Source organism: Bos grunniens, chromosome 15 (assembly GCF_055505025.1).
Source record: "Bos grunniens cultivar Pamir isolate PY7600 chromosome 15, Bosgru_T2T1.0, whole genome shotgun sequence".
In the NCBI taxonomy this organism is placed as follows: domain Eukaryota; kingdom Metazoa; phylum Chordata; class Mammalia; order Artiodactyla; family Bovidae; genus Bos; species Bos grunniens.
In genome coordinates, this window is record NC_141179.1 from 32,929,102 (window position 1) to 33,067,185 (window position 138,084).

Consider the following 138,084-nt stretch of genomic DNA (forward strand, 5'->3'; position numbering starts at 1 on the left):
CAGAGAGATGGCACGACAGACATGATATTTAAAGGAGTCACTTCAACTACTGTGTGGTAAATAGATTGGAGTAGGAAGGTGAAATGAAGTGTTAGTTGCTCAGTCGTGTCCAACCTTTGCGACTCTATGGACTTTAGTTAGCCAGGCTCCTCTGTCCATGGGATTCACAGGCAAGCATACTGGAGTGGATAGCCATTCCCTTTTGCAGGGGTTCTTCCCAACCCAGAGATTGAAGGGGGGAGTATAAAGATAAAAATAGGGTGGTTAGGTGTCTATTGCAAAACTCCAGGCAGCATAGCTTGTTAGCAGTTGCTGTTTTGTTTAGTCGCTAAATTGTGTCTGACTTTCGACCCTACAGACTGTAGCCCACCAAGGTCCTTCTGGGCTTGGAATTTCTCAAGAATACTGGAGTGGGTTACCATTTCCTTTTCCAGGGGATCTTCCTGATCCAGGGATTGAACCCACGTCTCCCATATTGGCAGGTGGGTTCTATATCACTGGGCCACCAGGAACGCCCTTGTTAACAGTGGAGCTAAGCAACTGCCAGATTCTGTACATATTTTAAAGGTGGAGCCAAGGGACTTTGACTCGGGGGTATGTAAGAGAAAAGGGAGTTAAACATGGTGGCGTTGCCATTGATTAAATCAAGGAGGACATGAAAAGAAAGACTTTGAGGAAGGTCAGAATCAAGTTTATTTTTAGAAGTGTTAAGTTGGATATTCTTATCGGACCAGAAGTGATGATGTTAAGGAAGCAATTGGGTATGTGAGTCAGGAATTCAAGGTGAGAGGTCTGAGCTTTGGGGATAAATTAGGGAGCCATCATGTAGAGATGGTACTTCAAACTCTAGGGTAAGGTGAGATCTCTGGGGAAGGCTTTAGATAAAGAGGTGAGGTTAGAGTGCTGGGCATCTTCAACATTTAGATGCTGGAGGATGAGGAGGAACCAACATAGCAGCTGATAGAGGCGTAGTCAGAGAGTTAGGAGGTTCAAGAAACTGGCTTCTCAGACCCTGGAATAGGAAATAGCAGCCCACTCCAGTATGCTTGCCTGGAAAATCCCGTGGATGGGGGAACCTGGTGGGCTATACCCTGTGGGGTCACTCAGATATGACTGAGGTACTGAGCACAGCACAGCACAGCATCTCAGAGAACAATGAAGAGGGGTTTAAGTTGGAGGGCAGAATCATCTCTTGGACAGACAGAAAAAAACTTTTGTGCGTACAACATAGCCACACACATGGAGTACAAAGCTGCCAAGTGTGGTAGGCAGAGTTCTCAGGTAGGTCCCAGGATTTCCTATGCCCCTCATGTGTGCACCCTGCATCAGTGCCAGAACATGGACTAGGACAGATTTTTACTCCAGTGACTAGATGATTCTGAGTGGCACAGTGGATGGTCTGACCTCATCACACTGGCCCTTTAAAAGCAAAGAGTTTTCTCCAGCTGGTTGTAGAAAAGGAAGTCAGACAGACAGACTCCAGCTGCTCTGGAAGGGTGCATGCATTACGTTCTGAATCGCTTATGAGGGCAGATAACAAGAAGCTGTCCGGGAGAGCAGTCCTTGGCTGACAGGTAACAGGAAAAGCAGCACCTCCATCCAGTGGCTCAAGGACATGGATTCTTCCAACAACCAGTGGTCTTGGAAGAAGACCCACAAGAGAACAGCAACCCAGGCGGTACCTCAATTTCAGCCCACTGAGACCCTGTGCAAAGAAATGAAGCCACGCTCTGCCCAGACTTCTGATGTGTAGAAACTTTGGAATGATATATTTGTGTTGTAAGATGTCACTTTTATAGTAATTTTTAATGCTGTAATAGAAAAGTAATATCCCATTGCAAGACTGAGGATTGAAAAGCTGTGATAAAAAGAGAGAACAAAGTAGGGGGGAAGGAGGAAGAAAGGAGGTGAGAGGAGGGAGGAGGGGGGGAGGGAGAGCGAGAGAAGAGAGAGGCGATAAAGAAATGCGCCCACATGAATAGTTTCAGGGAACTATTAATCATAAAGGAAATAACTCCTCTTTGCAGAGAAAGAAATTTAAAAAGAGAAACAATGATTTATTGCTAAATCCATGAGGGTTTCAGAGTAAATACTTGGCTAGTCCTGAAATCAAACTCCTCTGGCAGCTAGCTCATTTGGGGACTTGTACTTTCCTCTGTTCAGTATGTGATTCAGGGTTTTCTTTCTTCTTTTTGTTATTTTCTTATATTTATTTATTTATTTGGTTGTGGTGGTGGTGCTCAGTCATGTCCAACTGTTTGTGACTCCATGGACTGTAGCCCTCCAGGCTCCTCTGTCCATGGGATTTCCCAGGCAAGAATACTGGAGTCGGTTGCCATTTCCTACTTCAGGGGCTCTTCCTGACCAAGGGATTGAACCCACATTTCTTGTGTTTCCTGCTTGGCAGGCGAATTCTTTACCACTGAGCCACCCGAGAAGTTGGGTCTTAACTGTGGCACGTGAGATCTTTAGTAGTGGCATGCGAACTCTTGCTGTGGCATGTGGGACCTAGTTCCCTGACCAGGGATCAAACTCAGGTCCTCTGCATTGGGAGCATGGCAACTTAGCCACTGAACCACCAGGGAAGTCCCTGATTTAGGGCTTTCTCTCCAGAAGTCACAGGGGTCACAATTCCCACTTTTGCTCTCATCTTCGATTGTCTCCACAAATTTTTCTTTTTTCCAATATAGTCGACTTTGTGGTATGTTATTGACTTGGAGATCCAGCAGTCAGATCCCAAAGGGGAGAGTCTGCAGTCCATGCCACAGATTCCCTTTTTATGTGTTTAGAGCAAGTTTAGAGCAAGTCAAGGAGGTCACAGGAGCCCAAAGACCAGAGGTTGGGTTATGGCTGTATCTGTCTAGCTATGTGACCATAAAATGATGTTGATCTTGGAACCTCACCTGCAATTTGGGGAAAATTTCCAATTCTGACTTTTTTCTAATGCAGGGAGTGGTGACAATAAAGCAAGGAAAGTGAAATGTCACATAAAGTGTTATTACTATTTCAGCTTTGAGTATGTGCTCAGTAGCTCATGGTTTATTTTAATCCCAAAGGTTCTGCATTAAAGTCTGTTAGCACCCTAGTCACATAGGACCTACCCTGAAACATCACAATGTTAGGATATTTCTCCAAGTAATTAGAGGCATAGAGAGTTGGGGAATGAGATTGGTTGCCACTAGATAATATTATCATAAGGTAAAATTCCACTGCAATGAATATTATTACAGCATTATGTTTCAGTGCTATCTTGAAATGAGTGCTTTCTCTAATTATCTAAGACAAAAAAAAAAAAAGCCTGAATAAGATAGTGAAGGGCCTTCTTTTATAGTGAAAGAATTTTTATTGTGATTTATCTGCAGGAGACGGAGAAAACTGGAATTGAGCTGTTTGTTCCTCTTTTGTCCTGCTTGAGTCAACATTAACCTTCAGAGTTTCTTTTCCCTCTTCCAATATTACAAGGGCTAAAACAATCCTTCATTTAACTTCCAAACCACCACCCAAATCGAGTGGTCGCGAGGAGGAAAGTAGAAGTGGAGAGAGTCAAAACACTTTCCTCTTAGGGAAGAGAAAGCACTTCTTTTAACCTTTCAACTTACTGAGGAGAGACTGGACATGCTATTTTATCTCCAGCTTCTGCAGATGGGAAAAGTAGCAACATATCCCAACAAAACCCCATCCTCTCTTCACAGAACAAAGACATAAAAGACAACCTCATAGCATTTTTTATAGGAAGACGATACTTTTGGAACACAGCACTGCTTGAAGTGTTGATAAAAGTATTTCATTTTCCAGGCAAAACAAGAGAAAAGATAAGGAAAGAATTTGATCTCTTCAGACTGTGTTTAGGGTCACGTTCATTCCTGGAACAGATATTAATTGAACACTTACACCACCAGGGCTACATTAGCACATAGGACAGGAAAAGCCTCTGCTAAGGTGGGGTGTGTGCTTGCACAGAGGGACAGGATGGAGGAACTGGCAGATAGACCGTATGTCAGGGGGTGGTAAGTGCTGCAAAAAAGCTGGGAGTGGATAGGGATGTGGAGGCGACAGCTGGAGGGGCAGTTGCTATTTACAAAGGGTGGCCAGTGAAGGGGGTGCTGATAAGGTGACACTTGAGCTGAGAACTGAAGAGAGTGTGGAGGAAGCAAGTCATGGAGCAATGTGAGGGGAAACCATCCCCAAGTGGGGACCAGCAGATGCAAGGGCCCTGAGCTGTGAGCAAGTTCAGCCTTCATTCATGCCTTCATTTATTCATTCATACAGTCTCTCGTTCATTCATTTTTTTTTCTCTTACAAGTAATAACTCAATGCCAGTTACGTTTTTCTAGGGAGCATCTTTTGGTGAAACTCGTACTATGTTTTGGTTAAGAAATGTATGTTTGTTGACCAGCAAATATATAATTTGGCATAGGAGGAAAGTTATTAGTTAGGCAATGTTCTCACCCTTAAAATGAATACAACCCAATCTAAGAGATAGACATACACAGATAAAGGTAGCACCACAGGAGCTTCAGGGGATTGGAGAATAGCTGGGTCTTGGGGAGAGAGATCTTAGTCCAGCCTTTTTTAAAGGAAAAAAAATTTTTTATTGATTTATACTGCTTTATAATGTTGTGTTAGTTTCTGCTGTACAACAACATGAATCAGTTCTCAGTTCAGTTCAGTTGCTCACTTGTATCTTACTCTTTGCGACCCCATGAACCACAGCATGCCAGGCCTCCCTGTCCATCACCAACTCCCAGAGTCCACCCAAACCCATGTCCATTGACTTGGTGATGCCATCCAACCATCTCATCACCTGTCGTCCCCTTCTCCTCTGACCCTCAACCTTTCCCAGCATCAGGGTCTTTTCAAATGAGTCAGCTCTTTGCATCAGGTGGCCAAAGTATTGGAGTTTCAGCTTCAGCATCAGTCCTTCCAATGAACACCCAGGACTGATCTCCTTTAGGATGGACTGGTTGGATCTCCTTGCAGTCCAAGGGACTCTCAAGATTCTTCTACAACACCACAGTTCAAAAGCATCAATTCTTTGGCACTCAGCTTTCTTCACAGTCCAACTCTCACATCCACACATGACCACTGGAAAAACCACAGCCTTGACTAGATGGACTTTTGTTGGCAAAGTAATGTCTTTGCTTTTTAATATGCTGTCTAGGTTGGTCATAACTTTCCTTCAAAAGAGTAAGCGTCTTTTAATTTCATGGCTGCAGTCACCATCTGCAGTGATTTTGGAACCCCAAAAAATAAAGTCAGCCACTGTTTCCACTGTTTCCCCATCTATTTGCCATGAAGTGATGGGACCGGATGCCATGATCTTCGTTTTCTGAATGTTGAGGTTTAAGCCAACTTTTTCACTCTGCTCTTTCACTTTCATCAAGAGGCTCTTTAGTTCCTCTTCACTTTCTGCCATAAGGGTGGTGTCATCTGCATATCTGGGGTTATTGATATTCCTCCCGGCAATGTTGATTCCAGCTTGTGCTTCTTCCAGCCCAGCATTTCTCATGATGTACTCTGCATATAAGTTAAATAAGCAGGGTGACAATATACAGCCTTGACGAACTCCTTTTCCTATTTGGAACCAGTGTGTTGTTCCAGTGTTCTAACTGTTGCTTCCTGACCTGCATACAGGTTTCTCAAGAGGCAGGTCTGGTATTCCCATCTCTTTCAGAATTTTCCACAGTTTATTGTGAAACCACCCTTATGGCAGAAAGTGAAGAGGAACTTAAAAAGCCTCTTGATGAAAATGAAAAAGGAGAGTGAAAAAGTTGGCTTAAAACTCAACATTCAGAAAACGAAGATCATGGCATCTGGTCCCATCACTTCATGGGAAATAGATGGGGAAACAGTGGAAACGGTGTCAGACTTTATTTTGGGGGGCTCCAAAATCACTGCAGATGGTGACTGCAGCCATGAAATTAAAAGACGCTTACTCCTTGGAAGGAAAGTTATGACCAACCTAGATAGCATATAGAAAAGCAGAGACATTACTTTGCCAACAAAGGTCTGTCTAGTCAAGGCAATGGTTTTTCCAGTGGTCATGTATGGATGTGAGAGTTGGACTGTGAAGAAAGCTGAGTGCCAAAGAATGGATGCTTTTAAACTGTGGTGTTGTAGAAGAATCTTGAGAGTCCCTTGGACTGCAAGGAGATCCAACCAGTCCATCCTAAAGGAGATCAGCCCTGGGTGTTCATTGGAAGGACTGATGCTGAAGCTGAAACTCCAATACTTTGGCCACCTCATGAGAAGAGTTGACTCATTGGAAAAGACTGTGATGCTGGGAGGGATTGGGGGCAGGAGGCGAAGGGGACGACAGAGGATGAGATGGCTGGTGGCATCACTTACTCGGTGGAGATGAGTTTGAGTGAACTCCGGGAGTTGGTGATGGACAGGGAGGCCTGGCGTGCTGCAGTTCATGGGGTCGCAAAGAGTCGGACACGACTGAGCGACTGAGCTGAACATTCCACTGTGTGTGTGTGTGTATGTGTAAATAGACACACACACACCATATCTTCATATATTCCCAGCATCTTCTTTTACCATTCATCTGTCAATGGGCATTTAGGTTGCTTTCATATCTTGGCTGTTGTAGATAGTGCTGCAATGAATATTGAGAGTCTTTGTCTTTTTGAATTATGGTTTTATCAGAGTATATCCCCAGTAGTGGGATTGCTGGGTCATAGTGTAGCCTTTCTAAACATCTACCCCTGAGTAGCTAGCTTTCTTTTTTGAGCCTTAGGGCCTGGGGCAAATGATATCTATTGTGTAGAACTCTTGTGAGGAGTAAATGAGATGATCTATAAAATAAAGAGCAATTAGTAGACATTGAATTAATGTAACTTCTCTTCAGTCTCTCCAAAAATAACAGTATGGCTGACTAGTTGAATATGTACTATGAATAGCAGGTCTTCATAATCCTAATACTTGGCTATATTGTGGGTACAGATTATGGGCCGATCTCACATACAAAATGAAGGTTTTCTTGAAGATAAACAACCTTGTGTTAATGGCCATTGTTTCTACTGGGCCCAGCCCAGCATCAAGCACAAAGTGGGGGATTCAGTAAATGTTTACTGAGCAAGTGGAATTAATAAGTGCTCAGAATAGGAGTGGTCAGGACCATATCTGCCATGGATAATTACACAGAAGTACAGAAAGGTTAAGTTAATCATTCTTGATTTATAGCAGTGGTCAGAGTCAGGTTTTCTACAGGGTCTGTATAGGGCCTGGACCATTAAAAAATTATTTAAAATTCTTCTGAACATGGTATACTTCAGAGGCCAGACTATACTGGGAATCAAACAGGGCCTTTATACACATTTTTTTTTAAAATAATGTGTTTAATTAGGAAATAATTCTTATTTAAAAAACTTTTTATTTTGTATTGGGGTATAGCTAATTAATAATGTTGTGATAGTTTCAGGTGAACAGTGAAGCGACTCAGCCATACATGTATCCATCTCCCCCAAACTCCCCTCCCATCCAGGCTGCCACATAACATTGACCAGAGTTCCCTGTGCCATACAGCAGGTCCTTGTTGATTATCTATTTTAAATAAAGCAGTGTGTACATGTCCATCCCAAACTCCCTAACTATACCTTCCCCTCATACTTCTCCCCTGGCAACCATAAGTTTGTTCTCTAAGTCTGTGAGTCTCTCTGTTTTGTAAGTTCATTTGTATCATTTCTTTTTAAATTCCACATATAAAGGATGTCATGAGATATTTCTTCTTCTCTGTCTGACTTACTTCTGTCAGTATGGCAATCTCTAGGTCTATTCTGTTGCTGCAAATGGCATTATTTCATTCTTTTTAATGGCTGAGTAATATTCCATTATAGATATGTACCACATCTTCTTTATCCATTCCTCTGTTGATGGACATTTAGGTTGTTTCCATGTCTTGGCTATTGTAAACAGTGCTGCAGTGAACCTTGAGGTGCATGTATCCTTTTGGATCATAGATAAATCCTTGTTTCTTATTGGCAATGGACACATAACTCAATCCCATAGATGATGCAGGACCATACTGTTCACAAGTTTCTACTTCTCTTAAGCGGACTTAGTTTCATTTTCTCTTCCTACTCTTGCTCACTCTCATGTAGAGACATCAAGCAGCTTTGAATACTACCTGGCACATGGTAGAGACTCAGGAAATATTTGTTAATGAATAAATGAGTGATGAATGAACTCTTTTACTTACAACCACTCCCTGAGATGCTGATCTTTACTTTCATCTAGATGCCAAGACTCTCCACCTTCACATTCGCCATTTTACCACATCCAGGTCTTCGTTCCTGCATCTCCCATTAACATTTAATGTCTTAATTCCTTGACCTGCGGTGGTATCCACCACGGCTGAGTACACCCTGATTCCACTCCTCAGTGGCACAGCATCATACGAGAGGGCCTCAAAATGCTGATGACATAGACTGGCACACATCCAGGCCATCTGAATTCAGTGAGTCCTTGCTGGTGACCTTGTCACTTATAGCTTGTGTTTTTCTTGTCATTATTGTTCCGCAGATTTTCAGAGCTTCCACACGTCCTCCAAGCCACGTGATCTTTGTTGTTTCGTTGCTCAGTTGTGTCTGACTCTTTTGTGACCTCATGGACTGTAGCCCAACAGGTTCCTCTGTCCATGGTATTTTCCAGGCAAGAATCCTGGAGTGGGTTGCCATTTCCTTCTCCAGGGGATCTTTCCCACCCAGGGATCAAACCCATGTCTCATGCATTGCAGGCAGATTCTCTACCACTGCACCACTGGGGAAGCCCTGTCTGTGTGATCTTATCATTGAGGTAATTGGACTTCTCATTTGACACCTCAGGGCTCTCAGAACCAAGTTCTTCTCCAGATCTGGAAACAACACAGTGTCTCCTCTGACACATTCTAGAGATCAAAACCATTACAGGCCAGCCTCGATTCCAGGGAAGGGGGCATAGACTCCACCTCTTGTTGAGAGGCACCTGAAGAAATTTGCTTGAATTTTTAATTTATGACACCTAGCCATGTTAAAATTCAGAATTTCTTTTATGAAATCCCTGGAGGCTAACTTCAGTCCAGATACCGTCTGCTTAGCCTTGCTGGTCTCATACCAGCATTGACACAATAAAAGGACCACACTCTGCTCTGTGGGCATTTGACATAAGTTTTTTTTTTTTTCCTATAAATTCTTTAACAATTATTTATAGACTTTTTAAAGAGTAATTTCAGGATCACAGCAAAATGAAGAGGAAAATTACAAAGATTTCCCATACATTTCCTGCCCCACATATGCATAGCCTCCCAACCAGAGCAGTGCATTTGTTACACTTGATGAACCTACATTGATGCATTGCTGTCATCCGAAGTCCATAGTTTTTACTAGGGCTCACACTTGGTGCTGTACCGTCTATGTGTTTGGACAAGTGTACAGTGACGTGTATCGTCCCTGATAGCGTCACTCAGAGGAGTTCATTGCCTTGAGGCTCCCCTATTCTTCCACTCTTTGTATGGCACACGAGAAGATGCACCATCGAGCTCCCTCTTTAAGGGAAGGACTCACTGCCCCATTATGCGGAATACGGAGAGCCGCTTTCAGCTGTCAGCATCTTCTGGGCCTGCCTCAGTTATAGTGTGACCTCCCCTGAGATCATACCTTCCCTGGGACAGTCCTCATCTAAAGACTGAGCGACCCAGGGCTATAAGAGCCCCAGTACATCAATTCTTTCTAACTGATGCCAGAGCACTCTGACTAGCAACACTCACTCCTGAGTGCTCCTCTGGGTGGAAGGAGGTCTGCATTCCAGATTTACCTTGCCCTCTGAAAAATATGGCTGCTTCTTTCCTTTCACAGGTGTGGATCCCTGATAAACATCTTTCAAACCAAACAATCTCAGCATCTGCTTTCAGAGCACCTGGCCTGGGATATACTTCTGTAACTGTAAAACTATACATATGTATACATGCATTGCACGTGTGTGTGTGTGTGTGTGTGTGTATAATATGTGGTGGTTTAGTCATTCAGTCATGTCCGACTCTTTGCAACCCCATGGACTGTAGCCCACCAGGCTTCCCTGTCCGTGGAATTTTCCAGGCAAGAATACTGGAGTGGGTGGCCATTTCTTCCTCCAGAGGATCTTTCTGACCCAGGGATCAAACCCATGTCTCCTACATTGCAGGCAGATTCTTTACTGCTGAGCCATCAGAGATTTCCTTTATATATAATACACATACACACATATATACCTTCACACCCAATCTGGTGGCAGAAGAGATGCCTGTGTTCCTGACACTGGTTGTGTCTGTCTGTCCATAGCTCATTTCTTCCTGGTCTGTAGATCAAGGCATCATACCTTGTGTGGGAGAGTGAAGAAGAGTTCCTTCTCTTCCTTGCATATGTTTGCAGTGAGGATTATGACCCCTAACACGCTGTCTTCTCCCTCTTTCCTTGACCATAGGACTGGGCATGGAAATTAGATCGGCCCCATCAGAGTTTCAATGGCATTTGACTGGAGCTGAGGAGAAATGCTCTCTTTTCTGGTGGAAAAGTGGGAAACATAAATGCCAAGAGCAGCCCAGGGATGAGCCTAGCCATCTTCCCATGAGTGCTTGTCTTCATGGGAGACAGTAAGGAATACACATGCAGTGCACCCAAGATGAGACAGTGGTCCTGGACACATCAGCTCCCTGGGTACAGGGTATCCTTTTATACTTTTCCTCTTGCTAATCATGAGAGCCAGTCTGTTTCTGTTTTGGCCCAAGTTAGTTGATGGAGATATACTGTCATTTGCAGCCAAGAATCCTGATGAATAGACTCCAGTTTTGCTCTCTGCTGCTGCTGCTAAGTCGCTTCAGTCGTGTCCGACCCTGTGCGACCCCATAGGTGGCAGCCCACCAGGCTCCGCCGTCCCTGGGATTCTCCAGGCAAGAACACTGAAGTCGGTTGCCATTGCCTTCTCTGAGTTTTGCTCTCTATTCCCTGTTTTTGGGTCCCTGGCACGCCCTTCCTCCTTTATTATCCCGTCTCAGTGTCTTTATTCTGTCCCTCTCGACTGGCTGCTTTTCTGCGGCACAGTACAAACAGATCTCACTAATGGCAGAGAGAAGACTGTGCCTGCAGTCCTCATGAAAGCTACATTTCAACTTTCAATTTTTGCTGCATAGCTAAATTTCCCCTAATGCTGGGCCATATGCACCCTCACTTGGTTCTCTTAATTAACCTCCCGCAATCTGTCTTCTGTCCTCACCTCTCTACTAAAATAGCAATTCTGAAACCAGTTATCTAGTAATGGCCCAAACAAAACAACCTTTCTCCAGTTTCGTTATCTTGGATCTATTTCTGGCACATGACACTGTTAATCATTGACAACCCCCTCTGCCCTCTGGCGAGACGTGGTCTTGAACTTCCCTTCTCGGAGGCCCTGCATTCCTCTGGCATTCCTTGAGGAGCAAGGTTCTGGTGGAGTCATGAGCCAGAAGATTCACAGCATAAGAGAGGAGGAGGCTGGTTCTTCAGAGAATGCAGAAGGAGACTGCATCTTCAGAGTCTGCAGGAGCAGCTATCAAGATGATTTGGAGAGCAATGGGTGGAATTTGAGGAAAACTGGGTGGGTGAATTTTTCTTGAATGCATGTGTGCTAAGTCACTTCAGTCATGTCTGACTCTTTGTGACCCTATGGACTGTAGCCTGCTGGGCTCCTCTGTCCATGGGGATTCTCCAGGCAAGAATGTTGGAGTGGGTTGCCATGCCCTACTCTGGGGGATCTTCCTGATCCAGGGATCAAACCCATGTCTCTTGTGGCTCCTGCATTGCTGGTGGATTCTTTATCATTGAGCCACTGGTGAAGCCCCAACTTTTTCTTAGGAAGAACCAAAACCATTAGCTGAAAGTGTAAAAGACAATGTGGAAATGCCAGTATTAAAGAAAGGGGATATATGTTAGAAATACTGCAAAGAAAAAATTAACACATTCAAAAGAAATGAATCCTCTCATTATAAACCAGCAGCAGCAGCCAGGTAAGAGGGCTAGCTTGGATTCAGCACAATTTCACAGCTTGTGCCAAAAGTCCAAGGGGTAGGGGATACCAGTTAAGTAGCTATTGTAAGGTTAGAGGCATCAGGGAAACGCTGACCAGAGTTCACACCGGGTAAAGGTGAGGCCAGAAGAGGCTCTAGACCTACAGATGTTGGCAAATATTAGATTAGCAAGGTTGAGAGAATAGGAAACATGATGACAAATGGGTGAAGCAGAGCTCTTAAGAGTCAAAAAGCGCCAGCTGAGGGGATGACCTACAGTGAGGTCAACCTCTGCATTAGGGGTTTTCAAAATTTGTGCATCAGAATCACCTGGAGGGCTTGTTAAAGCACAGGTTGCTATCCCTGCCCCCGTAAAGACTCTAAATCAATAGGTCTAGGCTGGACCTGAGACTTGTATTTTTTTTTTTTTAAATTATTTTGGGCTGTGCTGTCTTCATTGCTGTGCCGGCTTTCCTCTAGTTGCAGGCAGAGGCTACTGTTTGTTGCAGGGCGTGGGACTCTTACTGTGGGGGCTTCTCTTGCTGTGGACCACGCAGGCTCAGCAGTTGTGGCTTTGGGGCTTAACTGCTCTGCGGCATGCTGGATCCTCCCGGATCAAGGTTCCAACCAGAATCTTCTTCATCGGCAGGCAGATTCTTTACCACTGAGCCAACAGGGATGCCTGAAATTTATCTTGCTAACAAGTTTCAGGTGATGTTGATGCTAGTGGTCCAAGAACCAAGCTTTGAGAGCCACTGCTTTTTTTGGGGGGGGGTGGTGAGAAACAGAAAGGAGGTAAAAGTCATTGACATTGAGAAGGTCAGGATCATGAGAGGCTTAGGTCATCAGTCATCAATAAAAGCACAGTGTGCTCATGGAGTCTTGGGTGAACATGTGCTCTAGGTTAACGGTTAGAAGGGTACATTGAGGAGTGAGGGAAGAGAGTTGCAAAGGAGAAGGGCTCTTTGGGTGACGGCTGCAGGACAACACCCTGCAAGGTAGGTTGAAAGCAAATGTTACTGTCTCTGAGTTGGGGTCAGGGTAGAGAAAACAGCTTTGGGAAACAGGGTTGAGGGCTATTTACAATGAAAGGAAAGCCACATTTCCATTTGACAGTGAGATGGAAAGGGTCTGCACTTTCCATCACTGGGGCAAGGATCTGCAGCCATGAAGAAATTTGCTCTTTAAGCGGGATTCCACAGGATGCCAAAGAAGAGACTGGTTGAAAAGATGGTATGGACTATGTGCGTGGATAAAAAGTGATTGAGCTGTAAGGTGGGGGTGACTGAAAGGGAAAGCAGGAGAAGGAAGCAAGGTGGGTGGGCTCTGTGCTTAGACTAGCATCAGGGAGAAGGGAGCTAAACTTAGATTGAGTTTGGGGCTAGGGAAAGATTTGGGACTTGTGTTCATGACTAAGGGAAGGAGAGGGCAGACTAGATAGTCTGCCTCCACTTTGGGAATTCAAAGCACCTCTCTCCTGTGTTATGTGAATATCTGTTTATGTCTGTCTTTGCCTTGATTTCTTAGCTTCTGATGACAATAATGTTATTGGGCAGAAGGCAGGCAGAAGGTATCATGAGTGGAGATAGGAGGCCATGCTGGGGCTATGCCTATATGGATTTTTTTTTTTTTTCTTTTTTTTCTTTTCATTTTACTTCTTTTTTTTTTTTTTTTTGTTTTTAATAAAAAAAAATCACATGCTCCCCATCCTGAACCCTCCTCCCTCCCAACCTCCCCATACCATCCCCCTGGGCCTTCCCAGCGCACCAGCCCCAAGCATCCAGCATCGTGCACTGAACCTGGACTGGCTTCTCGTTTCATACATGACATTTCACATGTTTCAATGACATTCTCCCAAATCTTCCCACCCTCTCCCACAGAGTCCATAAGACTGTTCTATACATCAGTGTCTCTTTTGCTGTCTCATACACAGGGTTATCGTTACCATCTTTCTAAATTCCATATACATGCGTTAGTATACTGTATTTATGTTTTTCCTTCTGGCTTACTTCACTCTGTATAATAGTCTCCAGTTTCATCCACCTCATTAGAACTGATTCAAATGTATTCTTTTTAATGGCTGAGTAATACTCCATTGTGTATATGTACCACAGCTTTCTTATCCATTCATCTGCTGATGGACATCTAGGTTGCTTCCATGTCCTGGCTATTATAAACAGTGCTGCGATGAACATTGGGGTACACGTGTCTCTTTCCCTTCTGGTTTCCTCAGTGTGTATGCCCAGCAGTGGGATTGCTGGATCATAAGGCAGTTCTATTTCCAGTTTTTTAAGGAATCTCCACACTGTTCTCCATAGTGGCTGTACTAATTTGCATTCCCACCAACAGTGTAAGAGGGTTCCCTTTTCTCCACACCCTCTCCAGCATTTATTATTTGTAGACTTTTGGATCGCAGCCATTCTGACTGGTGTGAAATGGTACCTCATAGTGGTTTTGATTTGCATTTCTCTGATAAAGAGTGATGTTGAACATCTTTTCAAGTGTTTGTTAGCCATCTGTATGTCTTCTTTGGAGAAATGTCTATTTAGATCTTTGGCCCATTTTTTGATTGGGTCATTTATTTTTCTGGAGTTGAGCTGTAGGAGTTGCTTGTATATTTTTGAGATTAGTTGTTTGTCGGTTGCTTCATTTGCTATTATTTTCTCCCATTCTGAAGGCTGTCTTTTCACCTTGCTAATAGTTTCCTTTGATGTGCAGAAGCTTTTAAGTTTAATTAGGTCCCATTTGTTTATTTTTGCTTTTATTTCCAATATTCTGGGAGGTGGGTCATAGAGGATCCTGCTGTGATGTATGTCAGAGAGTGTTTTGCCTATGTTCTCCTCTAGGAGTTTTATAGTTTCTGGTCTTATGTTGAGATCTTTAATCCATTTTGAGTTTATTTTTGTATATGGTGTTAGAAAGTGTTCTAGTTTCATTCTTTTACAAGTGGTTGACCAGATTTCCCAGCACCACTTGTTAAAGAGATTGTCTTTAATCCACTGTATATTCTTGCCTCCTTTGTCAAAGATAAGGTGTCCATATGTGCGTGGATTTATCTCTGGGCTTTCTATTTTGTTCCATTGATCTATATTTCTGTCTTTGTGCCAGTACCATACTGTCTTGATAACTGTGGCTTTGTAGTAGAGCCTGAAGTCAGGTAGGTTGATTCCTCCAGTTCCATTTTTCTTTCTCAAGATCGCTTTGGCTATTCGAGGTTTTTTGTATTTCCATACAAATTGTGAAATTATTTGTTCTAGCTCTGTGAAGAATACTGTTGGTAGCCCAACGAAGAGAATAAAATACTTAGGAATATATCTACCTAAAGAAACTAAAGACCTATATATAGAAAACTATAAAACACTGGTGAAAGAAATCAAAGAGGACACTAATAGATGGAGAAATATACCATGTTCATGGATTGGAAGAATCAATATAGTGAAAATGAGTATACTACCCAAAGCAATTTATAGATTCAATGCAATCCCTATCAAGCTACCAACAGTATTCTTCACGGATTTTTTTAACCCTAAGATCTTTGTAGTATAGTGAGCACAAGTAAATTTTGGTTGAAATAAATTGCCCATATAATTGATCCCCTTTACTGTCATCAGTGGTGCACTGTATGGCTTGTGTCTGACTGTGTATGGCATTGAATTAAGAGTTATAATACGAGGGTGCTAGACTAACAAAGCTGGTGGAGGTGATGGAATCCTAGTTGAGCTGTTTCAAATCCTGAAAGATGATGCTGTGAAAGTGCTGCACTCAATTTGCCAGCAAATTTGGAAAACTCAGCAGTGGCCACAGGACTGGAAAAGGTCAGTTTTCATTCCAATCCCAAAGAAAGGCAATGCCAAAGAATGCTCAAACTACCGCACAATTGCACTCATCTCACACGCTAGTAAAGTAATGCTTAAAATTCTCCAAGCCAGGCTTCAGCAATACGTGAACCATGAACTTCCAGATGTTCAAGCTGGTTTTAGAAAAGGCAGAGGAACCAGAAACCAAATTGCCAACATCCACTGGATCATGGAAAAAGCAAGAGAGTTCCAGAAAAACATCTATTTCTGCTTTATTGACTATGCCAAAGCCTTTGACTGTGTGGATCACAAGAAACTGTGGAAAATTCTGAAAGAGATGGGAATACCAGACCACCTGACCTGCCTCTTGAGAAATTTGTATGCAGGTCAGGAAGCAACAGTTAGAACTGGACATGGACCAACAGACTGGTTCAAAATAGGAAAAGGAGTACGTCAAGGCTGTATATTGTCACCCTGTTTATTTAACTTATATGCAGAGGACATGATGAGAAACGCTGGACTGGAAGAAGCACAAGCGGGAATCAACATTGGCGGGAGAAATATCAATAACCTCAGATATGCAGATGACACCACTCTTATGGCAGAAAGTGAAGAGGAACTCAAAAGCCCCCTGATGAAAGTGAAAGTGGAGAGTGAAAAAGTTGGCTTAAAACTCAACATTCAGAAAACGAAGATCATGGCATCTGGTCATGGCATCATGGCATCACTTCATGGCAAATAGGTGGGGAAACAGTGGAAACAGTGTCAGACTTTTTTTTTTGGAGCTCCAAAATCACTGCAGATGGTGACTGCAGCCATGAAATTAAAAGATGCTTACTCCTTGGAAGAAAAGTTTTGACCAACCTAGATAGCATATTGAAAAGCAGAGATATTACTTTGCCAACAAAGGTCCGTCTAGTCAAGGCAATGGTTTTTCCAGTGGTCATGTATGGATGTGAGAGTTGGACTGTGAAGAAAGCTGAGTGCCAAAGAATTGATGCTTTTGAACTGTGGTGTTGGAGAAGACTCTTGAGAGTCCCTTGAACTGCAAGGAGATCCAACCAGTCCATTCTGAAGGAGATCAGCCCTGGGATTTCTTTGGAAGGAATGATGCTAAAGCTGAAACTCCAGTACTTTGGCCACCTCATGCGAAGAGCTGAGTCATTGGAAAAGACTCTGATGCTGGGACGGATTGGGGGCTGGAGGAGAAGGGGACGACAGAGGATGAGATGGCTGGATGGCATCACTGACTCGATGGATGTGATTTTGAGTGAACTCCAGGAGTTGGTGTTGGATGGGGAGGCCTGGCGTGCTGCGATTCATGCGGTGGCAAAGAGTCGGACACGACTGAGCGACTGAACTGAACTGAGACTCATTTTAGAAGTAATGGAACAAACAAACATTTTAAAGTAAACACAGCGTTGGCCACTCTGCTAGCTTCAGAAGTAAGTCTGAGCTAAGGATCAAGTTTCTTGTTCTCACTATTCAGTGACTTTTGTAGCCTTTGGTTCTGTGGTTTTGAAGACCCTTGCTGTTAGCAACAGTATCGTATAGTGAAAAAAAAAGTTGCTTCAAAATTAGATATGTTGTGAACCTAGTCCTCACTCAGCCACTTTAACATTGGAGAAGTTTACCCAACCCATCTGGTCCTCAGGGTATTCATCTTTATGTGGAAAAAAAAAAAAAAAAAAAAACTGATGACATAGTACTGTTGCAAAGATGAAATGAACAACACATGTATATTTCTTAAGCACTTTCCGGGCCATACTAAGTGCTTAGCAATATCAGTTTTTTTTTCCTTTCCTTCCCTAGTACCCTCTTTTACCATTCTGTACATTTTCATTTTCAGGGGTCAGAGAAGTATTTCACTGTGGGAGTGCAGTCTGTAGAGGAGCAAAAGACCTCTTAAAGTGCCCGCCTCACAACATACAACTTCTTACTGCTGTGGGAGTAATTTCCTTGGCAGGAAGGTTTCCTCAACATGATTAGCGCCTTGTTCATGTGGTACGTGCTTATAAAGCAAGGCTTGGATGTTCTAGAAAGGGAAAGCGTCTCAGTGAAAATAAAAAGAGGGGGGCCTTACATTTCCCTGCACACACTCGAGAGTATGAAATTAAGAGGAAAAGGCTCTTGCCAAGTCTGCTTCTTGCTTGGACACTTGTTCTGAACCTGAAGGTTCTTGGCAGCTCATACAGCGTGCACCTCCCTTCATCTGCCCCTGGACTGGACATACATAGGAAATTTATACTTTATTTTCCCAATGCTTCATCTTGGCTCACTTCCCTGATGATGGTGTCAATTAGTTTAAAAAAAAAAAAACAAGCAACATGGAAAACCTATATTTCCGATGTTCCCCACGTAATGGTGAGAGCAAGCTGGCAATAACTTTCTCTGACACTGTGATTATTTTGAAACTTGGTTTCAAAACAGTTTGAAGAAAACCCTGTTTATAACAGAACTCTGTGTGTACTTTGAGTCTTCCAGAAAAACCTGCAGAAAACTCACCAAAGTGAACTGAGGGGGATGTGGAGGGATACTGCCACGAGTTCTATGTATTTCTGTCCTACTTTGAGACTTGGGGGTAGGGTAGGGAGAATTCTTTTGGTCGAGTTGAAACTCGGGTGTACTAAGGTTCTTGCACTATGAGTTGCCTTTATAAAATTTAGACTCCAGAAAAATCTACATACTTCTGTTGAAAGTAAAATAAAAATGGAGAGAGCTGATATCATCGTTGACTTAATACAGTACTAGTGCTGTCAGTGTAGTGGGGCCTGTCTTATTTTGTTTCTGTCCTAGAACGTTCCTCCTCAGATTCCTTGAGTTAGATGCTACAAGTCAGGAAAACATACAGTGCGAGCACGAGAGAGGTACCTTGATGCTTTTTGTTTTTACAGCAGTGTAAGTGTGGCTGTGTTTTCCAAAGGATATGACCCCAATTCAGGGGGATTATTTTCTTTATGTTTAAAGAGAAGATGAGGGTTGTTAGCGGAGGTGGAGAAGCACAAATCTGAAAAAAAGTGGGCTTTGCTGCTTGAGGGACACTTTGTGCCCACCATGGAAATCCTCCCTTTATCGAAGTGTTGTTCTTGCACCTTGACCTTTCAGTTTTGCTCCCTGGTTAGCTTGTGGCCCCTGCACACGCTGGTCCCCACAGATGGAGATGAAGCTGATATTTGCATGATGAGTCAGTCTGGTCTCTTTTCTGCAAGCTCTGTTCCCAGACCAGGTGGGTTTCCTTCAGGTCCAGCCATGCAGAAGCACCAGAGCATCTCTCTTTTCACTCTGAGGTCTTAGGGAAGCCTACAGCCAGGCAGGTCATCCTAGATGTTCTGGATTGGTCCTGTCGAGAAGGCAGTGGTCTAGCAGGCTGGTGGTCTGCCATTGTCCTCCTGTTCATCACTTCGTGTAGAGCAGCAAATTCTCCTTCCTCAATTACTCTTTCAAAGGGGCGGGGGAGGAAGGAGTGGGCCATGAATATTTAATCAGGGAAAAGTAGGTGCACATTATTTGGATAAACTACTTAATAGAGGTGCTAGCCCCTCCTCAGATGGGGATAGATGCCGCATAGCCAGCCCAGTGCGCTTTCATCTTTAATCATCTCTTCTCCGTTCCCTTGGAGGGGGGAATCTAGGAAGGTTCCTGTCTCTCCATCAAACCGCATCTCTAATTTAAACGGCTGTTAATAAGGGTTAAATCTGCAGGCTGAGCTGGCCCTTCACTTGTTACTTGCAAAGGGGGAGAAATCAATGGAGCAGGAAGCCAGAGGGGCGTCCATTTTGAGAAGCCGTGATGAATTACGTTTCCTTAGGAGAGCTGGCAGCCTCCAGCTCTGTCCCCCCTGCCTCCCTTTCACGTAACCAAGCCCTCTGCGACACATCAAATTTAATGAGACTGCACAGACCTCAAATAAGGAAGGGGAGCGCTGCTGCTGGGGCACTTTATTAAGGAGGATCAGAGAAAACTCGCTGGCTGTTAAAAGGAGCCCTTAAAGGCAAAGGATCTTTTGCAGGGAATGGGAGGAGGTCCCTAATTTCAGTGTTTCACGTCCTCTCTGAAGCACTTGAGTGACCTAATTCAGCATCAGCTTTTGGGGTCTCCACATTGGCAAACAGGTCCTCAAACCTCAGGACCATTGAAGACCCAGAGGACTGTGGTAGGTAATTAGGGACCTTTTGATTTTAAGCACCAACCTCCACCCCCCACCCACCCCCAGCCCCGGCACCACCACCCCACAGTCCCACAGGCCATTAGAAGGAAATGGAGAGAGAGGTTGTATAACTGTCTTCCCTGTGATGAATCATTGTCGTAATCGTTATTTTCCAAATCAATAATTGAATTGCTTATTTAGCCAAGAGGACAGCACTTACACACACGATGGACAAGGCATTTTGAAATCTGGAAAAGCCGCTGTATATTGGCTCTAGGTTTAAGAGACAAGGCATTATCCTGGGCATCAGGAGACTTATTCAAGTATCAGCTCTGTTGCTAATTTGTAAAGCTTCTATAATAAAATATTGTAACTTAGATTTCAATTTACTTCTGTATAAAATGAGAGGGTGTCATCTACAATTCCCCACTAGACGTGGAGCTCTGTGTCAGTCTTAGAAAACAGAACAGACGATGGTGCTAACCCAGGAACACCTGTGTGAGCTAGACACAGCTCCAGGGAACAGCTCCATCACGTTTCTTTGAGTCCTTTCTGAACTCTTTCCCAAACAACACTTCTGGCATGCAGAGCTCCAGATATTGCATTTCAGAGTCTCTAGTTCCTCCCCCCCCATCTCTACTGACAAGAAGGTTTTTCTTATGCCCTAAGAAAAATAATAATAAAATGATAGCTGACATGTACAACATGATGATAACACCCGGGCACTGGGTTGAGTGGTTTATGGGCATTCTATCAAGAGGCATGGTAGATATGAACTCAAACTGGAACCACCCTTCCTGGCTTCAAGTTACCACAAGTTACAACTTCCTAGCCATGTGACCTTGGGCAAGTTACATCATAAACGATGTTTATTGACGTCTGGCATATCGTAGGTACTGTAGCAGTGCTCATGTCATGATCTCATTTAAACCTTGAAATATTCCTGTGAGGTTGGTAGGATTATCCCTATTTTACAGATAGGAACCTGTAACTCCACAAATTACGAGATCACCTAGTTGGCAAGAGACCGTGATGGGAATCATCGTGATTTCCTAACCAGGGTTCTCATACTCCAGTTTTGGTCTTTTAAAAGGTCTCCTTGGTGATTCATTGGAAGTAAAAGTGACCAGCATGGCTGGAGGAGGGATTTTAAAGGTCTCCGCCACATCTGTGTCTCAATGCCTGTTGATTCCTCTCTGCTCAGCCTTTGATATCATTTTTGGTAGGTTTGCATCACAGCTCCTATTTTGGCTTCTTTTCTGATTTATGTGGCCATCTTATCAAGGTCATTGCATCTTTCCCTTGAGATTCCATTTTGAGACCTACTTATGGTGTCTTCCTCTTTGCCATTGATCAGGTGAGCAGGCCAGCAATAGGGATGGGGGCCAGGTCCAAAGCACCTAACTGGGATTGAATGGAGACCAACACATTAGGAAGGTCCAGATCACTTTGCATCCCAAATGTCAGTTTTCTGGAGCACAGAGTTCAGAATAAATAGCAGTTGCAAGGAAGGATGGTAGAGATTCCATGTGAATATGGAAAAAAAAAAACCCCAGAGTTTGGAGAGGTGAGGCCAGAGAATGACACAGTATAGTGTGACCGCGACCTTATTAGAAGAATGCTCTGGAGGACAGTGAATCTATAGTCACCTCTTTGAGGGAAATATTTTATTTTCTTCCCTGTTGTAAACCTATATGAGTTGTTCAAACTAAAGAGTCTAGAATGTATGCCAAGGTGATGAAATGACATGCTCTCTGGCTCCATGCTTTAGCTCATGGTCTGATTTCATCTCTGGGTAGACAGAGAGAGACAACTTATGCATATAATTTGTAATTTATTTAAATCATGCTTTCATTGTGTCCTGTGTTTTTTTTTTTTTTTATGGGGGTGCATCCTACTTATCCTATCCTGAGCATAGGCTCAGGCCACTGTCTTAGTCTTGAAGCCTCCTGTGTGTTAGGACCACCTCATCTTCTGGTGTCTTCTGGTTCTTGTTCCAGTAAAGGGCACTATTGGTATTGACTATCTCTTAGAAGAATCTTGGAATAACTGAGTTTCCCCCAGAGATGCCTTTCCTCTTTCCTCTGCCCTTTTTGTTTCTCAGCATCCAACTCTGGCATTTGGTAGACTCTGACAATAGGTTGCACTGGAGATATTCAGCTGGTGATAAATTCTACATCTAGGGGTGAAACCAAATTAATTATTATCTATGGGTTGAAGCCAGTACCTTCACCTTTTCTAGAGAACTAGGTGTGGGGCTACCTTTGAGCCTGAGTTGGAAATGGAGCCAAGGGGGAATCTGAGATGTAATTCGGGAATACACTAATGATTTCCAATAAACTGGTAAAATATAAAGACGACAATTTCACAATCTCCACTCAATTCTGAAGCTCTGGACATTGGCTAGACCCTGTGTTTTCTTTGGTCATATTATTCTTTTTTAAATTGTAGTATAATCGATTTATAATGTTGTGTTAGCTAAAGGTATACAGCAAAGTGATTTAGTTATACATACACATATATTCATTCTTTTTCAGATTCTTTACCTATATAGGTTATCACAGAATATTGAGTAGAGTTCCCTGTGCTGTACAGTAAGTCCTTGTCAGTTATCTATTTTTTATATAGTAGTGTATATATATGTTAATCCCAGGCTCTTAATTTACTCCTTCCCCCATTTTTCCCCTTTGGTAATCATAAGTTTGTTTTAGAAATCTGTGAGTCTGTTTTTGTTTAGTAAATAAATTTATTTGCATCATTTAAAAAATTAGATTCCACATATGAGTGATTTCATATGATATTTGTCTTTTTCTGTCTGACTTCACTTAGTATGATAATCTCCAAGTCCATCCATGTGGCTACAAATTGCATGATTTCATTATTTTTTATTGCTGAATAATATTCCATTGTATATATGTACCACATCTTCTTTATCCATCCTTCTGTCGATGGGGATTTAGGTTTCTTCCATGTCTTGCCTATTGTAAACAGTGCTGCAATGAATCTTGGGGAGCATGTATTTTCAAATTATAATTTTCTCTGGATCTATGCCCAGGAGTGGGATTGCTGGATCAAATGGTAGTTCTATTCTTAGTTTTTTAAGGAGACTCCATACTATTCTCCATAGTGGTTGTACCAATTTACATTCCCACCAACAGTAAAGGAGGGCTCCCTTTTCTCCACACCCTCTCCAGCACTTATTGTTTGTAGACTTTTTGATGATGACCATTCTGACCCATGTGAGGTGATACCTCACTGTAGTTCTGATGTGCATTTCCCTGATAATTAGTGATGTTGAGCATCTTTCCACATGATTTTTGGCCATCTATATGTCTTCTTTGGAGAAATGTCTATTTAGATTTTCTTCCCACTTTTTGGATTGGATTTTATTTATTTGTTTGACATAGAGCTGCATGAGCTCTTTGTATATTTTGGAGATCAATCCATCGTCAGTTGCTTTGTTTGCAAATATTTTTTCCCATTCTGTGGGTTGTCTTGTTTTGCTTGTGATTTCCTTTGCTGTGTAAAAGCTTTTAAGTTTAAGTATCTTTGATTTTATTTTCATTACTCTAGGAGGTGGATTAGATCTTACATGCTTATGCTATGCTTACAACAGATCTTACTGCAATTTATGTCAGAATGTTCTGCCTATGTTTTCCCCTAAGTTTTATAGTGTCTGGCTTTACGTTTAGGTCTTTGATCCACTTTGAGTTTATTTTTGTGTATAGTGTTAGCAAGTGTTCTAATTTCATTTATTTACATGTAGCTTCCAGTTTTCCCAGCACCACTTATTGAAGCGATTGTCTTTTCTCCATTATGTATTCTTGCTTTCTTTGTCCTAGGTTAATGGACCACAGGTGTATGAGTCTATTTCTGAGCTTTCTATCCTGTTGCTGCTGCTGTGGCTAAGTCACTTCAGTTGTGTCCGACTCTGTGCAACCCCATAGACGGCAGGCCACCAGGCTCCCCTGTCCCTAGGATTCTCCAGGCAGGAACACTGGAGTGGGTTGCCATTTCCTTCTTCAATGCATGAAAGTGAGAAGTGAAAGTGAAGTCACTCAGTCGTGTCTGACTCTTAGCGACCCCATGGACTGCAGCCCACCAGGCTCCTCTATCCATGGGATTCTCCAGGCAAGAGTACTGGAGTGGGGTGCCATTGCCTTCTCCTGTACATCCATCTATATTTCTGTTTTTGCACCAGAACCATACTCTTTTGATTACTGTAGCTTTGTAGTAACTTAGTTTGAGGTCAGGGAGCCTGATACTTCCAGCTTTGTTTTTTTTCCTCAGAATTTCTTTGGCTATTCAAGGTTTTGTCTTTCCATAAAAATTAAAAACTTTTTTTTTTCTCTAGTTCTGTGAAAAATATCCTTGGTAATTTGATAGGGATTGCACTGAATGTGCAGATTGCCTTTGGTAGTCATTTTGACACTTGATTCTTCTCATCTAAGAACATGGTATATCTTTTCATCTGTTTGCGTCATCTTCGATTTCTTTCATCAGCGTGTTGTAGTTTTCAGGGTACAGATCTTTTCCTCCTTAAGCAGATTGATTCCTAGGTATTTTATTCTTTTTGATGTGATGGTAAATGGGATTGTTTCCTTAATTTCTCTTTCTTATTTTGTTGTTAGTGTATAGGAATGCAAGAAATTTCTGTGTGTTAATTTTGTATCTTGCAAATTTACCAAATTCATTGATGAGATCTAGTAGGTTTCTGGTAGCATCCTGTAAGACTTTCTATGTATTATATCATGTCATCTGCAAACAGTGACGGTTTTATTTCTTTTCCAATTTGGACTCCTTTGACCTCTTTTACTTCTCTGATTGCTATAGATAGGACTTCCAAAACTATGTTGAATAAAAGTGGTGAGAGTAGGCATTCTTGTTTTGTTGCTGATCTTGGAACACTTTCAGTTTTTCACCATTGAGAATGATGTTAGCTGTGGATTTGTCATATACAGCCTTTATTATGTTAAGTTCCCTCTATGCTGACTTCTGGAGAGCTTTTCTTTTAAATCATAAATGGGCATTGAATTTTGTCAAAATCTTTTCTTCATCTATTTATCATATGGTTTTTATTCTTCAGTTTGTTAATGTGGTGTGTCACACTGATTGATTTGCAGATATTGAAGTATCCCTGCGATAAATCCCACTTGATCATGGTGTATGAACCTTTTAATGTGTTGTTGGGTTGGTTTGCTAGTATTTTTGTTGAGTATTTTTGCATCTATGTTCATCAGTGATACTGACGTGTAATTTTCTTTTTTAGTCATTTTGTTCTAATCAATGAAGGGAGGGATGGGAAGGGAGAGGAACTTCAAGCATATGAAGGTCCTCAATGCCAAGGGCCTTCATTGGCATTAAGGTAGACTTAATGAATTCTGATTTTCCAGGCATAAAGTGAAAATGAAGTCGCTCAGTCGTGTCCGACTCTTTGCGACCCCATGGACTGTAGCCTACCAGGCTCCTCTGTCCATGGGATTTTCCAGGCAATAGTACTGGAGTGGATTGCCATTTCCTTCTCCAGGGGATCTTCCCGACCCAGGGATCAAACCCAGGTCTCCTGCATTGTAGACAGACACTTTACCACCTGAGCCACCAGGGAACCTTCTAGGCCTAAGTAGCTATCTAATCAGGAACTGGTGTGCTGGGCCCTGGACCAAAGTAAACACCCAGAATTTGCTTGGCTTGATGACTCCTGCAGATATAATAAACCCATTCAGGTACTTCTTTCTCACATAGACTTGAGGTTCATACTTCGAGCCATGAGAAAGGCAGTGTTTTTAGCTGACAGAGGATATTAATGCCTGCTTTTATAGTTCATAGCCATTAGTTTGGAATCCTCAGTTATAGAGCTGAGACCTAAGATGTGAGACACCACAAAGTTTACTGTCAGCTTCTTGTAGAATGACTACCACTCTGTTAAAGTCTGGGAGTGGTTTGTGGGGATCTAAAGCAATCAGTTTGGAAGGAACCATAGTACAATCTGCCTTGGTTGTCTCTTGGTCTTTGGTTTACATTTTTTCCTCTTTGGAAATAGACACTCACAGCTCTTAATCTGGCATCCACCATGTGAAGAGATGATGATACATGCCCTGTGGTGGATGGAAGGGTAAGGAAGGGAATGTTTTACATCTCACAAGATGGTTGAAGTTACAGGTGAACAACTATAGCCATTACATAAGTGGGCCTCACTTTCCACATCTATGGGATTATTTGGAGATTAAATAAGATAATGTGTACAAATTCCTCAGTGTGTGGCATGATGCATTGTGTGTGCTCAGTTTCTCAGTGGTGCCCAACTCTTCTCAGCCTTATGGATGATGTATAGAAATTTCTTGGGCTTCCCTGGTGGCTCAGCAGTAAAGAATCTGCTTGCAATGCACAAGATGTGAGTTCGATCTCTGGGTCAGGAAGATCCCCTAGAGAAGGAAATGGCAACCCATGCCAGTATTCTTTGCTGAGAAATCCTATGGAAAGAGGAGCCTGATGGGCTATAGTCCATAGGGTCTTAGAGTCAGACATGACTTAGCAACTAAACAATAAGCACGGTAATAATCACTATTGATAGTATGCATAAAGTACGAAATGTAACATGCTCATTGCAGAGAAACTATCGGAGGCCTTCTTGCTCAATAAACATGGAGATCGAGAAAGATTAACTTGTGGTTTAAGAGTAAACTCCACTTTATAAGGACAAAACCAAAATAGGCAAACCAAAAAAACCCAAAGCATAATTGGACAGATTCTATGATTTCACAACAGGCTAGTTTTGGGAAAAATACCTAGATATGTAAAATGCCATTTGCTGGTTCACTTACAGTAATTGATTTGCTGTCTTCATTGAGATATACACTCTATGTGTGAACAACTAGGGTGTGTGTGTGAGTCTTCACTGAGACTGTGCCCTTTGGCAAGTCCACTGGACTTCTTAGGAGAAAGAAACCCAGGCTGGTTAGAGTGGAGGCAAAGCTATGACAAGCATCTACACTTTAAAAATTAACACCAGTCCTAGCTGGCAGTAAACGAAGGGACTTGGCCACAGTAGACACTGGCCAAGAAAAGGTCTCCAGAAGGGCATTAATTAGGGCACAAGGGGACAACTCGACAATAAGCCCATTTTGCTACTCAAGGGGCAACACTTGAAGACTGTGCTCCATGCCAGAGCCTGAGACAAGCCTGGAGACAAGGACCAGATTGTAGCTTTCTGAGGCTACTTCAACAAATATAGCAAAAAGGAGTTGGGGCGTGGTAGGGAAAGAGAATTCTGTCCCCTGGGCAGAGTGGCTAAGCCATGCCCTGTGCCACCTCCCCGAATACCCCCATCCACACTGGAAATGCTCCTAAGTGACATGTCCCTGGGGCACAGTTTTCAAGGGTTCCTCCATTGCTTTCTCTCCCCCTCCCCAAACAGCTAAAGAAAGAAAAGATGATGGAAGAGAGGGAAGAAGGCAGGATCTCTTCCCAGGAAGGAAGGCATTGGTGTAATTGACAAAGCTTTAGTCAGAGAAGGGCGAGTTGAGGGTTAAATATGTAAGAAAAAAAGAATGCAAAACATCAAGACTCAATAGTGCCAAGAGGTTAGGTCTATTGAAAAGCCAAGGACATTTGGCTGAGAGTGTGGTGAGGGAAGTGGTATTAAATTCAGGCATTTCAACTCTGTGACTTTGGGCAGACTTCAAAACGAAGGGGCTTACATCCTAGCTGTGGTGGCAGAGAGCGGTGTTGTGTGTCTGACAGTCCCCAGGGTCTGCCCTGCCTCCCCGTCCCCGCAAGGGCAATAAAGGAATGTAGGTGGAATCCGTTGGGGCTAAGGGTGGACCAGGGATAAGAAAATTCCTAGCCCTAGTGTTGAGTGGGCCGGTGCCCAAGGGCTCAGGAAGACAAAGGGTTTGCAAGGTGGGAAGGATATTAACCACAGAGCTTCTGGGTTCCATACCTGACTCCCAGATTGCAAGACGAGGTATTGTTTTCCCTTAGGTTTTCAGCTCCTTTCTTACTTTATCCATTTCCTTCTTTTAAGTGACTGTGTGCACTGTTTCTCTGCTCAGTGGGGAAGAGAGGTGGGGGCAGGAGGGGGGGGTGAGAGGAGAGAGGATCAAGGAAGGCGGAAGGAACAGCTCAACAGCCGACCTTCTTCAGCTGCATGAAAATCATTCCAGATTTGAAAAGGGCTTTGGTGAGATTTACTGTTGGGGTGCCTGTGACTCTGCCAAACAAGTTCTTTTGTCTCCATTTTCCCTCATTCCTGGCTCTCCCACTCTCCCTGAGCCCTGCCACTTTTGAAGAGTTAAATTGGAGGGAAAACATAGTTGGATGGTGTTTCATGGAGGGGCAGAGAGCAGGCTGCCTGGTGTTATATAACCTGGCTGAATGAAGGCTGTGCCCAGAGACAGAAGCCAGTGCTCAAGAAAGAAAGAAAGAGAGGAGAGTATGAAGATGCAGGAAAGAAGGAAAGAGAAGAGAGGGAGGAAGGAGGGAAAGGACAGAGAGAAAGAAATGGTAAAGATCCATAGCTTGAGATCCCAAGAGGCTGAGTTAATGAGGGAAAGGATAGAAGGAACTAATATAATATAAATGCATGTTTCAAAATTTCTCACCACTGTCTGTTAGAATTATGGAGCTCTGAAAAAAACAGCCTCACATAGACATGAACTTAAGCTTCAAAAACAGGCAGGTTGGAAACTTATATAGCCTTTAAAGCAAATTTCAGCAACAACAAGAAACCCTGTTGTTTATGCAGTGAGATTCCCCTGGGTGTGCGAGCTTCCCCTGGGTGTGCAACCGGAAGTCAAGAGTTGAAATGCGTTTTCAGGAAGAATAGCCTGGAAAGCAAAGGCTGTTGTGATTTAAATGAAAATGGAATACGACGTGAACTACTGTTTGCACCAGGATTTCTAATTGGGTTATTATCTTGAACCCAACTCAGTCTACCTCATAAAAGCTTGAAACACAACTCCCAGACTGCTTTCTGGAGGAAAAGTCCCTCGAACTCTTTCTTCTCCTACAGGATCTTGAACGTCAAATGTAGTACAGAGCTGATCAGTGTTAGGAAACTAAAGTGTGTTTTGCGTCTGCACACATGGAACTTCGGAGGCATTATACCCCTAGGAAGTTTCCTCCACACACTCAGGTCCCCATGAGTGTAGACACATGCATGTAGACACCGCACAAGCACACATGAGCACGTGGGATGAACTGTCTGGAACCACCGTGCCACCCCCCATACCCTCGCCAGGGAAGATGCTTTTACAGTATCTCCAATTTTTCTGCATGTCAGCATGCCTAAAATGTAGATGAGACACAGAAATAAAGGAAAGGAATTACCTGGCAGTCTGGTGGTTAGGACTCCACGCCTTCTCTGCCAATGGTGTGAGTTCAATCATTGGTCTGGGAACTAAGATTCCATACGCCCTGTGCTATGGCCAAGATAAATAAAATAAAAAATAAATGAAGGAAAAATCTGCCACTTCCTGAGCAATCATCTACTATAGTGAGTCACTAGGCAGTGCTCACCTTTTCTATGTAGCATTGCGATTCATGGCATTTAATGGCTGCTCTTTTAGAATCGTGTTGTAACAAATTGCACATCTGAAGCAATCTCTTCTGGTAAACCGCCTTAGAGAGAGGCCATTTTTCTCTGCAAAGCCAGCTGTGAGTTGCTGGAAGGCACACAGCTGCAGACAGCTGGACAGCTGGACAGTGAGCGATCCCGGAGAAGTGAACTCTGGCTCACAGGCCTGAGGCCGCAGGAGGGAAGGCTAGTTGGGAGAGGGCGTCCACTTCTGCAGTGGCTTGTCCTGGGCCTCTGCTGCCTTCGTCCTTTACCTGAGGGAACCGGACTCCTCAGTAGAACTTAAAGAACCAAATTACCTGGGTATTTTATTCTCCTAAGACCACCTCACCCTTGGATTCCTTCTAACTTGCAACTTTTCTCTCTGAAGACCTAAAAGACGCCTTTTGTGGGCTCCAGCAGAAATGGGGCAAAACCCCTGAAACCAAAGAATGTTCTAAAAGAATGGCAGGGGGGTCCAAGAAGCACTCACCCCTTAGCCAGCAAGATATTTGCCCCCAGGCACAAGCAGAGAATCTACTCTTGTTTCTCTCCATTCAGTTTTTCTAGAGAAAAAAAGAGTGGCTTGGGCTCTGGGAACACTGCCCAGCGATTTGACTTCATTGGCGTTTCCTCATCAATACGAAAACTAATTTGGCTACAGAAAGCTAATAACCCTTCCCAGCATGAACTGTCCCCAGGCTGGGCTTTTGAACTTCGTCACTGAAACATATTAGGTAATGGAAAAAGCTTTTAAAAATATATTCTGAGCAAGAAGGATAAAGAGGTCACTAAAGGACCAAAGGAGCAGTTTCCCCTTGTCCATGTGACCTGGCCTGAGCCTCGGGTCTGTGTGCCCACCCTTGCCACATACAAAGTGCTCAAAAAAGCCAAAGAGACTGCTACTCTCGTGGTTCAAAGCTAGCAATGCTGGAGGAGCAGTATCATATAAAGCCAGGGTGATGGGAGAATCTCAGGCTACAGACAGGAAGTGTGTCTAGGGGCTGGGGGCCAAGGAGATGAGCAGTGGATCAGGAAGGAGGCTCTGAGGTGAGTCAAAAGTAAAAAGGTTCAGGGTACAAGGTGAGACCCTGAAAAGCGTAAGAGAGAATGTTCTTATTAGGGGTTGGGCATATGGAAGTGTTAGGGAGCCATGGACTGAAACGACCCACCTTGGCCAGGCAGGATAATGACTGCTTGCGTGAGTTATCTCACAACAGGAGGTCCTGATAAGGAACACAGAACTGACAAGCTGCCAGCAGTTAGAAGCACGTGGGAGGGGCCAAAAGGAGGAGAGAAACACCAGCCCATAATATGTCCTGCCAACCTCCCAGAAACCCTCACGCTGGAAATCATCTTGGCTGAGAGATGCAGGGACCACCAGGAATTGGACCAAATACGGACACAAGCAAGATGACTGGCCAGAGACAACCCAGAAAGCTAACCACATTACCATAAAACCCAAGACTTCTGCCATGCGAGCCACGTGGCAGAACAGTTCTCCTGAGTTCCCTCCCTCTGCTGCTGTCTGCCTGGGCACCCCTTCTCATAAGTCTTTTGCTTTGTCAGCCTGTGTGTCTCCTCAGACAATTCATTTCCGAGTGTTAGACAAGAGCCCACTCTCAGGTCCTGGAACAGAAATGTGTCAGGTCAGGCCTAATTTTTTATCTTCTACACCAAGGAAATGGTCTACTGCTCTGGAATTGGGGAATACTAATGCTTTACATTAGTTCCTAGTTTACAAAATCTCATAGCCCAAATCCTCTCTTTGGTATCTTCAACACCCCAATGAGGTAAGCAGAACAGGGAATCTTGTTCCCATTTAATTGATTTTGGAACTCTGACTAAAGGAGAAGAGATTTGTCCACTGTTATTAATAGCAGAGACAGACCTAGAACTCAGGGCTGGTGACACCCAGTTCAATGCTCTGTCTCCTGTATCATTTGACTCAGTAACATTGTTGAGAAAGAACTGAAACTCTACAGCAAGGACTGGGAATGGGCAGCTTCTGGAATGTCAGTTCTAGGCCTGGGTAAATTTTCTAGCAGTGCTTCATTGACTGGGATCAGTTCAGTTCAGTTGCTCAGTCATGTCCAATGCTTTGAGACCCCATGGACTGCAGCACGTCAGGCTTCCCTGTCCATCACCAACTCCTGGAGCTAACTTAAACTCAATGTCCATAGAGTCGGTGATGCCATCCAATGATCTCATCCTGTCGTTTCCTTCTCCTCCTGCCTTCAATCTTTCCCAGCATCAGGATCTTTTCTGATGAGTCAGTTCTTTGCATCAGGTGGCCAAAGTTGGAGTTTCAGCTTCAGCATCAGTCCTTCCAATGAACACTCAGGACTGATCTCCTTTAGGATGGACTGGTTGGATCTCCTTGCAGTCCAAGGGACTCTCAAGAGTCTTCTCCAACACCACAGTTCAAAAGCATCAATTCTTTGGCGCTCAGCTTTCTTTATAGTCCAACTCTCACATCCATACATGACCACTGGGATCATTCCCGGTGTTTTCTGCCCCTTGGTGTTTTCTTCAAACTGCAACATCCCCAGAAATGATTTATTTGGTCCAGTCTGGTCCTATGATCATCCTTGAGCTCAGAAGATGTTCTATGATGGGCACACACAAAAAAGTGTTTCTCCCAAGGAGAAGTCCTCTGCTTTGTCTGAGAAGTCCACGCTCCTGTCCAAGGGCTGGTGGAAAGTGCCAGTGAGACCACGTGTGTGAAAATTCTTTTGAAAGTATGAAGCACTGTACATATTCATTCATTTGTTAAATGAAAAAAAAAAATATTAAGTGCCTGTGCTCTGCTAGGTCCCATGTTAGGTGCTGGGGATACAAAGGTGAACAGAATAGAGCTGAATAGAAAAAGCGTGATGGAAATAAGTGCTGTGTTGCCTGGTTATTTTGTCGCACACCACACAAAACCCTGGATGCAGATTGTCCTTTTAGTCAACACACCCCAAGGAGGCAGTTATTCTTAATCCAATTTATAGATGAGGCAGGAGGCTAAGTAACCTGCCCAAGTAAGCCTGGATTTGAAGCCTTTCTTTCTTTTTCTTGCCTCTTTCTTCCTTCCTTCCTCCTTTCCTTCTTCCCTCCCTCTATCCCTCCCTCTTCCTTCTTCCCTCCCTCCCTTTAAAAAGAATGGAGTCCTAACCACTGAACCACCAGAGAAGCCTCAAAGCCTGGAATCTTAAGACTAGCACTCTTGCCTTGTGAGATGAATTGATGTACAATAGGGTTAGAGATGCAGGCTAGGGTGAAAGGCCATGATGAGGAAGCCAGAAGAAGCTCCTTAGAGAAGAGAGATGTGAAGATGGATGAGGAACTTATCAGGAGGCAGAGAGATGGTAGGGGGTCTCTCTCGGCCGAGGGGAGAGCACATAAAATGGCATGAAGGAGAACCAAGGAGAAGCCACAGGCGATGAGGAGCTGCTTCCTCTCCCTCTTCATCTTCTTGGTTTATTTTTATGGTTTAATATCAAGGCATAGAAAACTCTGAACGTCAGTGTTTGTCTTTCCATTGAGTAATAATTGCATCCAAAGGAAAACCATTCTGGGTGGTAAGGAGGGTCATTATTTATTTATTTAAGATGTAGGCAAACCCCTAATCAAAACATCTACCATCATGGAAGCTGGCATTTTTCCCCAATGTGCTTTATGAAAACTTTTGCCTAAGGCTTTCAAATTTAGTTTGCTAGTTAAAGGAGTACAGTTTGGCAATTGCTGAGGCTTTGTGTGCGTCTGTTTTGTGTTTAAGTGGAACCTCATGGCAGATTTGGAAAATCAGGTCACAAAGGCAGCTGGAGAGCCACCTCCCTTTGGAAATACATGACAGGATTCCATCCTTATGTGTTACCATCTTCAATAAAGTGTTACTATATTCACCATCATTGAGGTCATAATCATCAGCTCTGGGTTCTGTGGACTGTTTTGTCATTGCGGGAGCATGGGTTATTCCCTTTCTGGGAAAACTGTTTGGAATGTGTATTGATGTGGTCAAACAGAAACAGGTAAATATATATCCAAAATGCATAAAAGAATTCAGGAAACTCTGAAATTAACTTGGAAGATCAAACATTTATAGGAGTTTAATTTGCAAGAGGCATTGGATGAGAATGTGGGAAGTGGTGCTGAAGAGGGCAACAGCTAAGAGGACTAGCATATTTGCATTATTTCTATCCTCACCTGAACTTCCACTGTTAATTTTTTGAAACTTACCTTTTACCTCCTCACCATTCAAATCTGTCATCTTGAGGAGAAATGATACATACACCAAAACTGCCTTGTGCCTCAGAAAGTCCTGGTAATGGGCTCATGGTTTGCCACTTTTGTTTTGGGTGATAAGATTTATACTCATCCTTTTCAGGCTCTGGAAACCAAACCTCAGAAAGCTGGTGATGTGGACAGAATCCCTGAAAAAAATTAACAGAAAAGCATGAAACTATTGTTCAGGTCTTAGAACTTTCCATCCAGTGACTTTTTTTTTAAATTGGAATAGAATTGCTTTATAGTGTCACTAGTTTCTGCTGTACAATGAAGTGAATCAGCTATATGTATACATATATCTCCTTCCTCTTGGGTCTCCCTCCCATCCCACCCCCACTGCACCCCTCTAGGTCATCACAGAGCACCAAGCTGAGCTCCCTGTGCTATACCGCAGGGTCCCACGTGTGTGGGATCTAGAAAAATATTAATAGTACAGATGAACCTACATCCAGTGTTTTTTTAATAAGATCTCACCACCAGTCTGTACCCTACTTACACTTCTTAGGAGAACCTCTTTGTGGAATCTAGGATTTCAGTACAAATATGATCAGCAGAATAGGTCCATTTGCAGAACCTGTTTATAAAATGAGAATCTCCCTCTCTGGAGACCAAGAAGGAAAATTATCTTTTGGATATAATTTAACAGAAGGCTTCCCTATCCTGAAGCAGGAACACATCTAAAATATTCTTGATCAAGATCTATGATCCTGAGATTGCATTGAGTAGGATTTCTTGTCTCCACACTGAGAAAAGAAACAGAAGAGCATCTTACACAGCCTTTCTTACTATCTTTATTTACCCAGGCAAAGCATTGACCTTCGACTGCTCCATTTCTTTCTATTGCCGCCACTGGTTGCCAGTTCTTAATGTTGTTGCGTAAATGAGTCTAATTAGGAACATAAGCCTCAGACGGAGAATATCACTGAGCCACTCTCCATGAGCACTAAAGGAAATAGAAATAAAATGCAGAGCAGTATTGCAGAATTTTTTTCTCCTATCTCCTCCTCTATCTCTCTGTCCTCACTTCTTCCAATGATTGTGTTGACTCAATATTCCTAACCAGCATCTTTCCTGTTGGATTTTTCATCTCCATTCCTCCTCCTTTTATAGTCTTCTCCTTTGCCTTCCACATAATGTGAAGCAGATATCTTCCCAATGTTACTTCTGCTTTCTGTAGTAAATCATTTCCAGAGGCAAACTCTTCTCTTTTGTTCTGCAGGACTTTCCCCTCCCCTCAGGTCTCATGTAGATCTACCCATTTATTCATCCATCCATCTTAAGTAACAGTTTATCAAGAGCAGATCTATTCAGACCAAGGGTTAGCCAACACAGAGGGAACATGCTTTACACTTTGTACACACCTCCTTCACTCTTGAAGCCAGAGAATGGAAGGTGTGTTCAGTTTTCAGCAGAATGCACATACTAGACTCTCCATAAGTGTAAGATGTGTGTGTATGTGCATGTGTGTGTATGTGCACTCAGTCATGTCCAACACTCTGCAACCCCATGGACTGCAACCCCAACTGCAACTGTCAGGCTCCTCTGTCCATGGAATTTTCCAGGCAGAATACTGAAGTGGGTTGCCATTTCCAGGGGATCTTCCTGACCCGGGGATGGAACCTGTGTCTCCTGCACTGGCAAGTGGATTCTTTGCCACTGCTGTGGGCACATACAATTGATACACTGCTTTTTCTGGAGGCATATCTAGTTGAGGGGCTTCCCTTGTAGCTCAGTTGGTAAAGAATCTGCCTACAATGCGGGAAACCCAGGTTCAATTCCCAGGTTGGGAAGATCCCCTAGAGAAGGAAATGGCAACCCACTCCAGTATTCTTACCTGGAGAATCCCATGGACAGAGGAGCCTGGCAGGTTATAGTCCATGGGGTTGTGAGAGTCGGACACGATTTAGTGACTAAACCACCACCATCTAGTTGAAAGCGATTTGAAAAAACAGTTAGTCCCTGTCTCTCTAGGAGATTGAACCAATTTGAAATCATGTATAATAAGCAATTAGATAATAAAAGAGGTAAAAGCCTAAGAGGCTATGCACACTTAGGGAAGGTTTGCATTGATCCAAAAAAAAGAAAAAAATTAAAATGCCTATTGAAGAATTAAGCTGGATTTTGAAAGATGGCTAATATTGGATAATTAAAGAATATTAAGGACAGTAATATGGAGAATCTGCTATTTTCTAGACCACATCTTACGTGATGTATGTATACACGTATATTAATTCATATGGAAATCTATGATGTACTATTAACATGTTCATTTTGTGGATGAGTACACTGAAGAACAAAGAGTTTAAATAACATGGCTAGGAATTGTCAGAATCAGAATTTGAACCCAGACAGACTGGCTGTAGTGCTCTTAACCACTGTGCCCTAGAACTCCTGATGGTAAACAAGACAGGTAGAATAGGACAGGCTAGATGGAAGAGTCCTGGCAAAGAAGCAATTAAGGCTGAGTAAAGGACGGGAGGTTAGCATTCTTTATTTCACCAAATAAGTGAATCATTTCATAAAAATCTCTCTGCCATTTACCCAGTTTTGAAAACAAGTATTTGATAATCCTCACACATTCAGCCCCAGGAAGCCACAACAATGAGTTAATTTTTTTCCTTGGGCTGAGTTTTATTTTTTTCCCTGGTAAAAATAATATTTAATGCAGAGCTCAGACCATTTGATTTATGGCCTGTTTGAAAATCCTTTTCATCACTGTATATTTTACCAGTAAATATTTAATCCTTGGCACCACATGCCACCCTGTTTATTAACTTTAGAGTTCATATTTTATAGTAAACTAAATTCTAAAATATCCTATGAAGAGAAAGATAGTTCATCCACATAGTCCACTGAGAATTACGCCCATTGTGCCAAAAGGGTCCCCAGTAATATCACTTGATCACCGTTTTAATGATTGGAAACCTTGATCACTATGAAAACAAAATTTTCTTTAGTGACAATATATCTATATTACCTTACACTTGCTCTGGAATCCCAAGTTTTCATCCCAAACAATTGTTTTATGCCCTGAAACATGACCAGAATAAATGGCCTGGTTGGAGGCTTCAGGCCTTTGCTTGGGTGGCCCCAACTGTCTAACAATTCTGTTTTTCTGTCTTTGAGGCTTTGGTTTCAAAACTTAAAACCACTAGACTCAGAAAAGATAAATCTTTCTCAGTTTGCTTCAGAAAATCTAAACCCAATAAAATCTACGTCGGTGGCTTTCGGAGAGAGTTACTTATCTGTCTGTCAGGAATGGCCTGTTGGGTTCCCCCTGTTTTCCTCCTGGACAGTTGGAGTTCTGCTCTACAGCATGCTTCTAAACCATCTCTTTGAATTCCCTCTCCTCTTTGCCTCACCACAAACCCTCTATTGTAAAACATTCTATACTTTCCTGTATTCTGTTTGCATCCTTCACTTAGGAGGAACTGCCTTTTCTTCTACCCCCACCCCCTCGCAGTTGAAATCATAAATGAATCATAAAAATTCAAAGTTTCACAAAATGACTATGAATAAAAACTCAAAGTTTAATATATAGAGAGGTTGCTGATCTTTCATGAAGACTCGTCTGATTTTAAACGTTAAATGCACAATTCTTTATACATATCTTAATTTTCAATATACCATCATCTCTTTTTTGTATGATTTCAATTCTTCTTATTTCCTTATAATTAGTACAAACCTGAAGTTGTCCCACTTTTTGAAGAGAGGAATATTTCCAGGAAATTGTTGGGAGAAATATCAAAGCTATAAAGACACCCCAATCCTAATAAATTATAAAAATAACCATTCATGAACTGGTTTGAGTGTTGTTTGTTCATTTAGTAAACATTTGATAAAAAAGGATTTGCCAAGAATGTTATATGTTGTGTGTCTGGTAATGCATATGATAGCATGTTATAAAGCTTAAAGAATTTTATAGAGTATCAATATTATTGTGTATAGTAAGCACTTTTTTCTTTTCTTTCTTTTCCTTTTTTTTGCTGCACTAGGTCATCATGGCAAGTGGGCTCACACTGAAGTGTGTGAGCTTCTTTGTTATGGAGCATGGGCTCTAGAGAATGAGCTCAGTAGGGGGCATGTGGGATCTTAGTTCCCTGACCAGGGATGGAAACCATGTCCCCTGCATTGGAAGGTAGATTCTCAATCACTGGACCACCAAGTTAGTCCCAGTAAGAGCTCTTTTAAAATATCTTTATTAATTGACTTATTGGGTTAATGAACATTCTTCACTTCCTATATAAGACATTCTGAATGATGTTCATAGCACAGTGAGTACTTACAACTAGTAGTCTACTTCCTAGTAAGACTATACAGTTCTGTTCAGAAAAATTATGTTTTCGCTAAGAGTCAGGTCAGTTGAATTTATTCTCAAACCTGCTTATTCCATTTGTACTTGAAGTTTTAATTATAAAATTTAAATTGATATACAAAGCAATGGATTATACTTTGTAAAGCTTCCCAGGTGGTGCTAGTGGTAAAGAACCTGCCTGCTAAAGCTGGAGACTTGAGAAATGCAGGTTTGATCCCTGGGTTGGGAAGATCCCCTGGAGGAGGACATGGCAACCCATTCCAGTATTCTTGTTTGGGAAATCCCATGGACAGAGGAGCCTGGCAGGCTACAGTCCATGGGGTCATACAGAGTCAGAATGACTGAGCAACTTAGCACATAGAACAACATGCCTGTAAAAAGGAATTTTTGGGGGCTCCAGAATCACTGCAGATGGTGATTGCAGCCATGAAATTAAAAGACACTTACTCCTTGGAAGGAAAGGTATGACCAACCTAGACAGCATATTAAAAAGCAGAGGCATTCCTTTGTCAACTAAGTTCCATCTAGTCAAGGCTATGGTTTTTCCAGTGGTCATGTATGGATGTGAGAGTTGGACTATAAAGAAAGCTGAGCGCCAAAGAATTGATGCTTTTGAACTGTGGTGTTGGAGAAGACTCTTGAGAGTCCCTTGGACTGCAAGGAGATCCAACCAGTCCATCCTAAAGGAGATCAGTCCTGGGTGTTCATTGGTAGGACTGATGTTGAAGCTGAAACTCCAATACTTTGGCCACCTGATGCGAAGAACTGACTCATTTGAAAAGACCCTGATGCTGGGAAAGATTAAGGGCAGGAGGAGATGGGGAGGACAGAGGATGAGATGGTTGGATGGCATCACCAACTCAATGGACATGGGTTTGGGTGGACTCCAGGAGTTGATGATGGACAGGGAGGCCTGGCATGCTGCGGTTCATGGGGTCACAAAGAGTCGGACATGACTGAGCGACTGAACTGAACTGATATGAAAGCAGAATTAAAATATTTTCAAAAGATTAAATAAAGACACATTGCTTCCAAAGATTACTATTGATTAGGTGTGGGTGAGACAACCATGAGAATTCTGATTTTAAAATCTAAAATTCTACATTTAGCTTTCTTTACCCACAACTTTGAGGTTCCCTGGTGGTTCAGATAGTAAAGAATCCGTCTGCAATGCAGGAGACCTGCTTTCAATCCCTGGGTTGGGAAGATCCCCTGGAGGAGGTCACAGCAACCCACTCCAGTATTCTTGCCTGGAGAATCCTCATGGACAGAGGAGCCTGGTGGGCTATAGTCCATGGGGTCGCAAAGAGTCGGACACAACTGAGTGACTAAGCAACACAGCACATACAACTTTAAGTTCTGGTTTCACTTTAAAGAAATAAAAACTGGAGATTGTAGGTAATGCTTTACAAGTATATTGGTTTTTCAACCAGCAACAGCAGATTACACATCCTTTACAAGTTCACATGGAACATTCACTGAGATAAACTATATCCTGAGCCATAAAACACACTTTAACACATTAAAAAGAATAGAAATCATACAATGCCTGCTGTCAGACCACAATGGAATTAAACTGAGAACAGAACGATAACTGGAAAATCCCCAAATATGTGAAGATTAAACAACATATATCTAAGTAGAATGTGGGTCAAAGAGGAAATCTCAAGAGAAATTTTAAAATATTTTTAATTAAATGAAAATAAAAATAAAAATGTGTTTTGATAAGATTCAGTGGCAGCAGTATTTGGAGGGAAATTTATAGCATTCTAATATATGAATGCTGCTGCTGCTGCTGCTAAGTCACTTCAGTCGTGTCCAACTCTGTGCGACCCCATAGATGGCAGCCCACCAGGCTTCCCCATCCCTGGGATTCTCAAGGCAAGAACACTGGAGTGAGTTGCCATTTCCTTCTCCAATGCATAAGAGTGAAAAGTGAAAGTGAAGTCGCTCAGTCATGTCCGACTCTCAGTGACCCCACAGACTGTAGCCCACCAGGCTCCTCCATCCATGGGATTTTCCAGGCAAGAGTACTGGAGTGGGGTGCCATTGCCTTCTCCGAATTGCTGCTCTAATTATTACTATTTCCTTTTCCTTGCTTTGAAGAGCCTATGATATTAAATGAGAAATAAAGAAATACTATGAACAACACTATGCTCACTAATTTGCTAACTTAAATAAAATGAACCAATTTCTTGAAAAAATTTTCCAGAACTCATATTAGAAGAAACAGACAATCTGGATAGGCTTATATCAAAGACATTAAATTCACGATTAATAACTTTCCGAAACAGAAAACCCAGGCCCTGATGAGTTCATTGGTGAATTCTGCCAAACATTTAAAGAACAATTGATACAATAACTCTACATCCTCTTTCAGAGGATCAAGATAGAATGTTTCCTAACTCAGACTTATTCTATGAGGCCAGCATTACCTTAGTACCAAAACCAAAGACATCACAAGAAAACAGAAAACTATAGGCTAATATCTCTCATAAACATAGATGCAAATCAACAAAACTTGAGCAAATCAAATGTAATGATGTGTTGGGTTGGCCAATAAGTTTTTTCAGGTTTTTCCATAAGATGTTACAGAAAAAACCCAAACAAACTTTTTAGCCAACTCAACATTAAAAGATTTGTGCTTAGTTGCTCAGCTGTGTCTGACTCTCTGCGACCCTTTGGACTGTTAATCTGCGAGGCTCCTCTGTCCATGGAATTTCCCAGGCAAAACTACTGGAGTGGGTTGCCACTTCCTCCTCTAGGGGATCTTCCCAACCCAGGAATGGAATCTGCGTTTCCTGTGTTTCTTGCATTGCTAGGCAGATTCTTGAGCCACTGGGGAAGCCCTGAAAGGTTTATATATCTTGAATGAGTGGAATTTATCCCAGGTATGGACTGGTTCAACATTTGAAATCAGTTACTTGCCAAGCTGTCGGTTTTTCTCAACTTGATCTATAGATCCCATGCAATCCCGATTAAAATTCCAGTAAGTTCCTGCGGATATCAACAGTGTACACATGGAAAGAAACAAACCCAGAGTGGCCCACACAATCCTGAAGGGCATTCACATGGAAAAAACATCTAGACACAGACCTTACACCCTTTGCAAAAATTAAGTCAAAATGGATCACAGAACTAAAAATAAGTTGAAAACTATAAAACTCATAGAAGATAGCATAGGTGAAAACCTACTTGACCTTGAGAATGGCAGTGCCTTTTTAATTTTTATTTTATGAATTTATTTATTGACTGCGGCATAGGGCATTTGAGGTGTGGGATCTCAGTTCCTGGTCTAGGAACTGTCCCTCTCCCCGCCACCCCATAGTGGAAGCGTGGAGTCTTAACCACTGGACCACCAGGAAAGCCCCTGGCAATGACTTTTTAGATACAACACTAAAGGCACAATCCATGAAAGAGATCATTGATAAGCTGGGCTTTACTAAAATTAAAAATGTCTGCTCTGCAAAGGACAATGTCAAGAGAATGAGAAGACAAACCACAGACTGAAAGTAAATTTTTTCAAAAGACATATCTGATAAAGGCCTATTATCCAAAATATATAAAAATTCAAGAAAGGAAAAAAACCTGATTAAAAACTGTACCAAAGACATTACTAGACACTTCACCAAAGTAGATATATGGATGGCAAATAATTATATAAAAAGATGTTCCATATCATATATCATCAGTTCAGTTCAGTTGCTCAGTTGTGTCCGACTCTTTGAGACCCCATGAACCGCAGCACACCTGGCCTTCTTGTCCATCACCAACTCCCAGAGTATACCCAAACCCATGTCCATCGAGTCAGTGATGCCATCCAACCATCTCATCCTCTGTCATCCCATTCTCCTGAAGGACTGAACAAAAAAGATCTTCACGACCCAGATAATCACGATGGTGTGCTCACTGACCTAGAGCCAGACATCCTGGAATGTGAAGTCAAGTGGGCCTTAGGAAGCATCACTACGAACAAAGCTAGTGGAGGTGATGGAATTCCAGTTGAGCTATTTCAAATCCTGAAAGATGATGCTGTGAAAGTGCTGCACTCAATATGCCAGCAAATTAGGAAAACTCAGCAGTGGCCACAGGACTGGAAAAGGTCAGTTTTCATTCCAATCCCAAAGAAAGGCGATGCCAAAGAATGCTCAAACTACCGCACAATTGCACTCATCTCACACGCTAGTAAAGTAATGCTCAAAATTCTCCCAGCCAGGCTTCAGCAATACGTGAACTGTGAATTTCCAGATGTTCAAACTGGTTTTAGAAAAGACAGAGGAACCAGAGATCAAATTGCCAACATCCGCTGGATCATATATCATCAGGGAAGTGCAAATTAAAGTAATAACGATAAACCATTAGATACCTATTAGAGTGGCCAAAATTCAGAACAGCGACAACACTACAGGCTAATGAAAATGTGGAGCAAAAGGAACTTAAACATTGCTGGTGGGAATACAAAATGGTACAGCAGTTTGCTTGTTTGTTTTTTCATAAAACTAAATATATTCTTATGATACAATCTAATAACTGAGCCCCTTGGTATTTACCCAAAGGATTGAAAACATATGTCCACATAAATAGCTACACATTGATATTTATTGCAACTTCATTTGTAATCCCAAAAACTTGGAAGTAACTAAGATGTCCTTCAGTAGGTGAGTAGATAAATAAACACCGTTTTCTCCTACAATGGAATATTGTTCATCACTAAAAAGAAATGAGTTCCCAAGCCACAAAAACCTAACAGCATATTACAGTGTGAAAGAAGCCAGTTGAAAAGGTTAGATATTGTATGATTCCAACTATTGCATAAATAATACACTTTAAAAGTTAAGACTTTTATTTTTTAAGAGCAGTTTACAGTTCACAGCAAAACTGGGGGGAATGTTCTCACTCCTTACACACATAGTGCATTATTTATGCAGTAAAACCTAGGCAGAACATTGATCAGCAGATCTGTATTCAAAGAAAAAGTTGTGCCTCTGTAAGACTGGTGAGTAAGTTTACATTTCTCATTACTTTTAGTTAGCATTAATCTTTATGGTACTTTTTGATAAGTCCCTATCTATAAATCCTCAATTTGAATGAATTTTCTTTTATAAAAAATATTTATTGATTTTGCTAAGTCAGGTCCTTGTTGATTTTGTTGCCTGCTAACTTAGTTGCCTCATAGCATGTGGAATCTTAGTTCTCTGCCCAGTGATGGAACCCATGTTCCCTACATCGGAAGGCAGATTCTTAACCACTGGACCACCAGGGAAGTCCCTTGAATAAATTTTCTGATTGCCAATGAAACTATGGGTTTCTACTAGACAGTGTTTCTGTCTAGCAGATAGTTTGATAGTTAGCTATCAGTGTTGGACAGAGCTTGGTCCTAATAAGGCTAACCCTGTGTGATACATTCTGACCAATGACTCCTTGTGCTTAGCCACTCAGTTGTGTCAGACTCTTTGTGACCCCACAGACTGCAGTTCGCCAGGCTCCTCTGTCCATGGGATTCTCCAGGCAAGAATACTGGAGTGAATAGCCATTTCCTTTCCCGGGGATCTTCCTGACCCAGGGATCGAACCCAGTTCTCCTGCATCACAGGAGGATTCTTTACCATCTGAGACAGTAGGGAAGCCCTGTCAATGACTCCTAAGGTATGGGAATATCTGGACACTGGAGAGAGCACCAAACAGTAACTTAAGATCTAAGAACAAACACAAGAAGTCTGTCTCTCTGGTGAAAGAGCCTCCTTATGTTTTGGCATGGTATGACTCCTTAGATCTGGACTAAATCAAAACTAATGGGAAATTTGGCAGACCAGTGGCACTGTAGCCTGCGAGCCCAGATGTCACACCAAATCAGGTGAGGTGTTGACCTAGGATGAATGATGGTTCTGGAAGTGGAGGGAAAATATGAATCATAGGTGAAGAAAGAAAACCAAAAGGTCATATCCAGGGAAGTGGAGCCAAATGCTGGGTCTAAGGGCTAAAGGATGTTGTAAATGGAAAAATGAGTCAAAGACATAAAACTTGCGTGACTGGAAGCTGGATGAAAAGTTTTATGTAAAAATTAGTCATAGCCAAGGCTGGGATCAATGAAGGTGTTTGAAAGACCTGATTTCCCCACCCCCTTTCCTCCTGGTCAATTTTTATCTAAGAACCAAGTACACTGGAAAGAGGCTAGGGAAGGTTAAAACATAATCCTTTACTATTATATTTATATAAAATACATTAATATACATAAACAATTTATTCCATTTTGTTGGAGATGTAAATCTGAATGGATTTTTCTATAACTGGTCTCTGTATAAGGTTGTTCAGTCATTAAGTCATGTCCAACTTTTTGGGACCTCATGAACTGCAGCATGCCAGGCTTCCCTGTCTTTCATTGTGTCCCTGAGTTTGCTCAAATGCATGCCTATTGAGTCAGTGATGCCATTCCACCATCTCATCCTCTCTCCTCTACTTCTCCTGCCCCCAGTCTTTCCCAGCATCAGGATCTTTTCCAATGAGTCAGCTCTTCACATCAGGTGGCCCAAGTATTATTGGTGTAAAGTTGAATTTTCTTTTCATCCTAGATAGTGACCGACTAAATATTATCTTGGCCTTTCTCTAGCCTCTTCTGCTTTTGGATATATACATGGTTTGATATCTGTTGCTGAGATGCAGTACTTTCATCTTAAAACTTCCATCTCATAGTCTATCCAGAGTGGTCTTTTCTCTTCCACCTAGTGCTGGGACTTCACTGTCTTGGAGGAAGGTTGAGGGTGAGGGTTGTATGCCCTGGCTCTCAGGTAGCTCTACCTTTTTCTTACTCCTGGCAATGGTTTCTCAGGTGTCGGCATAGGAGAAAGAGAAAAAGAAGATAACTTTGTTCTTTGACTGGGCAGTGTTGCAGTCCTGCCCTTGGGTGATCCTGATTCCTATTCTAGCTCCTTGTCTGGGAACTCTAAGTACATGGATGGTTGCTTTCACAGGCCTTACTGATGAAGAACTCCTCCCTAAGCAGCTTCCCTAGTCATTGGTGATGTCTTGTAGGACTTGGCTGTATCTTCCTGCTGACTCCCAGGAGGTAGTCCCATGCTTCACTTCCCTGCTGTTCTGCAGTCATCAACCTGCTGTGTCAGTTGTAGGGAGATTGTAGCACTTAATCTCTCCAGCTCACTGTGGCCCTCAGACATGTGGGATTATTGTTTGAATCTCTTCAAAACTGACAACAAAGGATGTCACTTCTGTCCCCATTCACTGCTAGTCTCCTGCCTTGTCATCTCTCCAGAGTTCTTGTTTCCACTACATCCAGGAGGCCAACCCACATCTTCTGGTGAGGCAGATGTCCAGAAATGGAATTATTAAATACTTGTCATCGTTTACTGACACCTTCAAACTTTGCAAAGTGGTTCTTTCCTGGCTATGGGGAAAAATTCCTCTAAGATGAGGCAGGGAATAGCTCCTCTTCAAAAGCCTTGCAATGACCCTGAACAACTTCTTTCATCAAGTTCTCTCCTCTTATTGATGGGGCTTAACAGGGGCACTAATCTCTGGCAGGGCCTCTGAATCATGGTAGCAATGAGTCTGAATTACCTTTTCCCCCTTTTTTAGCCATTGCTTAACCATTGGTGATGTAGAGTACTTTTGTGGTTCCAGATAATCTAGATAACTTTGACCTGAGAATAGACAAGTATAAACTGCTGAGTACAGGCTAACTCATTACACATTTCTTTGAACTCAATTTAGTGTAATATTACAGCTTTTCTACTGCATACAAGTGCTGCAGGATGACAAAAGGTCATTATTCCAAGCTTCAAGGTGCTCTAGGCAGGTAGAAATAAGTTTTATAAATATGTAATTTATTGTGGACTGTAGCCCACCAGGGTTCTCTGTCCACGGAATTCTCTAGGCAACAATACTGATGTGGGTAGCCATTCCCTTCTCCAGGGGAATCTTCCAAACCTAGGGAGTCTCTCACATTGCAGGCAGATTCTTACCATCTGAGCCACTAGGGAAGCTCAGTTTGTTATTTTTGGAAAAGTCATTAGATAGGTAGTCAGAAAATTTCTTTTTGGAAGGCCTTGCCACAAATGTTGAGTCTGTACAACTTTTAGCAAGTTGCGTCAGCTCTCTCTGTCTCAACTTTCTTGTCTCTAAAACTAAGATACTGGGCAAGTTGATCTCCAAGGGCTCAGTTCTGATTTTCCTTAACAATATGAATCATAGATATCTGTTTCTTCCTGTTCATGTCCTGTGGCATTAAGGATACCCTCCCTAGTTACTTTCTGCTTTAAATATTTTACCCTTTTCTTGAAAGATATGTAACTCCCCAAAGTTTAAGAATTACTGCAGTGAACATTCTCCCTGATCAGTGAAAGGAAATGATGTCCTGAAGATGTATGAATAGTGCTGGATCTAGACAACCAAGGAGAATTTAAATCTTAACAATACAGGTTTTCCAACCCATGAATATGATATACATCTCCATTTATTTAGATCTTTGATTTCTTTCACAATATTTTTCAATTTTCAGTATTCAGAGTTAGCACATATTTTTAGAAACACTTATACCCAATATTTGGCTTCCTAGGTGATGCTAGTGGTAAAGAACCTACCTGCCAAAGCAGGAAACTTAAGAGATGCAGGTTCAATCCCTGGGTTGGGAAGATAGGAAGATGCCCTGGAGAAGGAAATGGCAACCCACTCCAGTATTCTTGCCTAGAGAATCCCATGGACAGAGGAGCCTGGAGGGCTACAGTCCATGGGGTTTCAAAGAGTCAGATATGACTGAAGTGACCTAGCACGCAGACATCCACACCCAGTGTTACATGGTGTTTGTTTTTTTGGTGATTTTGTAAATGGTATTTGGAAAATATTCAATTTCCAATTATCTGTTAATAGTATGTAGGCATAAAAATGTTTTTTTTATATTAACCTGAAACCTTCCTAAACTCACATATTGATTCTAGTAGCTTTTTAAAAAATACATCATCTGTGAATAGAAATAGTTCTTTCCAATATTTTACAACTTTTATTTATTTTTCTCATCTATTGACTGGCTAAGACCTTCGGTATGATGTTGAATACGAGTAGTGAGAGAAGACATCCTTCAGTTCTGTTCAGTCGCTCAGTCGTGTCTGACTCTCTGCGACCCCATGAATCACAGCACGCCAGGCCTCCCTGTCCATCACCAATTCCCGGAAAGTCTGACACTGTTTCCACTGTTTCCCCATCTATTTCCCATGAAGTGATGGGACCGGATGCCATGATCTTTGTTTTCTGAACGTTGAGCTTTAAGCCAACTTTTTCACTCTCCACTTTCACCTTCATCAACAGGCTTTTTAGTTCCTCTTTACTTTCTGCCATAAGGGTGGTGTCATCTGCATATCTGAGGTTATTGATATTTCTCCCGGCAATCTTGATTCCAGCTTGTGTTTCTTCCAGTCCAGCGTTTCTCATGATGTACTCTGCATATAAGTTAAATAAGCAGGATGACAATATACAGCCTTGACGTACTCCTTTTCCTATTTGGAACCAGTCTGTTGTTCCATGTCCAGTTCTAACTGTTGCTTCCTGACCTGCATACAGATTTCTCAAGAGACAGGTCAGGTGGTCTGGTATTCCCATCTCTTTCAGAATTTTCCACAGTTTATTGTGATCTACACAGTGATCCACAAAGGCTTTGGCATAGTCAATAAAGCAGAAATAGATGTTTTTCTGGAACTCTCTTGCTTTTTTGATGATACAGTGGATGTTACCTTGTCCCAAAATGTAGGAAGAAAGCATTCAGCCTAATACCTTTAAAGTTTTGTATATAAATTCTTGAGAATTTGTATTATGAAAGAATGTTGCATTTTGTTAACTGCCTTTTGTACACATGTTGAGGTCATCATATTTTTTCCATTTTAGTCTGTTATAGTGAATTACACTGACTTATATTTGACTATTGAGCCAGCTTGGGATTTCTAAGATAAACCTCTCTTGATCATGATGTATTATCCTTTTTACATATTGTTATATTTGATTTATTCACATTTTTAAAGAATTTTTGCAACTTGTTCATGGGATCAGTTGTACTATAGTAATCTTGTAATGTTTTTGTTTTGAAACAAGCGTAATGCTGTCTTCATGCAATGAGTTGGAGAGTATTTCAATTGCTTCTATTTTTTGGGAGAACTTGAGTAGAGTTTATGTTATTTCCTTTTTATTAAAGTTTATATATAAGTAATAATACCATTTAAGAATGTTAAAAATGTAGACTTCATTACTTTTTCATGCTTTATTGCCTTAGTTCTAATATTTCAGAAATATATCAAATACTTGTGTAGTTTCTTTATTCTTCTTTTAATGAGTGCCTCTAGTATTTCACCATTAAGTATATTGAAATTTGATATTAGCTTGATATGTTTATTGTGTTAATGAATTTAGTCTTACCTTGCAAAGGTTTGTTTCTATCATAGATTTAGAAGTTTATCAAATTAGTTTTCAACATTTATATCTAACAGCTTTATTGAAATGCAATTCATATACCATACTATTTACTATTTAAAGTGTAGAATTCAATGGTTTTCAGTATACTCACAGAGTTCTGAAACCATTGCCAGAATCTAATTTTAAAGTTTTTTATCATTCCAAAAAGAAACTCCATGCTCATTAGTGGTCACTCCACATCTCCATCTCCCATATCCTCTGACAATAATTAATCAACTTTCTGTCTTTATAGATTTGCCTATTCTGGGAATTTAATATAAATGGACTCACATAATATACATTTTTTGTGTGTCTGGCTTGTTTCACTTGGCATGATGTTTTTAAGGTTCATTCATGTTGCAACATATTACAGTATTTCACTTCCTTTTGTTCTCAAATGATATTTCATTGTATAGATATACTACAGTTTGTTTATTCATTTATCAGCTAATGCATGTTTGGGTTATTTCTACTTTTGTGTATGCTGTTTTGATATGCATGTATACACATACATTTTTCTTTCTCTTGAGTATATACCTAGGAGTTGAAGTAGTACTAGGTCATATGGTAACTGTATGTTTAATATCTTTGGAGATTTCTAGACCAAAGCATCCTTCCTGTTTAAAATTCTGACCAGCAATGGATGAGAGCTTCAATCTAATTCACACTCTTGTCTGTCTTTCTGATTTAGCCATCATGTGGATATCCAGTGGTAGTCCCTTATCAAATATCTGATTTGCAAATATTTTCCCCCATTCTGTGGGTTTGTCTTTTCACTCTTTTGATGATTTCATTTGCAGCACAAAGGTTTCTTAAAGATACCTATCAAGTCCAATTTATCTAATTTTTTCTTTTGTTTTTTTTTCTTTTTTGTTTTTGGTGTTGTATCTGAAAAATCATTGCCTAACCAAAAATCAGATTGATTATATTCTTTGCAGCCAAAGATGGAGAAGTTCTATACAGTCAGCAAAAATAAGACCGGGAAATGACTGTGGCTCAGATCATGAACTCCTTATTGGCAAATTCAGACTTAAATTGAAGAAAGTGGGGAAAACCACTAGACCATTCAGGTATGACCTAAATCAAATCCCTTATGATTATACAGTGGCAGTAGGAAATAGATTTAAGGGACTAGATCTGATAGAGTGCCTGATGAACTATGGATGGAGGTGTGTGACATTGTACAGGAGACAGGAATCAAGACCATCCCCAAGAAAAAGAAATGCAAAGAAGCAAAATGGCTGTCTGAGGAGGCCTTACAAATAGCTGTGAAAAGAAGGGAAGCGAAAAGCAAAGGAGAAAAGGAAAGATATAAGCATCTGAATGCAGAGTTCCAAAGAATAGCAAGGAGAGACAAGAAAGCCTTCCTCAGCGATCAGTGCAAAGAAATAGAGGAAAACAACAGAATGGGAAAGACTAGAGATCTCTTCAAGGAAATTAGAGATACCAAGGGAACATTTCATGCAAAGATGGGCTCGATAAAGGACAGAAATGGTATGGACCTAACAGAAGCAGAAGATATTAAGAGGTGGCAAGAATACACAGAAGAACTGTACAAAAAAGATCTTCATGACCCAGATAATCACGACGGTGTGATCACTGACCTAGAGCCAGACATCCTGGAATGTGAAGTCAAGTGGGCCTTAGGAAGCATCACTACGAACAAAGCTAGTGGAGGTGATGGAATTCCAGTTGAGCTATTTCAAATCCTAAAAGATGATGCTGTGAAAGTGCTGCATTCAATATGCCAGCAAATTTGGAAAACTCAGCAGTGGCCACAGGACTGGAAAAGGTCAGTTTTCATTCCAATCCCAAAGAAAGGCAATGCCAAAGAATGCTCAAACTACCGCACAATTGCACTCATCTCACACGCTAGTAAAGTAATGCTCAAAATTCTCCCAGCCAGGCTTCAGCAGTACGTGAAATGTGAACTTCCAGATGTTCAAGCTGGTTTTAGAAAAGGCAGAGGAACTAGAGATCAAATTACCAACATCCTCTGGATCATTGAAAAAGCAAGAGAGTTCCAGAAAAACATCTATTTCCATTTTATTGACTATGCCAAAACCTTTGACTGTGTGGATCACAATAAACTGTGGAAAATTCTGAAAGAGGTGGGAGTACCAGGCCACCTGACCTGCCTCTTGGGAAACCTATATGCAGGCAGGAAGCAACAGTTAGAACTGGACACGGAACAGCAGACTAGTTCCAAATAGGAAAAGGAGTATGTCAAGGCTGTATATTTTTACCCTGCTTATTTAACTTACATGCAGAGTACATCATGAGAAATGGTGGGCTGAAGGAAGCACAAGCTAGAATCAAGATTGCCAGGAGAAATATCAATAACCTCAGATATGTAGATGACACCACCCTTATGGCAGAAAGTGAAGAACAACTAAAGAGCCTCTTGATAAAAGTAAAAGAGGAGAGTGAAAAAGTTGGCTTAAAGCTCAACATTCAGAAAACGAAGATCATGGCATCTGGTCCCATTACTTCATGGCAAATAGATGGGGAAACAGTGGAAACAGTGTCAGACTTTATTTTTTGGAGCTCCAAAATCACTGCAGATGGTGATTGCTGCCATGAAATTAAAAGACGCTTACTCCTTGGATGGAAAGTTATGACCAACCTAGATAGCATATTCAAAAGCAGAGACATTACTTTGCCAACAAAGGTCCATCTAGTCAAGGCTATGGTTTTTCCTGTGGTCATGTATGGATGTGAGAGTTGGACTATAAAGAAAGCTGAGCGCCAAAGAATTGATGCTTTGAACTGTGGTGTTAGAGAAGACTCTTGAGAGTCCCATGGACAGCAAGGAGATCCAACCAGTCCATCCTAAAGGAGATGAGTCCTGGGTGTCCATTGGAAGGACTGATGCTGAAGCTGAAACTCCAATACTTTGGCCACCTCATGCGAAGAGCTGACTCATTGGAAAAGACCCTGATTCTGGGAAAGATTGAGGGCAGGAGGAGAAGGGGACGACAGAGGATGAGATGGTTGGATGGCATCACCAACTCGATGCACATGGGTTTGGGTAGACTCCAGGAGTTGATGATGGACAGGGAGCCCTGGTGTGCTGCAGTTCATGGGGTTGCAAAGAGTCAGACATGACTGAGCAACTGAACTGAAGTGAACTGAACCAAAGGTCATGAAAATTTTCTCCCTTTTATAAAAAGTTTTATAGTTTCAGTTCTAACATTCTTGTCTATAATCTATTTTGAGTTAATTTCTTACATAGTGTAAGGAAGAGGTCCAATTTTATTCTCTTAAATGTAGATATTAATTTTTTCCAGTACCATTTGTTGAAAAGACCATTCTTTCTCCATTTAAATCTTGGCATCCTTGTCTAAAATCAATTGGCCTTAACTTCAAGGGTATACTTCCAGCCTAATTCTATTCCATTGGTTTATATATTTTTATTCCAGTAGCACACTATTTTGATTACTGTAGCTTTGTAGTATACTTTGGAATCAAGAAATGCTGTTGTTCAGTTGCTCAGTTGTGTCCAGCTCTTTGAAACCCCTAGACCGAAGCATGCCAGGCTTCCCTGTCTTTCACCATCTCCTGAAGTTTGCTGAAACTCATGTTCATTGAGTTGGTGATGCCATCCAACCATCTTGTCCTCTGTCGTCCCCTTCTCCTCCTGCCTTCAATCTTTCCCAGCATCGGGGTCTTTTCCAATGAGTCAGCTCTTTGCATCAGGTGACTAAAGTATTGGAGCTTCACATCAGTTCTCCCAATGAATATTCAGGGTTGATTTCCTTTAGGATTGACTGGTTTGATCTCCTTGCTGTCCAAGGGACTCTCAAAAGTCTTCTTCAGCATCACAGTTCAGTTGTGATGCTGGCATCAATTCTTTGGCCCTCAGCCTCTTTAATTGTCCAGCTCTCACATCCATACATGACTACTGGAAAAACCATAGCTTTGACTATACATACCTTTGTAGGCAAAGTAATATATCTGCATTTTAATACACTGTCTAATTTTGTCATTGCTTTTCTTCCAAGGAGCACACACCTTTTAATTTCATGGCTCTAGTCACCATCCAAAGTGATTTTGGAGCCCAAGAAAATAAAGTCTGTCACTGCTTTCATTGTTTCCCCATATATTTGCATTGAAGTGATGGGACCAGAAGCCATGATCTGTTTTTTGAATATTGAGGTTTAAGCTTTCTCACTCTCCTCTTTCACCTTCATCAAGAGGCTCTTTAGTTCCTCTTTGCTTTCTGCCATAAGGGTGGTGTCATCTGCATATCTGAGGTTATTGATATTTCTCCCGGCAATCTTGATTCCAGCTTGTGATTCATCCAGCGTGGCATTTCACATGTGTAGTCTTTACATAAGTTAAATAAGCAGGGTGACAATATACAGCCTTGACATATTTCTTTCCCAATTGTTCCCAACTCCTTTCCCAGTCCATTGTTCCATGTCTGGTTCTAACTGTTGCTTCTTGACTGCATACAGATTTCACAGGAGACAGGTAAGGTGGTAGTCCCATCTCTCAGAATTTTTCAGTTTGTTGTGATCCACACAGTCAAAGGCTTTAGTGTAGTCAATGAAGCCGAAATAGATGTTTTTCTGGAATTCTCTAGATTTTTCTATGATCCAGTGCTGGCAATTTGGTCTCTGATTCCTGTGCCTTTTCTAAATCCAGCTTGAATGTCTGGAAGTTTTTGGTTCACATACTGTTGAAGCCTAGCTTGAAGGATTTTGAGCATTACTTTGCTATCATGTGAAATGAGTACAATTGTACAGTAGTTTCAACATTCTTTGGCATTGCCTTTCTTTGGGATGGGATTGAAAACTGACCTTTTCCTGTCCTGTGACCACTGCTCAGTTTTTCAAATTTGCTGGTATATTGCATGCAGCACTTTAACAGTATCATCTTTTAGGATTTGAAATAACTCAGCTGGAATTCCATCACCTCCACTAGCTTTGTTAGTAGTGATGCTTCCTAAGGCCCATTTGACTTCACACTAGAAGATGTCTGGCTCTAGGTGAGTGATCATACCATTGTGGTTATCTGGATCATTAAGATCCTTTTCTGTATAGTTCTGTGTATTCTTGCCACCACTTCATAACATCTTCTGCTTCTGTTAGGTCCATATGCTTTCTGTCCTTTATCTTTGCATGAAATGTTCCCTTGGTATCTCTAATTTTCTTAAAGAGATCTCTAGTGTTTCCCATTCTATTGTTTTCCTCTTTGCATTTCTTTGCATTGTTCACTCAAAAAGGCTTTCTCATCTTTCCTCACTAATCTCCGGAACTCTGTGTTCAGATGGGTATATCTTTCCTTTTCCTCTTTGCCTTTCTCTTCTCTTCTTTTCTCAGCTATTTGTAAGGCCTCTTCATACAACCATTTTGCCTCTTTGCTTTTCTTTTTCTTGGGGATGGTTTTGATCACTACCTCCTGTACAAAGTTATGAACCTCCCTCCTTAGTTCTTCAGGCACTCTGTATCAGATCTAATCGCCTGAATCTATTTGTCACTTTCACTATATAAAAGTAAGGGATTTGATTTAGGTCATACCTAAATGGTGTAATGGAATCAAGAAATATAGGTCCGTCAATGTTCTTTTCTCAAGATTGTTTTTGTCTGTTCTTGATCTTCAAAAATTATTGATGTAATAATTTATATAGTGACTGTTCTGATAATCATCATTATTGATCATCATTTTTGAAACCATAAAGGAAAAAATAAGGATATTTGACCAAAAAACTCTATATGTGACCAAGTATTGTAAATCAGTCTGAAAGGCAAACAAAGTATAAAAATATTTGCAAATTATGTGAAAGCCAACGCATCAATATGCTTTATAAAGCATTGCAGTAAGTTAACTAGTAAAGTTAATGTAGTAAGGAACAAGATAAACATTCACATTTAGAAATGGCACAGGAAGTGAACAGATAATTTATGAGAGAAATTCCAATGGCTACTTGCTCATTGGAATAAGCAATTAGATAAGCTAATTGCTTATCTCAGCTTATTGCTTAGATAAAAAGTTCAAGTTCATAATAATGAAAGAAATTGGTATTAAAACAACAAAATATTTCTTTTTCTCACTTTCCTAATAAGTGCATATATTTTTCAGTGACAATAATCAGTGCTGGTAAAGATTATTTAAACAGAAACTCAGGTCTTATTTCTGGCAAGTGAAACTGAAGCCACCTCACTGGAGGGTGATTTGGCAGTGCTTGTTGAGAGTCATATATGCTCACATTCCTTGATCAAGTAATCTCATTTCAAGATTTGCTTATTGAACAAAAAAATCAGAGAATTTTGCAGAGATTTATATACAAACACACAACAGTGTTAGTGTTTGTAGGGAAAAACTGTGAAATACAGTGGTTGACTAAAGGTGAATAATTAAATAATTGTGGTTTAGTTATATAAGTAGATACCATAGAGACATTAAAAATAAATAATTCAAAGTAAAGTCATGAGACAAATGCTCCTGACAATAAATTTTTTAGGAGCATTTTGTCTCATCTGTAGTATTTGGTGGTACACAACTATAAATGCTTTCATTTTCCTCCATTTATTATTAAAAATGGACAGAACTACTAGGAGAAATCAGCAAGTCTATAATTAGAAAGATTTTAACTCTTCATTTTCAGTCATTAAACAATTAGAAAACATGCTCACTTATCTGAAGGGTACCATTGAGCACAGGGTCCTTTAGATTTAGATGAAAATACATTTTCTCAATTGAGAGGGAGAAAAATGAAAATTCTAATCAAGTTTAGAAGAAAGATGTGCATTTCTGAGAGTAGTCAGAGACTCAAAAGCTTTCCTAACACTTCGGAGGGCAGGTTTTGTGTTACAGTTGCGGTACCTGAGAATCGTTATCAGTGACACCCATGGTGGCAAGACTTCTTCCCGGCCAGGATCTCTGGTTATGAGGAACCATGGTTAGCTACAGTGTCCTGCTTCATGGGTAGGCAAACTCAAATAGCTGTCTTCCCTGAATGATGGTCCATCTCTTAATCCTAGGAAAATATTAAATGAAGAAATATTTAAGAGACTAAAAACCATAATATTAATAATTTTGTAATAATAAAGGACCTGCATACATAATATATTTCATATACTTTAAATGTTTTATAGAACATATCTCTTAGATTCATTGCATTATAACTTCAATTTGAATAATATGATTGAGTAATTAATTTAGACTTGCAGGTTTGAGTTGAAATGTTATACAAAGTATTAGACTATATAGGAAGATTTTAGGGTCACCATATTTTTAAATTATAAGAATTATTCAATATACATAAGAATTATTTAGTACTCATAAAGGTTCTGTTTGTGGAGTCACAGAACTGAATATTAGAAAGGAATCAGAATATATTACATCTACAAGTTTAGCTTAACATACTTAAAGTGCTTAATTAACTATAGTCATGAGTGGGAGCAAACATTATTTATAGATCCTTAAAAATTATTGTTAAACTTATCAGACATATAAATGACTATAAGATTTGTAATTTGCACTTAATGGGGTGTTTGAATTTATAAGTTAAGTAAATTGAATATCAGTCAAACCTTTTAAACCAAAAATAATCTTTTCTATGGGCAGAAGCTCCCTCAAGAGCATTAAAACCCTTCATGTGAAAATGTTCAAACTTCTCTTTTTTGCCTCTTCACAATGTCTTGGGCAGATACTGCTCCTATTCATTTTCAGTTACTAGCAAGTGCAGTCCCATCCAGGGAATTTAATTTGTTTTAAAATTTCAATTTAATTTCCAATTTAATGCTCATCTCCAATCTTCCTTCACCCCAGCAATTGCAAAGCTTTCGCCCAAAGCACTGTTTTTTTCCTTCCTGCTCCATGCATGCCATTTGGAGCTTCTTCCTGCTCCGGCCTGGTGGGAGAACTAGGTCTTCTATCTCAAAGGAAAGGATAAGAAAATGCCACACACTCCCCATGAAGCTTGTGAATCATATTTCTAGTCAATTCTTTGACTCCTAACCCAAATCCTTCTTTCTGTTAGTAATCTTTTTATGCACCCACCAGTCTATACAGCATGTTTTTGTGTGTATGTGTGCCTGTTACATGATTGGGGCAGAGAACTGTGAGGAGGTACCTCACTCCTAACAATTTCAACTTTTATTTGGGGGTGGGGGTAGGGGATGGGTGGGAACTTGAGGTACTTGATTGGCCTTTGTCCTCAGCATAAGTTTCCAGCTTCCAATTACAGGGTAATAGGAAGAAAAGAGAATCGGAGTAATGGTTAACTATCTCTGAAGGGTGGGATCATTGATCTTGTTTATCTTTATGTTAAGAAAAAGTTTTAAATGGCATCCAAAAAGAGAATGAAACTTGAGCTCTTTTTGTAATAGTTATAGAAATTGTACACATATTGGGTAAAGTATGAAAGCATTTTTAACTTGAAGAGGAAGAACTGTGTTTTGTATACTTTGAAGTTAAGAGATGTCTTCTCTTGAGTATCTTCTCAAGAGACTCTTGTGATTTGGGTCTTTGCACTCAGTATTCAAACATTTCCAAGTGTCTAGAGTGTCTTTCAGGCATCTGAGGTGATTACCTTGAGAAGGAACCTGTGAGGGGAAACTTCTAATGGGAGACAACGAAGCAAAGTAATGACTTCCTGAATGAAGGGCTAGCAGGTTGGAGGCAAAGGCTGACATGTCCTTGAAAGGAGCAGAAAGCCAGCTTCTCCAGGATTCTCTTCTTCAGCCAAAGGGTGTGGGGGAATCAAATACATGGGCTGAGAAACTTGAAAGCAGGAGAGGATGGGATGAGGACACTTAGAACACCTAGTATTACCCCACAAATTACTCATCTCCTGTGGATGGTCTCTATGACGCAAGCGTTACTTCCTGTCTTGTTTTTTAAGCGCCTGGTGATCCACAATGAGGGTTGTTGGAGGAAAGACACAGCAGACTGGCTGATGTCAGAGGGATGAAAGAGGATGACATGTCAGCAACACAAACATTAGTTTCTGTGTCTGACTGGCTCTGAGTGTGAAAATGTCAGAACTGGGCTCTGCCCCGAGATGCTGAGGAGGTGTGATGTTAGTGCCGATGACACAGACGAAGTCAGCAAGCAGCTTTGGCAGCAGACTCTCCAATGCAGCTCCAGCCTTCTTCTGGGGTCTGGTGATGGCTTGAGTAGCTGTTACAGAGACGTCTGAACGAAATTTCATCCCTAATCTTGTGGTTTCCAGTTGCAGATCCAACTGTTCAAGGAGCTGGTGTGAGCTGATTCCTGAACTGAGAATTTGTCCAATGATTTGAGGGAGTGTTGGGTTGTGGTGGGGCAAGTACTCAGTTCTGAATTAGAATTGTCTGGTTACTTTACCATCTTCTTCTTCACACTATGAACTTCTTGAGGCAAAAATAACATTCATTATCTTCATATCACCTGGCACAAAATAAGTGATCAGTGACAGTTTAAAAAAAAAAAACAACGAATAACCTTCCTAAGAGGTGACAATGCTTGAAATGTTGGCTTTCAGCTTTGTTCTAGGCAGCATCTGTGACATCTCTATTTTTCCTTTCTTCTTTGAACATCTCTTGGGGACATCATTTGGTATTATCAAAATTTCAGGGCAAATGTGATATATTTGGGGTCTTCCATGTTAGTCACTTACCAGAGTCAGAAAATTGGCTCTTTCTAAGAACATGAGCTTTCCCCATAGCTCAGTTGGCAAAGAATCCACCTGCAATGCAGGAGACTCCCAGTTCGATTCCTGGGTCGGGAAGATTCACTGGAGAAGGCATAGGCTAACCACTCCAGTATTGTTAGGCTTCCCTTGTGGTTCAGCTGGTAAAGAATCTGCCTGCAATGTGGGAGACCTGGGTTTGCTCTCTGAGTTGGGAAGATCTTCTGGAGAAGGGAAAGGCTTCCCACTCTAATATTCTGGCCTGGAGAATTCCATGGACTGTATAGTCCAGGGGTCACAAAGAGTTGGACACGACTGAGCGACTTTCACTTCAAGAATAAGTGTTAGTCTGTTTTTTATTTCGCACTGACAGTGTAAGGGGTGGGCCAGTTCATCAGCTTTAAACTAACAATAGGCCAGGCAGTCCAACTTGTCAACATTAATGTGTATTCAGAAGTCACATTCAGAAAATTTTTCATTGGGGGAATTTGAAAACTGACTTCTTTCAGCCAAGAAACTATTCATTGGTATTGGAGAGAATGGAAATGAAACTAATGCCACTGGGCTGGTGTTACTTTGCATACCTCTGCTCCATTCTCAAGAGTTGGAAGCTAACACTTCCCAAAGAACTAAAAAAACCTTTTTTTTGTGGGAGGACAACATCAGTAATTGCTGACTAGGAGAAACTCTTGTCTTCTCCCTCTTCGAGTGACTAACTTTGGAAATAGATGTATTTCCTCCTTAATAATCTCAAATGATTTGGTCACCATTTTTTAAATTTAATTTTTATTTTATGTTAGAGTATAGTTGATTTCAATGTGTATTAGTTTCAGGTGTGCAGCAAAATATATACATCCATCCATTTCTTTCAGATTCTTTTCCCATTTAAGATATTACAGAATATTGAGTACAGTTCTCTGTGCTATACAGTAGGTCTTTGTTGATTATTTAATATATAGTAGTGTGTATATGCTAATCTCAAACACCTAATTTATCCCTGCCCCCAATTGTCCCCATTTGGTAACCATAAGTTTGTTTCCAGAGTCTGTGAGTCTATTTACATTTTGTAGATAAGTTCATTTGCAACATATTTTTAGATTCTACATGTAAATGATATCATATGACATCTTTGATATCGTGTGAAATGTCTTTCTCAGTCTGACTTACACTTTTAGTATGATAATCTGTAGGTCTACCCATGTTGCTATAAATGAGTTGCTTCTTTTTTATGGCTGAGTAATATTCCATTGTATATACGTACCACATCTTTTTTATCCATTCCTCCATCGATGGACATTTAGGATGCTTCCCTGTCTTGACTACTGTAGATAGTGCTGCAATAAATATTGGGGTGCATGTATCTTTTGAATTGTGGTTTTCTCTGGATACATGCCCAGGAGTGGGCATATGCTGGATCATATATGTCACCATCAGTAGTATTATGTTATGGTTTCTCAGGAACGCCAAGGACTAGCACTCATAGGTAGAGTTGTCAGCAACTTCATAATGCCTTTGGTCTTGAAGTGAGTCTTCAGCCTTGGACAGACAAAGCTGATGAACTGTGCCAAGGAATTGCTCCTTTAACTGTATGCTGGTTACAAAGTGAGACTGGGAAGAGATGATGATTCAGGAGAAGTGGTGTTGCAAGTCCAAGAGTGGATGAAATTCTGGAAGCCAAGGCTTCAAGGAAAAAAAAAACTGGGGGAGAAATCCTTCTCATCCCAGGGTTCCACTGACCCTAGCCCCTGGAATGTTGCTTCCTCCCTGCGGGTTACAGAGAGATTCTCTCTCCCAAACTCTGGCCTGAGATGGAAACCTTTCCCTCACATTCCACTCAGTCCCATTTTTTCACGCTATGAAAACTGTTTAATCCTCTCCTACACAGCACTCTTTGCTGCCTTGCCTTTATCTGCCATGGTAACGTGTCAAGATAAATCTTAACACAGTTTCTTTTCTTTTTTGTGTGTGATTTTATATCCTTGACATTAGGGTGAAGATATTTTTCTTTTAAACAACTCCTGGCAATTCTCTGCCCTTTTGTTCTGCTTGGATCTGAGCACCCTGTCATTTCTTTGCGGTCCTCGGTTTTATTTTTGCTCTGGCAGCCCTGGAAATCATGGCGTGTCACTCAGTCATGTCAGCTATGAAACTCTCATGAGCCACTTTATCCTTCTTCCACAAACTGCAGAAGAAACTCGAATTCCTCTGATGTTGCTGCATTTGGGCAGATCTTTGCAGCAGTGGAGGTTACTGAATGGATTCCAGTGATGTTCCCTCTCCATGTTTTCACCAACAAGGCTTTTCTTGCATTTTACTTCACCTGGACAGTCTCTTGGCTTTGTGCATCCCAGTTTAACATTCCTCAGTAACTGCTCAATTGTTTCTAAAGCAACAGCCAGCTCAGCCCTCCTCAGTAGACCTTTTGGGTTCAGCATCCTGGGCTCCTTGATTCCCCTTGACCTGGCTCTTCTTCCTTCCCGTGAGCCCATAGCATGGAGCCCTGGAGCAGTTGAAGGAGTATTATTATTATTATTATTATAGAAGGAGAAGACCTTTCATGCTCAGTAGTAAACATGTGACTTTGGGCAAGTTATAGCACTTCCCTTGGCCTTTGTTTTTTCCTTCTAAACACGTGACCTAGATCAGATTATCTTTAAGGTGACTTCCCTGCTGGGGAGACATGTTGTGAAATGTTGGGGTCTCTCGAAAACCATAGATACACTGCTCAGTGGGAAGTTAGTTGAATCAGTTGGCAGTAGTCCATGATGATAACAATTACAATTACCTCAATTTCTGATCCAGTGGGTTAACGATTTTCTACAACACTCTGCTTAATACCACCTTAAGATACACTGAGTGATTTAACCAGTTTTGTTTACTACCATCTCCAACCAGTTCATATTGTTTGGCCCATCCCTGACTAATGAAAAAAAGCTTCATTTAAAAAATAAAATAAGCCATCATTCATTTACCTATTCCCTAGTTTGTTCACCAAAGGACCATGCTAGACACTTTGCATAGCCTCAAAGAATGTATACTCAAGCTAACTTAATTTCATTGGTTAAACTCTGTCTAGAAACAGGGTTTAAAAAAAAAAATAACAGTTCTTGTGTTATTTTAAGAAGCAGAAATTTTGAAACTCCTGAAAGATTAATTCAACTTGGAATGATTCTGTCAGGCTGGCCCTGGTTTCCCTTGAAATTCTGTGCATGCTCACTCACTAAGTCGTGTCCAACTCTTTGCAACCCCGTGGACTATAGCCTACCACACTCCATGGAATTTTCCAGGCAAGAATACTGGTGTGGGTTGCCATGCCCTCCTTCAGGGGATCTTCCTGACCCAGGGATCAAACTCAAGTCTCTTGAGTTTCCTGCATTGGCGGGTGGGTTCTTTACCACCGCACCACCTGGGAAGCTCCCCCTTGTAATTTGGTGACGTGAAAGCTGCTCAGTCACATCTGCCTCTTTGCGACCCAATGGACTATAATCCATGGAATTCTCCAGGCCAGAATACTGGAGAGGGTAGCCTATCCCTTCTCTAGAGGATCTTTCCAACCCAGGAATCGAACCGAGGTCTCCTGCATTGCAGGCAGATTCTTTACCAACTGAGCTATAAGGGAACCCCTTGTAATTGGTGTGATCCAATTCATTGGGATCGGAGAAGGCAATGGCACCCCACTCCAGTACTCTTGCCTGGAAAATCCCATGGACGGAGGAGCCTGGTAGGCTGCAGTCCATGGGGTCGCTAAGAGTCGGACACGACTGGGCGACTTCACTTTCACTTTTCTCTTTCCTGCATTGGAGAAGGAAATGGTAACCCACTCCAGTGTTCTTGCCTGGAGATACCCAGGGACAGGAAGCCTGGTGGGCTGCCGTCTATGGGGTCGCACAGAGTCAGACACGACTGAAGCGACTTAGCAGCAGCAGCAGCAGCAGCAGCAGCAGTTCATTGGGATCAATATTAGGGGTTTGCTGGGAGACAGTGGCTTCACTAACATCTCAATATGCTTTGAGAATGTTACTTTTTATTACTGATATGATGAGTTGGCTATGAATAGATTTGTAATTCTGACACTAAGGAATAGAAAATATTTACATTTCAGGTAGATTTTTCTTAGCCCTCTTCATAGACAGAAAGGGGAATTCAATAGGAAATACATGTGAAAATGTGTATTGATGATAAAGTATCATCATTATTACCATCTAAGTTGCCAAAATTTGGTTAATGGGGGGGTAAATGTGTCAGATATGCCTGAAGAGTGTTAGATAATCAATTATACAACTGTTGGGACTGCCCCATGCATGCATCTCCTGATTCAAAAAGATCGCCTTCTCCCCTTGCATAAAGGAGAACTACTTAGTGTGGTGACTTATATTGTAGAATTTGAGATCCAATGTGATTTTTATGGGTCAAGAGCACATTTTCAGGGGATGTAACTTTGACTTTGAAGGAAATGATCCAAACGAGAGAGAAATGAAATAAGATAGTCAGAAAGACATCAGGTGAAAATACTCCTTGCCTAAGTAGAGAGTAAGAAAATAACCATAATTATCATCTACTTGCAAAAATAAAGCAAGGTTAAACCCCCACATGTGTCTCTTTCCACCACCACCTCCTCCTCTCCTGTGCGTATCTTGCCATAATCCCAGGCTAGGATTTCTCCACTCCAGCTGCACACCGATAGCTAATTTTGTTGACTTCCACTTCTGAGTCTGCATCTCCATCTTTCCTCAATAGCTGGAATGTTCTCCTTGTTTCTAGTCGTGTCTCCACAATGCACCCTTTCCTACAAAACTTCTGCAGGATACCCCTCCAAACCATTGCTTTCTTTGGACTTTGAAGCATCCTTCACATATCCTTGGCTCCTCTTGCCCCTAGACTTTAAGTTCTTAGAGAGAATCATCACATTTCTTTGTCTTTCCTTACCACACTTAGTGCTGCCTGTTGAGTCCTTTGAGCAGTTAGTGGGCAATGTTTTGGACAGAGAAACAATCTTTGAGTAGAGCAGTTAAGTGTCAGCAAGATACAATCCCAGGCTATGTAATGCCTTGCAATGCCTGCCTGTCGAAAGGAAAAGACATTTTGGGGTGACATCTGATCCCCTCATCCCCTAAAAAACACAAAGGAGTCTAAACGTCAGCCAGGTTTTATGTTACTGACAGGCAAGCTTTCTACTTCAGTGATTTCAGAAATCGTGTGGATTGTTCTTTGTCTCAGAAAGAATTCATTTTCAAAATGCTGATGGCCTTAGCTCTGGCTGGTGGCCAGCTTCAGGAAGTGTGGTTCACAAGTCATCAAGGACTGTGCATACTCCACATTCCTTGGGTAATGCAATTCTGGACCCAAATCGATTCCAGAAGTCTGATCTTCCAAAAGGGGCCAAGGCTCTGAGCTTGGTGAACAGTCTCCCTCCAGGAGCCCCCATGCCCACCACCCCAATCAGGCTGGAGGGGTTAAATCAGCCAATCAAGGGGCTAAGCGAGCAGTTTGGTGAGACCAAAGTTGCAGGGATCTGAACAAGCTGATGAGCTTGGCAGCTCGTGTTTGAAGAATTTGTTTCATGTTTTGGATAAAGTCTGGGAATTTATCCTTCAAAATTCCTCAGATTTAGTAGCATGTCAATGCACTGTGTTAATGCAAGGAGTTTTTCTTTTTCTTTTCTTCTTCTTCTTCTTCTTTTTTCTTTTTAAGGTTAAAAGCCGCCTTCCTTTTTAAGTATGAGTAATCCATCCAAATCCTGCCTAAGGGAACAAAAGGGGTGCCGGTAATTTTCTCTTTCACAAAATGCAGAGACTTCCTCTCTGTCTTCTCCAAGTACTATTCTATGAACTGAAGGGAAATTACACTTCTCAGCATTGAAAAAGAGATTATGCAAAATGAGAAGGTAAAGCCAATCACCATAATACAAATACCAGCTTAATTCTTGCATCGAGGAGAGCCTGTGCCTTTTCTTTCCAGATGTGGGTGTACATAGACGTCTACCTTTTTTTTTTTTGAAGTTGTATTATCTGGTTATTTTTTAGAGCTCACACTAAATAGAAACCTCAGTAGGACACCATGAGGTCCAGCTCTGTACTTGAGATCTTAGAAAACTCTCTTCCTTCTCTTAAATAGGGAGCATCTCTCCTGAATCTCCTCACTGGGGACATCAAAACTCAAAGGTTTCTATTTTAGGTAGAAATTAACCAAACAGAAAATGATGAGAGACAGAGGCTGAGCAGACCATGCCAAAGAAAAGAATTTGTTGGCCAAAAAATTTGTTCGTTTTGCTACGGAAAAACTTGAATGACTTTTTGGCCAACCCAATAATAGTTGGATAACATTGGATTTGGAGAATGATAAGCAGCTCAAAATGATTCGATATCTAATGGTTACCACTCACAAAATACTATGTGCCAAGCACTGGGCAAAGGGCATTGTGTATATTATCTCCTTTTAGCTTACAGACTCTGTGAAGATAGTTATCTCTGGTTATAAATATGGACACTGAAATTGAGAGTGGATAAATCATTTGCTCAAAGCCCAGACATTTAGTGAGGGATAGACATGGCATTCAAGCCCAGGTATATCTTGTTTCAACACTACAGGGGGTGAGGATTCTACCTGTGGAGTTCTGCAGAAGTCAGATGCCAGACAAAGGAATGTGGAATTTATCCTGTAGGCAGTATGTGATGGGAAGAGAATAAAGTTATTTGGGAGGAAAGATTACTTTGTTGGCCATGTGTAGGAGAAATTGAAGGGCAGTGAGGTGAGTTCATATTTTAATTTAGTACTCACATCATTCTGCTTTATATTAAAGTCAGCCGTTTTTGCAATTACTTTCTTGATGGATAGGGGCTATGTTTAATTCTTTATCCCTCTCAGAGCATATGGTAGTGAATGAATGAATAAATGAATGCAGTTAAAGTTTCTGTATATGGCAAGGAGACCAAATGAAGTCACCTACTCCATTTGCTAATCCCTAAAATGTCAATATAAGTGAACAATTGGCATTAACTTTGGGAAGACATGAAGTATGAATATGCAGCTAATAATAGGAGAAAGATCCCTAACATGAAAAAAATGCTCAGTCTTTAGGAGACTCAGATTTGAACACCAGCTCTACCATTTATGTTATGTGTGCTTAGGCAAATTTCTCCACCTTTCTGAGCTAGAGTTTTCTCATCTCTATAATGAGAGTAATCTTTGAAGAAAACACCAGTGATTCAGACAAAGCATAACAAGAAATTCTGGATACTAGTCATGTTTGATTTATTGATCTAGACAATGGTTATATGAGTGTGTTCATTATTTATATATCCTGGAAACCATTGTTAGACATATGATTTGTAAATATTTTCTTCTTATTTATGATTTGTTTTTTCATACTCTTAAGAGGTCTTCCAAAGAGCAAATATTTTAAATTTTGATGAAGTCCAATTTATTGACTTCTTTTATGGGTCATGGTTTTGGTATTATGTCTAAGAAGTCTTTGCCTAATCCTTCATCATAAAGATTTTCTTCAGTGTTTCTCTCTAAAAGTGTTATAGTTTTAGGTGTTGCACGTAGATAAATGATCCATTTTGAGTAATTTCTGCATAAGGTGTGAATGTTTTGTTTTGCCTATGAATGTTTAACTATTCCAACATTTACTGAAAATGTATCCTTCCTTTATTGAAATGCTTTTGCATTTTGTTAAAAACTAGTTGGCCATGTAAGTGTGGGTCTAATTTGGATTCTTTACTTTGCTCCATTAATCTATGTGACTATCCCTTTGCCAATACCACACTGTTTTGATTATTTTATCTACATATTAAGTCAAAATCAGGTCATGTTATTCCTCTGTATTCACTCTTAAATATTGCTTTTGTTGTTGTAGTTTGTTTGCTGTTGCTGTCACTTGAGTTGTATCTGACTCTGTGCGACCCCAGAGACAGCAGCCCACCAGGCTCCCCTGTCCCTGGGATTCTCCAGGCAAGAACACTGGAGTGGGTTGCCATGTCCTTCTCCAATGCATGAAAGTGAAAAGTGAAAGGGAAGTCACTCAGTCGTGTCTGACTCTTAGTGACCCCATGGACTACAGCCCACCAGGCTCCTCCGTCCATGAGATTTTCCAGGCTATCTTTTATATAAATTTTAGCATCAGCTTATTTATATCTTCTGGATCTTTGATAGAAATTGTGTTAAGTCCATAGATAAATTTAGGGAAAATTGATACGTTTATTATGTTGAGTCTTCTCATCGCTGAATATAGTGAAACTTTTCATTTATTTAAATATTTATTGACTTCTTTCATTTAGCATTTTCTAGGTTTTAACTTAGAGATTCTACATATGTTTTACTAGATTTATAACTTCATATTTCATCTGGTGGTGACTGTAATTGTTTGATATTTTAAATTTTATTTTCCAATTTTTCATTGCCAAGATAGGATTCTTTACCAGCTGAGCCACTTCCATTAACATGGAAGCCCATGTTAATATCTAAATATGTTGAATTTGTGTGTTGACCTTGGCCCTGTGACTTTATGAAACTCTTTAGTTCTGTGAGTTGGTTTTTTTTGGTTTTTTTGGTAGATTATTGGAGTTTTCTATGTAGGAAATCATGTCATCTGAAAATAGAAAAAAATATTATTTCTTCCTTCCTTTCATTTCCTTTTCCTGCTTGACTGTACTGGCTAAAACTTTTAGTACTATGTTAAATAGAAGTGATGAGAACAGACTTTATAGTTGATCATAATTGGTGAAAGCATTCTCTCACCATTAAGTATGATATTAATTTCAGGTTAACATCAAGTCTTTATCAGATTGAGAAAGTTCTATTCTATTCCTACTTTTGTGAGAGTTTTTATAATGAATGTTATTAAAATTTCTCAAATGCTTTTTTCTGAATCAACTGATACAATCATATTATTTTTCTCCTTTATAGAGTATTAAATGCTGGATTATACTGGCTGATTATTCAATACTAAATCGATCTTGGATTTCTGGGCTATACCCCTCTTGGTCATCGTGTGAAAGTCACAAAGTTGTTTCCAGCTCTTTGTGACCCCATGGACTGTAGTCCATGGAATTCTCCATGCCAGAATACTGGAGTGGGTAGCCTTTCCATTCTCCAAGGAATCTTCCCAACCCAGGGATTAAACCCAGGTCTCCCACATTGCAGGTAGATTCTTTTTTTCTTTTTGGCCTTTAACTTTTAAAAATTAATTAATTTTTTAATTGAAGGATAACTGCTTTATAGAATTTTGTTGTTTTCTGTCAAACCTCAACATGAATCAGCCATAGGTATACATATATCCCCTCCATTTTGAACCTCCCTCCCATCTCTCTCCCCATCCCACCCCTCTAGGTTGATATAGAGCCCCTGTTTGAGTTTCCTGAGCCATACAGCAAATTCCCGTTGGCTTATCTATTTTACGTATGGTGATGTAAGTTTCCATGTTACTCTTTCCATCCATCTCACCCTCTCCTCCCCTCTCCCCATGTCCATAAGTCTATTCTCTATGTCTGTTTCTCCATTGCTGCCCTGTAAGTATATTCTTCAGTATCATTTTTCTAGATTCTATATATACACGTTAGAATACGATATTTACCTTTCTCTTTCTGACTCACTTCACTCTGTATAACAGGTTCTAGGTTCATCCACCTCATCAGAACTGACTCAAATGCATTTCTTGTTATGCTCGATTACACAGTATCCCACTGTATATGTACCACAGCTTCTTTATCCATTCATCTGTTGATGGACATCTAGGTTGCTTCCATGTTCTAGCTATTGTAAATAGTGCTGCAATGAACAATGGGATACATGTGTCTTTTCCAATTTTGGTTTGCTCAGGGTATATGCCTAGGAGTGGGATTGCTGGGTCATATGGTGGTTTTATTCCTAGATTTTAAGGAATCTCCATACTGTCTTCCATAGTGGCTGTATCAGTTTACATTCCCACCAACAGTGCAAGAGTGTTCTCTTTTCTCCACAACATCTCCAGCATTTATTGTTTGTAGACTTTTTGATGATAGCCTTTCTGACCGGTGTGAGGTGATATCTCGTTGTAGTTTTGATTTGCATTTCTCTAATAATGAGCAATGTTGAGCATCTTTTCATGTGTTTGTTATCCATCTATATGTCTTCTTTGGAGAAATGTCTGTTTAGGTCTTTTTCCCACTTTGGGGTTGGGTTGTTTGTTTTTCTGGCATTTAGTTGTATGAGCTGCTTGTATATTTTGGAAATTAATCCTTTGTCAGTTGTTTTATTTGCTAGTATTTTCTCCCATTCTGAGGGTTGTCTTTTCACCTTGCTTATAGTTTCCTTTGCTGTGCAAAAGCTTTTAAGTTTAATCAGGTCCCACTTGTTTACTTTTGTTTTTATTTCCATTACTCTAGGAGGTGAGTCATAGAGGATCTTGCTTTGATTTATCTCATTGAGTGTTCTGCTATGTTTTCCTCTAAGAGTTTTATAGTTTCTGGTCTTATATTTATGTCTCTAATCCATTTTGAGTTTATCTTTGTGTATGGTGTTAGAAAGTGTGCTAATTTCATTCTTTTACATGTAGCTGTCCACTCTTCCCAGCACCATTTATTAAAGAGGCTGTCTTTGCCCCATTGTGTATTCTTGCCTCCTTTGTCAAAAATAAGGTACCCATTGGTGCATGGGTTTATTTCTGGGCTTTCTATCTTGTTCCATTGGTCTATATTTCTGTTTTTGTGCCAGTACCATACTGTCTTGATGACTGTAGCTTTGTGGTGTAATCTGAAGTCAGGATGGTTGATTCCTCCAGCTTCATTCTTCTTTCTCAAGACTGATTTGGCTATTTGAGGTCTTTTGTGTTTCCATATGAATTGTGAAATTTTTTGCTCTAGTTCTGTGAAAAATGCTATTGGAAATTTGATAGGGATCACATTGAATCTGTAGATTGAATTTGGTAATATAGTCATTTTCACAATGTTGATTCTTCCTACCCAGGAACATGGAGTATCTCTCCATCTGTTTATGCCATCTTTGATATCTTTTATTAGTGTTTTATAATTTTCTGTGTACAGTTTGTCTCCTTAGGTAAGTTTATTCCTAGATAATTAATTCTTTTTGTTGCAGAGGTGAATAGGATTGATTCCTTAATTTCTCTTTCTGATTTTTCATTGTTAGTATATATAAATGCAAGGGATTTCTGTGTATTGATTTTGTATCCTGCAACTTTGCTAAATTCACTGATTAGCTCTAGCAATTTTTGATACTATCTTTAGGGTTTTCTATGTACAGTATCATGTCATCTGCAAACAGTGAGAACTTTACTTCTTCTTTTCTGATCTGGATTCCTTTTATTTCTTTTTCTTCTCTGATTGCTGTAGCTAGGACTTCCAGAACTATGTTGAATAATAGTGGTGAAAGTGGACACCCTTGTCTTGTTCCTGATCTTAGGGGAAATGTTTTCAGTTTTTCACCATTGACAATGATGTTTGCTGTAGGCTTATCATATAATGCCTTTACTATGTTGAAGTAAGTTCCTTTTATACACTTTTTTTTTGAAGAGTTTTAATCATAAATGGGTACTGATTTTTGTGAAAGGCTTTTTCTGTATCTATTGAGATTATCATATGGTTTTTATCTTTCAGTTTGTTAATATGGTGTATCACATTGATTGATTTGCATATATTGAAGAATCCTTGCATTCCTGGAAAAAACCCAACTTGATCATGGTGTATGAGGTTTTTGATGTGTTGCTGAACTCTGTTTGCTAAAATGTGTTGAGGATTTTTGCATGTATGTTCATTAGTGATATTGGCCTGTAGTTTTGTTTTTTTGTGTTGTCTTTGTCTGGTTTTGGTATCAGGGTGATGGCGGCCTTGTAGAATGAGTTTGGAAGTGTTCCTTCCTCTGCAATTTTTTGAAAGGGTTTTAGAAGGATAGGGATTATCTCTTCTCTAAATGCTTGATAGAATTCTCCTGTGAAGCCATCTGGTTCTGGGCTTTTGTTTTTTGGGAGATTTTTGATCGCAGCTTCAATTTTAGTGCCTGTAATTAGGTTGTTCATAATTTCTATTTCTTCCTGGTTCAGTCTTGGAAGATTGAACTTTTCTAAGAATCTGTCCATTTCTTCCAGGTTATCCATTTTATTGCCATGTAGTTGTTCATAAGTCTCTTATAATCCTTTGTATTTCTGCATTGTCTGTTGTAACTTCTCCTTTTTCATTTTTAATTTTGTTGATTTGATTCTTCTCTCTCTTTTTCTTGATGAGTCTGGTCAAAGGTTTGTCAATTTTGTTTATCTTCTCAAAGAAACAGCTTTTAGTTTTATTAATCTTCACTATTGTTTTTCATTTCTTTTTCATTTATTTCTGCTCAGATCTTTATGATTTCTTTCCTTCTACTAATTTTGGGGTTTTTCTGTTCTTCTTTTTCCAGTTGTTTTAGGTGTAAAGTTAGGTTGTCTATTCAATGTTTTTCTTGTTTCTTGAGGTAGGATTGTATATTTACCAGTTAAGAACAAAATTAACTAAAGTACAAATTGGAAAACAAAACTAAAGCGAGGTACCAAGGGGGGAATAAAGCAATGAAAACAAAATTAACAAATATGTTGAGAGGAGAGAAAAGACAGACAGACTAGATATGCAAAGTTAAATAAAGGTAGATGAAGATTTATATACATTAAAGATTAACTACAAGGGGAAAAGAAGAGTAGGGGAGGCAGACAAAGGAATAAATGTAGAAAATATATAATACGTTTAAAAAAATTAAAAATTAAAATTATAAAAAAAAGTGAAAAAATGGAAGAAGAAAGAAAAGGGGTGGGGGGAGGGGGAGGAAAACTGCAGAACTGCAAAAGCCCAATGTAGAGGCAGCGGTTTATAACAACAATAAAAAGTGTGATTGAATATGCTGCTAAGTCACTTCAATCGTGTCCGACTCTGTGCAACCCCAGAGACGGCAGCCCACCAGGCTCCCCGGTCCCTGGGATTCTCCAGGCAAGAACACTGGAGTGGGTTGCCATTTCCTTCTCCAATGCAGGAAAGTGAAAAGTGAAAAAAGTCGCTCAGCCGTGTCCGACTCTTAGCGACCCCATGGACCGCAGCCCATCAGGCTCCTCCGTCCATGGGATTTTTCCAGGCAAGAGTACTGGAGTGGGGTGCCATTGCCTTCTCCAGTGATTGAATATACACATATACATATACATCCATAAGCAAAATCAAAACAGTCCAACAAAAATAAAGTACAATGGATTGACCCAGTGAACAAAGGAAACCCAAAATTATATCTACTAGAACAAAACTAACTAAAGCACAAAATGGAAAACAAAACGAAAGCAAGGTGCCAATTGGGGAATAAAGCAATGAAAACTAACATATTTTGAGAGGAAAGGAAAGAAAGAATAGATATGAAAAGTTAAATAGAGGTAGATAAAGAAGATTTATATACATTAAAGATTATCTGCAAGGGGAAAAGAACAGTAGGAAAAGCAAACAAAGGAATAAAATAAAAAATAATAATAGGTTTAAAAAATTAAAATTGAAAAAAGAGAAAAGTAAAAAAAGGGGGAGGGGAACTCCACAGAATTGCAAAAGCCCAACGTAGAGGCAGAGGTTTATAACAACAATAAAAAATGTGACTGAGGAAAAAAAAAAAGCTCAAAAGCTTAATTAGATTTCATAGTGCTAACAAAAATGACAACTACAACCGGGGTAGGGGCGGGGGGAGGAAAAAAAAGAAAAAAGTCCAAAAGAATCTACAGAACAAGTCAAAACATAAGAATAATAACTGTTTTTCTTGAGTCACTGCTGTCAGAGTCTTTCCCTCGCTTGGAGTCACAGTCCACCTCACCTCCCTAGGATGCCCTCTAACGCTGTGCTGATCTCTGGACCTGCTATGGGGGAAGCTCAGATTCTAATCTGGTCCTACTCCTGTGTGTTCTTATCTCCAATGTCCACAGCTATCAAAGCTAGTGCATTTTCTTTTGTGGGAGCTCTCAATGACCTTTTATATATTGCACAGACACAGAGTCTGCCTAGTTGATTGTGTGGATTTAATCTGTAGTTTGTACAGCTGGTGGGAAGGTTTTGGGTCTTCTTCCTTAGCCACACTGCCCCTGGGTTTCAATTGTGGTTTTATTTCTACCTCTGCATGTGGGTCGTCCACTGGGGTTTGCTCCTGAGGCTGCCCTGGAGGACTTGGGTTTGCCCCTGTGCGGGCCAGGGGTGGAGGTGGTGCAGCTGCTTGGGTTGCAGGGGTTCTGGCAGCACCAGGTACTCAGGGGAAGTGGCGGTTAGGGCAGCAGGAAATATAGTGCTCTAGAAGGGTATGCCAACCAGTATTGGCCAATATGCTCCAGTATGCTTGCCTGGAAAACACCCTCCCTGACAGAGAAACCTGGCAGGCCACAGTCTATAGGGTCGCAAAGAGTCAGACACTGCTACACTACTGAGAGTCAGTTCCTAGGCAGGTTGATAAGAAGTCTGGGGTCCTCGAGGAGAGAGGGCTCTGGGGCTCTCGAAGAGGAGATTGGGGTCTGGAATTCTCGAGGAGGAAACGACAAACTTTTTTTTTTCTCTACATTCCTTAGTCTTAGTCACATAAAACATTTTTTCTTTAAGCCTGGAACTGATGATTATACAACAAACAACTCAGTTTAAACTCTGCACTAGGGATTATATAACAACAATGTATCCTACTTGAGGACAGTTTCTCCTTGCTAAGAACCTTCTGGCTAATCCTGTTATCTTAAAATGTAAATTATGGGAGTGGGTTTAGTAAGATCTTTACAATCTTGACACGTTCTTTTGATTTATTATAATAACGAATTTAAAAAGTACATAACTCCTTGCTAAAGATTAGCAGGGGGGCACTCTCCATCCCCCTTCTGATGTCTATGTCATAAGCTTTCTCTGTCGCTTTTTTACTTTAATAAAACTCTGCTACACAAAAGCTCTTGAGAGATCAAGCCTGGTCCCTGGTCCAGAGTTAAATCTTCTTTGGAGATCACGAACCCAACACCATTCACCATAAGCTATCACCTTGGGGGCTTGTCTGGGATCTTCAGGACGAGGTAAGAACACTCAGAGCTCTAGCCTCTCTGCTTTCTCAGTATGCATGTTTTCTACTTTACTTTACTAACTCTACGGTGTGCTTGTGTGTGACTCTATGCACATAGATGCAAGACTTTTTGCCTGTGGCAGCTCTGCCCCAGTGAGAGTTGAATGTGAAGGTGGTGCAGCTGCTTGGCTTGCAGGGACCCTGGCAGCACCAAGTGTGCAGGGACACGGACTGCCTCCGCCACAGGAGTTATGGCCCTGTAAGAGTCTTTTCTCCAGCCTGTTGTAGCTGGCAATCAGAAGACCTCTTTGACCAGTCTTTCTCCATAGCTCTGCCCATTCAGGCACTTAAAAGCCTCCCTTGCCTGGGGTCCTTCTCTGTTGTTCCACGTGTCAGGCACATAGAGGGGCCCCCCTGGCTGGGGTCCTACTCTGTAGTTTGGCATATCAGTCACTTAAAGGAGCACCCTGGGTGGGGTCCTGCTCTGTAGTTCAGTGTATCAGGTGTTTGATGGGCCAGCCTCTCTATTGTTCAGCTGCCGATGCTGGTGTGTGGGGAGGAAGAGGCTATGGTGATGGCTCCATCCCTTAAGTGTGACTCAGCAGTATCACCTTGCTTCCAGGGCTGCCCAGCTTTCCTCCACAGGCATTTCCCTCCACAGTCTCCTTCCTCACCTCCTCTCCATCTGTCTCTCCACAGTCAACAGCAGCCCTTGCCCTGGGATTGCTCCACAATCCCTAAACTCCAGCTCCCAGCCACTGCGCCTTCCAGGGGACCTGTATCCATGTCCGGGGTATGTGTGGCTGCAGCAAGGACTGTCTGATTCTCATTCCATCTAGGCTGCCACAGCTCAGCTGATTCACTCTCAGCCTTAAATGTTTTTCTTCTGACTCAGACAATTGCCCCTAATGTGGGGATCGGACCCCTGCTTCAGTTCCTCCACCTGCCGAGGGCAGGTCTAGTCCTACTAACACCCTTATTTTCCCCCCTAGTTCATCCTACCGAGTTTTGTGTGGTTCTATATATTCTTTGGCCTTCCCTGGTGGCTCAGACGGTAAAGTGTCTGCCTACAATGTGGGAGACCTGGGTTCAATCCCTGAGTCGGGAAGATCCCCTGGAGAAGGAAATGGCAGCCCACTCCAGTATTCTTGCCTGGAAAATTCCATAGATGGAGGAGCTTGGTTGGCTACTGTCCATGGGGTCGCAAAGAATTGGACACGACTGAGTGATTTCACTGTCACTATCACTATATATTCTGTTCCTCTGGTCAGTTACACCTGTCCCCTCTCAGCTGGTGTTCTGCATGCACTTCTGTGTCTGAAGGTGTATTCCTGACGTATCCGTGGAGAGAGATATACTCCATGTCCACCTACTCCTCTGCCATCTTGCTCTCCCTGCAGGTAGATTCTTTACCAGCTGAGCCACAAGGGAAGCCCCATAGTATAGTACTATACTATATTATTATTATATGTTTCTGGATTTGCAAATATTTTGATGAGGATTTTTTGCATCTTTGTTTAGAGGGATATTATCTGTAATTTTCCTTTTTATAAATTATGAATTCAATTTCTTTAATGTTATAGGACTGTACAGGTTGTCTATTTTGTTTTAGGTGAGTTTGGTGTAGTGTATGATTTTTGAGGTATCAGATAAGTTTATCTAAACTGTCAAATTTATGTGTGTGGACATATTTTAATATTCTATTAACCTTTCAATGTCTGTGAGAACTACAGTGATAGTCCCTCTTTTATTCCAAATATTGGTAATGTATGTTTTTTGTCAGGTTTACGGTTTAACTAATTTTTTAAAAAAGAGTTCAATTTTGGATTTGATTGATTTTTCTCTATTGTTTTAAATTTTATTGATTTCTTTATTATCCCCTCCGTTCTTTTGCTTTGGCTTTTTTTTTTTTTTTTTTACTTTTTTGAGGTGGATTTTCAGAATATTATTTGATACCTTTTTATTTTGCAGTGTAATCCTTTGGTGCTATACATTTTCATTAAGGAGTGGTTTAGCTGCTTCCCATGTATTTTAATATGTCATATTTTCATTTAAATTCAGTTCAATATATTTTAAAATTTGTTTTGAGATTTCCTGTTTGAGCCTTGATTTATTTAGAAATAATTTAATTTAATTTCCAAGTGTTTGGACTTTTCTATTATATTTCTTGCATTGATTTCTGGTTTGATTCTATGACAGTAATATAGTTTGCATTATTTCAGTTCTTTAAAATTTATTAATGTTCATTTTATGACTCAGGGTATGATGGATCAGACATTAAAGAGTCTGCCTGCAGTGCAGGAGACCTGGGTTCAATTCCTGGGTTGGGAAGATCCCCTGGAGAAGGAAATGGCAACCCACTCCAGTATTCTTGCCTGGAGGATTCCATGAATGGAGGAGCCTGGCAAGCTACAGTCTATGGGGTGGCAAAGAGTCAGATGTGACAGAAAATTTTACTTCTCTTCAAGTACATGATCTATGGTAATAACTATAGGCCAATATCACTGATGAACATAGATGCAAAAATCCTCAACAAAATTCTAGCAGACAGAATCCAATAACATATTAAAAAGATCATATATCACAACCAAGTGGGCTTTATCCCAGGGATGCAAGGATTCTTCAATATTCATAAATCAATCAATGTGATACACCACATTAACAAATTGAAAGATAAAAACCATATGATTATCTCAATAGATGCAGAGGAAGCCTTTGACAAAATTCACCATCCATTTATGATAAAAAAAAAAAAAAAGAAAAAACAAAACCCTCCAGAAAGCAGGCATAGAAGGAATATACCTCAACATAATAAAAGCCATATATGATAAACCCACAGCAAGCGTTATCCTTAATGGTGAAAAATTGAAAGCATTTCCCCTAAAGTCAGGAACAAGACAAGAGTGCCCACTCTCACCACTATTATTCAACATAGTTTTGGAAGTTTTAGACACAGCAATCAGAGAAGAAAAAGAAAGAAAAGGAATCCAGATTGGAAAAGAAGAAGTAAAACTCTCACTGTTTGCAGATGACATGATCCTCTACATAGAAAACCCTAGAAACCACCAGAAAATTACTAAAGCTAATCAATAAATATAGTAAAGTTGAATGATATAAAATTAACACACATAAATCCCTTGCATTCCTATACACTAACAATGAGAAAACAGAAAGAGAAATTAAGGAAAGAATTCCATTCACCATTGCAACGAAAAGAATAAAATACTTAGGAATATATCTACCTAAAGAAACAAAAGACCTATATATATAAAACTATAAAACACTGATGAAAGAAATCAAAGATGACATGAATAGATGGAGAAATAGACCATGTTCATGGATCGGAAGAGTCAATATAGTGAAAATGAGTATACTACCCAAAGTGAAGTCGCTCAGTCGCGTCCAACTCTTTGTGATCCCATGGACTGTAGCCTATCAGGCTCCTCCGTCCATGGGATTTTCCAGGCAAGAGTGCTGGAGTGGATTGCCATTTCCTTCTCCAGCAATCTATAGATTTAATGCAATCCCTATCAAGCTGCCAATGGTATTTTTCAGAGGACTAGAACAAATAATTTCACAATTTGTATGGAAATACAAAAAAACCTCGAATAGCCAAAGCAATCTTGAGAAAGAAGAATGGAACTGAAGGAATCAACCTGTCTGACTTCAGACTATACTACAAAGCTACTGTCATCAAGACAGTATGGTACTGGCATAAAGACAGAAATATAGATCAATGGAACAAAATAGAAAACCCAGAGATAAATCCACACACCTATGGACACCTTATCTTTGACAAAGGAGGCAAGAATATACAATGGAGAAAAGACAATCTCTTTAACAAGTAGTGCTGGCCAACTGGTCAACCACTTGTAAAAGAATGAAACTAACACTTCCTAACACCATACACAAAAACATTGGCAAAACACTCTCTGACATAAATCACAGCAGGATCCTCTATGACCCACCTTCCAGAGTAATGGAAATAAAAGCAAAAATAAACAAATGGGACCTAATTAAACTTAAAAGACTTTGCACAACAAAGGAAACTATAAGCAAGGTGAAAAGACAGCCTTCAGAATGGGAGAAAATAATAGCAAATGAAGCAACTGACAAAGAATTAATCTCAAAAATATACAAGCAGCTTATGCAGCTCAATTCCAGAAAAATAAATGACCCAATCAAAAAATGGGCCAAAGAACTAAACAGACATTTCTCCAAAGAAGACATACAAATGGCTAACAAACACATGAAAAGCTGCTCAACATCACTCATTACCAGAGAAATGTGAATCAAAACCACAATGAGGTACCATCTCACACTCGTCAGAATGGCTGTTATCAAAAAGTCTACAAACAATAAATGCTGGAGAGGGTGCAGAGAAAAGGGAACCCTCTTACACTGTTGGTGGGAATGCAAACTAGTACAGCCACTATGGGGAACAGTGTGGAGATTCCTTAAAAAACTGGAAATAGAACTGCCATACAACCCAGCAATCCCACTGCTGGGCATATACACCAAGGAAACCAGAATTGAAAGAGACATGTGTACCCCAATGTTCACTGCAGCACTGTTTACAATAGCTAGGACATGGAAGCCACCTAGATGTCCATCGGCAGATGAATGGATAAGAAAGCTGTGGTACATATACACAATGGAATATATTACTCAGCTATTAAAAAGAATACATTGGAATCAGTTCTAATGAGGTGGATGAAATTAGAGCCTATTATACAGAGTGAAGTAAGTCAAAAAGAAAAACACCAGTATAGTATATTAACGCATATATATGGAATTTAGAAAGATGGTAACAATGACCCTATATGTGAGACAGCAAAAGAGACACAGAGGTAAAGAATAGACTTTTGGACTCTGTGGGAGAAGGCGAGGGTGGGATGATTTGAGAGAATAGCATTGAAACATGTATATTACCATATGTGAAATAGATTGCCAGTCCAGGTTCGATTCATGAGACAGGGCGCTTAGGACTGGTGCACTGCGATGACCCTGAGGGATGGGATGAGGAGGGAGGTGGGAGGTGGGTTCAGGATGGGGGACACATGTACAATCCATGGCTGATTCACATGAATGTATGGCAAAAACCACTACAATATTGTAATTAGCCTCAAATTAAAATAAATTTACAAAAAATAAAAGTTAATTTTATGTGTCAACTTGACTGGATCATGGGATGACCAGATATTCGGTTAAATATTATTTCTAGTTGTGTCTGTGAAAATGTTTATGGATGAAATTAGCATTTATATTGATGGATTCAGTAAATTGATTTGCCCTCCATGGTGGTGGGCATCATTCAGTCTGTTAAGAGCCTGAACAGAAGATGTAGGTGGAAGGAGAAAGAATTCAATCTTTCACACCTAATTGCTTGAGTTGAAATGTTGGCCCTTCGTATCCTTGCTGGTCCTGATTCTCAAGCCTTCAGACTAAGACTGAATTAGGCCCCCAACTGACAGAAGGCAAATGTGGGACTTCTCCAGCCTATATAATTGCATGATTGTGTGAGTCAATTTGTCATACCTGTAATGTATACACACAAACACACAGTTGATTCTTGAACAACACAGCAGTTAGGGGTGCCAACCCTATGCATGTTTGAAAATCCATGTATAACTTTTTAATCACCCCTCTGTATCTGATTCTGCAGTTGCTGATTCAACTAACCTGGGATTACACAGTACTGTAGTATTTACTATATCTGCATATAAAGAACCCATGAAGTTCAAACCCATGTTGTTCAAGGGTCAACTGTATTCTGTAATACTATACACAGAATGCATATTATATATGTGTGTTTATATATATGCATGCATGCTCAGTCACTAAATCATGTCTGACTCTTCGTGACCCATGTACTGTAGACTGCCAGGCTGCCTTGGCCATGGGATTTCCCAGGCAGGAATACTAGGGTGGGTTGCAGTTTTCTTCTGCAGGGAATCTTTCTGACCCAGGAATCAAAGCCATGTCTCCTGCATTAGCAGGCAGATTCTTTACCATTGAGCCAGCAGGGAAGCCCATGTATATATATAGTATGTTTTAAACTAATATCTGTTTTTTTCTAACTGAAGTATAGTTGATTTGCAGTATTATATTAGTTCAGGTGTATAACACAGTGATTCAAAACTTTTATAGTGTATACTCCATTTAAAGTTATTATCAAATATATCTATTTTTCCTATGCTGTGCAATATATTATTGCAGTTCATTTATTTTACACATCAGTTCAGTTCAGTCACTCAGTCGTGTCTGACTCTTTGCGACCCCATAATCACAGCACGCCAGGCCTCCCTGTCCATCACTCATGTCCATCGAGTTGGTGATGCCATCCAGCCATCTCATCCTCTGTCATCCCCTTTTCCTCCTGCCCCCAATCCCTCTCAGCATCAGAGTCTTTTCCAATGAGTCAATTCTTTGCATGAGGTGGCCAAAGTATTGGAGTTTCAGCTTTAGCATCAGTCCTTCCAAAGAACACACAGGACTGATCTCCTTCAGAATGGACTGGTTGGATCTCCTTGCAGTCCAAGGGACTCTCAAGAGTCTTCTCCAACACCACAGTTCAAAAGCATCAATTCTTTGGCTCTCAGCTTTCTTTATAGTCCAACTCTCAAATCCATACATGACCACTGGAAAAACCATAGCCTTGACTAGATGGACCTTTGTTGGCAAAGTATTGTCTCTGCTTTTCAATATGCTATCTAGGTTGGTCATAACTTTCCTTCCAAGGAGTAAGCATCTTTTAATTTCATGGCTGCAATCACCATCTGTAGTGATTTTGGAGCCCAGAAAAATAAAGTCTGACACTGTTTCCACTGTTTCCCCATCTATCTGCCATGAAGTGATGGGACCAGATGCCATGACCTTCGTTTGTAATTCTTAACCCCCTAATGTTTTTTTGCACCTCTTCCCTTCCCTCTCCCTACTGACAACCATTCATTTGTTCTCTATACCCGTGAGTCTGTTTTGTTATATTCATTCATTTTATTTTTTAGATTTCACGTACAAATAATAATACACAGTATTGTCTTTGTCTGACTTATTCCACTTAGCATAAGACCCTCCAGGTCCTTTTGTGTTGTTGCAAATGGCAAAATTTCATTCTTTTTATATATACATATATATATCAGAGAAGGCAATGGCATCCCACTCCAGTACTCTTGCCTGGAACATTCCATGGACGGAGGAACCTGGTAGGTTCCAGTCCATGGGATCACTCAGAGTCGGACACGACTGAATGACTTCACTTTCACCTTTCACTTTCATACATTGGAGAAGGAAATGGCAGCCCACTCCAGTGTTCTTGCCTGGAGAATCCCAGGGACAGGGGAGCCTGGTGGGCTGCCGCCTATGGGGTCGCAAAGAGTCGGACATGACTGAAGTGACTTAGCAGCAGCAGCAGCAGCAGCATACCATATTTTCTTTATCCATTCATCTGTCAATGGACATTTAAGTTGCTTCCATATATTGGCTATTGGCTGCTAAGAACACTGGGTGCATGCATCTTTTTAAATTAATACGTCTGTATTCTTGAATGTTCCATGAGCAGTTGAAAATAATGTATATTCTGTTCGTGTTGGGGAGTGTCTGTAAACCTTTCTTCTCATTAGGTGAAAGTATTCCATTTTTCTAGTCATGCTGACATGCTGCCTAGTGGTTCAGGCAGAGAGAGAGGTTCTGAAGACTCCAACGATGTATTTAAATTTTTTCTATTTCTCTATTCTGTTTTTGCTTCAGGCATTTTGCAGCTCTCTTTTTTTGGTACATATACATTTAAGATTGTATCTTCTTAGTGAATTAACTTGCTTATCATCATGTAATGTTTTTGTCTCTGTTAATTTTCCGTGCTCCAAAGATTATTTTGTCTCATATTAATATAGTCTCTTCAGCTTTCTTTCGTTTTATGTTTGTGTGTCTTTCCCTGTTATTTATCATTAATCTACTGCTATAATTATATTTGAAATGAGTTTCTTATAGATAGCATATGGTTGAATTTTGATACCTCCACTCCACCACCACATTTTTTGATATCTTTAGAGGATTCACTTTTAATAAATTTTCTGACTCAATGATTTAAACCCACCCATTTAACTTTTTGATTCCTTCTGTTTTACATTCCTGTTTTTTTACATTCTCCTATCTTTATGTGGGATACCTGAACTTTTAAACACTTCTATTTTAATTTACCCATAGGTTTTGTTTTTTCAGTGCTGTTCTAGTGTATCTCTATAGTTATTTTAATGGTTGCTTCTGGAATAATAATATATAAGTATAGCTTTTTTGCAGTCTGCTAGTATCAACATTCTGTTCATGGGGTTCTCAAGGCAAGAATACTGAAGTGGTTTGCCATTCCCTTCCCCAGTGGACCACATTCTGTCAGACCCCTCCACCATGACCTGTCTATCTTGGGTGGCCCCACACGTCATGGCTTAGTTTCATTGAGTTAGACAAGGCTGTGGTCCGTGTGATCAGATTGGCTAGTTGTCTGTGATTGTGGTTTCAGTCTGTCTGCCCTCTGATGCCCTCTCTCAGTGCCTACCATCTTACTTGGGTTTCTCTTACCTTGGACGTGGGGTATCTCTTCACAGTTGCTCCAGCAAAGCACAGCCACTGCTCCTTACCTTGGATATGAGGTAGCTCTTCTCGACCACAGCCCCTGACCTTGGACGTGGGGTAGCTCCTCTCGGCCACACTTCTGCTTCATTGCAGCTGCCTTGCTTCTGCCTTCAGTATTCTTGCCTTGAGAACCCCATGAACAGTATGAAAAGGCAAAAAGATAGGACACTGAAAGATGAACTCCTCAGGTCAGTAGGTGCCCAATATGCTACTGGAGATCTTGGGGGAAAAAACTCCAGAAAGAATGAAGGGATGCAGCCAAAACAAAAACAACACCCAATTGTGGATGGGACTGGTGATAGAAGCAAGGTTTGATGCTGTAAAGAACAATATTGCCTAGGAACCTGGAATGTTAGGTCCACGAATCAAGGCAAATTGGAAGTGGTCAAACAGGAGATGGCAAGACTGAACATCAACATTCTAGGAATCAGCAAACTAAGATGGACTAGAATGGGTGAATTTAACTCATGACAATGGCACTCCACTCCAGTACTGTTGTCTGGAAAATCCCATGGAGGGAGGAGCCTGATAGGCTGCAGTTCATGGGGTTGCTAATAGTCAGACATGACTGAGTGACTTCACTTTCACTTTTCACTTTCATGCATTGGAGAAGGAAATGGCAACCCACTCCAGTGTTCTTGTCTGAAGAATCCCAGGGACAGGGGAGCCTGGTGCACTGCTGTCTACGGGGTCGCACAGAGTCAGACATGACTGAAGCGACTTAGCAGCAGCAGCAGCAGCAGCAGACCATTATATCTGCTATTGTGGGCAGGAATCCCTAGAAGAAATGGAGTAGCCATCATAGTCAACAAAAGAGTCTGAAATGCAGTACTTGGATGCAATCTCAAAAACGACAGAATGATCTCTGTTGGTTTCCAAGGCAAACCATTCAATATCACAGTAATCCAAGTCTATGCCCCAACCAGTAAGGCTGAAGAAGCTGAAGTTGAACAGTCCCATGAAGACCTACAAGACCTTCTAGAACTAGCACCCAAGAAAGATGTCCTTTTCATTATAGGGTACTGGAAGGCAAAAGTAGGAAGTCAAGAAACACCTGGGGTAACAGGCAAATTTGGCCTTGGAATACAGAAGGAAGCAGGGCAAAGGCTAATAGAGTTCTGCCAAGAGAACACACTGGTAATAGCAAACACCCTCTTCCAACAACACAAGAGAAGACTCTACACATGGACATCACCAGATGGTCAACACCGAAATCAGATTGATTATATTCTTTGCAGCCAAAGATGGAGAAGCTCTATACAGTCAGCAAAAACAAGACTGGGAGCTGACTGTGGCTCAGATCATGAACTCCTTATTGCCAAATTCAGACTTAAATTAAAGAAAGTGGGGAAAAACCACTAGACCATTCAGGTATGACCTAAATCAAATCCCTTATGACTATACAGTGGAAGTGAGAAATAGATTTAAGGGACTAGGTCTGATAGAGTGCCTGATGAACTATGGATGGAGGTTCATGACATTGTACAGGAGACAGGAATCAAGACCATCCCCAAGAAAAAGAAATGCAAAAAAGCAAAATGGCTGCTGAGGAGGCCTTACAAATAGCTGTGAAAAGAAGGGAAGTGAAAAGCAAAGATAAAAGCATCTGAATGCAGAGTTCCAAAGAATAGCAAGGAGAGATAAGTGGTTATGTATGGATGTGAGAGTTAATATAAAGACAGTTGAGTACTGAAGAATTGATGCTTTTGAACTGTGGTGTTGGAGAAGACTCTTGAGAGTCCCTGGGACTGCAAGGAGATCCAACCAGTCTATCCTAAAGGAGATCAGTCCTGGGTGTTCATTGGTAGGACTGATGTTGAAGCTGAAACTCCAATACTTTGGCCACCTCATGCGAAGAGACCCTAATGCTGGGAAAGATTGAGGGCAGGAGGAAAAGGGGATGACAGAGGATGAGATGGTTGGATGGCATCACCGACTCAATGGACATGGGTTTGGGTAGACTCCAGGAGTTGGTGATGGACAGGGAGGCCTGGCGTGCTGCGGTTCCTGGGGTTGCAAAGAGTTAGACGCAACTCAGCGACTGAACTGAACTTAGTATCAACATTTTACCACTTCAAATAGAATTGTAAATACCTAATCATCCATGCATTCACTTCCTCTCTTGCCTTCTTGATGTAGCTTTTTTAATTAGAAAAAAATATTTTTTTACAATTGTAAAAGTTACTTTCCATTTACAGCTATTACATGATATAATTGTCTTAACGTTACCTTGAAAACTAGATAAGACAATGTTATAATTTTAATTATCAATACAATCATATCAAGAGATGAAAAATCATATGTTATATCTAGCCATATATTTGCTCTTGGTATTGCTTTTTATTTTCCCCCTAATGCTGATGAGTAGTTTTGTTGTGTAGTTGCCAATTTGTGTCCAACTCTTTTGTGACTCCATACCTGCCGAGCTCTTCTCTTCTTGGGATTTCCCAGGCAAGAATGCTGGAGTGGGTTGCCATTTCCTTCTCCAGGGGATCTTCCCACCCAGGGATTGAACCTCAGTTTCATGTATTGCAGGCAGATTTTCTTACCACTGAGCTAACTGGGAAGCCCCCTAATGCTAATAGTTTCCCTCTCTTATTATTTCCTTTGTCTTAAGAGTTTCCTTAGCCATTTTTTTCAAAGTAGGTCTGTGTACTGTGTGCTCAGTTGCTTCAGTTGTGTCCAGCTCTTTGCGACCCTATGGACTATAGCCTGCCAGGCTCCTCTGTCCAGATTCTCCAGGCAGGAATACTGGAGCGGGTTGTCATTTCCTTCTCCAGTAGGTCTGCTGACAATAAATTCTCTTTGCTTTTCTTCATTTGAGAATACCATTATTTCACTATTCTTACTGAAGGATATTTTCACTGAATACATAATTCTGAGGTGACAGTTCTTTCTTTCAGGACTTGAAAAATGTTGTGCCACTTCTTTATGGTCTCCATGTGTAGGAAATCTGTCATCATTCAAATTTTCTTGTATAGGTAATGCAAAATTTCTCTCTGCACTCAAGATTATTTACCTTGCTTTTAGTTTTTGAATGTTTGATTATGATGTTCTTGATGTGGAGTTTTGGAGTTTATTTTGCTTGGGATTCACTCAGTCTCTTGAGTCTACAGGTTTATATTTTTCACCAAAATTTATAAATTTTAGGCCATATTTCTCAGGTATTTTTTTCAACCTCACTTTCTTTCTCCTTTCCTTCTATGACTTGAATGACTGGCTAAGTATTTATTATTGTCCACAGATGTCTCCTCCCTCCCCTCCCCCAGAAAAAAAATCCAAGTACTCAGAGAATTTACAGGTGAGCTCAAGGAAGAGATCATTCTTGTTTTATATAACACACAAGGTCAGATATTTTTCCCAGTTACATTCGGAGGGAAATGGAACCTTGAGTCCAAATTCCAGGTAAAGGCAGCACCATAAAATTATAGATCTGTTTTATTTATGAACACAAATGCAAAGATGTAAACTTACACAGATTGAAATAAACAGTGTATTAAAAAAATAGCTCATTAATAAAGTAGGATTTTTACCTTAAATGGAAGAAAAAACAGTCATGTGATTATCTCAGTAGATTCAGGGGAAAAAAAAGTATGACCACCTTTAAAATCTACTTATAATTTAAAACTATCAAATAACAGAAGTTAAAGAGAACATTAATATTATAAATGAGTTAAAACACATTTGTTAATGTTAAACAAATGAGTTAAAACTCATTTGTTAATGAGTTAAATGAGTTAAAAACACATCAAACATGTTCAATAGGAACATTTTTTATGCATAGGAATAAAACAAGATACCTATGATCATTGTTACTGCTCAATACAGAACTCATATAATATGAAAAGAAAAAGAAGGAAAATGTATAATATTAGGAAAAAGAAAACTAAAACTGTTGTTATTCACAGATGATAAAATTATAGAGAAAATATTACAAAATCAGGTATTAGTATTAATAAGAAAGTTCTGTAAAAATGAAAATGATCTTCTACATAAGTATTAAACAATTACAAAAATAGAAAATAAAATAGCATTTAGAATATCATTAAAATTTATGACATACTGAGGAATTAATGGAACTCTAATGCTTCATATGAGATATTTGAAAACTCAAAAGGATATAGAAGAGTTATAGTGCTTAGGCACTCAGTCGTGTCCAACCCTGCGACCCCAGGGACTGTAGCCCACCAGGTTCCTCTGTCCATGGGGATTCTCCATTCAAGAATACTGGAGTGGGTTGCCATGCCCTCCTCCAGGAGATCTTCCCAACCCAGGAATCAAACCCAGGTCTCCCACATTGCAGGTGGATTCTTTACCATCTGAGCCACCAGGAAAGCCCAGAAGAGTTATATAAACTATATTTGTAGATGGAATGAGTTAATACTCAATATTTTTTCAAATTTATTCTATATTCAGTGACATTAAAATTAATTAAATTTCCAGTAAGGTATTTTTGGGGAAAAGCCAAAGTTAATTTAAATTAGGATTCATGAATGAATGAAGCCTGGGCTCAGTCAACTTTCATAAAAAAATCAAAGAGATGTGACTACTGTGTGATCTATAAGATACTATAAGGCATATGAATTTAAAACAAAAGGATATACTGGTACAAGAACAGACAAAACAGAATATATAGTTTAAATACAGAGCATGTGTCTGTATAGAAATGATATATTATGGAGGTGGCAGTAAAATCAGTGGGGAAAGGATTTATCATAAAATGTATAGTGCAAGTAAAACTGGCTCACTTTTTACAGAAGAATAAAATTTGATTTTTACCTCATGCCATTTACAAAGGTGAGGGGAAGACAAATTAAAATTTAAATGTAAAATATAAAACTGCAGAGCTAATGAAAAAAAAAATCAGACTATATTTGTGACCTTGAAATGAGAAAGAACTTCTTAAATAAGACCTCAGAAGCAAAACACAACTAGTGGAAAATTGGTATATCTGAGTAAAACCACTCGGAATAAATGTTTGGCACTTTCTTATGTAGTTAAACATATGATTAGTTTATGACCTAACAATTCCTGTCCTGGGTATTTACCCTAGTTAAATTAAAACATATATTCACACAAATACTTGTACATGAATGTTCTCAGGCCTTATTTATAAAAGCTCCAAACTGGAAACAACTCAAATATACATCAGCAGGAGAATGGATAAATACACTAGACATACAGCTTAGAGCCCCAAAACCTTATGCTGGTTAAAATAAGCAATACCTATGATTCCATGTATATAAATTTCTAGAACATGCTAAATTAAACTACAATAACAGCAGATTAGTGGTTTCTTGAGACCAAGGGTGAGGTACTGAAAAGTACCTCAGAGGTATGAGGTACTTTAAAAGGTATGAAAGAGTTTTTTGAAGTGATAGACATGTGTCTCGATTGTATGTGGTTACATAGGTAATTTATTTGTCAAAAATTATTGAACTGTGCAGGGCTTCCCAGATGGCTCAATGGTAAAGAATTCACCTGCCAAGCAGGAGACATGGGTTCGATTCCTAGGTTGGGAAGATTCCTTGGAGAAGGAAATGGCAGCCTACTATGGTATTCTTGCCTGGGAAATCCCATGGACAGAGGAGCCTGTGGGTGACAGTCCATGGGGTTCAAAGAGTCGGAGCATGATTCAGCAACTAAACAACTATAATTGAACTGTGCACATGAAAGGTACATTTACTGTATGTAAATTGTACTTCAGTAAAGTTAATTTAAAAAGTAAAAATTGTAAGACAAAAAATGATGAGTCTGAGGATATCAAAATAAATTATTATTGTTCCATGAAGGACACCATAAGCAAAATTAACAGAACACCTTGGATCAGGTGAGTAATAGATTGGGAGAGAGATTTTGGTGTCAAAATTGATAGGTTAATATCTAGAAAGATCAAAGAGCCAATGAACTTTGCTAATCAACCTTACAAATGAGAAACCCAGTTTAAAAATGGGAAGTGTATTAAGTTGTATGGTCACAGAAAGTTCAAATATCCAACAAATATATAAGGAAATGCTCAACTTCACTAGTAACTAGAAAAAATAAAATTGAAACAAAAATACAGTGACATTTAATATCCAGCAGATTGGTAAACTTTAGGAAGTTATACAATACCAAACATTTGACAAAAATGAGGGGAATAAAAATTTTCATGTTTTTCTCAGTAATGAAAACTGGTATATCCATTCTAGAGACAAATCTGGCAGTATTTCAATTAATTAATATTTTGAGTATTAAAAATGGACCAGAAACTATCTTAGATGCTGAAGAAGTCAACAGTGAGTGAAAATATAAAAGTATTTGCCTTCATTAAGCTTATTATTTAGTGGAGAGAGAAGATGATAAAATCAAACATAAAATGAACATATATCAGTTCAGTTCAGTTCAGTCGCTCAGTCGTGTCCGACTCTTTGTGACCCCATGAATCGCAGCACGCCAGGCCTCCCTGTCCATCACCAACTCCCTGAGTTCACTCAGACTCACGTCCATCGAGTCAGTGATGCCATCCAGCCATCTCATCCTCTGTCGTCCCCTTCTCCTCCTGCCCCCAATCCCTCCCAGCATCAGAGTCGTTTCCAATGAGTCAGCTCTTCGCATGAGGTGGCCAAAGTACTGGAGTTTCAGCTTTAGCATCAGTCCTTCTAAAGAAATCCCAGGGCTGATCGTCAGATGATGGTAAATAGCATGGAGAAAAGAAAGACACGATAATGTGTTAGGAGATGGCTAGAGGAAAAGGAAACAGTTACAATTTTAAATTTAGGGGCTAGGGAAGATTTCATTGAGAAGGAAAGGTTGGGGCTCAGACCTGTGAGGGATAAGCCATGTAATCCTGGAGAAGTGAGTCCAAGCCAGAATCAACAGCAAACACAAAGGCCTGAATTGATACCATGCTTAAGGTGTTTGAGAAACAGCAAGGTTAGTATGGCTTGGTCTAAGGAAGTAAGGGGAGAATAAGAGGAAATGAAGTAAGAGAGATAAATAGGGACAGATAACAAGGGCATTGTATGTATTTGAAGACTTTGGGTTACACTCTGAGTAAGATGGGAAGTCATTTGAAGGTTTTGTGGAAGGAGTTCTTACTGGAAAATAGGTGTGTATATAGCTAAAGATTCAGCATTTCTGTTACTGGCTAAATTCCACAGAAAAAACCAGGACATAGACGCATAAGACATGTACAAGAATTTTTTTTGAGATTTTTTTTGATGCAAGTGAGCAATAGAAGACAATTGAGGTGTCCTTCACTGAGAGAAGAAATATGTAAAACCCTTTCGAAAGTCAGTATAACAGGGAGAGGTATATATAGCTCCTAAATAGTGTTGTTGCTCAGTTATTTCAGTTCTGTCCAACTCTATGTAACTCCATGGACTGTAGCCTGCCAAGCTCCTCTGTCCATGGGATTCTCCAGGCAAGAGTACTGGAGTAGGTTGCCGTGTCCTCCTCCAGGGGATCTTCCCAACCCAGGGATGGAAGCTGCATCTCTTAAATTTCCTGCCTTGGCAGGTGGGTTCTTTACCACTAGTGCTACCTGGGAAGCCCTAAATAGTGTTGAATGAAACAGAAAAGAAATAGAATGAGATCTGTTGTACAGTACAATATATACAACTTGAAAATACAAATATTCCAAAGGAAACACTATTTTTCAAATTTACAAAAATATGCAACGATGTGAATGACTTAGAGTGGGTGTCTTTGAGGAGGTTATGAGAATGAAATGGGAATTGGGGGCTATAAAAGAAAAACAAATGTTTACAAAGTAAAAAGGCTCATGGAGAGGTGAAAACAATCATCTTCAATGCTCTCTCAGAAAGAGCAGTTGATTTTTCCTCTTTGAAATAACAAACTTTTTTTTTATTATTATTATAGGAAAGTTTGAAAAACAGCACATCACCCTGTAGCCATCATCCAGCCTCCAAAATTGTTAATTTAAGGCCAATCTATGCCCACTTGCACCCTCATTCACTTTCCTCTGCTTGTTTTTATTTATTTTTTGAGCATTTTAAATCAACTTTTTCTTCCAGCTCTGATTTACATACCTAATAAAATGCACTCGTGTATATTTTGATGAAATTTAAATGTAACACCACCATAATTGAGTTATAGAATATTCCATCACTGAAAAAAAATCCCAGAACCTCATTCAAATCAATCTCCCATCAGCACCCCTAGGCAACCACTGATCTGCCTTCTGTCACTATAGATTATATTTGGCTTTTCTAGACTTATGTCCACAAGCAGCATAAAGTTTCCTTTGTAGTCATGTTTCCCTTTGAATTCTTTTTTTTGTTTTTAATTACTTTATTTTTGGCTTTGCTGGGTCTTTGTTGCGATGCATAGGCTTTTCTCCAGTTGCGGAGAGCAGGGGCTGCTCTCCAGTTGCAGCGCATGGGCTTCTTATTGTGGTGGCTTCTCTTCCTGCAGAGCATGGGCTCTCGGGAATGGAGGCTTCAGTAGCTGCTGCACGTGGGCTCAGGAGTTGCGGCTCACAGGCTTAGTTGCCCTTTGGCATGTGGGATCTTCCCGGACCAGGGATTGAACCTGTGTCCCCTGCACTGCAAGGTGATTCTTAACCATTGGATCACCAAGGAAGCCCCCTTTATATTCTTTTACATATTTATAATAGTAGTTCTGAAGTGTTTTCTGCTAACTTTGACATATAGAATTTCTTTAAAACATTTTTATTGAAGTATAGTTGATTTATAATGTTGAGCAACCTCTGCTATATAGCATACTGACTCACTTATACACACAGAGACAGTCTTTTGTATATATATATGTTTCTCCATTATGGTTTAGCACAAGATATTGAATATAGTTCCCTCTGATATACATTAGGACCTTGTTGTTTATCCATTCTATATGTAATGGTTTGCATCCACCAACTCCCAATCCATCTCTCTCCCTCCCTCCCTCCCCCTTGGCAACCACAACTCTGTTCTCTACATCTATGAGTCTATTTCTGTTTTGTAGACAGGTTTGTTTGTGCCATATTTTATTCCACGTATAAGATACCATGTACTTGTCTTTCTCTTTCTGACTTACTTCATTCAGTATCACAATCTCTAGTTGCATCCATGTTGCTGCAAATGGTATTCTTTAAGGTTAACAGTATTCAGTTGTATATATGTACCACATCTTCTTTATTCATTCATCTGTGTACAACAATTTAGCTTGTCCATGTTTTGGCTATTTTGAACAGTGCTGCTATGAACATAGGGATGCATGTATTTTTTTTTTTTTTTTACTGGAGTATAGTTGCTTTACAATGTGTTTGTTTCTGCTGTATAGCAAAGTGACTCAGCCACACATATACTTTTATCCCATTTCCTTGGATTTCCTTTCCTTTTAGGTCACCAGAGAGCATTGAGTAGAGTTCCCTGTGCTATACAGTTGGTTCTCATTAATTATTTTTTTATACACAGTAAGGTATATATGCCAATCCCAATCTCCCAACCCATCCATTCCCTGGCCCCCCTTACTCCCTTGGTGTCCATACCTTTGTTCTCTACATTTGTGGGCCTCTATTTCTGCTTTGCAGTTAAGTTCTAAATCTGTATACCATTTTCTAGATTTCATATATATGCACTAATACACGATATTTGTTTTTCTCTTTCTGACTCACTTTACTCAGTATGACAGTCTCTAGGTCCATCCACATCCCTGCAAATGGCTCAATTTTGTTCCTTTTTATGGCTAATATTCCTTTGTCTATATGTACCGCATCTTCTTATCCATTCCTCTGTTGATGGACATTCAGGTTGATTCCACGTCCTGGCTATGTAAATAGTGCTGCAGTGAACATTGGGGTGCACATAATTAAATCTTTAACTATAATTTTGTCCAGGTATATTCCCAGGAGTGTGAGTGCTGGATCTATGGTAATTCTATTTTTAGTTTTCTGAGATACCTCCATATTGTTTTCCATAGTTGCTGTACCAACTCACATTCCCACAAACAGTGCAGGAAAGGTCCCTTTCCTCCACATCTTCTCCAGTATTTGCTATTTGTAGACTTGTTAATGATGGCCATTCTGAGCGCTGTGTGGTGGTACCTCATTGCAGTTTTGATTTGCATTTCTCTAATAGTGATATTGAGGATTTTATGACTTACATATCATTTCTGGATCTTCTGGATCTGTTTCCAATGCCTGATTTTGTTGCTGGGTAGAAGTAACATTTTCTTTCTACATATGTCTAGAAATGCTTGATTGGATGTGAGACCTCAGATGCTATTTGTTGAGCATCTGGATTTTGTTACCTTTATTTAACAGTGTTGGGTTTTATTCTGGCAAGTAATTAATTTACTTCTGGATCAGACTGGTTCCTTGAGGTTTGTTTTTAAGCCTTGTTAGAGTGATTCTGGAGCTTTTACTCCAGAGTGATTTTCGTCTCACCATTAAGACAGGATATTTCTGTGCCTCTATGAAATTCTCTTAAGTGTTTAAGGAGGTTTCTTTCACTTGTTAGGATGTGATTTGAATGTCTCCCAGTCCTGGGTGAGTCCTGGTAGCTGTTCGGTGTATAGCTCCCTGGTAATTGATTGCCCCTTAGTGTTCTTTACCAAGGTCATGTAGACTTATGCTACACATCCATAGTTTAGTATTCATATAAAACTCAAGATCTCGTTCCAGATTTCTGGAGGTCTTTCTCAGCATAACTCCCTTCTCTCAAGTACTCCAACTTGTCCATTCCAGCCACCTCAGCTTCCTCACACTTGGAACTCTGTCTCATCAACTCAACAAGAACGCTTTTTTCCACTAAGGGGTCTGCCTCCTAGCTTTGTGCACTGGAATATGTCTTCAGACAAAAAGCAAAACCAATTGTTGGGCTAACTTCATTTTTTTCTTTTCTTTTAGGGTTATAGTCTGTATTTATCTCCTATATTTTGACCAATTTTCTAGTTATTAAAGTAAGAGATCTAGTCTAATACTACTCTATCATTGGCCCAAACAGAAATCTCAGAAATCTTGAGTAGCAAACTTTTCAAAGGAAAACTGAGTCTCTACCAAAGGTCACTGGTATTATATGCTTCTGTTTTCAATTCTTTTTATCTGTATAGAACTATCAGTATTTTAGGGTTGTGCCAGAGTTTCAACCTCTCTTATAGTATTTTGAAACAAATCTAAGGCGGGTATTATTCGTAAATATTTTATAAATGTAAGATGTACTCTTAAAACATAGAGCCTATTTTAAAAATTACAACTCCATGATCATATCTAAAATATTCAACAATAATTCCTCCCCATCAAATAACAATTGTTCAAATATCCAACCATTTAATTTTAAATTTTTTCTTTTAAAAATCAGGTTTCAAACAAGATTCACAAGTTGAAATTGTTGTGTCTTTTAAGACTTTTAAAATCTCCATGTTAATGCTCCATTTATTTTGTATTTCTTTTGAAGTATGTTGTTTTACTCCTGTAGCATTTCCCACAGGGAAATATATTTTGTAGCAAAATAGTTTAATATGTAGTTTAACATGTTCCTTTAATAAGTGCTTCCGATTAGTTGTTGGAGAGAGAAGCGACAGTTTACTACCATAATTCATGTTGTAACACTTCATTTTTTAAGTTCTATTTTTTATCATCTTCTTCAAAGTGTTATTTTTTCAATTAATTAATTGGACATTTTTTGTTTTACTCTATGGTTCCGTATAGTTTTCCTCTTGCTGTTATGTACATCCTACATCTTTAAGTTTCTCTAGTTAGTCAGCTTGCTATTGGATTTGCAATTATTGAGCAAATCTCTCTGTCCAGATTTATCTACATGATACAGAGGAATGGCATATGACACATTGAATACCCTCTTTACAGCATAGAAATGCTTGCTGAAGGATCCCTAAGCAGACACGAAGGCCAAATAAATGCAGTACACATATTACAATTGTTCTATGTGTGCATGCTTATTTGACCTTTGTGTCGAATATGTTGCTCTTTTAAGGTATGTTAGTTTCCCATTAGTTGCTTAGTACAGAATTAACAGGTTAAGTTTAAAATCCAAGCGGCCTTTTTTAAGCTTAATCTGTGGTTCCAGGCCAACCCAATGCATTGGAAGAGCCCTGGATTTTAATCAGAAACCCTGGGGTCAGGCTCTGGCTCTCATTCCGGCTTACTAGTGAATCAGATAGTCATTGAAGAGATTGTAAAAGCAGCTCTAAGCACAGGGAACACCTCTATTCTCCAATCCAGGAAGATCTTCAGATGCACAGATTCTCCTTGACAGCTCATCATGAGTTTCTTCCCATGATGAGATGACGGAAGTGTAAAGAAGTCAAAGAATCAGCTGAAATTTATAAAGTTAGAAAAGTGAAGCTGGCATTTGAATTCAAACAGTCTGATTCCAGAAGATCAAGCCCTGAGCCTTTGGAGTGGGAACACTGACTCCAAGATCCTAGATGACTATAACTAACCCTCAGTTCAGTTCAGTTCAGTTGCTCAGTCGTGTCTGACTCTTTGTGATCCCATGAATCGCAGCACACCAGGCCTCCCTGTCCATCACCATCTCCCGGAGTTCACTAAAACTCATGTCCATCGAGTTGGTGATGCCATCCAGCCATCTCATCTTCTATTGTCCCCTTCTCCTTCTGCCCTCAATCCCTCCCAGCATCAGAGTCTTTTCCAATGAGTCAACTCTTCACATGAGGTGGCCAAAATATGGAGTTTCAGCTTCAGCATCAACCTTCCAAAGAACACCCAGAACTGATCTCCTCTAGAATGGCCTGGTTGGATCTCCTTGCAGTCCAAGGGACTCTCAAGAGTCTTCTCCAACACCACAGTTCAAAAGCATCAATTCTTTGGCATTCAGCCTTCTTCACAGTCCAACTCTCGCATCCATACATGACTACTGGAAAAACCATAGCCTTGACTAGATGGACCTTTGTTGGCAAAGTAATGTCTCTGCTTTTCAGTGTGCTATCTAGGTTGGTCATAACTTTTCTTCCAAGGAGTAAGTGTCTTTTAATTTCATGGCAGCAATCACCGTCTGCAGTGATTTTGGAGCCCAGAAAAATAAAGTCTAACACTGTTTCCACTGTTTCCCCATCTATTTGCCATGAAGTGATGGGACCAGATGCCATGATCTTCGTTTTCTGAATGTTGAGCTTTAAGCCAACTTTTTCACTCTCCTCTTTCACTTTCATCAACAGGCTTTTTAGTTCCTCTTCACTTTCTGCCATAAGGGTGGTGTCATCTGCATATCTGAGGTGATTGATATTTCTCTTGGCAATCTTGATTCCAGCTTGTGCTTCTTCCAGTCCAGCATTTCTCATGATGTACTCTGCATAAAAGTTAAATAGGCAGGGTGACAATATACAGCCTTGACGTATTCCTTTTCCTATTTGGAACCAGTCTGTTGTTCCATGTCCAGTTCTAACTGTTGCTTCCTGACCTGCATACAGGTTTCTCAAGAGGCAGGTCAGGTGGTCTGGTATTCCCATCTCTTTCAGAATTTTCCACAGTTTCTTGTGATCCACACAGTCCAAGGCTTTGGCATAGTCAATAAAGCAAAAATAGATGTTTTTCTGGACCTCTCTTGCTTTTTTGATGATCCAGCGGATGTTGGCAATTTGATCTCTGGTTCCTCTGCCTTTTCTAAAACCAGCTTGAACATCTGGAAGTTCACACTTCATGTATTGCTGAAGCCTGGCTTGGAGAATTTTGAGCATTACTTTACTAGTGTGTGAGATGAGTGCAACTGTGCAGTAGTTTGAGCATTCTTTGGCATTGCCTTTCTTTGGGATCAGAATGAAAACTCACCTTTTCCAGTCCTGTGGCCACTGCTGAGTTTTCCAAATTTGCTGACATATGGAGTGCAACACTTCCACTTCAGGATTTGAAATAGCTCAATTGGAATTCCATCACCTCCACTAGCTTTGTTCGTAGTGATGCTTTCTAAGGCCCACTTGACTTCACATTCCAGGATGTCTGGCTCTAGGTGAGTGATCATACCATCATGGTTATCTTGGTCATGAAGATCTTTTTTGTACAGTTCTTCTGTGTATTCTTGCCACCTCTTCTTAATGTCTTCTGCTTCTGTTAGGTCCATACCATTTCTGTCCTTTATCGAACCCATCTTTGCATGAAATGTCCCCTTGGTATCTCTAATTTTCTTGAAGAGATCTCTAGTCTTTCCCATTCTATTATTTTCCTCTATTTCTTTGCATTGATCACTGAGGAAGGCTTTCTTATCTCTTCTTGCTATTCTTTGGAACTCTGCATTCAGATGCTTATATCTTTCCTTTTCTCCTTTGCTTTTTGCTTCTCTTCTTTTCACAGCTATTTGTAAGGCCTCCCCAGACAGCCATTTTGCTTTTTTGCATTTCTTTTCCATGGGGATGGTCTTGATCCCTGTCTCCTATACAATGTCATGAACCTCCATCCATAGTTCATCAGGCACTCTATCAGACCTAGTCCCTTAAATCTATTTCTCACTTCCACTGCATAATCATAAGGGATTTGATTTAGGTCATACCTGAATGGTCTAGTGGTTTTCCCTACTTTCTTCAATTTAAGTCTGAATTTGGCAATAAGCAGCTCATGATTTGAGCCACAGTCAGCTCCCGGTCTTGTTTTTGCTGACTGTATAGAGCTTCTCCATCTTTGGCTGCAAAGAATATAATCAATCTGATTTCGGTGTTGACCATCTGGTGATGTCCATGTGTAGAGTCTTCTCTTCTGTTGTTGGAAAAGGGTGTTTGCTATGACCAGTGTGTTTTCTTGGCAAAATTCTATTAGCCTTTGCCCTGCTTCCTTCTGTATTCCAAGGCCAAATTTGCCTGTTACCCCAGGTATTTCTTGACTTCCTACTTTTGCCTTCCAGTCCCCTATAATGAAAAGGACATCTTTTTTGGGTGTTAGTTCTAAGAGGTCTTGTAGGTCTTCATAGAACCGTTCAACTTCAGCTTCTTCAGCCTTACTGGTTGGGGCATAGACTTGGATTACTGTGATATTGAATGGTTTGCCTTGGAAACCAACAGAGATCATTCTGTTGGTTTTGAGATTGCATCCAAGTACTGCATTTCGGACTCTTTTGTTGACCATAATGGCTACTCCATTTCTTCTAAGGGATTCCTGCCCGCAGTAGTAGATATAATGGTCATCTGAGTTAAATTCACCCATACCAGTCCATTTCAGTTTGCTGATTCCTAGAATGTTGACATTCACTCTTGCCATCTCCTGTTTGACCACTTCCAATTAGCCTTGATTCATGAACCTGACATTCCAGGTTCCTATGCAATATTGCTCTTTACAGCATTGGACCTTGCTTCTATCACTAGTCACATCCACAACTGGGTATTGTTTTTGCTTTGGCTCCATCCCTTCGTTCTTTTTGGAGTTATTTCTCCACTGGTCTCCATTAGCATATTGGGTACCTACTGACCTGGGGAGTTCCTCTTTCAGTACCCTATCATTTTGCCTTTTAATGCTGTTCATGGGGTTCTCAAGGCAAGAATACTGAAGTGGTTTGCCATTCCCTTCTCCAGTGGACCACATTCTGTCAGGCCTCTCCACCATGACCCACCCGTCTTGGGAGGCCCCACAGGGCATGGCTTAGTTTCATTGAGTTAGACAAGGCTGTGATCCTAGTGTGATTAGATTGACTAGTTTTCTGTGATTATGGTTTCAGTGTGTCTGCCCTCTGATGCCCTCTTGCAACACCTACCGTCTTATTTGGGTTTTGTTACCTTGGACGAGGGGTATCTCCTCACCGCTGCCCCTCCTGACCTTGAATGTGGAGTAGCTCCTCTAGGCCCTCCAGAGCAGACACAGCTCCTTGGACCTGGGGTAGCTCCTCCCGGCCACCGCCCCTGACCTCCGATGCAGGGTAGCTCCTCTAGGCCATTCCTGCACCGTTGCAGCCTGGCACTCTTGGCTGTTGCCCTTGACCTCGGACGTGGGGTAGCTCCTCTCGGCCGCGCTTGTGTGCCGTTGCAGCCGCCCGCTAACTAACCCTGCTGCTGCTGCTAAGTCGCTTCAGTCCTGTCTGACTCTGTGCAACTCCATAGACGGCAGCCCACCAGGCTTCTCTGTCCCTGGGATTCTCCAGGCAAGAACACTGGAGTGGGTTGCCATTTCCTTCTCCAATGCATGAAAGTGAAAAGTGAAAGTGAAGTCACTCAGTCGTGTCCGACTCTGTGCGACCCCATGGACTGCAGCCTACCAGGCGCTTGCTAACCTACAACTACCTGAACCTTTGTTTCCGTATCTTTAACACAGGAATAATAGTACTTATTTTAAGCAACTGGTGGGGTTATAGAAAAGGACTAGGTTGGTATTTGTAAAACTGCTTTATAACAGTGCTGTCCAAAAGAAACATAATGTGAGCCACAGAAGTAACTTAATTTTTTCTAAGCCATGTTAAATAAAAGTAAGAAGAGTCTGGTAAATTTAACTTTAATTATATATTTTATTCAATTCAACATAAGCAAAATATTATAATTTCAACAAGTTTCCAATTTGAAAAAACTATTAAGGAGATATTTCACATTCTTTTTTTTATGCTAAGGTTTTGAATTCAGTGTAACACTTACAACAGGTCCCAATTTGGATGCTAAATTTTAATCAAAAATACCTGATATGTATTTCAATTGCATAATATTTACAATTGAGTAAGTGGATGTGTATCCCCAATTTTCCCAAACATAAAAAAGTTTTTCAGTAACTGAATCTAATACTGGTTTTTAAATTAAAATTAGTTAAAATTCCATAAAATTAGAAATGCCTTAGTCACACCAGCCACAGTTCAATGGCTTAACAGTCCTGAACAGTTAGTGGCTATCATATTGGATAGTGCCACTGTATCAACTGTTGAGCTTTATGTATCTGACAGCTTTTACAGAAGTTCTTAAATCTCAGTTGGATGGTACACTATTTCTTTCACTCTGGGCCTCCACGTTAGAGACATGAATTTCCTTTGCTTTGACCTACAAAAGAATTTCCCAAGGAAAACCTCCCAGCTTTCCCGACAGTTGGATAACAGATTGCTTCCATTTCAGTAATCAGAATTTATTTTGTCTAAGAGTCACTACACTTTCTGGGAAATAAATACATCTCTAAGAGCAGGGGGAAGATGACCAAAATAGACTGTTTTTAAAGAGCTGAAAAATCGATTCCTGGTAGTAATGCAATCTCGAATACACGAAACCATTAGTGCAAGGAGCCCACAACGAGGTCAGGATCTATTCTGAGCCATGGAGGATCGAGCTCCCAAGTGACTTCAGTGCATTACCAAGAGCAGACTGATTCCGGGTAAGGCCAAACCCATCATCTCAGGGTGAGGGGCATCACGTGGGGTCACCTCAGGTGTCTGGGATCTCCTGGCAGAGGTGAGTCAGGGCAATGGGGCAACGATGATGGACACTCTACCCCAAGCATCTTTTTTTTTTGCATGAATTCATCACAGAATTTGATACCAAGGTATTTTTCTCTTCCTTCTTATTTGAGTAACAGATTAGAAACTCTTCACAGTTTTTCTTTTCCTCCATGGAGAATCTTTGATCTGAAAGAACCTACTGCGTTCAGTAGATTGGACTGTTTACATGAACATTTATCTAGCACTTACCATATCCCAAACATTGTTCTAAGCAGTTTAAATTAATTTTTGCGACAAACTTATCAGATACTTTTATAAGGCCCACTTTACAGATGAGAAAACTGAGGCAGAGAAAGCTGAAATAACTTGCACAAAGTGGTACTGCTTGTAAGTGATGGGGAAGGGATAGGAACCCAGACAATCTAGGTTTCTGACCAATCGGTAAACTCCATGGTCCATGCAGCTACTGGATGTGGGTCAGAGGCTGGACTGCCAAGCTCAGCCCAGAGTGCCAAGCCTTGCATCCAGTCACTAGGAATCAGATGCTGCCTTCCCTCATTAACTGGTGAAATCAGAGAGAGCTCAGAAACCCACCTGCCTCTACCACTGTGTCCTGAACCTCTAAAACAAGGGTCCCTAATCTCCAGAATCTAATGTCTGATGACCAGAGGTGGAGCTGATGTAATAATAATAATAGAGGTAAATGCACAATGAGTGTAACGTGCCTGAATCATCCTAAATCCCCCATTCCACCTCCCTGGCCTATGAAAACATTGTCTTCCAGGAAACCTGTCCCTGGTGCCAAAAAGGATGGGGACCACTGCTCTAGAATGTCCTCCATCTCTACAGCCTCTAACACAGTTCTACTCATCTTTAAAGCTCAGCTCAAAACACACCTTCTCCATTAGGTTTTTTAAATCTCTACAGTTAAAACTACTCCCTTTCTCATCTCCCAACCTCTTCCAGATTAATCTCTATTGTAGTTTTCTGTAAGTTGCTTGACTTACAGAGCTGTCTCTCCTCTTTGGCTATGAGACCCCAGAGGACGGGAAGTTCATATTATTCATTTTTTAAAGATTTTTAAAATTTTTATTTATTTTTGGTTGTGCTGGGTCTTTGTTGTCATGTGGGCTTTTTTTTTCTAGTTGTGGAGAGTGGGGGCTACTCTTTGCTGCAGCGTACGGCTTCTTATCATGATGGCTCCTCTTTTTTGTAGGGCAGGGGCTCTACGTGTAGGGGCTTCAGTAGTTGTGGCTCACATGGCTCCCAGGCTCTAGAGCACAGCCCCAGCAGTCACGGTGCACGGACTTAGTTGCTTTGTGTCATGTGGGATCTTCCCAGACCACAGCTCGAACCTGTGTTCCCTGCCCTGGCAGGTGGATTCTTTACCACTGAGCCACCAGAGGAGCCTCATCTTATTCATTTTTGTATCCCCCACAGCACCTAGCATTTGCTTTCTAGCACTCCGTAAATATTCATTACTAATTCATCACTACTTCTATATTTCTAATTTGAATAGAAATATAATGTATTGGAAACTGTATTGTAGTGGGTTTCAAGAAACTTGAATTCTAAACTTGCTTCTATCACCAAATAGCTATATACATTTGGGCAATTCATTTTACCTCTCTGAGCCTTAGTTGTCTGTAATTGGATGAGATAATCTCTAAGGCCTCATGACATTTATGGAATGGGCTATTATTTGCTCTGAATTTATGGACACAAAACGTTTTAAACAAGTCCCTGAAGGCTATTTCATATATTCTGCGATCACTCCAGGGCTACGGGGGTGAGGTGCTTCTAAACAGGAACACATGAGAGGGGTCAGCAGAAGCAGCCCCTTGAGACAGGCCAAGTCTGACTGGTTGGTTATGCTTTAAAATTTCAGCCTGGTTAAAAGCCTGGATCTTACAGGAAAGGACCCTACATAAAGTGGTGGATACAGTAGAAGACAGCTTCAGGAAATAGTAGAGAGGGTTCTGTCCTCAGTGTGCTTAGTATGTGGTAGGAATCACTGGCTAGCTAGGCTTCCTTCGAGAACACCCTGGAAATAGCATGCAGGTAAGAGGTATGCACAGACAGGTGATAAGGCCATCGGAAAGCAGAAGATAACAAGTGTTGGTGAGAATGCAGAAAAACTGGGACCCATTTATGCTGTTGGTAAGAACATAAAATGATATGGCTACTATGGAGAGCAGTATCGTAGTTCCTCTAAAAATTAAAAATAAGACTACCATATGATCCAGCAATCCCACTTTTGGGTATATACCCCCTCAAAATTCAAATCAGGATCTTGAAGAAATACCTGTACTCTGATGTTCACAGCAGTCCTACTCCCAACAGCTAAGATATGAAAATGCCCCCAATGAATGGATCAAGAAATTAGGTACATACACACAATGAAATATCATTCAGCCTTTTAAAAAAAGGGACTCTTGCTATTTTGGACAACAGGGATGAACCCAGAGGACACTATGCTAAGTGAAATCAACCAGTTACAGAAGGACAAACACTACCTGTTATCGTGTATGTGAGAAATGTAAAACAGTCAAATTCATAGAAGCAGAGGATAGAATGGTGGTGACTAGGGCCTGAGGGATGGGACAAATAGGGAACTATTGTTCAATTGGTATAGAGTTTCAGTAACACAAGATGAATGTGCTCTGAGGATGTTATATAATATAGTGCCTATACTTATAAATACTGTATTGTGTACTTACATTTTGTTAAGAGAGCTATCTCAAGTGTTCTAATAAAAAAAAAGGACACAGGGAAACTTTTGGAGTGATGGATATGGTGGTAGTTTCCTAGGCATTTTTGGGCATGTGACCAAACTCACCAAATTGTATATGTTAAATATATGCAGGGTTTTTGGTGTATCAATTATTACTATTATTAGCGAGGAAACTTTAAAAAGTCATTTATAATCTTTGCAACCTAAAAATAAAAATGGTTTTCAAACCTTAAAAAAGGAAAAGATTGGATCTGGCTGGATACCCCACTCGCAGCTAACATTTAAGAACAAACAAAGAAGGCTAAAAGGCAGGAAACAGTGGGATTAGGGGATGAAATATCTGCCTGGACCAAATAGTTTCAAAGTTTCTAAATGTCAAATACAAATTTCTAAGGTACAAAATGTTGGATTTTAAGTTTATGTATTAAAAAAAAATATTTGGCTGCATTGGGGCTTAGTTGCGGCCCCATATCTGTGTCTTTGCTGCAGCATGAGAGAGCTTTAGTTACAGCACGTGGGATCTGATTCCCTGATCAGGGATTGAAGCCGGGCCTCCTGCACTGGGAGCTAGAAGCCTGAGCCACTGGACCACCAGGGAAATCTCAAGTGTATGTATCTTAAAATCACTTGTTAGTGACTTATCCTGATTATCAGAGCCATAAAACAGTGACTGGTCTCACATCCTGGATAAAGAAAGGCAGAGAAGTTTTTGTTTTCATTCCCCCACTGGCATGTGGGCTCTAAACTCCTGTCTTCGCTCAGCACTTGGAAGGTGAATCACTTGGCCTTGCTGGATCTTTGTAGCAGCTTCTGTAAAACGAAGGGCTTTACTGTAAAGATCCCTAACATCCCTTTTAGCTGGACAAAAGGTTGGTGACAGGTATTTTCCTCCACTGGACTATGTTGTCGTTCAGTTGCTAAGTTGTGCCTGACTCCTTGTGACCTAATGGACTGCAGCATGCCAGGCTTCCCTGTCCTTCACTATCTCCTGGAGTTTGTTCAAACTCATGTCCATTGAGTTGATGATGCTCTCCAACCATCTCATCCTCTGTCATTCCCATCTCCTGCCTTATGTCTTTCTCAGTATCAGGGTCTTTTCCAGTGAGTTGGCTCTTGGCATCAGAGGGCCAAAGTATTGAAGGTTCAGCAACAGTTCCTTCCAGTGAATATTCAGGGTTGATTTCCTTTAGGATTGACTGATTTGATCTCCTTGCAGTCCAAGGGACTCTCGAGTCTCTTCTCCAGCACCACAGTTCAAAAGCATCACTAGACCATAAACCCCTGGAATGCCAGACTGTGCTTTACCTATCTCTTTAGAGCCAGGTGCCAGCAAAGTTCCTGACATGTACTGGGGGCTCAATCAGTGCTGGTTGAATTGAACTGAATTGAATATAATAAATGAGGAGGCATGAAGTGAGAACCAGAAAGTTAATTTAAAAAATGGAAGCAAGCTTTCCCTTCTCTCTGTGGACAAAAGCTGGGAAGAGACCATTTTGGTAACAGGTAAAAACCCAGACTGAAGAAGAGTGAAATGTACACCCCATCAGCTGGGCAACAGAAACCCCTGGGGTATACAAATATTTGGAGAAAGGTTATTGATTATAAAGTAAGAGTGCTGATAAATTACATAAATATAACCAAAATAGGTATATAAAATTAAGCCTTGCTATTGGGCTTCCCTCGTGGCTCAGCTGGTAAAGAATCTGCCTGCAATGTGGGAGACCTGGGTTTGATCCCTGGGTTGGGAAGATCCCCTGGAGAAGGGAAAGGCTATGTACTCCAGCATTCTGGCCCGGAGAATCCCATGGACTGTATAGTCTATGGGGTCACAAAGAGTTGGACACAACTGAATGACTTTTACTTTTTATTTTCATACTTCAGCTAAATATAGCAAAGTTGGATCTGATGTGAAGAGCCAACTCACTGGAAAAGATCCTGATGTTGGGAAAAATTAAAAGTAAAAGGAGAAGGGAGCAGCAGAGGATAAGATGGTTAGATAGCATCACTGAGTCAATGGACATGAATTTGACCAAATTCCGGGATATAATGAAGGATAGGGAAGCCTAGCATGGTGTAATCCATGGGATTGGAAAGAGTCGAAGCAATTTAACAACTGATCAACAATACAATAATCCCTTAAAAATTAGTGGAAAAGCTTTCAAATTGTTGCTTAGATTTTTGAGATGTTAATAATTATTTTTCAGTAGGTAATGCGCACACAGAGGATCCAATTTAAAAGATTTTAAAAGCTATTATTAGCAGTATCGATTTTATCTCTTTATAGGCCATTAGTTACTTGGATAAAAAGTTTACTTTGTGTTTAAAGCAACCTCTGAGTGGAAATGCCGGTTAGCCTTTCTGATACTGTACCACCAGGGGCTGAAAGGCAGACCCTTCTATACAGCTGTGGAGTTGGCTGGCAGGTGAGATGTTGGCATCTAGACACTGAGTAAGGCAAGAATGACAGTGTTATCCCATCATACAGAATGGGTACCTGAGGCCTAGAAAGAAGATACTTTGCTCAAGATCACTTAGTCACTGGTGGGGGACTTCCCTGGTCGTTCAGTGGTTAAGAATCTGCCTTGCAAGGCAGGGGACATGGGTTTGGTCCCTGCTCAGGGAACTAAGATCCTGTATGCCACAGGGAAACCAAGCTTGTGTACTGTATCTAAGATCCAGCTGGGAAAGGCAGCTAAAACAAAAAAAGACACTGGTGGAACCCATCTGAAAGGCAGCTAGCCTCATTCTGCTGCTTCATTAGGCGCTTTATTTACCTTCTCGTCTTCTAGCCCAGGGCAGTTTCTTGGGACATGCACTGCCCAGCCCTCCTACTAAACTGTCCAGAAGACTTGGATCCTTCGTTCCCTTTGGAGAGGAGTTTTAGGGCTCTACAGCACTAAAACTGGGCTCTTGCAGCCCAGTGCAGTCCAGAGGGACATGCACTGCCATCCTGGGGTCAGGACAGGCTCAGCACCTGCCTACAGAGGCAAGAAGTCTCCTCTGACAGACGCTTATGACAGTTTCAGGGCACAGTCAGGTTCTCTTCAGAGAGGAGAGCACGTTGTGATCTCGGGTTCCAAACAGGTCCCATTTCCTCAGGTTGATTGAATTCTCTCCATCACAGACTTCATCTCTGGGTCCCTGGAAGAGGGACTTGCAAGCTCAAGAATGTGCCCAGTTGAACTTGATTTACTCTTCATAAAAGACTCAGAAGGGAAGTTGACTTTTTACCCATTCTCTCCTCGAAGCCATCAAAAGAATTATGAAATCATTTCCAGATCATGAATTAACGTTCAGCTCTTTCGCCCTCCTCTCCCATGGTGCAGAAGCCAGGCGGGCGGGTTTCCTCCTCTCTGTGCGAGCATCATGGCCATTGCAGGACTCTGCTGCCTTCCTCTCTGAGCTGCTGTCTTCACCACACTCCATGCCCCAGGATCTGGTCCACCTGCATGAGTGGAGGAAACAAACCTGAAACACAGGTGTAGGGACTGTCCTGCTGTGTCCAAATGAGAGAGAGACTGTAAAGACAGTGTGATGGGGCAAGTTTTGAGGTTGTAATTCTGCAGAAAGGCAAGTCCCCCAGGAGGTCAGGGATCTACATCCCGAACTTCTGTCTCCCTCCTCAGCAGAACCACGTCCACACACTGAATACACTGTCTTTATTGTGAGGGCTCCCGCCTTGCTCCAATCAACACGTTTCTTTAATCCCTTTAAGATGAACTTGTTAGAGGTGTCTCCACTGCCATGGGTTTCTAACTTCCTCTGATTAATTACGAGGCTTGGAAATGTGTGAGTGTGTTTCAGACACTGTGCTGTGGGTGATCGTGGCGCTGAGCAAGTTCACTTCTTCAATGTTTAATGCTGAACTATTTTCTACTCTTGAGGTAGATGGGGAGAAGGGGCTTTGCATAGCCATGAATGTGTATTTTCATCTCTACTACTTTCTGCCCTGTATTGCTAACCTACTTGACTTCCTCCACCTTCAGCCAGATAGAAAAGTGAAAAGAGGCCAAGACACAGTGCGGGGTGGGGGGTCATTGCTATTTAGGCAGGTACTGAAAGGAGGCGTTACTAAACTGTCCAGGAGACTTGGATCCTTCGTTCCCTTTGGAGAGGAAAGTTTTAGGGCTCTGTGCCATGGTGATTTATCATAGATGGCAAAAATACTGGGTTGCCCCAAAGTTCACTCAGGTTTGTCCATAAGATGTTATGGAAACACCTGAACGAATTTTTTGGCCAACCCACTATCTGTTGTCCAATGCAGTGCTAAGCTCTCTGCCTGCCTGTTCTGCAGAGCTATAAAGGGAAAAGCTTTCCCAGAGTTTTCCGGGAAAGGCCAGTGTACCCTGGCCAACTGAGCCTACGTTTAGGTGTTTCTCTGGTTCCCTAAATACCCATTTTCTGTCTGGCCTCCAGACGGCTAATCTAATCTACTTTATTTTGCTTCTCATAATTTCATTATTGGATGTAACCCTGTCCCAAAGTCTGGGCCTGTCGCGCCCGTGAAGCTTCTCCAATACCCTTTATAGTTCTTTCATTGATTCATTTACCCAATAAGTATTTGTCATCTCTGTGCTGGTTGCTGGTTATCCGAGGATGTAAAAGAGAAATATTTTCCCTTCATACCTTTGAAGTGTATTGTTCAACCTCAAAGTTGTTTGTGGAACAAGAAATTGCAAACATGATGAGAGTGATACTGATATACAGGGGGCTAAGGGAAAACATGGTGTGTGTGCAGTCACTTCAGTCGTGTCAGACTCTGTGACCCCATGGACTGTAGCCCACCGGGCTCCTCTGTCCATGGGATTCTCTAGGCATGAATACTGAAGTGGGTTTCCATGCCCTTTTCCAAGGAATCTTCCCGACCCAGGGATCACACCGCTGCCTCTTATACAGATTGCAAACGTGATAAGTATGGTACAGATATGTAGGGGCTTAGGGGCCAAAGAGTCCAAAATTCAGTGCTTGGATGCAATCTCAAAAATGACAGAATGATCTCTGTTCGTTTCCAAGGCAAACCATTCAATATCACAGTAATCCAAGTCTATACCCTGACCAGTAATGCTGAAGAAGCTGAAGTTGAACGGTTTGATGAAGATCTACAAGACCTCTTAGAACTAACACCCAAAAAAGATGTCCTTTTATTATAGGGGACTGGAATGCAAATGTAGGAAGTCAAGAAACACCTGGGGTAACAGGTAAATTTGGCCTTGGAATACAGAATGAAGCAGGGCAAAGGCTAATAGAGTTCTGCCAAGAGAACGCACTGGTCATAGCAAACACCCTCTTCCTACAACACAAGAGAAGACTCTACCCATGGACACCACCAGATGGTCAACACTGAAATCAGATTGATTATATTCTTTGCAGCCAAAGATGGAGAAGCTCTATACAGTCAGCAAAAACAAGACCAGAAGCTGACTGTGGCTCAGATCATGAACTCCTTATTGCCTAATTCAGACTTAAATTGAAGAAAGTAGGGAAAAACACTATACTGTTCAGGTATGACCTAAATCAAATTCCTTATGATTATAAAGTGGAAGTGAGAAATAGATTTAAGGGACTAGATCTGATAGATAGAGTGCCTGATGAACTATGGACCGAGGTTCGTGATATTGTACAGGACACAGGGATCAAGACCATCCCCATGGAAAAGAAATGCAAAAAAGCAAAATGGCTGTCTGGGGAGGCCTTACAAATAGCTGTGAAAAGAAGAAAAGTGAAAAGCAAAGGAGCAAAGGAAAGATATAAGCATCTGAATGCAGAGTTCCAAAGAATAGCAAGGAGATAAGAAAGCCTTCTTCAGCAATCAATGCAAAGAAATAGAGGAAAACAACAGAATGGGAAAGACTAGAGATCTCGTCAAGAAAATTAGAGATATCAAGGGGACATTTCATGCAAAGATGGGCTCTATAAAGGACAGAAATGGTATGGACCTAACAGAAGCAGAAGATATTAAGAAGAGGTGGCAAGAATACACAGAAGAACTGTACAAAAAAGATCTTCACGACCAAGATAATCAAGATGGTATGATCACTCACCTAGAGCCAGACATCCTGGAATGTGAAGTCAAGTGGGCCTTAGAAAGCATCACTATGAACAAAGCTAGTGGAGGTGATGGAATCCTAGTTGAGCTATTTCAAATCCTGAAAGATGATGCTGTGAAAGTGCTGCCTCAATATGCCAGCAAATATGGAAAACTCAGCAGTGGCCACAGACTGAAAAAGGTCAGTTTTCATCCCAATCCCAAAGAAAGGCAATGCCAAAGAATGCTCAAACTACCGCACAATTGCACTCATCTCACACGCTAGTAAAGTAATGCTCAAAATTCTCCAAGCCAGGCTTCAGCAATACATGAAGTGTGAACTTCCAGATGTTCAAGCTGGTTTTAGAAAGGGCAGAGGAACCAGAGATCAAATTGCCAACATCTGCTGGATCATCAAAAAAGCAAGAGAGTTCCAGAAAAACATCTATTTCTGCTGTATTGACTATGCCAAAGCCTTTGACTCTATGGATCACAATAAACTGTGGAAAATTCTGAAAGAGATGGGAATACCAGACCACCTGACCTGCCTCTTGAGAAACCTGTATGCAGGTCAGGAAGCAACAGTTAGAACTGGACATGGAACAACAGACTGGTTCCAAATAGGAAAAGGAGTACGTCAAGGCTGTATATTGTCATCCTGCTTATTTAACTTACATGCAGAGGACATCATGAGAAACGCTGGGCTGAAGGAAGCACAAGCTGGAATCAAGATTGCCGGGAGAAATATCAATCACCTCAGATATGCAGATGACACCACCCTTATGGCAGAAAGTGAAGAGGAACTAAAAAGCCTGTTGATGAAAGTGAAAGAGAAGAGTGAAAAATTTGGCTTAAAGCTCAACATTCAGAAAACGAAGATCATGGCATCTGGTCCCATCACTTCATGGGAAATAGATGGGGAAACAGTGGAAATAGTGTCAGACTTTATTTTTTGGGGCTCCAAAATCACTGCAGATGATGATTGCAGCCATGAAATTAAAAGACACTTACTCCTTGAAAGAAAAGTTATGACCAGCCTAGAGAGCATATTCAAAAGCAGAGACATTACTTTGCCAACAAAGGTCCATCTAGTCAAGGCTGTGGTTTTTCCAGTAGTCATGTATGGATGTAAGAGTTGGACTGTGAAGAAAGCTGAGCGCTGAAGAATTGATGCTTTTGAACTGTGGTGTTGGAGAAAACTCTTGAGAGTCCCTTGGACTGTAAGGAGATCCAACCAGTCCATTCTAAAGGAGATCAATCCTGGGTGTTCTTTGGAAGGACTGATGCTAAAGCTGAAACTCCAATACTTTGGCCACCTCATGAGAAGAGTTGGCTCATTGGAAAAGACTCTAATGCTGGGAGGGATTGGGGGCAGGTGGAGAAGGGGACGGCAGAGGATGAGATGGCTGGATGGTATCAAGGACTCAATGGACCTGAGTTTGAGTGAACTCCAGAAGTTGGTGATTGACAGGGAGGCCTGGCATGCTGCAGTCCATGGGGTCGCAAAGAGTCAGACACGACTTAGCGACTGAACTGAACTGAACTGAACTGAGGGGTCAAATAGATGGGGAAACGGTGGAAACTGTGGCTGACTTTATTTTTCTGGGCTCAAAAATCACTGCAAATGGTGACTGCAGCCGTGAAATTAAAAGACATTTGCTCCTTGAAAGGAAAGTTATGAATAACCTAGACAGCATATTAAAAAGCAGAGACATTACTTTGCCAACAAAGGTCAATCTAGTCAAAGCTATGGTTTTTCCAGTGGTCATGTATGCATGTGAGAGTTGGACTATAAAGAAAGCTGAGTGCCAAAGAATTGATGCTTTTGAACTGTGGTGTTGGAGAAGACTCTTGAGAGTCCCTTGGACTGCAAGGAGATTCAGCCAGTCCATCCTAAAGGAGATCAGTTCTGGGTGTTCATTGGAGGGACTAATGTTGAAGCTGAAGCTCCAATACTTTGCCTACCTGATGTGGAGAACTGACTCATTTGAAAAGACCCTGATGCTGGGAAAGATTGAGGGCAGGTGGAGAAGGGGACAACAGAGGATGAGATGGTTGGATGGCGTCACCAACACAATGGACGTAGGTTTGGGAGGACTCCAGGAGTTGGTGAGGGACAGGGAGGCCTGGCGTGCTGCGGTTCATGGGGTCACAAAGTGTCGGACACGACTGAGTGACTGAACTGAACTGAAGAGGGACACATCAGAAGACACTTAATCCAGAATGCAGATGAATCAGGAATGGCCCCCCTGACAAGATCCCGTTTACCTTAAAAGAAAAGCATGAACTCACAAGAGTGCAGGTAGATAGGAGTCATGTGTGTGAAAGTTTTGAGGTAGAAAGGAGAAAGTGTATTGAAGGTAACAGAAGGCCGGTGTGGTTAGGATAGAATAATAGCCAGTATTAATTTGGCATTTGATGTACAAGGCCATGTTCAAAGCAGTTGACACATTTCAATTTTTTTTTTAACCTTCACATTAAGTCTTTGATAAGGTAATTGAGAACACAGAGGAGTTAAGTAACTTTCCCAGGGTCACACAGCTAGGACATAACATAACTGGGATATAAGCCAAGACAGCCTGGCTCCAATCCCTGCCCTCTGAACACAGCATCAAACTTCAGAGATAGCATAGGGAGGGCAGATGAGGACCATATCACACCATTCAGGAAGAGGAGACAGAAGATTGCAAGTCAATGTAGACCACACTGAAAGTTCAGTACAGCACCTAGGTCTGCTACATACTAATTTCAATCCTTTTCTCCATATGAAAATTGGGGAATCCACTTAGACTCTAGGGTTCCCAGGTGGCCTAGTGGTAAGAATCTGCCTACCAATGCAGGTGATGTAAGAAAGGTGGCTTTGTTCCCTGGCTCAGGAAGATTCCCTGCAGTAGGAAATGGCAACCTACTCCAGTATTCTTGCCTGGAAAATTCCATGGACAGAGGAGCCTGGTGGGCCACAGTCCATGGGGTCGCAAGGAGTCTGACACAACTGAGCGTGCACACAGAGAATCCAGCTCCAGGTTACACACTGGAGAAATATAGGAAGCAGTCCAATTAGTCCAAGGGCTAATAATTCCCTTCCCCCATAACTTTGAGGCAAAGAAGAGGTTTGTGTGGGATGGAGAGCTGAAGGATTCATACAGCAAGGTTCACGTGAAGTGGCCTGCAGGAATCATTAGGGTCTAGATGAAAAAAAAACCAAAACCAATGGAATGGTTGTCCATGCCTTTTAATTCTTTTGTTTTTTTCAGCATGCACTTATCATGTATCTTCTCCCTGCCTGATTTTCTGCTAGAAGCTGAAGCTAGGGCAGTGAATTGGACAAGTGAAATAGAAACCAGCATAAGCAAGGGGACGGGATGCATGTGAGAAAGTCTGTGACTGTGGGTGACAAAGAAGAGACTAGCTGGCACCCAAGGGTCATGGGGAAAGTTAATTGGAGCTGGGCTTCGGAGATGGGAAATGAGGACAGGGAGATAAAGCAAGTGATTGTTCAAGGTTCTATCAGAGTTGAATGGGATTTCTCTTCTTCCTAACTGATAATGAGAAGCCCTCACTAGTTCTTGGGTAGGAAAGAAAAACAATTTGTTTCTAGAATGCTTTGTCTGGCAGCTCTGCACAGGCCACACTGGATAGCAAAGAGACCCAAATGTTAGTACAATGTTAGGGTGGGCAGGAGAAGCGAGGAACAGAGAAGTAGATCTGAATGCCATTTACTGTTTTTAACATTTTTTGAATGATTTTTTTGAAGTAGAGCTGATTTACAATATTTTATTAGTTTCAGGGGTACCACATAGTGATTCAATAATTTTGTAGATTACACTCCATTTAAAGTTATAAAATATTGGCTGTATTCCTGGTTTTATAAAATATATCTTTGTAGCTTATTTATCCTACACAGAGCAGTTTTGATCTGTTAGTTTCCTGCCCATATCTCGCCCCTCCCCTGCCCTATCCCATTTATTTAAAATGGTCTTTTAAAAACTACCTTATTTTATAGTCAAGAATAGTTGGTTAACAATGTTGTGTTAGTTTCAGGTGTGCAGCAAAGCAATTCAGTTAGACATGTATCTGTTCTTTTTCAAAATCTTTCCCCATTTAGGTTATTTAAAAATATTGGGTAGAGTTCCCTGTGCTGTACAGAAGGTCCTTGTTGATGATCTATTTTATATACAGTAAGTGTGCAGATGCTAATTCCTAATTTATCCCTTCTCCCCTACCCTTTCCCTTTGGTAACTCTTAAATTCATTTTTGAATTCACTGAGTCTGTTCTTGTTTTGTAAATAACTTCATTTGTATCATTTTTTAGATTCCACATATAAGTGATATCATATGATATGTCTTTGTCTGACTTCATTTAGTATGATACTCTCTAGGTTCATCCATGGTGCTGCAAATGGCATTATTTCATTTTTATGACTGAGTACTATTCCTTTGTATATATGTACCAGATCTTTATCCATGCATGTGTCAATGGATTTAGGCTGTTCCCATGTCTTGGCTACTGTAAATAGTGCTGCTCTGAACATTAGGGTGCATTTATCTTTTTGAATTAGAATTTTCATCTTTTCTGGATATATGTCCAAGAGTTGTAACTCTATTTTTAGTTTAAGGAACCTCCATAGTGGCTGTACCAACTTATATTCCTACCAGCAGTGTAGCAGGGCTCCTTTTTCTCCACACCCTCTCCAGCATTTATTGTTTGTAGACTTTTTGATGATGGCCATTCTGACTGTGTAAGGTGAGATACCTCATTGCTGTTTTGCTTTGCACTTCTCTAATAATTAGTGATGTTGAGCATCTTTTCATGTGCTTTTTGGCCTTCTGTATGTCTTTGGAGAAATGTCTGTTTAGATCTTCTGCCCATTTTTTGATTGGGTTGCCTGTTAAATATAATTTACTCTTATTTCTCACTTTTCTTACATACTCTTTAAAATTGTAAATTAGGTTGTCCTCTCATACTTGGAAATCAAGGGTAAACCAGCTTCTCTTGGTCTCTAAAAGTAGACAAGATTTCTGGTTGATAGCTCGGATCAGTTTTATTAACCCAAAACTACCTCTCAACTTGGCACCTCTTCAGCCAGAAACAAACATATTATTCACCCTGGATTGTCCTGAAAGGGGTAAGAGAAATGAGTGTAATTTAAGGAGACGGTCCTTAATTAAAGGAGCCACTTGGTAAACTTCAATGGCTGCCTTGTTTTGGCTAGGCAATTTTTTTAAATTTTAATATACTTTTCCAAATCTTCTTGTTTGTTGGAGAGTTTATCATAGTTGGCTTTTACCTGGTAAATTTTTATTTAATCTGTGGCGGATGCTGTGTCAGGTTGACCAGATTTCAGGATAGGCATTGTATCCTCCTGCCAAAGCAGTGAATGCAGCCCGTTGTGTGGTGAGTTCTCAGCGTGACACAGTACCCAGGATTTCAGTGCAGCCAGAGGGGTGAATAGGGTAGATTTTTTTATTTGCATGCACAAAGTCTCCCTCCTCCAACTACCCGTCTGAGTGGGCTTTCCTCCACTCCACATGTATATTTTCACTATTAACCTAATGTCACACATTTTGTCGGTTTCCATTATATTATGTGTGGGTAGAGATGCTGTAGCAATGAGTGACTGCTGCATGTAGTCAAACAGATCAATCCAGAATGATCATATGATTTTAGTGAACACCCTGCATCACCACTTACCACTTGCAGAACTGAGGGAGTGTCTGTGTGTGTATACACACACACACACACACATACAAAATCTGGTTTCGCCCCCAACATTTTTTCCCCTGTGGCATTGCAGAACTCTGGAACCGAAAGGAATTTACAGATGGGAAAGTTTATCTGCATTATTTAAAGACAAAGAAACTGAGGCCTAGACAGGAAAGGGGGCCAGATGCCACAGGCCACAGAGCTAGTAAGGAAGTTCAGGGATTGGAATACAGATTTCCAGATCCTGGCCTCTCTGTGTATCTCACCATGTTAAATCCTCATACTTGATTCTTAAAGAAACATGGATCTTCAAGACTGGAGACCCATGTGAAAAAGCACATGAAAAGATACTCAACATCACTAATTATTAGAGAACTGTGACTTCCCTGGTGGCTCAGATGGTAAAGCGTCTGCCTACAATGCAGAAGACCTGGGTTCGATCCCTGGGTTGGGAAGATCCCCTGGAGAAGGAAATGGCAACCCACTCCAGTGTTCTTGCCTGGAAAATTCCATGGACAGAGGAGCCTGGTAGGCTACAGTCCATGGGGTCGCAAAGAGTCAGACATGACTGAGCGACTTCACTTCACTTTGCAAATCAAAACTACGATGAGGTATCACCTTACGCTAGTCAGAATGGCCATCATTAAAGTCTACAAACGATAGATGCTGGGGAGGATATGGAGAAAAGGGGACTCTCCTACACTCTTGGTGACTTACAGTGCTGAAAAAAAACCCATTAATTTAGAAGTTATCTGCAAAGATATGCCTTGAACTCAGGTCTCTGGACTCCCAGACCAGAGCCATTTAACTGTTCTGTAGTAGAGGTATTGAGTGCTGTTTAGATGTACTTGGAAATGCATAGTGAAAATAGTTTTAAAAATCCCCTGAACCCTATACCCTGTAGTTCTTGGCCTGTTCAAGCCCTGACCTCATCATCTGATTGCTGTCTGTATTTTTCTTAAACATGTTGAGGAACTGTAGAGAAGTGGCTTAGAGTGTGCTGAGACAGCCCACTGATTTGATATTATAACACTTCCAGTCAACAGAGTTAATCACTTCAAATGTGCAGCTTAAGTGTATCCATTGAATGAGATCAGAATCAGTTCCTGGAAATCAGGCTTTGATAATGAGAGCTTTGCAAGGCAAGAGCCACAGTGAAGGGGAAGCAGCGCAGTGGGGTTCTAATATCTTGGTACCACGTTGCCCCTGTCAGGGTTGACTGGAAGGGAAGTGGGTATCTTGTCCTACCCTCTTTGACCTGCTCATTATAGAAGTCCCCTAGTATTTCCAAGTAGGAGCTACACAGGGCTGCCCACTTCAGAATCCTGTCCCCCATGGGTTGTCTTCCCATGGCAACCCTCTGTATGCTGGACTGTTCTTCTCTACCTACCCTCAGTACACCTTCTTCCACCCCCGCTGGCCTGTTTTGGGTTCCAGGTCTATCTTCTGCTCTCCTTTATGATGGTCAGGGGTCTCACTCACTGGTCTATTTGAGGACACTACTGTTAAAATATGGAGAATTTATCATTTGTGGGATCTGCAACTCTGTCAGTCAGCTAGGGCTGCCGTAAGTATATATAATACTTTAAACTGGGTGACTTAAACAAAAGAAATTTGTTTTCCCATAGTTCTGGAGGCTGAAAGTCCAAGATCAAGGTGCTGGCAGGGTGGACTTATCCTGGGGGTTCTCCCTTTAACTTGCAGAAGGTCACCTTCTTGTAGTATCTTTACATGGCTAAAATTTCTCTGTGCACAGGCATCCCTGGTGTCTGTCTCCTCTTATAAGGACACCAGTCATATTGGATTAGGGCCTGGCTCTTATGACCTCATTTAACCTTAGTTGTCTCCCTAAAGCTCTCACTTCCAATACAGCCGTACTGGGGATTAAGTACTATAACCTGTGAATTTTGAAGAGGCAAGACTGAGTCCATAACAGGACCACAGGTAGGTTCCTCTCTAATAGAGATGTCCGCAGCCTTATCTCAGAGCAGTAACTCTCTGACTGTGTATGTCATCTCCACAGGCAAGTGAGGAATGTGATTTGGACAGAGACCTCTACCCCTGTATACACATCTCCAAGGCTGCCTACAAATACAGCCAGATCTGAACAATTAAAGATCTGCATGCCAAATCTCCAGGTGATAGACAAGTTGAATGATAAAACCTCCTGCCCAGGTGGCATTTTCAGTAGGCTCAGAGAAATACCAAAGGGATGCGCCCAGAGTCCTCACCAGTTAGCCAGTTTCATTTTGTTTGAGGACTTGGATTTCATTTTAATTATTTAATTTTGGAATGTAGGGAGATGTATTATATATGGGTTAGTTATATATAAATGTGAGTGTTATGTATCTATGGAAATATGTTTTTTCACTCTAAGCTTTGAGAAGGTTACAGAAAGTTCATATGTTAGACTAGATGTTAGAAACCAAGGTCACCACAGTCAGGGGTATCATTGTGCATCATGAGGCCACTGACTATGCAAGTGAGCCAGGCATCTGCATTAGGCACCAGTAATAATGATAATAGTTGACTGTGAACAAACCATGATTTTTATGTCTTCACTGTGACTCTGTGAGGGTGGTGTTCTATAGAACAGGAAATGAGGCGTACTTTGCTCAGGGTCAGACAACTACTAAGTGTGGCAGGAGTACCTGTCTGATAATGAAATGCAGGTATTGTGCTCACTCTGAATAAAACACAAATACTTAGTGATGAAAAACAGGGCAAGGAACTTTCCTGGCACTCCAGTGATTAGGATTTCACCCTCTAATGCAGGGGGCTGGGTTCCATCCCTGGTTGGAAAGCTAAGATCCCACATGCCCTAGTAGCCAAAAATAAAAACATAAAACAGAAGCAATATTGTAAAAAAAATCAATAAAGACTTAAAAAAAAAAAAAAGAAAAGCAGGGATAATCCATGTTGTTGTCTCAGTGTTGCAGCATTTGAAAGATTGAGGTGATTGGTTGGAGGATAAGTTGCTGGAGAAACCCCAAAGAGACGTGACCTGAGCCAAACCTTGAAACATAAATAAAATTCAGAGAGGAACAGAGGTGGGGAAAGAGAGTATGCTAAATCGGAAGCATGTGCTGAGTCACTTCAGTCATGTCCAACTCTGCGATGCCATGGACTGTAGCCCACCAGGCTCCCTTGGTCCATGGGATTCTGTAGGCAAGAATACTGGAGTGGGTTGCCATTTCCTTCTCCAGGGGATCTTCCTGACCCAGGGATCATACCTGAGTCTCCTATGGCTCCTGTATTGCAGGCGGATTCCTTACCACTGAGCCACCGGGGAAGCAGAACTGGAGGCAGAAACGGCAAATTGAGTGGAGAGAACCAGAAGACTTTCTGGCAAGACTTTATGTAAAGGTTTGGAAATACAAATGAAGAGAGGATGTGTTCCTATTTGTCAAGACAGACTCTGGACTCCACCTTGAAGGGGAAGCAAAGCTTGTGTTGAATCTCAGAGTGGCTTGGATCTAGACTGGTCAGTTTTCACAGACAGCAGTTCACCTGCATCCAAAAAGTGAGCTTTTTAGTCAATATGTAGGAATTTGTCTATTGAAACTGTTTTAATAGCAAATAGCCACTAGCCCTTCTGCTTACTGAAAAATAATAAATGTCAGGAACATAAAAAAAAAAATTTCTGTAGCTTTTTGTAGCTTTGCTGTTTCATGGGTGCAGATGGACTTGAATGGAATTGTTGTTTATTTGTGCCACAGTCTGAGTGAAAGTGTGAACCAGAAAAAACATTCTACGCAATCATTCATCTTACGTTCTCAGTAAAAAACATGCTTCGCGTTGTCAGTTCAGATTTTGAGACTCCGATGACACAGGCTCAATTACCTTGAAGTCATTGAATTCTCATCCATTAGATGAAGATGTATATGAAGATGACCTCAGAATTCATTACTTTCCAACATATGTGTCCTCTTTCTTCGTGGATTTACATGATCCACCACTTTAGTTATGTCAGTGGAGGTATCTGTGTGTTTCCAACCAAAGGCAGCTTTCTTACACATTTCTGGATCTCTTATATATAGATCTAAATGCTCACATTGCCTTTTTCCTAAACTAGATTTCTCTTCTCTTAGGAGATGAAGTAATAGAGAACAGAGGACTTTGGTGAGAACTTGTATTACACAGTAATTTTAAATTTAAGAAATTGTTTCACAGAGATGGTATCAGAAGTAACAGGAATAAGTTGTTGTGGAAGTGAGAGCATTACCACTATGATATCGGATGTAAGGATAGTAGACAGCCAGAGGAGGGAAAGCTGGCTGGGAAATTCTCAAAATTCCAGTCCGTAGGGTAAATCTTTAAGGGAGGGGTGCTTGGAGACAGTAGGCTTTGTGATGGAATCATGTTAAACCAGCATGTCCTCAAACTGTCATTCTATAAAATGGACAAAACCCAATTTCTCATATCATCAAATGTCATTTTCTGAGCACCACTTCCTGTGTCAGGGAAGGGAAATATCAAGGAACATAAGTGAATGGTCCCAGTCTAGGAGATCATGGTTTACTTCTGGAGGCTTAGACCTAACTCAAGCATAACTGACATACAATACATAGCAATTTATAGGAAATCCTAAACCATCACCCAGAACCCAGCAGTTTGCAAATAATGCTGTGCATCAGAATCAGCTGGGGGCTTGTAAAAGGACAGAGTCTCAGGCTGTATTCCTGGAAATTCTGAGTTGGAGCCTTTGCTTCTCGGTTGGTTTTTGTTTTTTAACAAGCTCCAAGTCCATTAAAGACTGCTGGTGAAGACAATAAGGGTATGGGGGAGTGGGGTGGACAATCACTTTGGACTGGGGCATAATGGAAACTGCACCCCCCCCCACCCCCAGCACTGAGCACAGAGGTGGAAGATACAGGTTCATAGAGCTGAGGGTATATGCATGTGGAGACAATCGGGGTGGAGTGAGGGGGTTTAATAGGAGGTGGTGTCCACTGGGTAAATGCCTGGATGGCCTGTGGACTAACTCCACTCTGTGAGAGCAGGAAGAGAAGACTGGCTTCGTTCTTTCAGACAGGGATCTTGATGGTCTGGCAAGGCTAGCGGAAGGGAGAAGAAAGTAGGTATTGGATCTTTTATTGGGCACGCACCTGGTAAAGCCCCTTGCGAGAAAGAGGAGGGTGGGTGGGTGCCTATGTCTTTTTCCCTTCCTGTCTGCTCAGTGAAGCTAACTGATCTCTAGCACAATGTACTAGGTGTACATTAAACAAAACACTAAGATTAGCCAATCCACTTACCTCCCCAAAGGAGCTCGCTCACCCAGAGGAAGCCTGACAAATGACCACGTAAAATATTATGCTTTTAAGAAGGTCCCTTATATCTCAGAGAGTCAATAGTCCATTATGTCAGTTCCCATCCACTGGCTTCTTTCTCAGCTATTTATATTTCCATTTAGTTGAAGCGTAGGCAAAGCTCACCAAGGCCCAGAAAATTAGAGTTATCAGAGCCTCGTTAGTTATCTCTTCTACAACCATCTATCTTTTTCATTCCACCCACTCTGGGCCCAGCAGTTTGGCTCCTGCTTTCACTTCCTTTTGAGACTTTCCAGTGTGAGGTCCTGCTTTTTCCAATGTCTCCACTGCTGAGCCTTTGACTATATCTTTTCCTCTTCTGTTCTTCTGGTATTTGGTTTTTGCGTGGGGAGAAGAGAAGAGAAAAATGAAGACTTGGTGAGAGAAAACGTTTTCTGTACCGGTTTTCCTGCATTCTGTTGTCTTCTCTGTTTTTTTTTTTTTTTTTTTCAAATTTAAATTTATTTAATTGGAGGCTAATTACTTTACAATATTGTATTGGTTTTGCCATACATCAACATGAATCTGCCACAAGTGTACACATGTTCCCAATCCTGAACCCCCCTCCCACCTCCCTCCCCATACAATCCCTCTCGGTCATCCCAGTGCACAAGCCCCAAGCATTCTGTTTCCTGCATCGAACCTGGACTGGTGATTTGTTTCTTATATGATATTATACATGTTTCAATGCCAGTCTCCCAAATCATCCCACCCTCACCCTCTCCCACAGAGTCCAAAAGACTGTTCTGTACATCTGTGTCTCTTTTGCTGTCTCGCATACAGGGTTATCCTTACCATCTTTCTAAATTCCATATATATGCATTAGTATACTGTATCGGTGTTTTTCTTTCTGGCTTACTTCACTCTGTATAATCAGCTCCAGTTTTATCCACCTCATTAGAACTGATTCAAATATATTCTTTTTAATGGCTGAGTAATACTCCATTGTGTATATGTACCACAGCTTTCTTATCCATTCATCTGCTGATGGGCATCTAGGTTGCTTCCATGTCCTGGCTGTTATAAACAGTGCTGTGATGAACATTGGGGTACACGTGTCTCTTTCAATTCTGGTTTCCTTGGTGTGTATGCCCAGCAGTGGGATTGCTGGGTCATAAGGCAGTTCTATTTCCAGTTTTTCAAGGAATCTCCACACTGTTCTCCATAGTGACTGTACTAGTTTGCATTCCCACCAACAGTGTAAGAGGGTTCCCTTTTTTCCACACCCTCTCCAGCATTTATTGCTTGTAGACTTTTGGATCACAGCCATTCTGACTGGTGTGAAATGGTACCTCATAGTGGTTTTGATTTGCATTTCTCTGATAATGAGTGATGTTGAGCATCTTTTCATGTGTTTGTTAGCCATCTGTATGTCTTCTATGGAGAAATGTCTATTTAGTTCTTTGGCCCATTTTTTGATTGGGTCGTTTATTTTTCTGGAGTTGAGCTGCAGGAGTTGCTTGTATATTTTTGAGATTTTACTTCTCTGTTTATGTCCTATACCTTGCACACTCATTGGTCTGTGTGCTCAGTCATGTCTCACTCTTTGTGACCCCTGGACTATAGTCTGCCAGGCTCCTCTGTCCATGGACTTTTCCAGGCAAGAATTCTGGAGTGGGTAGCCATTTCCTTCTCCAGGCAGTCTTCCTGACCCAGGGATTGATTCCAGGTCTCCTGCATTGCAGGCAGAGTCTTTACCATCTGAGCTTCCAACGAAGTCCTCTTGCTGGCCTAATCTTCCTTAAACAGCTCTCAGAATCACAGGAGCTAGGACAGGTATATATTGACACTGAGATAAACTGCCTTGAAAAATAAAGTTAGGGAGTAAGAAGAAATACTTGAAAGGGGAACTTACCATCACAAAGACAATCTGTTCCACTGTTAGACAGTGTGGATGGTTGAAAAAGTATTCCTCTGTTCAGTGCTATGAGGATGATCTCAGAACTGTCCAGCTATTTTTGCCTTCTGAAGTTACACAAAATATATCACATTGTTCTTTTACAGTATAGAACTCTGTATGTATGTAGAATTTCCACACACATACATGTACACAATCATACATACACACACAGAGCCTCAAAGTCTTCTCTTTTCCAGCTAAGCACCTCTACTACTACTACTACTAAGTCGCTTCAGTCGTGTCTGACTCTGTGTGACCCCATGGACTGCAGCGTACCAGGCTCCCCCGTCCCTGGGATTCTCCAGGCAAGAACACTAGAGTGGGTTGCCATTTCCTTCTCCAATGCATGAAAGTGGAAAGTGAAAGTGAAGTCACTCAGTCGTGTCTGACTCCTAGCGACCCCATGGACTGCAGCCTACCAGGCTCCTCCATCCATGGGATTTTCCAGGCAACAGTACTGGAGTGGGGTGCCATTGCCTTCTCCCAAGCACCTCTAGTTCTTGCAATTATGACTCAACAATTTTCTTCTCACTTACTGTCCTTTTGACCAACTCGGGTCATAAAACTGACTGTAGAACTCAAGATACAGTCAGACCACACAAAAGGACTTTTCCTCCCTTTTATTGAGTACTGTGCTTTTGTTCAAACACCCTAGCTTACATTAGCATTTTGAAAGCCAGTGACACTGTTGATACCTATCATGCTTGCAGTCAACTAAGATCTATAGACTTGCAATTTAAGTTAAGGACTTGAAAGACATCTCTGTCCAATTTAATCTTGTGAGTTTGGCCCATATTGTCTTCTGGCAAGATCTTTCTAGATGATGATCCTTTCAGCAATGGCTCTCCTTCCTAACTTTATGTAATCTCCAATTTGATAAGAAAACTGTCAATTTTTTTCATAATATATTGTTGAGTATAACTAATAAGTTAAAAACAGTTTTATAATGCAATCTTACTTTACTGAAAATACCTGTTATTTGTACAAAAACAATCCGGATGAAGATATACTAAAATGTTAACAGTCCTTATCTCTGATTATAAGACTTACAATTTTTAATTTTTGGTTATACCTTTGTCTGAGTTACTAACTTAGTTACTTTTAAAAGGAGTGCTTCTAACTGAAAAGACTGGTTTTGAATGTATGGTATCTATTGTTACCTAATTGCTGTGAGTTTCTTGAGTCTTTAACTTGACAAAGTTTCTTGAGAACAGGGAAGCTATGCTTCATAATCTCCCAAGGAGCTGGCACAAATCTTGACTGACTGGGTTTGCTTTTAAATTAACTTGTCCTTCCTCCAGTGCTGAAGACATGGCCTTTGGTTTGACTTTTCTCTCGTTTATATCAATGTCTTAAAATAATGGGAACACATGTTTTATCTACATCAACACTTAAGCAAATAAGGCTGATTCATTTACTGGTGAATGATTATTCGGTGGGTTAACAAATCTGTTTAGCCAATTGAAAGCCTATTATTTTGATTTACCATGGTTGGCTCATAATTCTACAATGTAAACATAAATAATGGAATAATTTTGGTGAGAGACTATTGGTGAACCCTCCAAGTACTGTTTTGTTGAGACCAGCACTGTGCTAAGAATTCCTACAAATGGAGATGAAGACAGGACTCTTGATGTCAACTCTGGGAGATGGTGAGGGACAGGGAGACCTGGCGTGCTGCAGTCCATGGGGTGACAAGGAGTCGGATGTGACGAGGCAACTGAGCAACAGCAGCAGTTGGTGAGGTAAGACTTCCAAGAGCAAAAAGGTGTCAGGATACATATTGGGACATTGATTGGTGTTTGATACTGTCTTTAGGTCATTACATTTCTCTCTTCAACAGAGCATTTGGTCAAGGAGAATGAGGGGTGAGAATAGGACTTTGTCCTCCAGTTGTAACCCCTAGAAGATAACAAACTGAAACTCATAGAAAAGTTATTCATATACATTTTTTTCTACATATTTGTTTTAGAAAAATGTAGAAATTATAATTTTTCTATTAGGTAGAAATAATTTACTATGGCCAAGTGATCTCCTTCCCTTCTCAGTCTTCCTTGCTCCCTGCATCCCACAGTGCTGTCCACTCTGTATCTCTGAGGCAGACTCGGTGGACCATGGTTCTTCCATCTCCCACTGCTTTCCCGTTATCTGGGGTCTCTGGGAAAGATGGGCTGAGAAGGTCCTTTGTCCTTCAGTAACCACACATAGTTTACATGGAAAATCTGACTCTGATAAGGCCCTGTGTGCTCACAAAAGGCAAAAACCATGAGGAGGTACTACAAAATTATCTAATTTATATATGTCATTAACTTGTAACCAATGCTTCACTCTTAAAGTCTGGTACCCCTCCTTAGGTAAGGATTTTTTTTCCCTTCATTCTTATCGACTTTTCTCATTCTTGAAAAGCCTAAAAACTGGCCTAGAAAATGAATGACTCTTTCCCTCTCTGCCTTTCTCTCTCTATTCTTCCTTCCCTCCCTTCCTCTTAGACTATAATTCTATTGAATCCTCCAAACAACAAAGAAAAAGAAGAATTATTACCTTCTCTTTAAGTTTCAGATTTTTCACCTTTAAGAAGGAGAAGAAAATTCCCCAAATTTGCACAGCTAATGAGGGGCAGAGGCATGGTTCAAAAAGAAATCTTTCTACTCCAAAGCTAGTATCAACCTCTTGACCAAATAATAGGTACCAGCAGGGCAGGTACTGGCCTCCATCTCTCTCCTTCTAGGACCTGATATAGATCTTGGCAGAGGATGATCACCAATAAATTTTCTTTGAATTGCATTTTAGTTTGGATCTCAGAACCCTGAGTTGGACAGAACCTCACACGTCACCCAATACCTTGCTCCCATAAGGCAGGGACACACCTGCCAATCTGGAAGGAATGGGTCTTATTTAATTCTCCTTGCTTCTCTCATCACCCCTGAACAGCTCTTCAGGCCAGAGTCCTATACCATGGAGCATGCTGATTTGTCTTTTAACTAAATATTTTTTTTCATATAAATAAGATTAATATATTTTCATTATAGAAAATAAGCTCAGTAAAAAGAAAATTTTAAGCCATACAGATATTTTTAAACAAAAATGCAGTCATATGATACAAACTTTTATAACCAATTCCTTCACTCAGCAATGTATTGTAAACATCTTGCAATGTTAATGATTATAGATGAATATCATCTTCTATGATCCCATAGCTTTGTGCTGGATGGATGGCTGGATAAATTATCAGTCATTAGCTAGTTCCTTGCAGATTAGATAACAACTCTTAAAACTTTCAAATAAATTGTTTCTAGATGATGTCATTCATCCAGAGATTTGCTAGCAGGAGTGCAAGAGTCACTCATTTCTCAAGTTTGCTTCACTTTAAGTCTAGGCCATACTATACATCTGCAATGGATCAGAGAAGAAGACATTTTTGTGTGTACATGGAAATATTACATTTAACTTGGTACACTGTAGCACAAAATGTATCAAATGGTTAAGAAAGTATAAACAGTTCAGATGTAAAACTCAGAATTAATTTAAGATGACATATATATAGAATCAGTTCCAAAAGCAACAGCCTATCATATATGAAAATATGTTTTAATGTGAGAAAAATGTATAAATAGTGTTCTAATATTATGATCAACAAGGTAATGCTTATTTAACTTATAGGAAATAATGTATTTGTTAATTTAATGTTTTATATTTCCTTCTTCCTAGTTCTTTTGGGGGGAAATGATAAAACTGTTTTCTACCTATGAATTTTTGTGTATCAGACAAGATACAACATGAAAAACAAACAGAAGGCATTTAACACAGAGAGCTAGTTATAAAAGATGAAGAGACGAAATTGATGTTGATCCAATAGAGAGAACCATATGTACTACCAGAAACCACCAAAGAAGGATTGCTGACACCAAAGTTAGAATCATCAAAGCAATGAAGCCACTTCCACAGTTGCCGCCATACGCCAAAGAAGAAAAGGAGGGATAATAACAACTTTTCTCTACTCCTAGTATGTGGAACCCATTAGAAAGGGAGTTGCACAAAAGTCTGAGCAGTGTATGGACAGTCAGGTATGGGAATGACAGACAATAGATAAATAACTGACACTCTTACCTTCCTACCACTTGGAAACATGGAGGAAGCTTCATATGGATCACAGCCTTGTCTGACCCAATGAAACTATGAGCCACCCAAGATGGATTGGTCATATTCAAGAGTTCTGATAAAACATAGTCCACTGGAGAAGGGAATGGCAAACCACCTCGGCATTCTTGTCTTGAGAACCCCATGGACAATATGAAAAGGCAAAAAGGACACTGAAAGATGAACTCTCCAGGTTGGTGGCTGCCCAATATGTTACTGGAGAAGAGTGAAGAAATAACTCCAGAAAGAATGAAGAGGCTAAGCCAAAGTGGAAACAATGCCCAGTTGTGGATGTGATTGGTGGTGAAAGTAAAGTCCGATGCTATAAAGAGCAATATTGCATAGGAACCTCTAATGTTAGGTCCATGAATCAATGTAAATTGGAAGTGGTCAATCAGAAGATGGCAAGAGTGAGCATTGACATTTTAGGAATCAGTGAACTAAAATGGACTGATATGGGTGAATTTAACTAGATGACCATTATATCTGCTACTGTGGGCAAGAATCCCTTAGAAGAAATGGAGTAGCCCTCATAGTCAACAAGAGTGTGAAATACAGTACTTGGGTGCAATTTCAAAAACGACAGAATGATCTCTGTTCATTTCCAAGGCAAACCATTCAATATCACAGCAATCCAAGTCTATGTCCCAACCACTAATGTTGAAGAAGCTGAATGGTTCTATGAAGACCTACAAGACTGTCTAGAACTAACACCAAAAAAAGATGTCCTTTTTCATCATAGGGGATTGGAATGCAAAAGTAGAAGTCAAGAGATACCCAAAGTAACACAAATTTGTCCTTGGAGTATAAAATGAAGCAGGGCAAAGGCTAATAGAGTTTTGCCAAGAGAACACATTGGTCATAGCAAACACCCTCTTCCAAAAACACAAGAGACAACTCTATACATGGACATCACCAGATGGTCAATACTGAAATCAAACTGATAATATTCTTTGCAGCTGAAGATGGAGAAACTCTATATAGTCAGCAAAAACAAGACCAGGAGCTGACTATTGCTCAAATCATGAACTTGTTGAAGCAAAAGAAACACTGATGTATGGAACAGTCTTATGGACTCTGTGGGAGAGGGAGAGGGTGGGAAGATTTGGGAGAATGGCATTGAAACATGTAAAATATCATGTATGAAACGAGATGCCAGTCCAGGTTCAATGCACGATACTGGATGCTTGGGGCTAGTGCACTGGGACGACCTAGAGGGATGGTATGGGGAGGGAAGAGGGAGGAGGGTTCAGGATGGGGAGCACATGTATACCTGTGATGGATTTGTTTTTATATTTGGCAAAACTAATACAATTATGTAAAGTTTAAAAAAAAAAAAAAAAGAAAACAGAAAAAAAAAAAAGAAAAACTCAGACTTAAATTGAAGAAACTAGGGAAAACCACTAGACCATGCAGGTATGACTTAAATCAAATCCTTTATGACTATACAGTGGAGGTGACAAGTAGATTCAAGGGATTACATCTGACAGAGTGCCTGAAAAACTATGGATGGAGGTTCATAACATTGTACAGGAGGCAGTGATCAAAAGCATCTCCAAGAAAAAGAACTGTAAAAATGCAAAATGGTTATCTGAGGAGGCCTTACAAATAACCGAGAATAAAAGAGAAGTGAAAGGCAAAGGAAAAAAGGAAAGATATACCCATCTGAATGCAGAGTTCCAAAGAATAGAAAGGAGAGACAAGAAAGCCTTCTTAAGTGTACAATGGAAAGAAATAGAGGAAAACAATGGGAAACAATAGAGGAAAAGAATGGGAAAGACTAGAAATCTCTTCAAGACAGTTGGAGTTACCAAGGGAACATTTCATGCAAAGATAGGCACAATAAAAGACAGAAATGGTATGGTCCTAACAGAAGCAGAAGATATTAAGAAAAGATGGCAAGAATACACAGAAGAACTATACAAAAAAGATCTTCATGACCCAGATAACTACAATGGTGTGATCACTCACCTAGAGCCAGACATCTTGGAGTGTGAAGTCAAGTAGGCCTTAGGAAGCATCACTACGAACAAAACTAGTGGAGGTGATGGAATTCCAACTGAGCTATTTTAAATCCCAAAAGATGATGCCGTGAAAGTGCTACACTCAATATGCCAGTAAATTTTGAAAATTCAGCAGTGGCCATGAGACTGAAAATGGTCAGTCTTCATTCCATTCCCAAAGAAGGGCAATGCCAAAGAATGCTCAAACTACCACACAATTGCACTCATTTCACATGATAGCAAAATAATGCTCAAAATCCTTCAAGCTAGGCTTCAGCAGTATGTGAACCTAGAACTTTCAGATGTACAAGCTGGGTTTAGAAAAGGCAAAGGAACCAGAGATCATACTGCTGATATTTGTTGGATCATAGAAAAAGCAAGAGAATCCCAGAAAAACATCTACTTCTGCTTCACTGATTATGCTAAAGCCTTTGACCGTGTGGATCATGACAAACTGTGGAAAACTCTTAAAAAAAAAGGGATACAAGAACACCTTACCTACCACCTGTGAAATCTTTATGCATGCCAAGAAGCCACAGTTAGAACCAGACATGGAACAACAGACTGGTTCCAAATAGGGAAAGGAGTAGGTCAAGGCTGTATATTGTCATCCTGCTTATTTAATATGCCAAGTACATGTGAACTGCCAGGCATTCTGGAATCAAGATTGCCAGGAGAAATATCAGCAACTTCAGATATGCAGATGACACTACTCTTATGGCAGAAAGTGAAGAGGAACAAAAGAATGTCTTGATGAAAGTGAAAGGGGAGAGTGAAAAAGTTGGCTTAAAACTCAAACTCAGCATTCAAAAACTGAATATCATGGCATCTGGTCCCATCACTTCATGGCAAATAGATGGGGAAACAGCGGAAACAGTGGCTGACTTTATTTTCTTGGGCTCCAAAATCACCGCAGATGGTGACTGAAGCCATGAAATTTAAAAAATGCTCCTTGGATAGAAAGTTATGACCAACCTAGACAGCATATTAAAAAGCAGAGACATTACTTTGCCAACAAAGGTCTGTCTAATTAAAGCTATGGTTTTTCCAGTAGTCTTGTATGGATGTGAGAGTTGGACCATAAAAAAAGGCTGAGTGCTGAAGAATTGATACTTTTGAATGTGGTGTTAGAGGAGAGCCTTGACCATCCCTTACACTGCATAGAGATCAAAGCAGTCAATCCTAAAGGAAATCAACCCTGAATATTCATTGGAAGGACTGATGTTGAAGCTGAAGCTCCAAAACGTTGGCTACCTGATGTGAAGAACCTACTCATTAGAAAGGATCCTGATGCCGGAAAAGATTGAATGCAGGAGGAGAAAAGGACAATACAGGATGAGATGGTTGGATTGCATCACCAACTCAGTGGACATGAGTTTCAGTAAGCTCTGGGAGATGGTGAAGGACATGGAAGCTTGGTGTGCTGCAGTCCATGGGGTCGCAAAGAGTCGGACACAACTGAGTGACTGAATAACAACAGCAACCTTACAGCTAAAGCAACTAGAGAAATAAAAATGAACAAAACCCAAAGGTAGAAGGAAAGAAATCATAAAGATCAGAGTACAAATAAATGAATTGTAGACTAAAAACATAATAGAAAAGATCAATGAAACAAAAAGCAGGTTCTTTAAAAAGATAAACAAAATTGATAAACCTTTAGCCAGATTCATTAAGGAAAAAAGATGAGGGCCCAAGTCAATAAAATCAGAAATGAAAAAGAAGTTATAACTGACACCATAGAAATACAAAGGATCTTAAGAGATTAATATGAACAACGTAATGCCAACAAAATGGACAACCTAGAAGAAATGGACAAATTCTTTGAAAGGTGCAATCTCTCAAGACTGAACCAGGAAGCAATAGGATCCCAGGGATGCAAAGACTTAATATCTGCAAATTAATCAACAGAAAGAAAGAAAAATACCAATACAGTATACTAACACATATATATGGAATTTAGAAAGATGGTAACGACAACCCTGTATGTGAGACAGCAAAAGAGATGTCAAAGAGAGACAGCAAAAGAGACACAGATGTATAGAACAGTCTTTTGGACTCTGTGGGAGAGGGACGGGGGGATGATTTGGGAGAATGGCATTAAAGCATGTATAATATCATATAAGAAATGAATTGCCAGTCCAGGTTCGATGCAGGATACAGGAAGCTTGGGGCTGGTGCACTGGGATGACCCAGAGGGATGGTATAGGGACAGAGGTGAGAGGGGGGTTCAGGATGGGGAACACGTGTACACCCGTGGTGGATGCATGTTGATGTATGGCAAAACCAATACAATATTGTAAAGTAAAAAAAAAAAAAAATATATATATATATATATATATAAACCATGTTATATACCACATTTACAAACTGAAGAATAAATACCATATGATCACCTCAATAGATGCAGAAAAAACTTGTGACAAAATTTAACAAACACTTGTGATAAAAACTCTCCAGAAAGTGGGCATAGAGGGAAAAAAGTTAGTGCAGTCGCTCAGTGATGTCCAACTCTTTGTGACCCCATGGACTGCAGCACGCCAGGCCTCCTGGTCCATCACCAACGCCCGGAGTTTACTCAAACTCATGTCCATTGAGTTGGTGGTGCCACTCAAGCATCTCATCTTCTGTCATTCCCTTCTCCTCCTGTCTTCAATCTTTCCCAGCATCAGGAACTTTTCAAATGAGTCAGCTCTTCGCATCAGGTAGCCAAAGTATTGGAGTTTCAGCTTCAACATCAGTCCTTCCAGTGAACACCCAGGACTGATCTCCTTTAGGATGGACTGGTTGGATCTCCTTGCAGTCCAAGGGACTCTCAAGAGTCTTCTCCAACACCATAGTTCAAAAGCATCAATTCTTCGGTGCTCAGCTTTCTTCACAGTCCGACTCTCACATCCATACATGACCACTGGAAAAACCATAGTCTTGACTAGACGGACCTTTGTTGGCAGAGCAATGTCTCTGCTTTTTAATATGCTGTTTAGGCTAGTCATAACTTTTCTTCCAAGGTGTAAGCATCTTTTAATTTTATGGCTGCAGTCACCATCTGCAGTGATTTTGGAGCCCCCCAAAATAAAATCTATCACTGTTTCTACTGTTCCCCCATCTATTTCCCATGAAGTGATGGGACCAGATGCCATGATCTTAATTATCTGAATATTGAGCCTTTGATCTAACAGCCTCAAATGAGATATCTCCCTCCATGTAGCTGATATACTGGAAGCCCATGTAGAAAAGACACATCTGGCCATAATAAGTCATTTCAAGCTATGCATTGCACTGTGGGTGCAACTCATAGTGGAGTAGCTGAGGTGAGGTCTGCAAAGAGTTTTTCTACCTGGGACAGACTCCCTTGCTCTGAGAGTGAGTCTAGCATGATGGGTAAGGACAGGTACCCTCTTCAGCAACAACAAAATGTTGCCATTGTTATTGGCCAAGGGCCAGTAGAGGGCTTCTATGATCACTGTGATTCCTTTGGGTCCTGTGGTGACTGTCATTTAGTGGCTTCATGGTCTTCCCCATAAAGCTTATGCTGAAGTATTTTCCAGAATCCAGTCAATCACTTTCTCGGTCAGACTTGTGAGGTCAGAGGAAGATCCTTGGTGGAAAGAAAGCTCCCTCACTGTAATTCTGGCATGGTCCAGGATCATCTTATGGACTTTTACATTGTGATGATCATAGGCTTATCAAAGATACGGTCCTGGGAAAACATTGGTGTTTGAACCTCAACATTCAGGACCTTCTTGTGATTGACCACTGAGGAGATGCTGATGAATAGGTAGTTCCAGTGACATACCCTTTCTCCTTAAAACATCAAAGCATATTGTTGCCTTGGAGGGTATAGGGGTTATGGCAATCCTGTTGGGATGGACCAACAACTTGGGAACAGACTCTGCCTCCACAGAGATGTGACAACCACAGAGCAAAGAGCAGGCCCTACTCAACATCCAGTGCAGACTCCGATCAGCACAACACAGTCACACCACCTGTCAAGGGGATAACAGCCAGCACATACCGAGGAAATATTTGGCAGGCATCCATACTAAAAATGGCCCTGGCACCAAAAATGTTAGACTCATGCAGGCTACTCAGAGAAACTGCCATATAAAAAACATGGTAGATAACCATTTTCCCTAAATTCATAGAGTCACAGAAATAGAACTAAAATGAAGAAACAGAGGAGCCACTCCCAATTAAAAGAACAAGGAAAAATCCCCTAAAAGAACAAATGATGAAACAGACCTCTCCAATCTACCAAATCCCAAATTCAAAAAGAAGGTAATAAACATACTGAATGAATTAAGAAAGACCAGGGGCACTAGTGGTAAAGAACCCACCTGCCAATGCAGGAGACATAGAGATGCAGGTTCGATCCCTGGATGGGAAAGATCCCCTGGAGGAGGGCATGGCAACCCATTCCAGTATTCTTACCTGGAGAATCCCATGGACAGTGAAGCCTGGTGAGCTACAGTCTATAGAGTCCCAAAGAGTTGGACATCACTGAAGTGACTTAACACACATGCACACACATGCAAACAACAACAGAAATGCAGATCACTGTAACAAGGCACTAGAAACAATAAAGAGGAGTCCATCAAAATTAGAAAACTCACTTGCCATGATGAGCGCTGAACTAAGGGCAATAAATAACAAGCTAATATTGTAGAAGGAGGAACAAGTAATCTGGAAGATAGAATACTGAAAATCAGACTAGCAGAACAGCAGACAGAAAGCCAAGCCAAAATAAATAAATAAATAAAAGCAATATGAGTCTATGAGATAAAGTGAGCCAATATACACATATTAGGAATCACAGAAGAAAAAGAAAGAGAAAGGGGACAAAAATGTATTTGTAGAAATTGTGACTGAAAACTTCCCAGACCTAAAGAAGGAAACAAATATCCAGGTACAGGAAGCACCAAATAAGATGAACCCAAACAGACGTACACTAAGATATATTATAATTAAAATGACAAATGCTAAAGACAGGATTCAAAAGGCAAAGAGAAAAAAATAGTTACAACAGAACCCCCATAAGGCTATCAGCTGATTTCTCTACAGAAACACTGCAGGCTAGAAGAAAGTGGTAAGATGTATTCAAACTCCTGGAAGGAAAATACCTGTAACATAGGATACTCTACCCAGTAAGATTATCATTTAGAATAGGAGAGATAATACATTTATCAGAAAAGCAGAAACTAAAAGAATACAGCAATACTAAACATATACTAAAAGAAATAGTGAAAGGCCTTCTCTAAATAGAAGAGCAGCAAGAATCTATAGAAAAGACAAAATCACAATTGGAAAGTAAATCATTTAAATAAACCAAGATATAGATTTTTTTTTTTAGTTGTGAAAGCAATGATAACTACAATGAACAAAAAAAAAAGGATAAACATTAAGATGTTAAAGAGAATATCAAAGATCATAAAATGTGGGGCAGGGAGTAAGAAACTGTAGGGTTTTGTTTTTTTTTTTAGATTGTGTTTGAGCCTATATGACTACCAAAATAAAACAAATAGATGTAGTAATGGGTTAACATACTTCAAAATCACTATAACCACAAATCAAAAGCAAACAACAGAGTCACAAAAAACAAAAATAAGAGAATTCAAACATAACAGAAAACCATCAAACCACAAAAGAAAAAATAACAACAAAATGAAAGGAACAAAGAAATACAAAATCAACTGGAAAGCAATGTTTAAAATGGCAATAAATACATGTCAATAATTACCTTGGATAACAATGGACTAAATGCTCTGATCAAAAGACAAAGAGTGGCTGATTAGATAATAAAACAAGAGCCTACAATATGCTTCCTACAAAGGACCCACTTTAGGGTGAAGGACACACCATAGATTGAATGTGAAGGGATTGAAAAAAAGATATTTCATGACAAGAAAGTGAGCATAGCAATACTTAGACAAAGCAGCCTTTAAAACAAAGGCCTTAAAGAAAAAAACAACACATTATATAGTGATGAAAGAAACAATACAAGAAGGATATCATACTCATTAACATCCAAGCATTCAATATAGGAGCACCTAAATACATAATACAAATACAATGGACATAAAAGGAGAAGCTAACAGAAATAAATTAATAGTAGGAGACTTTAACACTCCACTGACATCAATAGACAGATCTTCCAGACATATAATCACTAAGGCATCAGAGATCCTAAATGACAAAATAGAACAATCAGACTTAATTGATGTTTTCAGGACATTATATCTAAAAAACACAAAATACACATTCTTTTCAGGTGCACATAGAAAATTCTCTAAGATAGACTGTATACTAGGTCATAAAACAAGCCTCAACAAATTTAAGAGGATATAAATTATTTCAAGTATCTTCCCTAACCATAGTAACATGAAACTAGAAATCAATCACAGAAATAGAAATGAGAAAAAAAAAGAAAACACAGAGACTAAATGAAAGTGAAAGTCACTCAGTTGTGTTCAACTCTTTGTGACCCCGTGGATTGTACAGTCCATGGAATTCTCCAAGCCAGAATACTGGAGTGGGTAGTCTTTCCCTCTTCAGGGGATCTTTCCAACCCAGGGATCAAACCCAGGTTTTCCACACGGCAGATGCATTCTTTACCAGCTGAACCACAAGGGAATCCCAAGAATAGTGGAGTGAGTAGCCTGTCTCTTCTCCAGCAGATGTTCCCAACCCAGGAATCGAACTGGGGTCTCCTGCATTGCAGACGGATTCTTTACCAACTGAGCTATCAGGGAAGCCCCTAAATGAAATGCTCCTAAAAACCCAATGGGTCAACAATGAAATCAAAGAGAAAATTAAAAAATATCTTGAGACAGTGAAAATGAAAACAGAAGCATACAAAATCTATAAGTGCAGCAAAAGCAGTTCTAGTAGGTAAGTTCATAGTGATACAGGCCTTCCTCAAAAAAACAAGAAAAATCTCAAATAACCTAATTCACTACCTAAAAGAATTAGAAGAACAAACAAAAGAAGACAAACAAAACTTTATTATTTCCCACAGAAGGAAGGAAATAATAAATATTAGGAAATAAAATAGAGATTTTTTTAAAATTGAGAATAATTAATAAAACCAAGAGCCAGTTTTTTTTGGAAAGGGTAAACAAAATTGACAAACTTCTTTCTAAATTCACCAGGAAGAAAAGATAGAGGAACAAAATAAACAAAAAAAGAAATGAAGAAGGAGAAATAACCAACATCACAGAAATACAAAAAAATCCATAAGAATATTATGAACAACTATATGGTAAAATACCAAACAACCTGGAAGAAATGGACAAGTTTCTTGAAACAAATAGCCTACCAAAAGTGAATCAAGAAGATGTAAATAAACAGACCAACCACAGGAAGTGAGAGAGAATTTGTAATTTTAAAAAATTCTGCTAACAAAAGTCCAGGACCATATAGCTTCACTGAGGGAGTCTAACAAAAGTACAAAGAACTTATACCAACCCTTCTCAAACTCTTCCAAAAGACTGAAGAGGAGGGAACACTTCCAAAGTCTTTCTATGAATCTACCATCACCCTGATACCAAAACTAGACAAAGACACTACCAAAAAAAAAAAAAAAATTACAGGCCAGTATCTTTGATGATAGATGCAAAAATTCTCAACAAAATACTAGCAAATGAATCCAACAACACATAAAAAAGATTGTACACCATGATCAAGTTGGATTCAACCCAGAATCACCAGGATGCTTTGATATATGTAAATCAATCAATGTGATACATCACATCAATAAAAAACAAAAGTTCCATGATCATCTTAATATATGCAGAAAAAACATTTGATAAAATTCAACATCCATTTATGGTAAAAAAAAAAAATTTCTTACCAAAGTGTGTATAGAAGGAACATATCTCAACATAATAAAAATTATTTGACAAAATCATAGTCAACATGATATTAAATGCTCAAAAGCAGAAAGTCTTCCTGCTAACATCTGGAACAAGATAAGGATGCCCACTATCACTTCTATTTAACACATTATCGACCAGAGATGTATTAATACATCTTTTGTTACCCGAACATTATTGACTGGAGACTTTTCAATATTAGCTTACATAACAAATTGCCAGCCACAGGCATTAGTTTCTGATTAGTTTCTGATAGCATTGGAAGTCTTAGCCACAACAATCAAACAATAAAAAGAAATAAAAGGCATCCAGATTGGAAGGGAAGAGGTAAAAATGTCATTACATGCAGATGACCTGATACTGTATGTATTAAAAACCCCAAACACTCCGCACAGAAACTATTAGGACTGATAAGTGAATTCAGCAAGGTAGCAGAATTCAGAATTAACATGCTTAAGGCTGTTGTATTTCTTAACAGTAACAATGAAATATCAGAAAGGGATAGTTTAAAAATATCCCTTTAAAAATAGCATCAAAACATAAAATGCTTAGGAATACACCTGACCAAGGAGGTGAAAGAATTATACCCTGAGAACTATAAAACACTGATAAAAGCAACTGAAGATGTTTCAAAGAAATGGAAAGATATCCCATGCTCTTGAATTGGAGGAATTAGTATTGCTAAAATGGCCATACTTCCTAAAGCAATCTACAGATTTAATACAAGCCATATCAAATAATCCATGACATTTTTCACAGAACTAGAACAAATAATCCTAAAATTTATATGGAACCATAAAGGACCCAAAATTACCAAAGAAATCCTTAGGGATTCATTTTGATATTTGGCAAAACTAATACAGTTATGTAAAGTTTAAAAATTAAAAAAAATTAAAAAAAAAAGAATAAAGCTGGTGGCATAACCCTCGCGGACTTCATACAATACTACAAGACTAACAGAAATTCAAACAGTATAGCACTGGCACAAAAACAGATATATGGATCAATGGGACAGAAGAGTGCCCAGAAACAAACCCATACACTTACACACAATTTTTCGCCTTTTCATACTGTTCATGGGGTTCTCAAGGCAAGAATACTGAAGTGGTTTGCCATTCCCTTCTCCAGTGGACCACGTTTTGTCAGAACTCTCCACCGTGACCCATCCGTCTTGGGTGGCTCCACATGGCATGGCTCATAGTTTCACTGAGTTAGAGAAGGCTGTGGTCCATGTGATCAGATTGGTTAGTTTTCTGTGATTGTGGTTTTCAGTCTGTCTGCCCTCTGATGGAGAAGGATAAGAGGCTTATGGAAGAGATGGGAGAGACTGACTGAGGGGGAAACTGTGTCTTATTCATCCTAAAGGAAATCAGTCCTGAGTATTCACTGGAATGACTGATGCTGAAGCTGAAACTCCAATACTTTGGCCACCTGATGTGAAGAACTGATTTGTTCTTTCTTTGCTGGGAAAGATTGAAGGTGGAGGAGAAAGGGAAGACAGAGGATGAGATGGTTGGATGGCATCGCCAACTCAATGGACATGAATTTAAGTAAACTCCAGGAGTTGGTGATGTACAGGGAAGCCTGGCGTGCTGCAGTCCATGGGGTTGCAAAGAATCAGACATGACTGAGCGACTGAGCTGAACTGAACACATAACTAATGTTCAACAAGGGAGACAGGAATATACAATGGAGAAAATAAAGTCTCTTCAGCAAGTAGTGTTTGGAAAGCTGGACAGCTGGACAAGTATGTGTAAATCAATGAAGTCAGAACACCATATACAAAAGTAAACTCAAAACTTATATTAAAAACTTAAATATAAGACACGATACAGTAATACTCTTAGAAGAGAACATAGACAAATCATTCTCTGACATAAATCATAACAATGTTTTCTTAGATCAGTCCCCCAAGGTAACAAAAATAAAGGCAAAAATAAACAAATGGGATCTCAACTTTACAAGTTTTTGCATAGACAAGAAAACCATAAATAACATGAAAAGACAATCAACAGAGTGGGAGAAAACATTTGCAAATGATGTGACTGATAAGAACTTAATTTCCAAAATATACAATAGAAGCAGCTCATACAACATGAAAAAACAAACAACCCAATCACAAACTGGGCAGAAGACCTAGACATTTCTCCAAAGAAGACATACAGATGGCCAACAGGCATATAAAAGATGCTCAACATTACTAATTATTAGAGAACTGCAAATCAAAACTCTATTGAAGTATCACTTCACACCACTCAGAATGGCCATCATTAAGCAGTCTACAAATAATACACGCTGGCGAGGGTGTGGAGAAAAAGGAACCCTCCTACACTGTCGGTGGGAATGTAAATTGGCGCAGCTACTCTGAAGGATGGTATGGAGGTTCCTTGAAAAACTAAATATAGTGTTGCTATATAACCCAGAAATCCCACTCCTGTGCATAAATCTGGAAAAATGAATACTAATTTAAAAAGATATGTGCGCTCCACTATTCATAGCAGCACTATTTGCAATAGCCAAGACATGGAAGCAACCTAAGTGTCCATCAACAGATGAAAGGATAAAGAAGATGTGGTACATCTATAACAATGGAGTTTCAATCACTAAAAAAGAGAAAAGAGTGAAATAATGCCATTTGCAACAACATGGATGGACCGAGAGATTGTCAATACTAAGTGATGTATGCCAGGCAGAGGAAGACAAGAATCATATGATATCACTTCTATGTGGAATCTAAAAAATGAAGAAATGGACTTATTTAGGAAACAGAAACAGACCCATAGACATAGAAAACAAACTTATGGTTACCAAAGGGGAAAGGCAGGACAGATAAATTAGGAATTTGAGGTTAGCAAATACAAACTGCTATATATAAAATAAGTGAACAACAAGGTCCTACTCTATAGCACAGGGAACTATATTCAATATCTTTTAATAAACTATAATGGAAAAGAATAAATAAATAGGAAGTCAAGACCTCTATTTGATGGATCGATGACTAGAAAAACCCTACAGGACTTCTGAAATCTTTTGGTTATCTATTGTTTTTGTCCTGTGTTGGTCATCTGGAGGAAGTGTAGGAAAGAGGGGAGCCAAGGTTACTATACTCTCCTCCACCGCCAGCTTTAGAGGGAAAAGAACTTGAGGATGGAAGTATGTTTTTCTGAAAGGAGAAGAGAGATAGCTGAGAGTCTTTGACATCTTCTGGAAGAAAGGGGTAGGGGAAGGGAAAAAGGAGAAGCACCAGTTCAGGACTAAGAAAGCTGCCCACAGACTTAGCCATGTGCTTCTATACATGAGACCAGTGGTTAACCC

The 138,084-nt window shown here is 40.5% G+C and overlaps 1 long non-coding RNA gene across 4 annotated transcripts; it reads left to right on the forward strand.

Moving 5' to 3' along the window:
* The first annotated feature begins 7,825 nt into the window (after positions 1-7,825).
* LOC147357621 (uncharacterized) lies at positions 7,826-117,192 on the forward strand. 4 transcript variants are annotated; one of them, XR_015141466.1, is made up of 4 exons: positions 7,826-12,996; positions 67,060-67,296; positions 73,049-73,168; positions 116,815-117,192. It is a non-coding gene; the product is annotated as an uncharacterized LOC147357621 (long non-coding RNA). The 4 variants fall into 4 exon arrangements; XR_015141467.1 differs by lacking the exon at positions 67,060-67,296; XR_015141468.1 differs by lacking the exons at positions 67,060-67,296; positions 73,049-73,168.
* The last annotated feature ends 20,892 nt before the right edge of the window (positions 117,193-138,084 follow it).